Source organism: Hyperolius riggenbachi, chromosome 1 (assembly GCF_040937935.1).
Source record: "Hyperolius riggenbachi isolate aHypRig1 chromosome 1, aHypRig1.pri, whole genome shotgun sequence".
NCBI classification, from domain to species: domain Eukaryota; kingdom Metazoa; phylum Chordata; class Amphibia; order Anura; family Hyperoliidae; genus Hyperolius; species Hyperolius riggenbachi.
Genome location: NC_090646.1, coordinates 94343079 through 94478970, shown reverse-complemented (window position 1 = coordinate 94478970; position 135892 = coordinate 94343079). Strand labels below are relative to the sequence as shown.

The 135892-nt window shown below is 44.7% G+C and overlaps 1 protein-coding gene across 3 annotated transcripts; it reads left to right on the top strand.

Moving 5' to 3' along the window:
- Window positions 1-20101: 20101 nt before the first annotated feature.
- Window positions 20102-92089, top strand: LOC137545772 (uncharacterized). Of its 3 annotated transcripts, none has more exons than XM_068267373.1 (5): window positions 20102-20173; window positions 43580-43996; window positions 56448-56543; window positions 88473-88585; window positions 91557-92089. In XM_068267373.1, exons 1-5 carry the CDS (start codon window positions 20122-20124, stop codon window positions 91746-91748), a joined length of 870 nt encoding a protein of 289 aa, XP_068123474.1. In that variant the 5' UTR covers window positions 20102-20121; the 3' UTR covers window positions 91749-92089. The 3 variants fall into 3 exon arrangements, with proteins under 3 accessions (XP_068123474.1, XP_068123491.1, XP_068123482.1); XM_068267390.1 differs by lacking the exon at window positions 20102-20173 and adding an exon at window positions 37181-37510; XM_068267381.1 differs by lacking the exon at window positions 20102-20173 and adding an exon at window positions 37519-37630.
- The last annotated feature ends 43803 nt before the right edge of the window (window positions 92090-135892 follow it).

Below are 135892 nucleotides of genomic sequence, written 5' to 3'. Positions count from 1 at the left end.
ATTTGACTGAGGCAAAAAAAAATTATGATATAATGATTTGTATGTGTAGTACAGCTAAGAAATAAAACATTAGGGGTAGAGACATAAGTGTAATATTGTTTCCAGTACAGGTAGAGTTAAGAAACTCCAATTGTTATCTATGCAAAAGGGTCATTGAGCTCCACGACTTTCAAAGTTGCAGAGAGCTCTGTCTTCTGAAGCTTGTTATCTCAGCTGTCAGTCACTATATTTTCTTTTTCTCTCCAGATGACAAATCAAAAGTTCATTGGCGTGCTCTGTAAAATCATTTAGAATGCTGAGTAGTGTCTAAACTGAAATTATTAGAGAATGATGCAATGTTATAAAAAAAAAAACACTATGTAACTGAAAATAAAAATATGAGAATATTTTCTTTGCTACTAATGTTCTAGTAATTATCCGTACTACACAACCAATTCATTATATCATATAGTTTTTTTCAGCTTTAGTGTCTCTTTAAGTCAAAAGTCACAATTTTAAAGGTGTGATTACAGGGACTGGAGAAAACAAGGAGAGGAATGGACAATGCACACAGGTATGTTGATCCTGCATGAACATACCTCTGTGCTTACCTTAGTCTGAGTCAGGTATCCTTGTATCCTTTAAATAGGAACTGTCGCGAAAATCTTAAAATTTAAAACACATACAAATAAGAAGTACATTTCTCCCAGAGTAAAATGAGCCATAAATTACTTTTCTCCCATGTTGCTGTCACTTACAGTAGGTAGTAGAAATCTGACATTACCGACAGGTTTTGGGCTAGTCCATCTCTTCATGGGGGATTCTCAGCATTGCCCTTTTTCTTTATAAAGACAGTCCCTGAAAATTATTAATACAAAGATGCTGGCCCGCCTCCCTGCTCGCTGCACACTAACTTGGCAGTTGGACGGAGCAACTGCCATTCACTAAGTGCTTTTTAAAATAAAAATAAAACCCTGATAACCCCCCTATGAAAAGATGGGCTAGTCCAAAATCTGTTGGTAATGTCAGATTTCTAATACTTACTGTAAGTGACAGCAACATAGGAGAGTCCTGGTTCTTTGATTGTGATTTGAATTAGGTAAACCAGTAATTTATGGCTCATTTTACTCTGGGAAAAATGTACTTCCTATTTGTATGTGTTTTAAATTGTAAGATTTTCATGACAGTTCCTCTTTAAGAAATCATTTTTAGAGGGGTGGTTAGGTTTAAAGGGAACCTTAAAGGACTTCCGAGGCCCAAACTAAGAAAATTACACTGTACCGTTTTTCTAGCCGAATCCACGGAGGACGCCCTGCGCGTCCTCCGCTCCGTTCTGCCGTCAGTGTCGGCCTATTCGTTCCCCCAGGGCAAGCCCCGACCCCACCGAACGGGTCGCATCGATGCCACCCCTAAGATGGCCGCCGCCTTGATCCGCGGCTGCGCAGTACGCTTTGCCGCGATTGCGACTGCGCAGCCTTTAGCCCGCCTCCCGCCGCACGCTTCAGGAGGATGCCGGGACCCATACGCGGCGAGAGGCGGGCTAAAGGTTGCGCAGTCGCAATCGCGGCAAAGCGTACTGCGCAGCCGCGGATCAAGGCGGCGGCCATCTTAGGGGTGGCATTGATGCGACCCGTTCGGTGGGGTCGGGGCTTGCCCTGGGGGAACGAATAGGCCGACACTGACGGCAGAACGGAGCGGAGGACGCGCAGGGCGTCCTCCGTGGATTCGGCTAGAAAAAAGGTACAGTGTAATTTTCTTAGTTTTGGCCTCGGAAGTCCTTTAACTAAGAGGGATATGGATGTTTCCTTTTAAACAAGACCAGTTGCCTGGCAGTCCTACTGATCTCTTTGGCTCAGGGGTGCCTCTAGTCATTTTGTCACTCCAGGCAAGAAAACCTGTGGCGCCCCCCCCCCAAGCCCCTCCCCCAAGTAAAATAATCATAATGCAGCATCGTTTCACCAGAAAATAATCATAATGCGGCAGTGTTTCATCAGAAAATAATAGTAATTATCGTAATTCAGAATCGTAATTCACCAGAAAATAATCGTAATGTGGCAGTGTTTCACCAGAAAATACACTTACTGCAGCAGCAGTTCACCGGAAAATATTCGTAAGGTGGCAGCGTTTCACCAGAAAATACACTTATTGCAGCAGCATTTCACCAGAAATTAATCATAGGGCAGCAGCGTTTCACCAGAAAATAATCGTAATGGGGCAGCGTTGTCAGAAAATAATCATAATGCGGAAGCGTTTCACCAGAAAATACACGTAATCCGAGCAGAGGGAAAGAGTAGAGAGGGAGAGGCAGCATAAGATGTAAGAGGGGGGTAGAGGAACAGAGAGGGGGAGGGAAGACAGCATAAGATGGAAGAGGGTGCAGAGAAACAGAGGGGAGAGGGAGAGACAGCATAAGATGGAAGAGAGTGCAGAGGAACAGAGAGGGGTAGAGACAGCATAAGATGGAAGAGGGGGCAGAGGAACAGAGAGGGGAGAGGGAGAGACAGCACAGCACTAAAGCACAGGTTTACAGCTTTACCAGCCTACAGCCTAACCAGCTTTCAAAGAAAACTCTAGTATCAAAAGAGCAGGGCACATTCTAGCAGTTATAACAGTACTGGGAGTCTGCACACAGGACAGGAAGTGCTCTTAGCAGCCTGCCTGCATACCTTCTCTTCTGCCTGTGCATGCAGCTTATCATCTCTGGAGTAGTGATTAGAGTTGGGCCGAACGGTTCGCCTGCGAACGGTTCCAGGCGAACTTTGGGGGTTCGCGTTCGCCTTAATCAGGCGAACTTTTGCGGAAGTTCGATTCGCCCCATAATGCTGTATTGAGCAAAACTTTGAGCCTCCATATCACTGTCAGCAGACATGTTATTGCCAAACACACTGCTGGAGGACCCGCCCACCCTTCCTCCTCCAAGCTAGGTCCTTATACCATTTGACTGCCTACACTAATTAGTTATGGGACATCTGCTACACACTCTGCTAGGGAGATTTTAATTAGCCTCTTGTGGGCTTCCTCCCTCCTCCTCCTCCTCCTCCTCCTTCCCACCTCCTACCAGAGGGAGGAGGGTCTCTTCTGCCAGGGAATTATACTATTTTAAAAACCAGTATGCATCATACCATAGCTGGGAATCGAACACAGATCTCACTGTGTGATAGGCAAGTCACCCTAACCACTGTACCACTACAGTAGTAAGTGAAGCTGGCCTAAAATTCACCATTTATGCTCAATGCAATAGAAACATTAGGTTGCTTAAAGGAGAACTGTAGTGAGAGGTATATGGAGGCTGCCATATTGATTTCCTTTTAAGCTATACCAGTTGCCTGGCAGCCCTGCTGATCTATTTGGCTGCAGTAGTGTGAATCACACCAGAAACAAGCATGCAGCTAATCTTGTCAGATCTTACAAAAATGTCAAACACCAGATCTGCTGCATGCTTGTTCAGGGTCTAGGGCTAAAAGTATTGGAGGCAGAGGATCTGCAGGATAGCCAGGTAACTGGTATTGCTTAAAAGGAAATCAATATGGTAGCCTCCATATACCTTTCACTACAGTTCTCCTTTAAAGGGAACCTTAACTGAGAGTGATATGGATGTTTCCTGTAAACAATACCAGTTGCCTGGCAGTCCAGCTGATCTTTGTGACTGCAATACTTTGTACTTTTCGAAAAGCATGCTTATATACCATAGCTGGGATTTGAACCATGGACTCAGTGTGTAGTAGGTATCTGTCTTACCCTCTAGACCAGGGGTCTGCAACCTTTAAGAATGAAAGAGCCACTTAGACCCGTTTCCGAAAAGAGAAAAAAAACTGTGAGCCGCAAAACCATTATAAAACAGATATGTCCCCAATAAGCACAAATCGTTAGCAGATATGTCCCCAATATGCACAAATCGTTAGCAGATATGTCCCCAATATGCACAAATCGTTAGCAGATATGTCCCCAATATGCATATATAACCCCAATAAGCACAAATCGTTAGCAGATATGTCCCCAATATGCACAAATCGTTATCAGATATGTCCCCAATATGCACAAATCGTTAGCAGATATGTCCCCAATATGCAGATATAACCCCAATAAGCACAAATCGTTATCAGATATGTCCCCAATATGCACAAATTGTTATCAGATATGTCCCCAATATGCACAAATCGTTATCAGATATGTCCCCAATATGCACAAATCGTTATCAGATATGTCCCCAATATGCACAAATCGTTATCAGATATGTCCCCAATATGCAGAAATGACCCCCAATATGCACAAATCGTTATCAGATATGTCCCCAATATGCACAAATCGTTATCAGATATGTCCCCAATATGCACAAATCGTTATCAGATATGTCCCCAATATGCAGAAATGACCCCCAATATGCACAAATCGTTATCAGATATGACCCCAATATGCACAAATCATTAGCAAATATGACCCCAATATGCACAAATCCTTCAGCAGAAATGACCCCAATATGCACAAATCCTTCAGCAGATCTGAAAAGAAAACCCCATTTACTCACCTAGTAAGAAGACCTCCTGTCACGATCTCCTCCTGTCCCGACCTCCGGTCCCGACCTCCTTGTGGCGCGCAACTCCGTCGGCTCCTCTTCCTTCCCGACGTCACGTCCTGCCTGCACTACACTGCAGGGCTACGGGAAAATGGCCGCCCGAAGCCCTGCACTGGTCTGGCGGCCTCTCTGATAGGCTGCCGGCCAGCGGCAGCACACGTGACGTCATACGCGCAAACGTCACACGCGCGCCGCAACCACTGACACCCACTACCGGTGTAGTGTCAGAATGGGCAGCCCTGCAGCACCGGAGCCGGGACTGAGCCGCGGCAAAGGGGAAAAAGAGCCGCTTGTGGCTCCGGAGCCGCGGGTTGCCGACCCCTGCTCTAGACCATGAACCACACTACATGCTAAAGCTGGCATAGCATAAACCATACTACCATTATGATCAATTCGATAGAAAAAGTAGCATGATTAAGGTTTTGTACTTTTCGAAAAGCATGCTTATATACCATAGCTGGGATTTGAACCAAGGACTCAGTGTGTAGTAGGTATCTGTCTTACTCTCTAGACCATGAACCACACTACATGCTAAAGCTAGCATAGCATAAACCATACTACCATTATGATCAATTCGATAGAAAAAGTAGCATGATTAAGGATTTGTACTTTTCAAAAAGCATGCTTATATACCATAGCTGGGATTTGAACCAAGGACTCAGTGTGTAGTATGTATCTGTCTTACCCTCTAGACCATGAACCACACTACATGCTAAAGCTGGCATAGCATAAACCATACTACCATTATGATCAATTCGATAGAAAAAGTAGCATGATTAAGGATTTGTACTTTTCGAAAAGCATGCTTATATACCATAGCTGGGATTTGAACCAAGGACTCAGTGTGTAGTAGGTATCTGTCTTACCCTCTAGACCATGAACCACACTACATGCTAAAGCTGGCATAGCATAAACCATACTACCATTATGATCAATTCGATAGAAAAAGTAGCATGATTAAGGTTTTGTACTTTTCGAAAAGCATGCTTATATACCATAGCTGGGATTTGAACCAAGGACTCAGTGTGTAGTAGGTATCTGTCTTACCCTCTAGACCATGAACCACACTACATGCTAAAGCTGGCATAGCATAAACCATACTACCATTATGATCAATTCGATAGAAAAAGTAGCATGATTAAGGATTTGTACTTTTCGAAAAGCATGCTTATATACCTTAGCTGGGATTTGAACCAAGGACTCAGTGTGTAGTAGGTATCTGTCTTACCCTCTAGACCATGAACCACACTACATGCTAAAGCTGGCATAGCATAAACCATACTACCATTATGATCAATTCGATAGAAAAAGTAGCATGATTAAGGATTTGTACTTTTCGAAAAGCATGCTTATATACCATAGCTTGGATTTGAACCAAGGACTCAGTGTGTAGTAGGTATCTGTCTTACCCTCTAGACCATGAACCACACTACATGCTAAAGCTGGCATAGCATAAACCATACTACCATTATGATCAATTCGATAGAAAAAGTAGCATGATTAAGGTTTTGTACTTTTCGAAAAGCATGTTTATATACCATAGCTGGGATTTGAACCAAGGACTCAGTGTGTAGTAGGTATCTGTCTTACTCTCTAGACCATGAACCACACTACATGCTAAAGCTGGCATAGCATAAACCATACTACCATCATGATCAATTCGATAGAAAAAGTAGCATGATTAAGGATTTGTACTTTTCGAAAAGCATGCTTATATACCATAGCTGGGATTTGAACCAAGGACTCAGTGTGTAGTAGGTATCTGTCTTACCCTCTAGACCATGAACCACACTACATGCTAAAGCTAGCATAGCATAAACCATACTACCATTATGATCAATTCGATAGAAAAAGTAGCATGATTAAAGATTTGTACTTTTCGAAAAGCATGCTTATATACCATAGCTGGGATTTGAACCAAGGACTCAGTGTGTAGTAGGTATCTGTCTTACCCTCTAGACCATGAACCACACTACATGCTAAAGCTGGCATAGCATAAACCATACTACCATTATGATCAATTCGATAGAAAAAGTAGCATGATTAAGGATTTGTACTTTTCGAAAAGCATGCTTATATACCATAGCTGGGATTTGAACCAAGGACTCAGTGTGTAGTAGGTATCTGTCTTACCCTCTAGACCATGAACCACACTACATGCTAAAGCTGGCATAGCATAAACCATACTACCATCATGATCAATTCGATAGAAAAAGTAGCATGATTAAGGATTTGTACTTTTCGAAAAGCATGCTTATATACCATAGCTGGGATTTGAACCAAGGACTCAGTGTGTAGTAGGTATCTGTCTTACCCTCTAGACCATGAACCACACTACATGCTAAAGCTGGCATAGCATAAACCATACTACCATTATGATCAATTCGATAGAAAAAGTAGCATGATTAAGGATTTGTACTTTTCGAAAAGCATGCTTATATACCATAGCTGGGATTTGAACCAAGGACTCAGTGTGTAGTAGGTATCTGTCTTACCCTCTAGACCATGAACCACACTACATGCTAAAGCTGGCATAGCATAAACCATACTACCATCATGATCAATTCGATAGAAAAAGTAGCATGATTAAGGATTTGTACTTTTCGAAAAGCATGCTTATATACCATAGCTGGGATTTGAACCAAGGACTCAGTGTGTAGTAGGTATCTGTCTTACCCTCTAGACCATGAACCACACTACATGCTAAAGCTGGCATAGCATAAACCATACATAATGGTAGTACAGTGAGACCCAGGTGCATTGAGCATAAATGGTAAATTTTAGTCCAGTTTCAGTTACTACTGAAGTGGTACAGTGGTTAGCGTGCTTGCCTACCGCACAGTGAGACCCAGGTTCAAATCCCAGCCAATATGAGTTGGCTTTTATGCTACAAATCCTTAAAGGGAACCTAAACGGAGAAGGATATGGATTTTTCCTTTTAAAATACCAGTTGCCTGAATCGCCTGCTGATCCTGTGTCTCTAATACTTTTAGCCACAGCCCCTGAACAAGCATGCAGATCAGGTGCTCTGACTGAAGTCAGACTGGATTAGCTGCATGCTTGTTTCAGGGTGTGATTCAGCCACTATTGCAGTCACAAAGATCAGCTGGACTGCCAGGCAACTGGTATTGTTTACAGGAAACATTCATATCACTCTCAGTTAAGGTTCCCTTTAAAGGAGAACTGTAGTGAAAGGTATATGGAGGCTACCATTGATTTCCTTTTAAGCAATACCAGTTACCTGGCTATCCTGCAGATCCTCTGCCTCCAATACTTTTAGCCCTAGACCCTGAACAAGCATGCAGCAGATCTGGTGTTTGACATTTTTGTAAGATCTGACAAGATTAGCTGCATGCTTGTTTCTGGTGTGATTCACACTACTGCAGCCAAATAGATCAGCAGGGCTGCCAGGCAACTGGTATAGCTTAAAAGGAAATCAATATGGAAGCCTCCATATACCTCTCACTACAGTTCTCCTTTAAGCAACCTAATGTTTCTATTGCATTGAGCATAAATGGTAAATTTTAGGCCAGCTTCACTTACTACTGTAGTGGTACAGTGCTTAGGGTGACTTGCCTATCACACAGTGAGATCTGTGGTCGATTCCCAGCTATGGTATGATGCATACTGGTTTTTAAAATAGTATAATTCCCTGGCAGAAGAGACCCTCAAGGAGGAGGCCCACAAGAGGCTAATTAAAATCTCCCTAGCAGAGTGTGTAGCAACTGTCCCATAACTAATTAGTGTAGTAGGCAGACAACTGAGTTAAATGGTATTATATTTAAACAACTAGGCTGCGCTGTCTCTTCACAATAGGTCATATAATCACACCTGTAAATATACTGGATTAGAACAACCAAATGAAATAGGAAAAATAATATGGAAAATTAACTGTCCATACAATGTCCACAAGTTCCCAGTGGGATCGCTGTCACACCTTTCCAGAAGATAAATGTAATGCAATTGCTGGACTGCGCTCTCCACTTCCTACAACAACATAAATTTGCACATAGCGTGATTCTGCATGATATATTCACACACCACCCGTGCCACAGTGATCAAAGTGTAACACACGTGCCCGCACACTCCTTTTTTGGATCTGCTCACCGGATTTCAACCACCTCAGAGACCAGGTGGATCTAGCGTTTTAGTATAAATTCCACAAAGCACTTGTCTCACTTCTTCATCTTTTCTTTAATGTATAAAAATTCCTCAATAAAAACACATAAAAGCAACAATAGTGTAATCCTATTTAAAAAACATCAGCCACAAATGCCCGCGCGCTGTTGCGCACTCACGTGATAGTTTCTTGGTTAATTGCACATCAATAAATCCCAACAGCAAGGTCTGCCCAGCACCTGAATGGGTAGCAGAGCGGCGTCCCAACTCCCCGTTCCCGCACGGTTTTCCGGCTGCTGTTGCGGCGCTTGATAATCCCTCTCGGTCGGCTACAATCTGGTGACGTCAGACGCGCTGGACGAGGCTCCGCCCTACGCGTTTCGACCAATCGGTCTCATCAGGGGCTGACGTCATCAGCGCGTCAACGTCCCTTTATCATGCTAGGCCACGCCCACAGAATATGATTGGATGTTTGCCCACAGATATGGGCTCCAGGAAAATGGCCACCGCTATACTGCGGTGAATAGTGCTCCGTCGCTGTCATATTTAGGCAGACATTGCTGTTTTACATAACCCATCCGGTACATTGCAAAATACAGCATTACATATCAATTAGTTAAGCCACCATATATAAATATATAATTCAGATAAAAATGCTTAGTGTTATTTCCTGACTATACTTCACTCTATAAAATTAGGTTATAGCTTCCATCTCCATCTTGTGGTCAAATGGCAAATTGCTTGCCTCAAAATTTTATTAAACTTATGTGATCCTGCCCAATTTATCCTGAACCCACTACCCCGCTGTCAAGTTCTTTTCTCCTACCCTAACCCCATAACTCATCACCATCTATCTGTGTGTTACAGATCATTATTAATATAGCAATTTAAATCAAACTCAATGTTTAATCCTCCCGGGTGCATGGCTTTTAGATTATAAATCCACTTCCCCTCAGCTTTAGATATCTCTCTAACCATATTAGATCCCCTCCATTTTTTTACATACTTTTCTATGCCCATAAATCTCATACCGCTGGGGTTCGATCCGTGTGTTAATCTAAAGTGATTAGAAACACTGTGTGTTTGGAGCCCCTTGGAAATATTATAAATGTGCTGCCCAATGCGTTTATGGAGTGCTCTCGTGGTCCTACCCACATACTCCATCCCACATGGGCACCACAGTATATACACTACGCCCGCACTGTTGCAGGTAATACATTGTTTTATGTCCCATATGGCCCCCGTGTTCCTAGATGTCAAATTTCTGCCCCTAACTGGTTTAGCCTCCCTGCAGCCCCTACACCCCCTACATGGGAAGAAACCCTTCGGTCCCAGAAGATCCCCAGTTTGTGTCAAAGGGGGTTCTATATAGCTATTCACCAGTCTTGATTTTAAGTTGGGGGCCCTCCTATAGATGAAGCTTGGTCTCACTGGTAGTGCCTTCTTGAGGGTGTTGTCTAACTGTAAAATATTCCAGTGTTTCTTCACAATGTTTTCTACATCTCGATGCTGACTATTAAAATCCAATAGAATATCGAACTCACCTGCCTGCTTTCTATAGCCAGCCCTATCCTGCAATAAATCCTCTCTGTTCATGGCTGCTACTTTTTCTACTTCCAACTCCCTCATGTTATATCCCTTTTCCCGGAATCTCTGCACTAGCACCCCACTTTGTTCCCTGTAGTCCTGCATTTCCGTGCAATTTCGACGGATTCTCATGAATTGGCCTCTGGGTATGTTATTTAGCCATCTATTGTGATGGCAACTGTCTCTGGGAATATATCCATTTTTATCAGTTGGTTTGAAGAAAGTATTAGTGCATAGTTTATTTTCCTGTATAAAAATATTTAGATCCAGGAATTCAACTCTACCCCCATCAATTTTTACTTATATCTTCACTTCTGGCCAGTGTCTATTAATTTCATCACAAAACACCTCCAGGTCAGCCCTAGGGCCTCTCCAAATAAAGAATAAATCATCAATAAAGCGATTCCATGCCACTATATTCTCACCCCCCTTAAATTGTAGAACCTCTCGTTCCCAAACTCCCATATATAAGTTAGCTACGCTCGGGGCAAACTTTGCCCCCATGGCGCAGCCCGTGCGTTGCACATAGTATTCCCCTTGATACCAAAAATAGTTATGTGAAAGACAATATTGTAATAGTTCCACCAGAAACTCTATCTGTGATTCCTTCAGGTCCCCACTGCTGTGAAGAGCTTCCTTCACAATCTGCATACCTTTAGTATGGGGTATTACTGTATACAGGGATATGACATCCCCTGTTACCATCAGATCACCTGGTTCCAACTTTATATCTTTAATTCTTTGTAGGAGGTGTTTCGTGTCCTTTAAAAGGTGGGGCAACTTTACTACTTCAGGTTGCAGGAATAGATCTATGTACTCTCCCAATCTTTGTGTCAGAGAGCCCATTCCACTAATTATAGGTCTCCCTGGTGGGTTCATTATATCCTTGTGTATTTTTGGGTTGAAATAGATAACTGGTATGCGAGGGTTTGTGGGAAGTAAATATTTTAGCTCATCTGTGGATAATATTCCTTCCTTCTCTCCTTCCAATAATTTGACCTTCAAAGAGTTCTTAAACTCAGCAGTGGGGTTCTTTCTTAGGACTTTATATGTTGCTTCATCACTGAGAATTCTGGTCATTTCACTCTTATATTGTTGTTTATTCATAATGACTAGACCCCCCCCCCCCCCCCCCCCCCCCTTTGTCCGCGGGTTTCAGAATAAGATCTTTTTCCTGGACTAATGTCTTAATTTGATCTCCATATCGCTTGTTATTCATCTGCTTTTTGATTTCTAAGGTTTCCAGATCATTCAAAACAGCCCTCTTAAAGGTCTCTATAGTACCTCCTTTAGTTTGGTCTTGAGGATTAAATAGTGATCTATTTTTCAATTTTGTGTGAACATATTCCTGAGGTGCCTCTTTTTCTTTCATTATTGCCCCCTGCTTGTTCAAAAAATACTTTTTTATATTGAGGGTTCTGACATATTTATTTATCCCCAAATAGGTTTCAAATTTATTCAATGTTTTGGGTGGGGCGAAGTTAAGACCTTTATCCAGTAGGGATAATTGTTCATTATTCAGGGGTATCCCACTGATATTAAAGATCCCCCCCCCCCTTAGGTTTCACCTTGGTCTGCTGTTTCCTTCCCCCCCTTTTCCCCCGTCTCCTCCTCCCCAGTCGTTCTCGCCTTGTGTATATCGCTGGTCCCATATTTCTCTCTGATCCAGTCCTAAAAAATGCTCATCATAGTCACCCTGATCCTCAACCTCATCCAGTCCCTGGTATCTATTTCTCAAGGGGACCTCTTCATAGTTGCTGGCTTCCATCTGTCCACCAGGGGGTCTCTGTCTTAAATTATAATGGGAAATTCCCGGTCTATTATGCCCCCTCCTGGGTGTTAGGATTCCTCTCCTAATTGGGCTCCTCTGAGGGACTGTTCGCCAGTTGCGGTCATCTGGTGTTTCCCATCTGTCGTTAGTCCAATTGTTTCGTCTTAGTTTTGTGGGTTCTTTAATTTTATTAGGGCCTCTGGGGTTGGGATTGGGGTTTGATGGTATTGTTGGCTGCTCCCTATTTAGTGAATTTGTCTGATGGCCTTGTCCTACATTCTCCTGCTCTTTTTTATCCTGATCTTTTTTGTCAGGGACGTCTGGCTTTTTATTTGACAGTGATTGCCATTTATATGCTATATTGTTTTTATATTCTGTCCAGTCGTTGACAAATCTTTTTTGTCTCACTTCTACTACCTCCCTCTCATTTTTGGTCAATTTTAATACCATATGTTCCATTTCCTTTTTGTATACTTCCTTATCCTTATGTGGTTCCATACTGACTTTAATCTCATCAATTTGTTTCTCAATTTTGGCTAACCGCTGTTGTTCCCGTCTTACCAGAATTCTCAGTAAATCCACACCACTTTTATTCAGGAACTCCCCTAATTCTTTGTCATTGGCTTCACTATTTTCTCCATCATTAGCCAGTATATCCCATCTGTACCTCCTCGGGACCAAATCCTCCTCTATATATCTATTGTAGCTGGCTATATCCCACCAGACCACTTGCTCTTTGGTCACGAGGCTATACAGGTTTTTAAAATTAGTCTCCATTGTTTCAACCCTCTGTGGGGCTCCTGGCTCTTTAGAAAATACCAAATTGAGGTCAATAGATTCACGATTCCTCATACTGAAGGCATCCATTATGGATTTATACAGACTGCAGCTGCCTACCAATAGCTGGTACTATTTTCAGTAATATATTTAACCACTTGCCGACCGCACGCTTATACCGTGCGTCGGCAAAGTGGCAGCTGCAGGACCAGCGACGCAGTACTGCGTCGCCAGCTGCAGGCTGATTAATTAGGAAGCAGCCGCTCGCGCGAGCGGCTGCTTCCTGTCAAATCACGGCGGGGGGGCTCCGTGAATAGCCTGCGGGCCGCCGATGGCGGCTCGCAGGCTAAATGTAAACACAAGCGGAAATAATCCGCTTTGTTTACATTGTACGGCGCTGCTGCGCAGCAGCGCCGTAAGGCAGATCGGCGATCCCCGGCCAATCAGCGGTCGGGGATCGCCTCCATGTGACAGGGGACGTCCTGTCACTGGCTGCACAGGACGGATAGCGTCCTGTGCAGCCCGGATCACCGGGAGGGAGAGGTAGGAGAGGGAGGGGGGTGAATGTCGCCGCGGAGGGGGGCTTTGAGGTGCCCCCCCCCCCGCAACTAGCCTGCACGCAGGAGCGATCAGACCCCCCCTGCACATCATCCCCATAGGGGGGAAAAAAGGGGGGGTGATCTGATCGCTCTGCGTGCCCTCTGATCTGTGCTGGGGGCTGTACAGCCCACCCAGCACAGATCCCTTCAAACAGCGCTGGTCCTTAAGGGGGGTAAAGGGTGGGTCCTCAAGTGGTTAAACAACTAGGCTGCGCTGTCTATTCACAATAGGTCATATAATCACACCTGTAAATATACTGGATTAGAACAACCAAATGAAATAGGAAAAATAATATGGAAAATTAACTGTCCATACACAAGTTCCCAGTGGGATCGCTGTCACACCTTTCCAGAAGATAAATGTAATGCAATTGCTGGACTGCGCTCTCCACTTCCTACAACAACATAAATTTGCACATAGCGTGATTCTGCATGATATATTCACACACCACCCGTGCCACAGTGATCAAAGTGTAACACACGTGCCCGCACACTCCTTTTTTGGATCTGCTCACCGGATTTCAACCACCTCAGAGACCAGGTGGATCTAGCGTTTTAGTATAAATTCCACAAAGCACTTGTCTCACTTCTTCATCTTTTCTTTAATGTATAAAAATTCCTCAATAAAAACACATAAAAGCAACAATAGTGTAATCCTATTTAAAAACATCAGCCACAAATGCCCGCGCGCTGTTGCGCACTCACGTGATAGTTTCTTGGTTAATTGCACATCAATAAATCCCAACAGCAAGTTCTGCCCAGCACCTGAATGGGTAGAAGAGCGGCGTCCCAACTCCCCGTTCCCGCACGGTTTTCCGGCTGCTGTTGCGGCGCTTGATACTCTCTGTCGGTCGGCTACAATCTGGTGACGTCAGACGCGCTGGACGAGGCTCCGCCCTACGCGTTTCGATCAATCAGTCTCATCAGGGGCTGACGTCATCAGGAGCCTGGCAGAGAAGAGCAGTATTGATTGCTCTATTGGCTGGGGAGAAGTGGAGGTGGGGGCACTGCTGAGCACATGGTAGCGTGCCGAGCACCGGGGACTGAGTCGGGAGGTAATATAATATAAAAAAAAAAAAAACATGGTCACGGTAGCAGAGGCGGGGGAATGCGCGCGCCTCACCACCTCATGGCGCCTCACCACCTCATGGCGCCCCAGGCAACCGCCTATACTTGCCTGGTGGGTGAGACGCCCCTGCTTTGGCTGCAGTAGTGGCTGAATAACACACCTGAAACAAGCATGCAGCTAATCCAGTCTGACTTCAGTCAGAGCACCTGATCTAGATGCTTGTTGAGTGGCAGTGGCTAAAAGTATTAGAGACACCAGATCAACAGGAGAGTCAGGCAACTGGTATTATTTTAAAAGGAAAAATCCATATCCTTCTCAGTTAAGGTTCTCTTTAAGTTCAAGGAAGGGCTTAATATAAGGGGGATCAGGGGCGTAACTACAGAGGAGCAACCCCTGGGACCACAGCTGGGCCCCAACTACCACTTCACTCCCTCTGATGAAGAGGCCCATCCTTCAGAGCAGGTGTTTTTGTGGCTACACTTGTTATGGGTGTGAAGATTATGACCAGGCTTGCTCAACTCCGAATTCGGGAGGGCCCCATGATTTGTAGTTGCTTAGGCAACCTGTGTGGACATAGCCCCCAACTGTCCCATTTTTGGTGGGACAGTCCCGATTTGGGGGGGCTGTCCCGCTATCCCGTTATGACCCCCCAGTGTCCCGGGCGGCTGGGGGGTCAGATGTGCAAAAAAAATAATCGAGGCCCCAGCCGCCGGATGCGGTGTGTGGGATGCGGGTCTGGGATAATATGTCCCTCCCTCCAAATGTGCCCCCCAGTGTCCCCCTGTAGGTAGAGATTAAGAGCGCAGCGGAGCGGGCAGTCTTACCATTCCTCCTCGCGTACCGGCTCTAGCTTCCATCTACTTCCTGTGACGTCACAGGGAGCAGAGAAGACCAGATGCCCGGTACGCGAGAAGGTATGGTAAGACTGCCCGCTCCGCTGCGTTCTTAATCTCTACGTACAGGGGGACACTGGGGGGCACAGTCAGAGGGAGGGAGGGACAATATTATCAAAGACCCGCATCCCACACACCACATCCGCTGGCTGGGTCCTCGATCCTTTTTTTACCTCCCCACCCATGGGCACCCTCACCCTTCTCCCCACCCACAATTTTTTTTTAATAAAGGATATATATATATATATATATATATATATATATATATATATATATATATATATATATATATATATTTTATGATTGACTAGGGGTGTGTCAGGGTGTGTGGTTGGTTGTGTGCCAGGGGTGTGGCTTAAGTGTCCCGCTGTCTCATCTCAAAAAGTTGGGAGGTATGTGTGGTGTGTGGAGAAGGGGCATCACTCTCCGGGTCTGAGCTCAGCGTCAGGAATCAGATCTAATGTTAATCGTTGCATAACACTGTGCCCCAGGTTTAGGAGCTCCCTGAGCACATAAAACAGAATTGCACTGGACATTAGTTTAGGTTACAGACAGCATTTAGGGATGACATACAGCAATATGACAATACAGGAATACAAGAAAACCCCGATCATGCAGCACAGTGTGAGTACAAGGTAATGCTTAGTCAGTCACTGGAGGGGAGCATGGAGATTAGGCAAGTTGAGTTCACTCAAATGCATAGCATGGGTACACAGTAATGGAGGTGTATGATCAGGTAGGACACAAAAGGAGGAGGACCCTACCCAAAGGCTTACAATCTAGAAGGAGAGATAAGAACACGAAAGGTAGGGGACCAGAGTTCAGCTGTGGGTTTGGAGCACTTGTGAGGGGTAGTAGGCCAGAGTGAAAAGTTGAGTTTTGAGGGCCTTCTTGAAGATGTTGAAGGATGGGGCTGCTCTAAGGGGTGGAGGTAGGGAGTTCCATAGTGTTGGATCAGCTCTTGAGAAGTCCTGGAGGTGTGCATGGGACTGGGTGATGCGGGGAGCGGTCAAGCAAAGTTCATTGGAGGAGCGGAGTGAGCGGCTAGGTGTGTACCTCTGAGTAAGATCAGAAATGTAGGTTGGACAGGTTTTGTGGACGGATTTGTAGATCAGACACAGTATCTTAAATCTGATTCTGGACTGGATAGGAAGCCAGTGGAGGGATTCATGGAGGGGAACCGCCCTGGTGGAGCGATGGGAGGAGTGGATAATTCTGGCTGCCGCATTCATGATGGACTGCAGCGGGGCAATTCGGGTCATAGGGAGACCAGACAGAAGGGCATTGCAGTAGTCAAGGCAAGAAATTATGAGGGCATGGATGAGGAGTTTGGTGGTGGCAGAGGTCAGGAAAGGGCGGATCTTGCAGATGTTACGAAGGTGGAAGTTGCAGGACTTTGTGAAGTTTTGGATGTGGGGAGTGAAGGAGAGTGCGGAGTCCAGGGTGACACCCAGACAGCGGGCTTGAGCGGTAGGGCGAATGGTAGTGTGGTTAACAGTGACATGCACATCTGGGAGGTTCAGGGATGACCGGGGTGGGAAGATCATAAATTCCGTTTTGTCTAGATTTAGTTTCAGGAAACTAGCGGACATCCAGGAGGAGATGGCTGATAGGCAGGAGGAGACCTTGTCCATGGTAGTGGGGGATATGTCAGGGGTGTGGAGGTAGATCGGGGTGTCATCTTCATACAGATGATAGTTAAAACCCATGGAGGAGATAACCTTGCCACTGGAGGATGTGTAAAGGGAGAATAATAGGGGGCCTAGGACCGAGCCTTGGGGGACTCCCACCGAGAGGTGGTTGGGGGTGGATGAGGACTCATTGAAGGAAGTTGTGAAGGAGCACTTGGGGCTCGATTCACAAAGCGGTGATAACCCAGTTATCACGCCTAAAAGACTTTAGGCGTGATGACCTTTTCACCACTGAGTTATCACCGATTTTTCCTGCTCTTCGCGCGAAGTTACCGTGCGTAAGCGCGTTCGCGCGTACGCGCGTGAGAGCGCGCGCAAAGTCCCATAGGGCTTAATGGGAGCTTCGCGCGAAGCGTCGGCAACTTCGCGCGAGTTTCTTCTTATCATGCCTAAAGTGACTTTAGGCGTGATAAGGGCCTTTTCACCACGGTGCTAACACTTTGCACCGCTTGGTGAATCAAGCCCAGGTAGGATGAAAGCCAGGTCGTGAATGCCCATGGACTGGAGGGACTGGAGAAGTAGGGGATGATCTACTGTGTCAAAAGCTGCTGAAAGGTCAAGGAGGAGGAGAATGGAGTATTTACCTTCATCTTTAGCTAAGGCAAGGTCATTGACCACTTTGGGCAGGCCGAAATCCAGATTGCAGTGGGTCTAGCAGTGAGTTGGCATTGGGGTACTGGGTCAGGCATTTGTGAACCAGACGCTCAAGGAGTTTTGAGGCAAAAGGGAGGAGGGAGATAGGGCGGTAGTTGGAGGGTAGCGAGGGGTCAAGGGAGGGTTTCTTGAGCAGGGGTAGTACAGTGGCCTGCTTGAAGTCAGAGGGGAAAGTGCCTTTGGATAGGGAGAGGTTAAACAGGGTAGTGAGGACTGGGACCAAATCCGTGAAGTGAGGCTGGAGTAAATCAGAAGGGATGGGGTCAAGGGGGGAGGTAGTGGTATGGGAAGTCTGCAGTAGGTGGTTGACTTCCTCAGTGGTAGTAGGAGTGAAGAAGGTGAGGGGAGGATAGGGTGGAGGAAAAGCTGGATGGGAAGGGGTGGGAGGTGAAGATTGAAGATTTGATATTTCCTGACGGATGGAGATAATTTTGTTGGTGAAGTGGGAGGCTAAATCTGTGGCAGAGAGGGAGGAAACTGAGGGTGGGAGGGTGGGTTTAAGCAGGGAGTTGAAAGCGGCAAAAAGACGCCGGGGGTTGGAAGCTTGTGCTCCGATGAGCTTGGTAAAGTATTCCTGATTCAAATCAGCAAGGGCAGTGTGGAACTGCAGCAGGTTAGTCTTGTACTGTAGGAAATCCTGGTTAAGTCGAGTTTTCCTCCATTTCCGTTCAGTGGCGCGTGTTACCCTTTGGAGGTTGTGAGTATGGGTAGTGCGCCAGGGCAGGGGGTTAGGGGGCCGGTTGCGACAGAATATTGGGGGAGAAGCTTCCGCTAGGGCTGATGAGAGAGTTTGGCGATACTGAGCTGCAGCAAGATTAGGACATGTTAGGGTGGGGAGTGTGGTGGAGAGGGCATGGAGGGGGTCAGCAAGGACCTCATCATAAGAGCCCTTTGGAACTCCTGTTTGAAAGTGTACCGGAGGCGAACCATCGGGTCAAAAAGCAAATACTTTAGAAGAGGGAAGGCTTTCAATGCTGGAGAGGCTTCCGGCGTCATCCTCTTGACTTCTGTTGCAGCTCACGGACCTCTCAGTGAGCTTGTTGGATTGAAGATCCGAGCTGCGCTCCTTCATGCACGTGCATGGACATACTGCGCCTGCGCGAGTACGGCCCCGCACTTGCAGTAAGCCTACTGTGCGGGTGCAACTGTGCTTATGTAGGTGCAGCATGGCCGCTCTCGTGCATGAAGATGAGTGCAGCCCGGATCTTCTTCGAGCACCAATAGCAGGAGATAAGTCTAAAGCAAACAACACAGAGATTCTCTCTGTGCAAGTTTAAGCGTTTGTGAGTAGAAGAGAACTAATTTTCCTCATTAAAAAAAGCTCTGTGAGTGCATTATATATACAGTAAAACATCATCGCTGTGCAATGGCAGCTTCCGGTACTACTGCACTGTTACACAGATGACACTTGTTTACGAGAAAAATAGGTAGCATAACTATATGAGCAATAAAAAGCAAAGCAAAAAGATTTTATTTTATTTTTCCAAACTGTAATTCCACTTTAAAGAGAAACCGTAAACAAGAATTGAACTTCATCCCAATCAGTAGCTGATACCCCCTTTCCCACAATAAATCTTTTCCTTTTAACAAACAGATCATTAGGAGGGTATGTATGGCTGATATTGTGGTGAAACCCTTCCCACAGTGTGATGTCAGGATCATGATTCTGACATCATTCTGTGGGAGCCTTGTTGCATTGCATAATTGCAGCTGCCAAAAACGCAAGCAGCATCTCCTTCCACTGACATCTCCTGCTAGCAGTAAAAATGTCACCATGTGATAAATGTCAGCATGTAAATCAGGGAGAGGAAAGATTTTACAACGGGCAAACACTGACTAAATCATTTATACATAATTGTTGTAAAAATTAAGCTTTTTTATAACATTATTTTCACTGGCGTTCGTCTTTAAGAAGTAAAAGAACTGGATGTATTCACTCAAAAAACAAAAACAAAACAAAAAACAGAAGGTAATGCAGAAATTACCTTTGTAAAAAAAAAAGTAGCTGAATGCTAATTTAGGGAGTTGTGGTTTGCCATAAGAGAGTCTGTAATGAATTTATGCTACCTTCTTCTGGAACACGGTTTCTAAGAGTGAAAGGCTGTTTTGACTCTTGTATATGTCTTTCTTTTAACCTATGTTATGTAGCAAACAAAATAGATGTGATATAAAAAAACAAAACAAAATAACAATGTAAATTCACAGACAAGCGTATAATCTGATGTAGATAGTCATAGACAGGGCAGCCTCAGTGATTCATTTGGTAGAGTCTCTGCTCTAGTTTTTTTTTTTCGAATTATGAGATGACGAACATGAAGAGGAAGTGTGTAGCGATGCTTGTTATTATCTGTCACATGTGGGTTTCCTGCATTCACAGCCATCCAGTAGACCAGCTATGACCGTCCACTGATGTCAATGGAGGCATTTCTTTTTCTTTTATGGCTTCACGTTTACTGCAGAAGTAAGTTCAGCCTTGTTTACTTATATCGCTAGATCTTGCCGTAGATAGTGTGTAACGCGATGTTCTGGGTGTCTGAACTGGCGTCTGAATGTCAAGTGAACTTATCACTATAATAAATGTCCTCAAATGCTGAATGTAGTGAAGGCACTTATAGCCGAAGCGGCAAATTTGAGTGCCCTCGGCCGCCTGGAATTTTGGTCGCTGCCGGAAGCAACCACAATAAAGGTTTTCCATTTCGATTGCAATTGGATTGCCAAAATTCTCAGTACCCTTTAAACTAATGAAAACTGCGCAGAAATGCTTTCACCTGTTTTTTTTCTCCCATTGTAAATCGCAAATGCATCGCTATTAGATCCATACACTTAGAAAATGGAAGGGATGCATTCCACATCAGCACTAATAGTTAGTCTTAGGTAGTTGGGGGTGGTGGTTAATGTTAGGAGTAGGTAGGGATAGTTTAATGTTATTAGTAGGTATTGGTGGGTCAGTGTGAGAGGGTGGTTAGTTAAAGCAATAGTATAAGTAAAGTGACTGACATTCTCCTACTGGCATTATCCAGCGCCCAATAGTACAATATCGGTACTGTTGCCGATATTCTACTAGAGGCTTCACCCAGCGCCCAAATTTTCGGACGCTCTTTTTTCAGTGTAGGCCCTACAGCTGCCTGCATATACAATAGTGTTGGAAAGTCGTAGAAGATGAGCAGTCAGGTTGATCCTGTAAACAAAACTGATGATCTTTTCTCTTGTGAGAATTGAGAGAGTGAAACCGAATGTCTGCTTATGGCAGCGGTTTCATCGTAGAATGCAACGTTTGCAGTTAAACAGCAATTCTGATGTGCACGTTACAGCAATTCATATACTGTGTGATGTGCAAGGAAGTGCATAAGCCATACTATACTGTTGATGTTTCCATTTATGCGTTGCTCAGCAGCAGTGCGGTATCTAAGGAGCTATGGGCCCAATGCGATTTTTACATTGGGGCCCCTCAAGTACTCTGTATGTCACAATTGAATATGAACCACCATAACTTGCCAAAAGATAGCTACATTGTCTGAGAGGTGTCAGGAGGGGTACGGTGGGGTAACCCTTTAGTATTTCAGGACATGAATTTGACGTCCTAATTAGTTTTCCCCTACATTCTAGGACATGAAATTCACGTACTGCACTGAAAGTCATCGCTTCGCACATGTGTGTGTGTATGTGATTAAAAGTGAATCATTGCTGCTGTAGTAAATAGCAGTGATCATTCACAAAAACTAGGGGAAAAAAAGTTTTAAAAAAAGGTTACTAACATGACAGTGTCACACTAAGGCCTTGTTCACATTACACGAGTTATCATCCGTATTTCGGCAACACGTGCAGGAGGCAGACATGCAGGAACATCGCATGCATAGACTGCGCTGTCTGATGCTCACACTGTATGTGTTCCATACCAGTGTGGTGCGCGAACGCATGCTGCACGCATTTTTTTTGCAAAACGCGCTGCTGACTTATTCACTACAGTGAATGGGATCAACCACGCAACACATGCAAAGCGATCGGTTATCATAGGCATCAGCCTATGAGAGCCAATCGCTCTTGTACCGCCCCAGGGAGACAGCCGAGTGACATGGCTGTTCCCAGCACAGCGCTGCCTTAGATCACAGCGCTGTACAATGTAAATAGACGGCGATCGCCACTGGGAGAGCGTCATTCAAGCGGAGATGCGCGCGCATCGACGTGTGTGATCTCCTGCAAAACCCGCCCCAGGACTTAACGCCAATTGGCGTTATGCAGTCCTGGGGAAGCCGCCACATTCATGCCAATTCATGCCAATTGGCGTGAGGCGGTCTTAAGGGGGTTAAACACATTCCAACACTAAAGGCCTCTACGCATTTTTTTTAAAAATGCTAGTGTTGTTATAGCCTAAAGGTGGCCACACACGATACAATAAAATGATCCGATTTTACAGCAATTCGATAAAAACAATTGGATCTCCCGAAAAAACGAAAGCTTTTTTTTCATTCGACTGAAAAATCCGATCGGATTTCCCATTTTCTTCGATTTTTATCGATCCAGAATGCCAGATATTTTTCTTCAATCTTTCTAAAGATTGTATGGTGTGTGTTAGATTGTCAATTTATTAATACACACACCGTAGCAATTTTGTCAGAGTTTCCAATCATTTTTTATCATAATTGGTGAAAAATTGAACATACGTGTATGGTACATTGTTCATATTTTTGAAATGTTACAATCAGTCAGAAAAATTGATAGCAATTCTTAAATTGAACAGATATTTAAAAAATGGTATGGTGTGTGGCCACCTTAAACATTTCAAAATAGTAGGAAATACAGGTGAAACTCAAAAAATTTGAATATTGTGCAAAAGTCCATTTATTTCAGTAATTCCACTTAAAAAGTGAAACTAATATATGAAATAGGAACCCTTTGCAGGTGTTTTGTTGGAATTAGTTCATTAGTCTGAGACTTTCGCCTAGAATATTGAACCTTTTCACAATATTGGTCTGAGATTTTGAGTTTAGCCATAAACTGTGAGCCATAATCATCAGAATGATAACACATAAAGGTTTGAGATATCTCACTTTGCATGTAATGAGTATATTTCATATATTAGTTTCACCTTGAATTACTGAAATAGATGGACTTCTGCACAATATTCTAATTTTTCGGGTTTCACCTGTATAAACAAAGCAGAAGCACACAATGCTCACCTCAAGCCATTATAAGCTCACTGTAAGCCATTATGGAACAAATGCAAATGTCTACAGCTAGTGCCTTCAACAGATTAGTGTAACGATTGGTGTCAGCAAATACAGAGTTCTGATTATTTGGTGATCTGCAGTATCACCAAACAATGCAGACACTATATCTGATTATATGGTGATCTGCAGAATCACCAATAATACAAATATAGCAACACTAAGGAAATAACGTGACCTTAGTCACACTTTATTGCACTGAGTGTAGTGATTGGTGCAAACGGTAAGTACTGATAGGTTTAAGCAACACTTCACCAGAGGAGCTGGTGGGTACTAACAGTACGGAGCCCCTCACCAGAGACAAGGGCTCCCTGGTGAGAGTAGAGAGGTCAGACTAATCGATTCGGCAACAGATAGGCAGATGAGGTACAAATACAGAAGGCAGAGGCAGAACGATATTCAGGCAGGGTTGGCAACAAGATCAGATGGGCAAAAGTACAGAATCAGAGAGCAGAGATTGGTCAGAACAAGCCAGAGTCATGCACAGAAAATAACACAGTAATAAAGTCACTAAATAGCTATCGAATAATTCCTATCTTGTGTGAAATCCCCGGTTTCCTCCCGGATCAAAGCACACCGGAACTATCTAAGGTCTGAGCGCTAACACGAGGTATTCGCAACAGCAGACAAGTTGCGACTGACTCCTCCGGGCTTAAAGAGACACTGAAGCGAAAAAAAAATATATGATATAGTGAATTGGTTGTGTACTATGAATAATTACTAGAAGATTAGCAGCAAAGAAAATATTCTCATATTTTTATTTTCAGGTATATAGTGTTTTTTCTAACATTGAATCATTCTATAATATGTGCAGATTACACAACATTCATCATTCAAAATGAGTCTTTCAGAGCAGTCTGTGCACTAATGACCTCTCCTCTAGCAGAGAAAAAGAAAACAGTTGAGATAATAAAGGTCAGATAACAGCCCTCTCCACGACTAAACTTAGTCGGAGAGTTAATGGCTTGTTTGCATAGAGATAAAAACTGGAGTTTCTTAACTCTTCCTGTACTGGAAACAATTAGACTGATGTATCTGATCTTAATGTTTTATTTCTTAGCTGTACTACACATACAAATCATAATATCATAATTTTTTTTTCGCTTCAGTGTCTCTTTAAGAGCCCGAGGAGACCCTGAGGCACGCCCCCCTACGCCCAGCCAATCAGCAGCGGCGGACGCCTGGCGTGACGTCAGCTGACCCGCAGGTCAGCTGACGCGTCTCCTTGCCGCATAAAGGTCGCGACGGTGCGCGCGCGCACGCGTCAATGCGACCCTATGTGCAGATGATAGACCCATCCTCGGCGTGCTAGACGCCCGAGGCACGGGAGCACCGTTCGTTAGGGAGGTAGAGGCAGCTGCGGTGGCAGCGTGGTTTGCCGCAGCTGCCTCCTTACTATTTATTACAGTACCCCACCCCCCCCCCCCCTTGAGGCGTGGACTCCGGACACGTCCTGCATGGCTTCTCCGGATGCAATTTATGAAACTCCTGTCTCAACTCCTCAGCGTGCATGCGGCGATCCGGCACCCAAGACCTCTCCTCAGGCCCATACCCCTTCCAATGTACTAAATATTGAACTGAGTTGCGTACCCAGCGAGAATCTAATACTTGCTCAATCTCGTACTCAGGTTCACCATCAATTACCACAGGGGGGGGGGGGAAGGAGAGGAATCCACATGCGCAGCCGGCTTCAGCAAAGACACATGAAAAGATTTTGTACCTCTCATACTAGCTGGCAGTGCAATCACATACGTCACTTCATTGATCTTTTTGGAGACGGGGTATGGGCCTACAAATCTGGGGCCCAATTTGGCCGATGATTGTTTCAACGCCAGATGCTGGGTTGAAACCCACACCATGTCCCCAGGAACAAATTCCCATTCTACAGATCGCTTCTTATCAGCTTGTCTTTTCTGGGTTAGAAAGGCCTTTTCCAGATTTCTTTTAACCATAGTCGGAACTATCTAAGGTCTGAGCGAACTATCTAAGGTCTGAGCGCTAACATGAGGTATTCGCAACAGCAGACAAGTTGCAACTGACTCCTCCAGGCTTAAGAGCCCGAGGAGACCCTGAGGCACGCTCCCCTACGCCCAGCCAATCAGCAGCGGCGGACGCCTGGCGTGACGTCAGCCGACCCGCAGGTCAGCTGACACGTCTCCTTGCTGCATAAAGGTTGCGACGGTGCGCGCGCACGCGTCAATGCGACCCTATGTGCAGATGATAGACCCGTCCTCGGCATGCTAGATGCCCTAGGCACGGGAGTACCATTCGTTAGGGAGGTAGAGGCAGCTGCGGTGGCAGCGTGGTTCACCGCAGCTGCCTCCTTACTATTTATTACAATTAGGCATTCAATTTGATAGACGTATTGAATCAAACAAAAGTTTGCTAAAATCTAGGGCACTCTCAGGGTGTTTTCACACTATGTGCAGTGTGTTGCTCAATCACTGCTTTTACAAATTCCCCTCAGCCTGGGAGCACACATCTGTTTTCATGCACGCTTTCTGCATAGGAAAGTTGACAAGCTGTGCAGTAGCAAGGAGCTGAGTCTGATCTGTTCCTTGCTACTGCGCATTTACTGCGCACAATTCCACAAGAAGAGGTCAGGGTCCCAGAGTACTGGATCAGGGGAGGTGGGGTCAGGGGTGATGGGGCAAGCCTCTGGATTATCCTAAGGCTTCACTCTAATGAGCAAAGTTCCCATTTGGCACACTTTTTTTCCCTTTAGGTTCCCTTTAATGTGCAAAGTGTGTGTTGCATTATGCCCACATTGTAGCACAGATTATGCCATGCACATAGTATGAACTTCTAGTGCATAAAGGGGCCCATACACTGGTTGATTTCAGCCATCCATTGATCGATTCTATCGAATCAATCAATTCTATTGAATCAATCAATTCTATTGAATCAACCAATTCTATTGAATCGATCAATCGATCGGAAATCGATTCTATCAAATCAGCTGATCGATCGACTTGTGGTCAATTTTGATCGATTTGATCCCTCTGACTAAATGGAAAATCTAGGTTGATCTGCTGCTGGCATCAGATCGATGGCCCAAGTGTTGCATTGGATCTAATGGTCCAATAATCTATTTAGATAGATTTCCAATATATTACATTCTGAAATCTGTTGGAAATCTGTTCCTAGTGTGTGGCACACATCAGATAGATTCCTGGCAGATTTGACAGGCATCTGACAGAAATCTATCTGATGGTCAAATCTGCTGCAAATCTATAAGTGTATGGCCACGTAAATAGCAATAAATCTTCAGTTCTATAGTGGCTGAGTTTTTGAATGTGCTCCTGTATATCAATCATTTATACTGTATTTGTCAACCTGTGTGAATAGAGCCATATTACTCCATGCAATGCACTGATGAGGACCAACCAGTCTGAAACAGTCGGCATGCATGTTGGATTAGCGTGGCTATTAACAAGCTGACACATAATTGCATTCCAGCAGTTCTGGTGGCGTGTTTAGCTATCAGGGACAACAAAAGGAGCATTTGCATATACAGCAGTGATGCATTGTGAGAGACCTCATATAATCAGTCCATCCTGAATAATCACAAAAACCTTCTGTTTTAAAGGGAATGTCCAAGCAAAAAAAAAAAAATGAGTTTCACTTACCTGGGGCTTCTACCAGCCCCATGCAGCCATCCTGTGCCCTCGTAGTCACTCACTGCTGCTTCAGTCCCCCGCTGGCAGCTTTCTGACCTCGGAGGTCAGGGCCGAATTGCGTACATTTTTACACATTCCCGCTAGTGCAGGAACATTAACACATGCATTTTTACGCGTTAGTGGTGCAACGCGTACATTTTTGTCTTTGCACTAGCTGGAATGCGTAAAAATGTATGCAATGTGGCCCTGACCTCCGAGGTCAGAAAGCTGCCAGCGGGGGACTGGAGCAGCAGTGAGTGACTACAAGGGCACAGGATGGCTACATGGGGCTGGTAGAAGCCCCAGGTAAGTGAAACTCATTTTTTTTTTTTGCTTGGACCTTCCCTTTAAGCAGGCAAATTCTGTTTTACATAACATCTTAGTCAGGCATGGAACCCACTAGAAAACCCAAAGCATTATCGCAATTGCTAGCGATTTGTGATAGCGTTTTGCAATCGATTTTTGGAGGGATTTCCCTGCTCCTATATAATTCATTAGAATGGAAACACTCCCAAAATGCTGCATGTTCTGCAAATACGATTTCCTTAAACGCAATCGCTCTTTTGGAATCAGTCCCTTCCATTTACATTGGCAGAGCGTTTAGGGAAATCGCTAGTGATTGACAGCGATCCCTAACCCCTCAAAAAAAACGCTCTAGTGGGTTCCAGGCCTAAGGAGGCTTTTTATCTCTATGGCCTAGTGCACACCGGAGCGTTTCCGCTGAGGTTTGCGATCCGCTTGCAGGTGCGGATCCGCTAGGGTAATGTATTTCAATGGGCTGGTGCACACCAGAGCGGGAGGCGTTTTGCAGAAACGCATACTCCCGGGCTGCTGCAGATTTTGGATTGCGGATGCGTTTCTGCCTCAATGTTAAGTATAGGAAAAACGCAAACCGCTCTGAAAAGCGGCACTTCAGAGCGGTTTGCCAGGCGTTTTTTCTTACAGTAGCTGTTCAGTAACAGCTTTACTGTAACAATACATGAAATCTACTACACCAAAACCGCTACACAAAACCGCAAAACGCTGCAGAAAAATAAGAAAAAGCGTTTCAAAATCTGCTAGCATTTTGCGGATCTGCTAGCGGTTTTTGGTGTGCACCAGGCCTTTCAGTCCCTTGCACACTTCTGATTCATCATGAGCTTGCTGGGCAATCTGTAATGCTCAATCCCATGACCCTTTATGGAGATCTTCTTTAATTGTAAGAACCTGAGCAGAAGATATGGGGTACCAAATGTATTTGATTTAGCCCTGCAAAAATCTCCCTCTTGATATGGCTGATCAATATTTTATTATAATTATTCAAAAACATAATATAGCTTTTATAACACAGGTATTTGGTATGGTGATGGATTCATTGATTGGCATGTGGGAATAAAATGGGGCATGGACTAGATTTTATTTTTCCAGAAAAGCATAATAACTTGCTTAAAAATTGAAAATATAGATGGCAAGTGTGCATTGAATGGTTGTTTTGCTAGTGTAACCCAGCTAATATTTTGTTTTTGTCTGCTTACGCGTTATTTGGACTTTTTTGAAAAACACATTGGGAATGCATGGCACTTGGACCCCTATTCAATCAACTTTTTCTCCTGAGTTTTCTTCAAAGTGATATTTTACACCTTCTAAATAAAAAGCCGTTTAAAGGACATCCGAGGTGAAAATAAACTGATGAGAAAAACAATTGTATCTATCCTCCTTTTCCTAAAAAATGACTTTTTTTTAGCTATCCCACAGTTTTATTTATTTTATATTTAAATATAGTTTTACATGTTTAACTGTTCAATTGACTCTACTCAATGACACTTTAATTGAAGTATCCCGGAGGTCAAACCTATGAATTATTGACCCTTTTTATATCTTTCCTGCTCTCAGAAGCCAGTTGCTGACAGCCAGGAAAGTGTTTTATGACTGTAATTAATAAACTTATCAGTGTGACCCAGTCCAACCCCAACAGAAACTATCACGTACATATCTGATGTTTAACTTTTTCAGGTAGAGATTGAACAAAAAGGAACACAGCATAGCTATTTGTGTGCTAAGCCCTGTACATACACATGTCTATCTCATCATGTCACATGTCATCTTGGTTGTCCTTTAAAGGGAAGGTTCAGGGTGTAATTAAAAAAAATAAAAATACTAATCCACTTACCTGGGGCTTCCTCCAGCCCGTGGCAGGCAGGACGTGCCCTCGACGCTGCTCAGGAGGCTCCCGGTCGTCTCCAGTGGCGCACCCGACCTGGCCAGGCCGGCTTCCAGGTCGGGCTCTTGTGCGCTCCAACGTGCATCTCACGCGGTTGCGCTGATGTCATCGGACGTCCTCCGGGCTGTACTGCGCAGGTTCAGAACTACTGCGCCTGCGCAGTACAGCCCGGAGGACGTCCGATGACGTCAGCGCGCCCGGGTGAGACGCACGTTGGAGCGCACAAGAGCCCAACCTGGAATCCGGCCTGGCCAGGTCAGGTGCGCCACCGGAGACAACCGGGAGCCTCCGGAGCGGCGTCGAGGGCACGTCCTGCCTGCCACGGGCTGGAGGAAGTCCCAGGTAAGTGGATTAGTATTTTTCTTTTGGGGGGGGGGGGGTACCATGGATCTTCCCTTTAAGCCACCACAAAGCAAGAAAATGCTCACAATAATTTTGACTTTTCTTTGCCACCTACTTTTGGGTACTTTTCAAGTGCTGAAAAGTAATTATAAAAATAGGTTGAACGATTATCTTTTAGGAGAAAGCTAAGAAGAAAAAGTGAATTGTATATGGGCTTTGGAGTTCTGAAGAAGAGAGTAAGATGTATGAATTATTTGATAATTTTTTTTTTGTTCCTGTAATTTAGGTTTTTTTGTGACACTAGATTTGGATTTTCGTACTTTTTTTATTTTAGGCAAGTTAGCAGGGCCGGTTTAAGCAACAATGGGGCCCCAGGGCAAAATAAACCTGCGGGGGCCCCCCAACATATACCCCGGAACAAAAATCGGCATTAGGGGACCTTTTTTTGCAGCTGGTATAGTCAGGGTGTGAAGTCCTAATCAGTCGGAGCTCCACATTCTGGCTATCCCAGCCTGCATGGGGGACAAGGGGTTAAAAAGTTTCAGGAGGGGGGACCCCACATAATTTTTTTTTTTTTTTTTAAATGTCCACACTCTAAACATAAAAAAAAATAAATTGGGAAAATAGGAAAAAATGCCAGGGATCTTCATGCAGCCATATTGTGGCTGTATAGCGATCCCTGGCCAAAGCGCTGCGGCTGCGTATGGACCCCCTGGAAACCCTGTCAGGAAATTTATTGCTCTTTCTTTTGATGCATGTAAAATTACACTACCGTTAGGTTTGCTACTAAAAGTGACATTTACCGCATTTAAAAGTATACTTTTTTCCTTCGAAACTTTAAAATCGATTTTCTCAAAAACTATAAAGTCTTTTTGAAAAATAGTTTTTTTCTCTTATTCCTAATGATCTCCTTAACATATCCTGCAAATTTAGGGTTTCTAGCATTTAAGGTGGATTTGCTATTAACCATTAAAGTCGGCAGGTTTTTAAAGGTGTATTTTTTTTACCTTTGAAACTTTAAAATCGATTTTCTCAAAAACTATAAGGCCGATTTGACATTTTTTTTTTCCTCTTGTAGCTACTGGGGACCCCTACAAGCTCTGGGGCCCTGGGGCAGCTGCCTCCTTTGCCTTAATGGTAGCGCCGGCCCTGCAAGTTAGATAACCTGTTCGGTAGTGCAATATAAGTATCAGAGCTACTAAATTAAAGAAATTGTGTCCGATCCAATTCACTTTTTTTTTTCTCCTAAGTCTCCAGCAAGCAAGAGAATAGTCAGAATAATTCTGACAGTACTGTTTCACTTACCTTTTGGTACTTTTTCAATTGCAGAGTGCTGAAAAGTTATTTTAAACAGCAGTGGAAAACTATCCTCTAGGGAAAAAAACTTTGAGGCTAGATTCAAAGTGGGACGTTGCGTTTTGATGCCACGTTAAAGTCGCACCGCAAGTTTACAACGCAACGCGCCCAAAAAGTGGCAACGCAGCGTTACCGTCGCATACAGCAGATACAGTAAAAAATACAGGCAATGAAAAGTAGGCTTCCAAGTCATTACTGAGCATGTGCAAACAGTCCAACGCAGCTAATAACGTGTATAACGCACTGCATGCAGTACTTTTACTTAACGTGCAGCGTTAGTCACTAACGTAACGTGTGCACTGTGAACAGGGCATTGATTTTTCATTGCAGTGAGTTATTCTGCGTTAAATGCTGTTTTAACGTGCGACTTTAACGTCCCACTGTGAACTTAGCCTCAAGGGAACCTAACATGAGAGGGATATAGAAGTTGCCATATTTATTTCCTTTTAGGCCTCTTTCACAGTGTGACGTTAAAGTTGCACATTATAAAATACTTTAACGCAGAGTAACGCACAGCAATGCAAAGTCTGTGCGACATTTACAGTGCACACGTTGCGTTAGTGTGTAGCGTTCTTAAAAAGTGCTGCATGCTGTGCGTTTAGCAATGTATCTGCTGCGTTATGTGTGTTTCACATGCTCAGTAATTTTTTTTTTTAATGTAACGCATGCGCCGTTTTTGCTCCATCAGAATGCAATGAAAACGGCGCACCAAGAGACACATAACGCAGTGCAAAATAACGTCCAATGTCATAACCTACATGTGCTGCGTTAGGGGAACGTTGTGCGACTTTAACATCGCATCAAACGCAACGTCCCACTGTGAAAGAGGCCTTAAACAATGCATATTGCCTGGCTATCCTGCTGGCCCTCTGCTTTTTCCTTGTAGCCATAGAACCTGAACAAGCATGCAGATCAGGTGCTCTGACTGAAGTCTGATTGGATTAGTTGCATGCTTGTTTCAGTTGTGTGATTCAGACACTATTGCAGCCAAAGAGATCAGCAGGATTGCTTAAAAGGAAATAAATATGGAAGCCTTGCTTTAGGTTCCCTTTAAGAAGAAACTTAAAGTTTTGAAAGACATTTTGTACAGTAAGTCATTAAAGGTATCGCCTAAACAACTTTTCTTCAGATTTATTCATCTATTTGTTAATAATCTTGAGCACTCGCTCCATATTGTTTGCACTTTTTCTGCTTGCATTATTAGAAACGTACCCCTCTTTTTTTGAATTTCCACACATTTTCGTCATTTCATTTTTGCATATCTACATTGCCCTAAAATGTATGCAATCTACTGCCACTGCCTGCCCGCCCGCAAAGTTTTAAATGTTATTAAATGTTTTTAACTTTGTGTGGGTTATGCCCCTTTAATAAAGTTAATATTTAATCTAATATCCTGAATGCCATGAATACTACGCATTTGAGGAGTGACATGCATACTGTAGCTGTTAGGCTTCTTGTACACTTGCGCCCTTTTCATGCAGTTCAGCCACCCCTCTGCCAGGCCATGGGTACCCTTCCACTGCAATTTTCATGAAGCTGAATGGCAGCATTTCTAGTCCCATGCATGCCAGAGTTTGAAACACATATGGTTACCTGGCATCAAAAAATTGCATCATGTTGCATCTAAGCAACACATCTCCACTGTCCATGCTGAGTGCTAGCAAGCAACCTGGCCAGTGAATTCACCACCTTCAGCCTCCGGTATGAAGGAGGTCTAAGGGCCTGTTCAGACTATCTGCGTATGAAGAATGCGTTTAAAATCAAAGAAATGCAAGTTGAAAAACGCATGCGTTTTTCTTGCGTTCTAATGCATATTCTATTGCGTTTTGCACACACACGTGACCCAGGGGGAAAAAAAGAATTATGGGAACCGCAGAGGAAAGCGGACGCTAAAAACGCAATAGTACGCGTTTTTGATACGCGTCCATAGACTTTCATTGCGTCCGTTTCTATGCGTATCGCACAGAACTGCGTGCAGCAATGCGGATGAGAAACGTATGCGTCTCATACACATACATGTGAACTAGCCCATTCAAAAGCATTAGGAGCCGTTCCTATGCGTTTTTGGTACCCGGACATGTTCCCTGAAAACGTCCAGGAACGCGCATAGTCTGAACAGGCCCTAAGGCGGCGGAGGGTATAAAGCAGTTAGGCCTCTTTCAGATGGATGGCTTACCTGTGCGCTTGTCAGGCAGCTCAGTGTCCGGCCTGCTGCCCACAAGCTCCATTCAGGTGCAATTAACATGCGTTTGTATCACCAATTGTGTCAGTGCTTAGCGCACTGTGACGTTACCCAGCAGCAGAGAAATGTGACATGTCGTGTCTGAGCCAGGGAATATCCAGGCATATTAAAAAAAAATGACATTTACCCACCTGGGGCTTCCTCCAGCCCCTTGCAGCCGACATGTCCCTCGCATCAGCTCCGCTCCCAGCTGTTGGCCCGGGGTCCCCGCCGGTGCAGATGCCGACCTTGCAAGGTCGTCTTCTACTGTGCTCGCGCGAGCTGTCAATCACTAGCACATGGTGTGGAGTGCACTGAGCAGGCAGAGAACTACTGTGCCTGTGCAGTACACTCCACTCCATGTGCGAGTGATTGACAATGGCGCTTGCGCAGGCGCAGTACAGGACAGCCTCGCAAGGGCAGCCTCTGCACCCGCGGGAACCTCGGGCCGGCAGCTGCGAGAGGAGATGCTGCGTGGGGGTGGAGGAAGCCCCAGGTAAGTAAATGTCATTTTTTAATATGCCTGGACATTCCCTTTAAGGGCTGGTGCACACCAGAGCGGTTCTGGAGCGTTTTTTAAAACACTTGCAGGGGGAAAACCGCTTGGCTAATAAAAGTGAATGGGATGGTGCACATCAGAGCGGGTCGTTTTTTCCACAAACGCAAACTCGGGGGCTGCAGCAATTTTAGATTTCTGACACGTTTCTGCCTCAATGTTAAAGTACAGGAAAAGCTCAAACTGCTCTGAAAAATGCTAGAACGGAGCTGTTTTCCAGGCGTTTTTGTTACTGAAGCTGTTCAGTTAGGGCCCATTCACACCTGAGCGGGAATCGCACGATTCCCGCTCGCGGCAAACCGCTAGCGGTTCTGCAAGAACCGCTACACATTGTAGCCAGTGGCCGTGTTCTCACTGCCGCGGTTGCGGTTAGCGATAACAGCAACCGCGTTGCATGCAGCGGTTTGCCGGCGACGAGCGTTCCGCGATTTGCGATCGTGATTAGCGTGCATAGCACGCTAATCGTGATCGCTCCAAAACCGCCGCAGTGTCCAGTGATTTTTCCGCGCTAATCGCGGGAAAATCACTCCCGCAGAACGCCGGCGGTAATCGCCGGCGTTCTGCGATTGTAAGTGTGAATGGGCCCTTAGAGCTTTACTGTAACAATATTTAAAATGTGCTACACAAAAACGCTCCAAAAAAACGATAGGCATGTTTAGAAAATAGCTCTGAAATCTGTTTCAAAAACCTATAGTGTTTTGCAGATCTGCTAGAGGTTTTTGGCGTGCACTGGGCCTAATACAAATCCTGCATGCAGTGAGTTAGAATAATGCAATCTGTTACAACGCTGGAATGTGAACAGGCCCATAGAATTGGCATATTATGGACAGTGAGTTGACATGCAGAATTATTCTGCAATGCAATGTATATAGTGTGAATGCACCCTTATGCTTTTGAAACCTTGCTATAATAGCAAAAAAAAAATGTAGCTTTCCGAAAGCAAAGCTAGAATGATGCATTGTTGAGCTGCACTATGCTACAGGCGTGCAGAAGCTTTCTGGGTGAAAACAGCATAAAAACTTCTGATTGCCCTCCCTTTAAAGCCCCCACATTATTATCCCTCTAGCAACCATGCCCTCTGGTGCTCAGAAGCTGCAATGTCATCCTCTTTACCAGCAGTCAAATCTACAGCAGTCTCCAGGATATAGGGCTGACCTCAATGGCACATAACGGCACCACACCCAAAAGATTCTTTTTTTACATTCGAAATATGTGAATATTATTTTTCAATACTAAGATTTATGACATTAGTTGATATACTTGCACGCATGGGCCCATATGCAATTCACCTTTTCACCTAAGTTTTCTCCTAGGAGATAATTTTTAATCTTCTTTTTAAAATAACTTTTCAGCATTTTCCAATTGAAAAAGTACCAAAAAGTACCGGTAATTGAAAAACGTCTAGATCACCTAGGAGAAACTTGGGTGAAAAAGTGAATTGCATATGGCCCATTATATCACAATTAGAATTCCAGAAGCAACCCCTTTTTTTACAAATATTTCCCCTTGGGTGAATGACCTTCGTCAAGTAATATCTCCAATCTGACTGATACACCCTCTATAATAAAACCCTACTGTCTCTGCGTCCCATGTCCCTGTGTGTTTCCCACATGCTCTCTGCGCATGTGCAGGGACACAGAGACATTGAGGGAGAGTGACGCGCGGTGAGCGATGATGGGCGAAGGGGCGGATGGGCCGGTGGGCGGGTGTGCGCGGGTGGGCGGGCGCGTTGTGCACGCGGGCGGCGGATATGTGCGTGCGCGATGGGCGCATGCGCAGTGACAGACCTAGCCCGTTTTTAAATGGGCTTAGGTCCACTAGTGTATGTATAAAATAGCATTCCTAGTGACAGTTGGGGAAAGTCCTGCTTCCCATTTGCCTGTCTGAGACATCCCACATGTGGCTTTCTGCTCCTTGCCCTTGTTATGTACTCAGATTTATATTAAAGTAGCACAATCACTAACAATTGGAAAATATAAAAGAAATGTGTACACATATGCATAAAATGTATACTTGTCCCAGGGTAATTTAAATTACTTTTCTCCTATGTTGCTGTCACTTACAATAGGTTGTAAAATTCTGACAGATCTGATTTCGGTTTCGGACAAGTCCATTACACATTTATATATTTTCTCGTAGATGAAGTCTACCTCAAGCAAGTGACATCTGCAAAAAGGATCAGGGATAGTCATGTCATCTTCTTCAGTAATCTGAACCTAATGCTAATGACTATTTACCCCTTTGCTACCATTTCCACCTCCAATGCCACCACCATATTTCCCACTGCTGCCTAATAACTGCTGAGGTATAATGGGCCGGACCAATTCACCTTTTCTCTGAGAGGGTTACTAAGGGCAAAAAAAAAAAAGTTTAATTTACCTGGGGCTTCTTGCAGGCCCCTGGAGTCATGCTGTGCCTGAGCCGTTCTTCCGAGACCCTTTGGGGAACAGCAACAACCTTCTCATAGCTGGCCGGTCGCTGCCAGTCAGAGGCTACTGTGCATGCGCCGGCCCAAGCCGCATGCACACTGTTCGTGGTTCCATTGCCAGGAGCACTCTGTGAATGCGCAGTACCGATTTTCACATCCTGCACATGCGCAGAACCCTCCCGGCAATGGAGGCGTGGCTAGGAGGCACATGGACCGCCAGCTTTTCGAGGGTCGACGCTTCTAGCTGGAGGGTCTTAGAAGGACGACGCGGGACCAGGGGGCTGCAAGAAGCCCCGGGTAAGTTAAACTGCTTTTGTTTTGTTTTTTTGACACTTCAGATTTCCTTTAATGACTAACTGTACAAGATTTCTTTTCAAGCTTTTGAAACTTTAAGTTTCTTCTTCAGGCATGATCCAGTTCTGTACTGTGTATTAAAGCTATAACCTAAACAACTTTTGTTGTTATGTATTCAGATTCTCTCCATGACTAACACCGGACCAAACGCAACTAGATGAATAAAGCAATACAGTACATCTCATACGGGTACCCAAGTGCATCAAAAGAAAATTGATGTAATACATTTCATTAAGGCTGCATGCATGTACCGTATTTTCCGCTTTATAAAATGGGGAGAAAAGTCCCTGCATCTTATACGGCAAAGGCAGGGAATCCCTGACTTCCGAACACCCGCCGATACGAACTGCCGCCACGTCGAAGATTCCCTGCCTTTGGCCTCAATTCACTAATGTTAACTCCTGTCTTTAATAACTCTTCAGAGCTGTTTTACAGTTATCACAATTATATCACCATGGTGATAACTGTAAAACAGCTCAGAAGAGTTATTAAAGACAGGAGTTAACCTTAGTGAATTGAGGCCTATGTGCGTCCTCCTGTCTCCTCCTTCTGTCTCATCTGTCTCCTCCACCATGTCTCCTCCTGTCTCTTAGGTCCCCTCTATGGTACTCCTGTCTCCCGCAAGTGTCCGCAGCTCCCCCCTTCCCCCCATGCCTCTGCATCCTCCCCTTGTTTGGTAAAAATCCTCCCCTTGTTTTGTCTGGCCCCCCTGGGTGTTTAGCGGCAGCTGCTTACCTCATCCGCCATGCCCGCATGGACCGCAGACCTCCGTCTTCTGTGTGCGGCTCCCTCTAGTGCCGGCCTCTAATGAAGCGTCATCGACGCGTCATTAGAAACCGGCACTAGAGGAAACCACACACAGGAAACTGAGGTCTGCAGTCCATCTCGTTTACCGGGGGTATTCAGAGGAGGACCTGGATAAAGCACATGACATTGCTCTATCCAGAAACAGGAGCACTCTCTTACATGGCAATTCCTGCACCAACAGTCAAAGTACACAAGAAGGTGGTACTTCAGCTAACTTATATACAATCAAGTAATAAATTCAGGGGCGGCGCTACACTGGGGCTTGCCGGGGCTGAAGCCCCAGCTGACAAACTGTAAGCCTCCCCCAAAGCCCCCCCAGAGCTGAGTGGACTTAAAAAAAACAAAACCTTTCCCTCATGCTGCTGCTGCTTAAATGTTCTGTCCTCATCAGTGTCGTTGTTAGCTCAATTTATTTCTAGCACGTGCCGGTATCAGCCCCATTGTGCCCCGAACGGGCATTTCTACTGTACAAAATAGTCCCGATTGCTGCATATTTACACTAGCTGTCTGACTCAAAGGCGTAAGGATACAGGATTTTGCAGCTGCAAGGCGGAGGGATACAGTTTCAGCTGACAGCGCGGGTGTTTGAAAAGCTTTTAGGAACTAGGAAGAGGAATGTCTGATGCTGTAGTCAGAAATCAGCGGTGTCTGTGAGTGTTTCTCCCCCACGACTTCACTCACACCACCAGTGGACAAAAGGGCAGATCATGGATGTCTGATAGCTGACACCAGGGAGAGGCGCAGGCACGGAGGGATTACTAGTGACTAGTGTGAGTCTATGACATCCAGGGAAAAGCAGCAGCAGGATAGATACTGTGAAAGCAAGCAGGGATTCTGGGCATACATTAGAATAGATGACAGATCACCAAGTACATTTCTCTTAGCATGCAGGGAAGTTGGTTACTCTGCTGTGCAGGGAAGGGAGTCACACATCCTCACCATACACTGAAAATAATGCACTTTACCTGACTGCTTAATAGCTAACCTGTTGCCTATTATATGAATGATATGGTGCAAAATCAGGGTGCCTAATTGCTATATGGGAAACGTCTACTTTCAAGTGGTATGTGTCACTAATTGCTGTGTGCTCTGCTACCTTACTACTTCCTACTATCCATCTGCTACCTTAATACTGTGCAGAGGGATACGCTGCCTAACTGCAATGCAGGGGTATAAATGGGGGATACATGCAGTCCTATTGCTATGTGATGGATGCCTAATTACTGTACTATGTGGGACATATGCAGCTGTATTACTATGTGGTAGATGTAGTGCCTAACTGCTAAATGGGGGATTTGCTGCCTAAAAATTGCTATGTGTGAGATATTTTTGGCTGTTATGTGGGGAGATTCTATAGGAGACTTTGGAGCTAATCTACTTTAGGGGACCCAGCAGGAAATCTAGCTAACGTGATTGGGTGGACGGCATGCTCTTGAACTTATAGGTTTCAGATAGGTTGTAATAAACTACACCCACGTTGTTCAGCCAATCACAATGCTCTGTGCGGTAAAGGGTGCTGTGATTGGAGAGCTGTACCCTATGAGGTTTCCTGCTGGGTCCCCTAAAGTAGACTAGCTCTGAGACTTCTAGCCTTATTTTTGTTGTGGTGACATATAACCTGTCATTGCCATGCCCACAAACACCACAGTATGTCGCACGGTTTCCTTTTATTGGTGCCCAGAAGTGCCCCGAATCTTTTGGGATGCTGGCAACTCCCCTGCCCCTCATTCTCCCCTGTGGAGGTGCTGCTGCCACCGCTAACTCACCTCACCTCAGATCGGCGGCGAGCAGTAGATAGGAATCAGCCAGACCAGCGCATAGCAGCCGCACGGTGGACTTTATATGCTGGACGTGACCGATGATGTCACTTCCTGCATTTGAATTCACCGCGTGGCTGCAATGCGCTGTTCTGGCTGACTCCTATCTCCTGCTCGCCGCCGATTTGAGGTGTGTTAGCGTCAGCAGCAGCACCACCACAGAGGAGAATGAGGGGGGGGGGGGGTATATTTAGCAGCCGCGGGCGATGCATGATGGCTTCTTCCTCCTCCATGCCCCCAGACAGACCCAGGACCATGGGAGCCACATACTTCTCTTGCTGCCACTCAAGTACCAGCTGCTGTGGGGTCCTGGGCTGAAGGATGAGGTCAGTGCTAGAGGCAGGAATGAGATGTGCTGCTGGGGTTACAGAGGGACATGGGTGTGATATGCTGGGGGAGGGGGGTGGCTGGAGTGTGATGTTTTGGGGGGGACAGGTGTGTGATGTTTTGGGGGGACAGGTGTGTGATGTACTGGAGGGGACTGGGGTGTGATGTACTGGAGGGGACTGGGGTGTGATGTGCTGGAGGGGACTGGGGTGTGATGTACTGGAGGGGACTGGGGTGTGATGTACTGGAGGGGACTGGGGTGTGATGTGCTGGAGGGGACTGGGGTGTGATGTACTGGAGGGGACTGGGGTGTGATGTACTGGAGGGGACTGGGGTGTGATGTGCTGGAGGGGACTGGGGTGTGATGTGCTGGAGGGGACTGGGGTGTGATATGCTGGAGGGGACTGGGGTGTGATGTGCTGGAGGGGACTGGGGTGTGATGTGCTGGAGGGGACTGGGGTGTGATATGCTGGAGGGGACTGGGGTGTGAGGTGCTGGAGGGGACTGGGGTGTGAGGTGCTGGAGGGGACTGGGGTGTAATGTGTTGAGGGGGACAGTATTGGCCTGTTCTGGAGTGGACAGGGGTGTGATTTTCTGGGAGTACAGGGGTTTTGTGCTGGAGGGGGCACGGGTGTCATGTGCTTGGGAGACAGGGGTGTCATGACACCCCTGTCTCCCCAGCTCACAATACCCCCTGTTCTCCCAGCATGACACCCCTGTCCCTCTGTTTCCTCAGCATACATTTACTGGTGAAAGGCTGTCTGTCATTATGCGCATTTACTGGTGAAAAGCTGTCTCTTATGTGCATTTACTGGTGAAATGCTGTCTGGGGAAACGCTGTCCCTCATTACATGCATTTACTGGTGAAAGGCTGTCTGTCATTACGTGCATTTACTGGTGAAAAGCTGTCTCTTATGTGCATTTACTGGTGAAACTTTGTCTCTCATTACGTGCATTTACTGGTGAAATGCTGTCTCTTATTACATGCATTTACTGGGGAAACGCTGTCTGTCATAATGTGCATTAACTGGTGAAAAGCTGTCTCTCATTACATGATTGTTGATTGATGCTTTTACTGGTGAAACACTGTCTCTTACGTGCTTCTTACGTGCATTTACTGGAGAAACGCTGTCTGTCATTACGTGCATTTGCTGGGGAAACGCTGTCTGTCATTATGTGCATTTACTTTATATTTTTTTTATGCAACTACATTAGCTGGTACAAATACATTAGTTAGTCCCTCCCACACGATGTCATGACCACACCCACATGTTCGCCGCTTCGCGCGCCGCAAATTCCCCCCATGAGCCCCGCCTGCCAGCCATTGTGCCCCTCTTGAGCCCCCCCAGAAATCTGAAGCTGGAGCCGCCACTGAATATAGTAAAAGAACAACTATCAATGAAACTGTTTTTTTGTAAACCCCTCATACCTATAGAGATTTTAGCCAGCAACGATAAAATGCTTTCCAGAGATCTCTTAGCACAGCCTGTGTGGAAAAAGAAGCCTTTTTTTACCAGCTGTTTTGTAACAATTTTGTGTTGGAATCGGGGTTAGGGGAGGCAGATCTAAACTGTTACTTGGCTGTAAACTGTTTATTTTACATTGCGTGACAGAGAGTGAGACACAGGAGCGCACAGACAGAGCCACAGTGGATGATTATTTACACACATTTGAAACTATATTTCTGTTTTCTATCATTCTGATTCCAGATTCCAGTCACAGATTCCAATCACAGTATTAGAGCCAGTGAAGATTGTTTCTGTATGCTTTATGTGCTGACACAGACTCCTCCATATTAATACCCACAGTGAAAACTGTTCTCTGTAAATTTCATTTTCTTCATATAAAACATAAAAAGATGAAAAAAAAGCCTTTGTATTACTATTTGCCGAGCTGCTTGGTTACTCTCTACTAATAACTGAAAATATATGTGGCATTTAGAATTTTAGTTTACTTTGATAGTTGTCCTTAAAGAAAAATATTACTATTTTGTATGCTGATGAAAAACTACTAGAAGTGTTATGTTTGGATTGTAGATTTGCCTTTAGCAAGCCCCCTCCCAAGCTGTGACATTATCTCCCAGTCTTTTTGGCTTCCCTACAAATTGTCCCACCTGGCTTTTAACCACAGGGTCCATCAGATGTTTTTTTTTATAGATTCTTTATTTATACAAATTTTATAAATATAAATAACTCGTTTTCACATATCATTCATTTTATATTGTCATCAAAATACTAATTTCAATACATAAAAAACCAAACCCCAAACATCCCGAAAAAGAGGAAACCACAAAAAAAAAACCAAAACATCTAATATAAGAGAGGTCGCAATAAATATCTTCTTCTTATCCTGTCAGGTGTCACCGAACTCTTCCTTATAAGCTCTATCTACCTTTCCCAAACCTACTCCTTTTCTTTCTACTAATAGGTACCTCCCTTATCTACAACTCTCATACATCTCAGACACATCCCACTCTCACACATCCCTTCACATCCGTACACGAGGGAGGCCAGATCCGAATGCCAGGCTTCAATTCCTACAGAGCAACCGTTCATGTCCATCAACTTCCATTAATTAAGTTCCCTGATGAATGCCGCTATCTTCTTCCACCTCCTCTTCACTTCCTAATCTTCTAAATTCTTCAGTCTCCATAAAGTCACTCCATCCCCTCCAGGCCTCTTGTGCTATGGTCTCTCCTTCAGATGTTAATATTCCATGTGTAGATACTGCTCCTGTCACCATCCTGCACTCCAGACTCGGCTGCAGTAAAAGCTTCCCCATTCGACGATACATTAATTATAACGAGATCAGTAGTGTGTGGCATCACCTGCAGAAGGTGTAATGTGCAGTACATTGAATGCAGAAGAATATCTGATCATTATAACGGGGCCTCGCGCAGCACTGTGAATATTTTCAATGTAGAGAGGCATTTTAGGCAGGAGCATGCCAGTGACATGAGCACTTTCGCCTTTCAGGGCATAGAAACAATAACATGTCCTGTTAGACGGAAACACATATGAGAAACATAACCTAAATTATTGTTACGTGGAGTTTTTTAGATATTAATGCTTGGTACCCACATGCTAGGAGGTGGGATTTGAATTTGATATTCTAATATCCTTTTAATCCAGTTACTTGTATTGCATATTTTTAATGTAGTTTGTAGTAGAAACATAGATATAAAATGTATACTGGGTTCATTTGAAAAGGGCGCCTGAAAACAAGGGCGCCTGGTGTAACCCATATATGCCAAATACGGCTACAAACGGCGCCTGGTGTAGCCCATATGCCAAATTCGGCTACAAAGGGCGCTTGGTGTGGCCCATATATGCCAAATCCGGCTACAAAGGGCACCTGGTGTGGCCTATATATGCCAAATTCGGCTACAAAGGGCACCTGGTGTAGCCCATATTCCAAATTTGGCTACAAAGGGCATCTGGTGTAGCCGAAAAGCTAGTTTTAGTTTATAAAAAGGATGCTGTTATAGGCATCTCACACAGAACCCTCCCCTGATGGTGCCTTACCCTAAGACCCCCCCTGGTGGTGCCTAACCCTAACCCCCCCTTGGTGGTGCCTAACCCTAAACCCCCTGGTGGTGCTTAACCCCTTACTGGGGGTGCCTACCCCCCCTGGTGGTGCCTAACCCTAAGACCCCCAGTGATTACTATGACCTAACTTCTCCCTACTCTCACACAGAACCCTCCCCTAGTGGTGCCTAACCCTAAGACCCCCTGGTGGTGCCTAACCCTAAGACCCCCTGGTGATTGCTATGATCTAACTTCTCCCTACTCTTACACAGACCCCCCCCCCTGGTGGTGTCCAACCTTAACCCCCCCCCCCCTGGTGGTGCCTAACCCCCCCCCCCTGGTGGTGCCTAACTCTAAGACCCCCTGGTGGTGCCTGACCCTAAGATCCCACCCCCCCCCCCCAGTGATTACTATGGCCTAACTTCTCCCTACTCTCACACTGAGCCCGCCCCTGGTCGTGCCTAACCCCCCACCCCTGTGTTGCCCAACCCCTAAGACCCCTCTTGGTGGTGCCTAACACCCCTTGGTGGTGTCTAACCCTAAGACCCCACCTGGTGGTGCCTCAACCCCAGGGGGGGATGATGCCTAACCCTAAGACCCCCCTGGTGATTACTATGACCTAACTTCTCCCTACTCTTACACAGAACCCTCCCCTGGTGGTGCCCTACCCTAAGACCCCCCCCCCCTTCCCCGGTGGTGCTTAAGCTTAAGACCCCCCTTGTGTTTCCTAACCGCCCCTGAACCCCCGAAACTAAAATCTCAGCTATAAATAGATGGCCATTAATATGGATGGTCAATGGCAAGCGTGCAGTTCAGCCGTCCATCTCAAAGAGCCCTTAGAAAGGTAAATATCTCAATTTTGTCAGTTTCACCAGTTATAACCACTAGGATATACATATGTATATTTTAGAATTTCCATGCAGTTATGATGTCATGAATGGGAGTCAGCAGATCTACATTGGTTCACCTATCACTTTTATAATAAAAAAAAAAAAAAATCCAATAGAACATGGAATTATCCTGGTAACCAATTTCTTTTAACTGATAGGCTTAGTCATTGGGAAGATGCTGGTCAGCCAGGATCCAAACAATGTCACTCACCATCCAGGGGATACGGCCACTGTAACCTGTCGCTGGAATCATACAAGCGCCAGACGGATCAGAGTGAACTGGACGAAATATTCACCTAGCGAGGAAGAAAATGGAACTGAATTGTCTAGTGGCTTGTGGCCCAGTCAGAAAAATACGACCACAATGGACCACAATAGAAGTTCTTGCACAGCTACAAATAATAGAGTTTCTTGTACAGTTACAAATGACACATCAGTGATGACTCTTCATCCTGTGACAGAGAATGATAATGGACTGTATATCTGTCACATCACTATAGAAATACCGGTGCTGGATGCAGGACAAGGAAACGGTACTCGGTTACATGTGTTTCATTTTCAGGGACCCTCAGGTGGTAAGTGTACATCATATAAATGACTATAACATGTTATATATGTGTAGGTATATGAACAGATGCATGGGTGATGCAGTTACTACCACACATTTATTAAAGAGTTATATGGAATTGGAAGGATCATGGCTGTCTTCTGTTTTTTCATCTGGTTGGTCCACCTTAATTTTCTGAGTCATTGACCAACAACAACAGTATGCAGATCGGGTGTTATGAGCCCACTCGCTGTATGCTTGTTCCAGGTGTGTGACCAGCACATCAGCATGTCAGCTAATCAATACGCATTCAACAGTAAATAGAGATGCCAGCTTCCTTATTCAACTTACATCTGGATTCTTTAGGGTCCTATCACACATTGAGCTAGATTCACTAAACTGTGATAACTCAAATATCACACCTTATCAAAGATATCACACCTTATCAAAGATATCACGCCTTATCAAAGTTAACATGCCTTATCAGAGTATCATAGCGAGTGCTACGAACCCGTAGCGGCTCAGGCAGGACAATTGCCATTGCCAATTAGCAGGCATAAGTTTGTAGCGCTCGCTATGCTACTCTGTTAAGGTGCGTTAACTTTGATAAGGTGTGATATATTTTCATAAGATGTGATATCTTTGATAAGGTGTGAAATTTGAGTTATCACGGTTTAGCGAATCAAGCCCATTGTGCGGTGGGAATGTCATTTGGTAGAAGAGCATACCGCAGCACATTGCACCATTGCCATAATTGTGCTCCCTGCGGAAACTGCACGGACAGCCCCCCACTCAGTGACATGAGGCTTAATTCATCAAGCTGTGCAGCTAAAGCAGTGCAGCTTAATGTTCTGTAGTGCATGCTATGCACAGAACTGCATTAGGCAATGATGGACTGACATCCAATAGTCTATCTCTATTACCAGAAATTGTTCTTGTAATATGCAGCAGCTGTTTTTTGACTAGGATGTAATCTTAAAGAGACTCCGTAACAAAAATTGCATCCTGTTTTTTATCATCCTACAAGTTCCAAAAGCTATTCTAATGTGTTCTGGCTTACTGCAGCACGTTCTACTATCACCATCTCTGTAATAAATCAACTTATCTCTCTCTTGTCAGACTTGTCAGCTTGTGTCTGGAAGGCTGCCAAGTTCTTCAGTGTTGTGGTTCTGTGATGCATCTCCCCCCTCCAGGCCCCTCTCTGCACACTGCCTGTGTGTTATTTAGATTAGTGCAGCTTCTCACTTCTCTATTATCTTTTACAAGCTGGATAAATCCTCCTCTGAGCTGGCTGGGCTTTCACATACTGAGGAATTACATACAGGCAGAGCTGTCTGCACTCTGCAGGAAGAAACAGCCTGACACTTCAGTGGAAGATAGCTGCAGGGGGAAAGAAACACACAAATGATCTCTTGAGATTCAAAAGGAAGGGTGTATACAGTCTGCTTGTGTATGGATGTATTTTCTATGTGTGGACATACTGTACATCAATCTACTTCCTGTTTTGGTGGCCATTTTGTTTGTTCTAAACAAACTTTTTAAAACTGTTTTTAACCACTTTTAATGCGGCGAGGAGCAGCGAAATTGTGACAGAGGGTAATAGGAGATGTCCCCTAACGCACTGGTATGTTTACTTTTGTGCGATTTTAACAATACAGATTCTCTTTAAGGGCATCTGACAACAAACACAGAGACCCCATCAGAAATATTTTTAGTCGCCAGGCACCACTGGGTAGCGCCTGGAAATGGGTTTGGCACATACAATTGCTAGTAAAGTAGAGATAGGCAGTATGAGAAACGCATAAACAGTGGTACAAATTAATAATTGTTATGTAAATTAACACAGTAGCGGCCGCGAATGAAGTACCACGGTAACGATACTTCATAGAAACAGGGCCACCCGCAGTTAATCTTACGTGCATTGCTAAGGAAGCAACGTACGTAACTAAGGAAGACACAATCCTTACATGGCAGTGAGCTCTGCTATGTAAGGTCTGCATAGCGCACACTACTGCACATTAAGCTGCGCTGCTTTAGCAGCACAGCTTGATGAATTAAGCTCCTGCTTACCAGCAGGAACTAGTCACGCAATTTTCCTGATCTGCACATGCATCCTGCATCTTTAAAGATTGTGCGCGGTGCCTTTGACCCATATAGAGTTGTGTGCCGCACAGCAGGGGAGAGTACTACAACTCTAATGTTAATTTTACACGCATTACTTCCTTACCAATGCATGTAACATTAACTGCGGGTGGCCCTGCTTCTGTGAAGTATCACTACCGCGATTCTTCACTCGCGGCCGCTACTGTGTTAACCACTTCAGCAGCACCGGGTTTTTTGCTTAAAAACCAGAGCAATTTTCACATTTTAGCGCTCCTCCCATTCATTCACCAATACCTTTATTGTATAACAAATGCCTCAATTGTAGGGCAGTGTCAAATGGGGATATGATGGATCTAGGGATAGAATGGTAATACCATAAACATAAAAGATATAATAAATATCCTCGTCATGCACATGCCAACAAAATACATGTAAAGCGAAAATAGAAATGAGAATTGGCTCTTGGGTGCATGAAAAGGACAGAAACTTTATTCATATATCAAACAATGTCAACCAGCATAAAAAAATATATATATACAATACAAATATCCCATAAATATTCAAAACACCCCCATAAAATTACTCCTCACAAACCCCGTAACATCTCAGGGGCTGCAGTCCCCCGTAAATGATATGTACATATTTTGTGATAGCCTGCACCATGGAGATTTGGTAATAGTGCCACTCATATAGATGGAACGGCCAGAGATTCAGCCCCAGCCTGTAATGAGCAATTCATAGCCAGCATCTACAAGCACAGCTCATGAGTGATATTCCTGAAGCATGTAATGGACACAAGGGAGCAAGTTGAGCAGCAGCATCCAGAAAGGCACACATAAGCACAAAACCACACTGGAGCTTGAAGCAGATGGACAACGTCTAAGCAGAGAAATGGCAAGCAATAAACATAGCCAATGATGTAGCCTAGTGATAGGCAGTAATCCATGTAGGCAGACAGTCCTCCAGTTGCAACCTATACACAGGTGAAGCAAAGCTGAGAAATCTCACAGGTGAGAGCAAAGCATGTGTGGCAGATGCAGTTAACAGTCCCCCAATCGCAGGGCATGTGCAGCCAAGCAAGCGTGTGTGTGCTTAAAATGGTGTCCACCTCATAGTTACCATACTTCAGAAGCAAAGTTCATATGGCAGTCCAGGTACATGTTGAGCTTCCCTTGTACTGACAATCGGCTAGCTTGAGTGGCCTGTATGTGAAAAGTCCATGGGACCAAGGAGGTGCAGGCTGGAGGGGATGTGGGAGTAAGAAGGACGCTGTCAGGAGAAGCCTGACATGTTTCGCCGCATCTAGCGGCCTTTTCAAAGGCAGACAGCGTAGAATCTACATGGACGCCATAACGGCGTCCATAAATACTGAATGCGGCTGCGCGGCCCGCCCCCCGACCCACCCCCAGTCACAGACATCATCCTCACACGCCCACCAAACTTGTGGGCGTGTATATGGCCAGCAAATGGAGCGCAGTGCGTTCCAACACATGCGTCTCACACAGCGGCGCCCGATGGCGCCGGGTGGATGACGTCACAAGAGGCCGCCAGATGGAAGGATGGAGGGACAGGACAGTGAGCCGAGGCGGACAGCGCAGCAGCACACAGCACACCATCTATATAAATAAACAACAATGTGTAAATGTTAAATTAAAACTAATAGTAGAAAACAAAAAACAAAATTGATAATACTATCACAGAATTTCTGAAAAAATATTAATAACGTCATGGACATGGACATATAGATGTACTCAAATGTACCATGGTCCATAACACACACGAGTATCAATAATAAGAGAGAGATCACTGTCCTGTCCCTCCATCCTTCCATCTGGCGGCCTCTTGTGACGTCATCCACCCGGCGCCATCGGGCGCCGCTGTGTGAGACGCATGTGTTGGAACGCACTGCGCTCCATTTGCTGGCCATATACACGCCCACAAGTTTGGTGGGCGTGTGAGGATGATGTCTGTGACTGGGGGTGGGTCGGGGGGCGGGCCGCGCAGCCGCATTCAGTATTTATGGACGCCGTTACGGCGTCCATGTAGATTCTACGCTGTCTGCCTTTGAAAAGGCCGCTAGATGCGGCGAAACATGTCAGGCTTCTCCTGACAGCGTCCTTCTTACTCCCACATCCCCTCCAGCCTGCACCTCCTTGGTCCCATGGACTTTTCACATACAGGCCACTCAAGCTAGCCGATTGTCAGTACAAGGGAAGCTCAACATGTACCTGGACTGCTATATGAACTTTGCTTCTGAAGTATGGTAACTATGAGGTGGACACCATTTTAAGCACACACACGCTTGCTTGGCTGCACATGCCCTGCGATTGGGGGACTGTTAACTGCATCTGCCACACATGCTTTGCTCTCACCTGTGAGATTTCTCAGCTTTGCTTCACCTGTGTATAGGTTGCAACTGGAGGACTGTCTGCCTACATGGATTACTGCCTATCACTAGGCTACATTATTGGCTATGTTTATTGCTTGCCATTTCTCTGCTTAGACGTTGTCCATCTGCTTCAAGCTCCAGTGTGGTTTTGTGCTTATGTGTGCCTTTCTGGATGCTGCTGCTCAACTTGCTCCCTTGTGTCCATTACATGCTTCAGGAATATCACTCATGAGCTGTGCTTGTAGATGCTGGCTATGAATTGCTCATTACAGGCTGGGGCTGAATCTCTGGCCGTTCCATCTATATGAGTGGCACTATTACCAAATCTCCATGGTGCAGGCTATCACAAAATATGTACATATTTACGGGGGACTGCAGCCCCTGAGATGTTACGGGGTTTGTGAGGAGTAATTTTATGGGGGTGTTTTGAATATTTATGGGATATTTGTATTGTATATATATATTTTTTTATGCTGGTTGACATTGTTTGATATATGAATAAAGTTTCTGTCCTTTTCATGCACCCAAGAGCCAATTCTCATTTCTATTTTCGCTTTACAATACCTTTATTGCTACTCATCAGATGTAAATGATCTATATCTTGTTTTTTTGCCACAAATTATGCTTTGTGAGGGTGATATTTGCTTTTAGTAATTATGTTATTATCTGTGCATTTTAAAGGGAAAAATGAAAAAAAAAAAAAAAAAGAAAAAGAAAAAATACACTATTTCTCCATTTCCATCCACTATAGTTTTCAAATAAACAATGTTACCATAGGTAAAACCCACACATTGTATTTGCCAATTTGTCCTGGTTATCTCAACATTTAAATAATGTTCCTAGTACAATGTATGGCGATAATATATTAGTTTCTGGTTTGTGTTTTTTGTTTTCTCATTGTACTCCATCAGTAATTAAAAGCCCTTATCTTCATGATTAACAGTAATACACTCTCATGGCATACATATTTTAAAAGCTGAGTCCCTAGGGTAACTATGTATTTTCTTTTCAATGCTGTCACTTTTGTTTTTTATTTACAAGTATTTATTTAAGGGTATAGAGTACATGACAAAACAGTTTTATTGCTTTTCATTCAGTTTTCCGTTAAAAAAAATCACATGACTCAGCCCTCAGTAGTCAAACAACACAAAATCTATTCTCTCACTTGTCACGGTTAAAATGATACCCTATATACATAATCAGATAGCTTATTGGGCATACAGCACACTGTTTACCACAAGTACGCATATCTACTCCCCTGAGCTTCAGATGAAGTTTTGTGGGGAGTAGATAAGCGTAGCAAGGGATTCAAAGTGGTTAATTTATACAACAATTATTAATTGCACTCCAGTTTATGCTTCTCTGTAGTCTATACTGCCTATCTCTACTCTCTACTGCCAAACCCAGTTCCAAGCACTACCCAGTGGTGCCTGACGATTAAAAATATTTCTGACGGGGTCTCTGTGTTTGTTGCAGATGCCCTTAAAATTACATCTTAGTCAAAAAAAAAACTGCTGCACATTACAAGAACAATTTCTGGTAATAGAGATACCGACTATTGGATGTCAGTCCACCATGCCAAATGCAGTTCTGTTTCATGTATGGTCCTAGAGTTACACCTTGCAAAGCAGGTTTTTTTTGGCACACGCCGTGTTGCGCCGAAGCTTGGCGTGGCTATAGCAGTAAGGCTATAGTCCATGTCCCGGGCAGGGCCGGCCCTAGACTTTTTGCCGCCTAAGGCAAATTTTGAAAAAAATATTGCTGCCGCCGCCCCCCCGTGGGGGAGGGGGGGGGGCGCCGCCGCCGAGCTGGAGAGGTAGCGGGCAGGGCGGGGGTATTGGGCCTAGCGGCGGGGAGGGGGGGTCGGACCCCCCCCCCTCCCTCGCCTGGGTCCCCCGTCCTCCGCTCCCCTCCAGCCTTAAATCCATCAGAAGCGCAACTCTCGTAAGAGGCAGTGGGCGGGGAAGACTCACCTCTTCCTCGCTCGATCCAGCGTGCGCTCCACTGACGTCCCTTCCTGCAGCGCCGTCCATTTACAATACAGTGGGCGGCGTTGCAGGAAGTGACGTCAGTGGAGCGCACGCTGGATCGAGCGAGGAAGAGGTGAGTCTTCCCCGCCCACTGCCTCTTACGAGAGTTGCGCTTCTGATGGATTTAAGGCTGGAGGGGAGCGGAGGACGGGGGACCCAGGCGAGGGAGGGGGGGGGGTCCGACCCCCCTCCCCGCCGCTAGGCCCAATACCCCCGTCCTGCCCGCTACCCCTCCAGCTGGGCGGCCGGCTCCTCGCACCCTCCGACGGGCGGATGCCGCCCCTAGAAATTTGCCGCCTGAGGCAAAAGTTTCACCCCGCCTCATGAGCGGGCCGGCCCTGGTCCCGGGCACGGGTGATTCAGGGATCCAGTGATTGCCGGACCCCTAATTACTTCTCCTCCAAGTTGCTATGACTTGGAGGGGGAATAGTAATGGACGACGCCCAGAATTTGTGTGGCAGCAGGGTGAGCCTTCATTTGGCTCACCCAGGGGCGTAGCAAAAGGGGGTGCAGAGGTTGCGACCGCATCAGTATTAGCTCTCTATTGGTCCTGTGCTCACAATAATCACTTCTATAGATACTTTGAATAGTGGTACTAAACTCATCATCAAACTGTTCCCCATCCCCTTCTTGCACTTCTGACACTGTAGTAGCCATCAGTGATGCTCGATTCGAATGTACCCAAATTCGATTCGAGTACATTCGAATTCGGGTCTGGGTCAAATTCGGATTCGCACGGTTCGAATGGACTCGAATTTGATTCGGGTGCATTCATTCGGATCCGGGTCAGGGTAAAATTCGGCCGAAGTCGTGATCCAAAACCCGCCGAATTTAAGGGTTAATTGCAAAGCCCCCTTAAGTGCCAGAATCACCAAATTTGCAGGTTATGTTAAGAAGAAAAGTGGGAGCAAGGGGAATTTTTTTTTCAAAAATACCTTTTACTTTTTGAGTAAATCGATTTTAAAAGTTCAAAGAAAAAAACGATACATTTAAATGCTGGTCAATGACAGATCGTGGGAAATATTTCCCAGCAGTTAATAGCAAAGGCCCCTTACATCCTAGCAATACCAAATGTGCATAATATGTTAAAAAGATAGTGGGGTAAAAAAAAATATTTTTGGGGAATGTTTTGAGTGTGGGAAATCTGAAAAAAAAAATGGCGTGGGGTCCCCCTTCCCGAGCCTCTGTAACCCCTTGTCCCCCATGCAGGCTGGGATAGCCAGAATGTGGAACCCCGGCCGACTGGGGCTTCGCACCCTGAGCTATACCAGCCCGCATGGTCCTTGGTATAGTGGGCTCCCCCCCCCCCCCGGAGCCCTTGTCCAATCCATGGACAAGGGGCTCTTACCCACCTCCGGTGCCCCAGGAGGAGGTGGGGGTGACAACTCCCTGGGGGGGTTCATGGTGGCATCTGGGAGTCCCCTTTAAGAAGGGGACCCCAGATGCCCACCCCCCTCCCAGGAGAAATGAGTATAGGGGTACAAAGTACCCCTTGCCCATTTCCACAAAGGGTTAAATGAAATAAAAACACAACCACGAAAAAAGTCCTTTAATAATCTTAATTCACCAGAAATACTTACCTGTACATTTAAAAAAATGTTCCCATGGCAATATCCTCAGTAATGATCCAACATATACAGTATCCTCTTATCTTGCGATCTTCAATTAAGTTGATTGAAGATCTCCCACGGCAATTACCCATACTATACCTTAGAATGCGTCCTGCCGACGTATAGCGCCGGCTCCCGCTGTCCTCCCCGCCTCCTCACCTGTCACTCTCACCTAGGCTAGTGCCCTCCAGGTTGAAAAACTGAGATAGCCGCACTAGTGGTTGAGACTTGAGAGAATGCACACATGACAGGCAAAAGTCACTGGCAGGTGGCAGCCGAGGGTAGTCAGTAAAAAGGCATAAGATAAGGCAGTTGGATAACAGGTTTTAGCAAAAAAACATATTGAGGTCAGGACAGGGATTTACCTAGATGTCAGCATGACCAGCTCTGGGCAAGAGCTGGGGAGAACCTTTTATGGAATACTGATGGCGATTTGGTATGAATGTGCATGCCCATTTGCATTTGCTGCTCTCTACAACTGTGCACTTAGGGCCCGACCCTGCATCTATCCATAGTCATTAAACCACAGCCAGCAACGTGCATATGCAAAGAGAGTCTTGGACACCAGTGCAGGATTGAGGCCACATGTTTATTACGCGTGGCAATGCTTTATGGTTGATGTAAAAGCCCTCTCAGAATTGTTCTCTTTCTGTTTGTGTCAGGGTTCAGAGGACTCCACAAGACAGGAGGTAAAATGTCATGCATACCGTTGCATCCCTACTTTGTAAATGAAATGACACATAATAATTACAAAAGGAGTGATCTTACCCAAAGTATTTTTTTTTTTACAAAATATTATTTTTTTATGTTTTTTTATTTTTATTTTCCTCCCTTCCCTCCCTCCACCCAGTGCATTTCCCACTAATCTCCGCCCACCACTCTTGACACCAATTGGCGTTAGGCGGACCTGGGGGGGGGGGCACTTTGTGACTGCCCATTGGCAGTAGGTGGTTGCAGAGCAGTTAAAGGGGTCTCGGAAGTCTTTGGAAGCACTCATGTCCCAGACTGATTCCGCAGACGAGCTGGCCCATACTGTGTGCTCGCACTTGCGCAGTACAAATCCGCCTGTCTTTGGAAGCACTTGGGGACACAAGTGCAACCAAAGTATTTCAAGGACTCCCAAAGGCGTGGGATTTCAACAGGGTGCAGCAGTGCACTGAGGGCACGGAGAGAGGACCTGGAAGGCTCTATGGGATCGGGAGCCACCCCTCTCCATAGGTAAGTAACTAACTTTATTTTACAGGTTACTTCACATTTGCTGTAAGCAGCTGTTTCAGGGAACAGAGCAGTGACCAGAGGAAACACCAGACTAAGCAAAGAGATGTCTTTGTAATACAACTTGTTATATATATATAAAATATATTAAGACTATGTAATATTGTATTTTTCTTAGGGAAGGTGGAGACACACTTTAAGTCTGATTTACTGAGTCAAAGAATTACAAAATGTGATCCTTCAGATTAGTATGAATAGGTGTTTGTATTCATAGGACAGGATGCAGTATGGTCTGCAGTGAAATCACAATGTACAATCACTTTGCGTCCAATGGGCCAACACTGAAATGAATGGCAATGCATGACCAAACATGAACAAGTCCGTTATCATTGTTTGGTATGATTCACACAAGAGCCACATAGGGAGTTACCACTTTGTCTCTGACTGTGTTCTGACTTTTTAAGTAAGGGAAGAAGGTACTTGAGTTTTAATGCAAGTGCCACAGTGAGAGCTGGACAGAGTCACATTCCCGTGAGCAAAATAGAATGACCCACATGCCGACACCATCAGTCAGTGCTGCACTAATTAGCAAGCCGGGAACTGGACCATAATAAAACATTTAGAGTCAAAACTCTGCCTTAATTTATTATTGTTTAAATGTATTGGTGTATTTGTATATATAAACAATACTAATCGATTATTAGTCATCTCTGCTGCAAGAGATTAGTCACATTATTATAACCTTTAATAAACAGTTTCTATTTGAAAAGTTACTGAGAGGGTTAACAACAAAGTGAAATTTTCACTTTGCAAGGGGTGAACAAACGGTGTCTTTTATTGCAGAGTGCTTGCTAGGTAGCTGCTTCCACACTGGACAAATATTCCTTGATCACTATAATTGCTTTAGCATGTGTTAAAACGTATTGAGGGCAGTTTTTTTTCAGCAAAATTCTCTTCTGAAACAGCCCTGCATAATCACCGAAGAGCTGGGATTCTACACCAAAAACAATTATAAATTAATTTAATTATGTACTATTTCCATCTAACGACTCCCATCAATGCTGTTCTCTGAGCTGGGGAACTTGCTTTCATCCACAAGCAATGTCATCTGTGTAATAATCACAGGTGTAAAGACAAAAAGTAAAATAGTATGGAAACAAGTTTCTTATTGTGTGCTATGCCAGACCTCTGTTGAAAGTATCGTTTATTTGCACTTCCATAGATGTTTTATAAAGATGGACAATTTTTATAACACATCCTTGCATGCTTTATACATGCTAAGAGCTCAGCAAAGGCTCAGAATTAGCGGGGGTGTCCAAGTTCACAATCCTGCATTCAGAAATCCAAAGTTACGCCAAACACAGCGCTTCAGCACCCAAACTAGTGGGCTGGGTCACGGGGTGGTGGTCCAGAGCGAGGAGGAAGCATCAGAGTCACGTGAAGCAAGGTGTGAACTATACGTGAGTGACCTCCCCATCACCATGTGTATTAGCTTGAATGCTGAAGTACTTGTTTGAGTTCAAGATCCTGCATTCGGAAACTTGAAATATGCAAACACCAACACCACCACTCAGAATTAAATAATAAATGCCCAGCGTGCCACTCTAAATTGTTTGCTGCCAGTGACAGGCAAATATGAAGCCTGTTTTCTATAAATCAGGTCCAATCTGCTATTAGTACAAAGCTGTAACGATCGGTGTCAGCACGCAGAGAGAATCTGATTATTGGTGATCTGCAGTATCACCAAGAATACAGATATATACCCGATTATTGATGATCTGCAGAATCACCGATAATACAGATATATTACTAACCTCTGGACACCTATGTATATAAGAGTGTTTGGTGTAACAGTAATACTTTGAGAAACACACCTGATGAGCAGGTGACCTTTGGCAGTATAGGCAATACTGCTTTTAGAGAGTACAGGAACCTTCCAGCAGCCTGAGACTCTCCAAGGGGTGGAGTCAGGCTGGTGGTAGGAAGGACCAGAGAGTGAGTGACACCTGAAGGTGTATGTCTCTATCTGATCCAGAGACTATCTCTTAAGGCGAGAGATAGCTCTCGAGGTCGGGCAAGCCCGGTCGGCAACACACGGACAGACAAAGTACAAAGACAGAAGGCTGATTCGGTATCCAAGGCAAGCAGGGTTTGGCAACGGAATATCAGATGTGCAAGGTACTGAATCAGAGATCAGAGGAGTAGTCAGGAAAGCAATAAGTCATAACAGATATCAAACAATGCCTAGTCTGGGTGTGAGTTCCGTGGTCTCTACACCCTGGAACTAGTCTGGTGTATAACAAGTTCCCTAGTCTGGGTGTGAGGTCCGTGGTCTCTACACCCTGGAACTAGTCTGATGTATAACAGAAAGGTAATACAAGTTCCCTAGTCTGGGTGTGAGGTCCGTGGTCTCTACACCCTGGAACTAGTCTGATGAATAACAGAATGATAACACAAGTTCCCTAGTCTTGGGTGTGAGGTCCGTGGTCTCTACACCCTGGAACTAGTCTGAAGAATAACAAAATGATAATACAAGTAATCTGGCTCAGTGTGAATTCCCAGGTCCTCCTGGTTCAAACACACTGTTGGATCTGACTAAGGTCTGAGTGCTTCCACGTAGTGTTCGCAACGGCAGACCACCAGCAACTGACAAGCAAGCTGTATATATAGTTGCAGGACTCTGCCGCCCCGCCCGAGCACTCAGCCAATCAGGAGTACCGCAGGAATCAGCTGATTGTCCTGATCAGCTGATACATCTCCTGCTGGTGTAAAGTTCCTGACTTCTGGCGCGCGCGTAGCTCTCCATCCAGGTGCACTAGAGATCCCAGCCGACCCGGACATGTGTTGCTGCGCGGACAAACCGCCGCGCTGGACGCGGAATCAGCCGCCTTGCTGTCAGTACACGCGGCTGCTTTTCCGCGTTCTCCCACAGTACCAGACGCACGCTGCTGCGTGCAAACCGCCGCGCTGGACACGGAATCAGCCGCCTTGCTGTCAGTACACGCGGCGGCTTTTCCGCGTTTCCTTACAAAAGCCTAATAAATTAACAACATTTTTCTTTTCTTTTTTTTTTCTAAAAAAAATCACTTTATTGTTTCTTTATTGATATTATTTTTATTGATATTTTTTCAGGTGTAAATCAAGCAACGTGGGCCATCCTTTGCATTCTCCCTGCAGTTATTATCTTTGTCTTGGGATGGTTTTTCTATAACAGAAAGAAAAGACCGAGTAAGTAAAAAAGACAGAGTAAGTACACTTTACTTGTACTCAGAGGTGTAACTACAAATCATAGGGCCCCAGCAAAACTTTAATGGGGCACTCCAATGGTTACACCTCTTGGCCTGTGTCCTTTTGGTGACCCCAACAGCCTGGGGGTCCATCTGCCATATAACATGTGTGTCCATCACAGGGCTGGGCCGAGGCATAGGCTGGAGAGGCTCCAGCCTCAGGGCGCAGTGTAGGAGGGGGCGCAGAATTCATTCAGCTGTCAATCCTAATTGTGTTTGAAGCAGAAAGAAATAAGAAAAGGGGATACATGGCAGTGACTGCAAGCCAGATAACTAGATATTAAGGTGTTGGGGAGGTTGTGGGCCCTGTGGCGCCTCTTAGTCTAATAGCAATCAGTGTTTGATGGCTCGCGTGGCGGGGATGGAGGGGCGCACTTTGGTGTCTCAGCCTTGGGTGCTGGAGGACCTTGTCCCGGCTCTGGTCCATCATAATCCCCACACCCTATAACAAGTGTGATCTCAACATCTAATCTAGAAGATGGACTCCTATATCAGATGAGAGGTTGGCTATAAAAACCAGGAAGTCCTCCAAGTGATGGCATGTGAACTGCGCAAAACTCCTTACTGGGCACTTCTCAACAGCTGTGCACTGCTCCGAGGAACTAGGAGCAACGGGGACTGGGGACAAGGAATGATGGGGGGATGGCAATGAGCAGAGCCAGGCATGCAATCTAGCCCACCATGGGCTGTATATCAGAGCAAGGCAGAGGCTGGATGGGGCTCCAGCATCTTAATCTAATTTCTCCCTCTCTTCGGCCCCCTCCTGCACGTTGTGTGTAGGGCGCTCACTGCCCCCGCCCCCCCAGCAGCGTTCTGGAGCGCAGTGTCGCAGAGGGGAGGATTACAAGCAGCCCATAAACACTCACCTCTCCTAGGTTCCAGGTGCTGGAGGTTCCATGGGCCAGATTTATCAAGAGTGTCTGAGACAAAATATTAGTAGGTTTCTAGAAATCCGTGCAGAACTGTCTCAGGCATCCTAAGAAATCACTAGCTAGTGCAGATTCCTTCTTAAACTGTAAGGAATAGAAGGAGCCAGGAAGGTCTCTCAGGCAGTGCAGTGTGTGAGGATATTGCTGTTGCTGAGGTAACCAACACACCTGCTGTCAGCAAGCTCTGAGTGAGGGGGGAGGAGCCCTTCACAAATCACATCTAGTCTGCACTATCTGTAGAACTGCTATTAAGCACTTCTTAATCTGCAGCAGTTTAGGGATGGATTTGCACTTTTCTTAACTGTAGTGTAGCTCTAGAAATCCACACTAAACTGACGCTATTACATAGGCTTTGGGAAGTTTCTTACTATCATGCAGAACTGTTCTTCTGCTGGTTAGAACAGTTTTAGAAGAAAAAACTGTCGGTAATGCGTTGATAAATCTCCCCCATATGTCTGCCCTGCATCACTGCTGCTCTGTTTCAATTACAGAGCGGCGGAGGTGCAGGGCAGACAGGCAGAACCTCTAGCGCCTGGAATTTAGGAGGCGTGAGTGTGTGTGGGCTGCTTGTAATCCTCCCCGCTGCTGCGCTCCATAACTCTGCCAGGGGGTTGGCGTGGTGAACGCACAATGCTCAACTTGCAGGAAGGGGGCCGATGAGAGGGATACGTTAGATATACATTTTGGCCCCACTTTCCCTGTGCTTGAAGCCATGTGTGTGGGGGGGGGGGGGCTTTTTAATCCTCCCCACTGCGCTCCATAATGGGAAAAGGAATGTACTGGGAAGGGGGAGCCTATCTGGCTATTTTAGTGGGTTGAGAGGAGGAGAGGGGAAGCCCGTATGGCTATTGAAGTGGGTTGGGAGGGAGGGGAAGCCCATCTGGCTATTTTAGTGGGTTGGGAGGGAGAAAGGGGAAGCCCATCTAGCTATTGTAGTGGGTTGGGAGGGGGGAGGCAAAGTCTATCTGGCTACTGTAGGGGGTTGGGAGGGGGAGTCCATCTGGCTATTGTAGTGGTTTGGGAGGGGGGAGATTATCTGGCAATTGTAGAAAGTTGGGAGGGGGAAGCCCCTCTGGCTACTGTAGTGAGTTGGAAGGGGGGGGGGGGGGGGTCGGCGCCCATCTGGCCACTGGGCAGGGAGGGGGAGTCCATCTGGCTACTGTACTGGGTTCGGAGGGGGTAGCCCATCTGGCTACCATACTGAGGGGATTACTAGGGGTCACATCTGGCTATATGGGGGAGGGATTGGGGATACGGTTGGCCACTATACTGGGGAAGAGAATTAGAGGGGTACATCTGGCTATTGTACTGGAGAAGATGAGGCACATATGGCTATTATACTAACCCTTACTGTTGTTACATCTTCTGGCACTGCTGCCTAATAAATATTATACTGATCAGAGGGGCTGCCTAATACTGTAGGGGGCACACCTGGCTATTGTACTGGGGAGGGAGGCTGTCCCCCTGGGGATCAAAAGAGCGATCGGCTGTCATAGGCTGAAGCCTATGACAGCCGATCGCCAGGATTGGCCGGCTGGGGGAGGGAGGGGTTTTCAAAAAAAAAAAAAGAAATAGTGATGTCACGCTTCTGGTGAGGTGATAGCGTAACTAGCAGTCACACACAGTAAGTAAACGTAGTCAGTTTCAGGCCTGAAGTCATACGCACAGTCAGAGATATTGAAGTACTAAGTCGTTAAGAGAAATTGGAGTCAGTAATCAGGCAGGGTCATACACGTGAATCAGATGTCAGTCATAACAGTAGGATGAGGCAGTAGCGTAATTAGGAACAGGCTGAGTCGAGCATGAGTATCAGAAGGCAGTGGTACAAAAGGATTAAAGAGAATCTGTATTGTTAAAATTGCACAAAAGTAAACATACCAGTGCATTAGGGGACATCTCCTATTACCCTCTGTCACAATTTTGCCGCTCCCCGCCGCATTTAAAGTAGGCAAAAACAGTTTTAAAAAGTTTGTTAATAAACAAACAAAATGCCCACCAAAACAGGAAGTAGGTTGATGTACAGTATATCCACACATAGAAAATACATCCATACACAAGCAGGCTGTATATAGCCTTCCTTTTGAATCTCAAGAGATCATTTGTGTGTTTACCTTCTGTCCCCCTGCAGCTCTCATGCACTGAATACTAGTGACAGGCTGTGAGGCTGATCGGTTCTTCCTGCAGAGTGCAGACAGCTCTGCCCGTGTCTGTGTAATTCCTCAGTATGTGTCAGCCAGCTCCTTTCACAGCCTAACAGAGGAGGATTTTTAACCAGCTCTCTTTCACTGATAAGCTTATGTAAATAACACACACACTGGAGTGTGCATAGAGGGGCCTGGAGAGGGGTGTGCTGATTAACAGATCAGCACGGAAGAGTTGGCAGCCTTCCAGACACAGGGCGACAAGTCCGACAGGGGAAAGATACATTGATTTATTACAGAGAGGGTGATAGTAGAAAGTGCTGCAGTACGCCAGAGCACATAAGAATAGGTTTAGGAACGTGTAGGAAGGTAAAAAAAAAGGTTGACATTTTTGTTACAGAGTCTCTTTAAGCTAAAGCAAGGTCAAAGGTCAGGCAAGAGGTTCGGTACACAGAGAAATATACAATAGATAATATTACAATAATATAATAACTGACTAACTGGAGTACATATATATTGTGCGTCTACACAATATATTAATGTAGCTCAAGGAATCTATCTAGGCTAGGAACCAGCGAACTGATTTGTATCAAAGCCAACGAGCGACTGAGAGCTCTGGCCTTAAATACATATGATCTCTTCAGCAAAACCACTCCCAAATTTGATGCTGCTTCCCACAAAGTGATGCCACAAAAGTGACATCACTGCTGACATCACTAGATCCTCCTCCTCAGCCTATAAGGCTTGTCAGAAGTCACGCGCGCCCAATTGGCTGTACTGCACACGTACGCGCCGAAACTCACCGCCAGAGGATGTCGGAACAGAAGCCCCACTGCTCCCCCGGACCACGCCGGAGATGCCGCGGGACCTGCTGCTGGAAGGTAAGGATGTTACAAGTGAAAATTTTTTAAAAAAAAATGAACATAAATATTTATTTAAAAAAAATAAACACAGGGGGGGCGATCAGACCCCACCAACAGAGAGCTCTGTTGGTGGAGGGAAAAGGGGAGGGGGGGGGGGAATTACTCATGTGCTGTGTTGTGCGGCCCTGTAGCTTGGCCTTAAAGCTGCAGTGGCCATTTAAGTAAAAAAAGGCCTGGTCTTTAGGGGGGTTCAACACTGCAGTCCTCAAGAGGTTAAGGTACATACACACCTCTGATGAAAATTGAAGATGAAGTGAACGTTGACCAAGGGTGTCTCTTGATATAGAACGAATTACACTACATTCGTGTGTTGGATCTTTTTGAGGTGTACCAGCATGCTGACTGAATGGGAAAGTGGATATTTAAGGTTCAGGAAATACTGAATGTGGTAGACTGAATCTTGGACAATTCAGGACACGTATTGTATGTAGTAGAGAGCGCACTATAAGGCCTTGTATTTGGCTAGCGTGTCCGTCCACGGTGGGCTTTGTTTTCTGTGTTTTTTAAAGCATTTCCGGCGATTTTTTGCGTTTTTGTGGGCGTTTTTGTAAGCGATTTTGCAGAGCGCTTCCATATTTTGCTCCAGAAAAAAATCCGGAAACAATAAATACAATGTATTTACAAAAAAAAAACCGCTCACGCAATCGCTTGCCAAAACGATTTTGTGAGCATTTTGCATTTTCCCTATACCTTCCATTGAGGCAAATAGCCTCAAAAATGGCTCAAGCACTGCTTTTCAAAGCGGATCGCAAACGAACTGCTCAGATATGAACTCTCACTAATAGAGAGTGATTGCACAAGCGCTTTCAGGGCGATTTTGAAAATCGCCCACACTTAAAATTTAACAAAAACCCCTGTAATGTAAACAAGGTCTAAAAGTTTGCATATACTTTTGGGATCTGCGTGAGTTGGACTATCTAGTGTGTGATCCGCCTTGTACTGAATAAGTGGTATTTGTAAATATATCACGCAGCTATTCACCCATTTTTTTGGTCTCTAAGATATGTGGCAAGGTCTTCTGGCGTGGGGGGCACAGTCCCTGGGAACTTCAACAAAGGAAGTCCGTGCAGAATCTTGTGCAGCTTCGTATGACTTTAGCACCTTTTGACAAAAATAACACCTTTTACTTTACACCTTTTACTTGCTATAGGCTGTGGTTAATCTAAACGAAGCTAAACTTTACAGGCTATTTCTCAGAAGGTTGTGGCGACTGTGTTCACACGCAAAGCTTGCCATTTTTTAACGATGTGTTAATGTCGATGTGCAGGGCCTGAGAAGACCACAGCTAAAAGAAATGTCTGCGACAGGCGGGGATGGAAACCGTTGCAGATATTTTTAATTTTCAATGAAAGCAATGCCTTTACAATACACATACAAATTTGACTTATAATGGTATTCATTGTTATTTTTCTCACTTTGGCCCATATGCAATTCACTTTTTCACCTGAGTTTTCTCCTTGGTGATATTTTTAAACTTGTCAATAAAATGCCTTTTAAGCCATCAGAAAACAAGAAAATACTCAAAATAATTTTGATAGTACCTTTTCACCTACTTTTTGGTACTTTTTTAGTTGAAAAGTGCTGAAAAGTTATTTTAATTGAAGATGAAGAATTATCTCCTGGGAGAAAAGTCAGGTGAAAAAGTGAATTGCATATGGCCCTTTGGGTTGTTGCATTGAAATGTCTTTAGTGCCATTATTGCCTGTTTTATGCATATTTTTCTTTAGAGGATATTGACGACATTGTCCCTCAGAGGGGCTCACAATCTAATCCCTATCATAGTCATATGTCTATCATAGTCTAGGGCAATTTACCAGAAGCCAGTTACCGTATCTGTATGTTTTTGGATGTGGGAGGAAGCCAGAGTGTCTGGAGGAAACCCACTCAGACATGGGGAGAAGATACAGACACTGTGCAGATAGTGCCCTGGCTGGAATTCGATCCAGGGACCCAGCGCTGCAAGGCAAGAGCGCTAACCAGTATGCCACCGTAAATTAACGGAACGATGTAGTCACTGCTTCTAAATGTGGCCATACACATTACAATTTTCGATTACACTAATCTGATCCAATTTTTGGTTAATTGGAAGTTTTGAAGACATTTTTCAATTTACCGCACGTTTGCTCGAGATTGCCTCAATTTCAGGAAAATAGATTGTAAGCGTTGAAAAAGTTGGTTGGTTAGAAAACCCTCCTGTATGACCACCTTTCCCTCAATAATCCACTTCAGAGCATTTTACATTCACATAGAACTACATTTTCCACTGTGACATTTATCACCATATTCCATCTCTGTACATCCATCGATATCTCATGCAATCATCATTTGCTGTTTAGCATTACATTGACCACTGATCACCTACAACTGGTCAATACTTACAAATGCATTTACCACACTTTAAAGAGACTCTGTAACACATTTTTCAGCCTTAGTTCTTCTATCCTATAAGTTCCTATGCCTGTTCTAATGTGCTCTAGCTTACTGCAGCCTTTCCTAATTACACTGTCTCTGTAATAAATCTTATCTCCTTTCCTCTGTCGTGTCTGTCGGGCTAAGGCTTGAATGTGTGGAATGTGCAGGGCTGCTTGTGATTGGATAGAAGCGATACACACCCTCTGCAGGCTCTGTATGACTCACACACTCTGCTTATGTGAGCCTATCACAAGCTGGTTAGTTTGTTTGTGAACACTGCCTAAAACTGTTAATTACAAGCCAGGATTGCAGCAGAGAGTGGCAGAAACAGCACAGAGGGGCACAGGAGAGAATAAGGAATAGAATGGTATGCTTTTTAGTGTAAGAATATTAGAGTACAGATTCTCTTTAATGGGTTACAAACACTCAATGATTTCTGTTTATTAATTACATAAATAAACCAAGTACAATGCAGTTACATATTATGGTAATTCTACAATGAAAAACAATTTCATATACAGGTCTTTCTAAAAAAATTAGCATATTGTGATAAAGTTCATTATTTTCTGTAATGTACTGATAAACATTAGACTTTCATATATTTTAGATTCATTACACACAACTGAAGTAGTTCAAGCCTTTTATTGTTTTAATATTGATGATTTTGGCATACAGCTCATGAAAACCCAAAATTCCTATCTCAAAAAATTAGCATATTTCATCCGACCAATAAAAGAAAAGTGTTTTTAAAACAAAGTCAACCTTCAAATAATTATGTTCAGTTATGCCCTCAATACTTGGTCGGGAATCCTTTTCCAGAAATGACTGCTTCAAATGCGGCGTGGCATGGAGGCAATCAGCCTGTGGCACTGCTCAGGTGTTATGGAGGCCCAGGATGCTTCGATAGCGGCCTTAAGCTCATCCAGAGTGTTGGGTCTTGCGTCTCTCAACTTTCTCTTCACAATATCCCACAGATTCTCTATGGGGTTCAGGTCAGGAGAGTTGGCAGGCCAATTGAGCACAGTAATACCATGGTCAGTAAACCATTTACCAGTGGTTTTGGCACTGTCTGTGAGCAGGTGCCAGGTCGTGCTGAAAAATGAAATCTTCATCTCCATAAAGCTTTTCAGCAGATGGAAGCATGAAGTGCTCCAAAATCTCCTGATAGCTAGCTGCATTGACCCTGCCCTTGATAAAACACAGTGGACCAACACCAGCAGCTGACTGTGGGTACTTGACACTGGACTTCAGGCATTTTGGCATTTCCCTCTACCCAGTCTTCCTCCAGACTCTGGCACCGTGATTTCCGAATGACATGCAAAAGTTGCTTTCATACGAAAAAAAGTACTTTGGACCACTGAGCAACAGTCCAGTGCTGCTTCTCTGTAGCCCAGGTCAGGCGCTTCTGCCACTGTTTCTGGTTCAAAAGTGTCTTGACCTGGGGAATGCGGCACCTGTAGCCCATTTCCTGCACACGCCTGTACACGGTGGCTCTGGATGTTTCTACTCCAGACGCAGTCCACTGCTTCCGCAGGTCCCCCAAGGTTTGGAATCAGTCCTTCTCCACAATCTTCCTCAGGGTCCAGTCACCTCTTCTCGTTGTGCAGCGTTTTCTGCCACACTTTTTCCTTCCCACAGACTTCCCACTGAGGTGCCTTGATACAGCACTCTGGGAACAGCCTATTCGTTTAGAAATTTCTTTCTGTGTCTTACCCTCTTGCTTGAGGGTGTCAATGATGGCCTTCTGGACAGCAGTCAGGTCGGCAGTCTTACCCATGATTGCGGTTTTGAGTAATGAACCAGGGTGGGAGTTTTTAAAAGCCTCAAGAATCTTTTGCAGGTGTTTAGAGTTAATTAGTTGATTCAGATGATTAGGTTAATAGCTCGTTTAGAGAACCTTTTCATGATATGCTAATTTTTTGAGATAGGAATTTTGGGTTTTCATGAGCTGTATGCCAAAATCATCAATATTAAAACACTAAAAGGCTTGAACTACTTCAGTTGTGTGTAATGAATCTAAAATATATGAAAGTCTAATGCTTATCAGTACATTACAGAAAATAATGAACTTTATCACAATATGCTAATTTTTTTAGAAGGACCTGTATATCATATTCAGTACTAGATACCATAACATACCATAACAATTTTTCACCAATTCGATAATTACAAACGGTTGTCCTGGAAAACCGAGAGCTTTTCTTTGTTCTTGATCCAGAAATCCGATTGGATTTCCCGTTTTGTTTTTTTTTAATTTTGGAGATTGGACATGTTGGAAATTTTGGACCAACTTTATCAAGATTTGTATGTTGCATGATGGATTGTCAATTACTTGATGTACAGTTCCAATCAATTTTTTTCTGAGCTTTCAATTCTTTTATTCATGATTGGGAAAAAAAATTGAACATAGGTGTGTGGTACATTGGTCAGATTTTTTAATTGATACAATCAGTCAGAAAAATTAATTGCTATTTTTGCATTGAATTTTGAACAGATATTTAAAAAAATGGTATGGTGTGTGGCAACCTTAAGGCTACGTTCACAGTGCTCCATTGCGGTGTGACAACCACTTTGTAATGCAGTTTGTCGCATTGCAATGAAACACCTAGGCAATGTTCACTGTGCGGCGGTTGCATTGTGGTATAATGGCGTGAAGCATAGTAATGCACTGCATGCAGCGCGAGTGAACAGTAACAGTGAAGCATACTTTTCATTTACTGTATTCTTCACTGTATGTGACACACACACAAGTGTTGTATTGCGTTCCTGCTGTTAAAGGGGGCACCCTTCATCTCCCACTGTGAACAGAACGTGGCTTGATTTTACGCAATTCAATAAAAACCAGTTGTCCCAAAAAATCAAAAGCTATATTTTATTCGAGCAAGAAATATGATTAGATTTCCCATTTTTATTTGAAATAATAGAAGATTTTTCTGATCAATTTTTTATGAAAATTGAATAGTGTAGTTGTAACGATTGTGGGATTCTCTCTGTGATCAGCGCACAAGACGTGCGCTGACACTGCGGAAATCCTCCACAAGCGTGTAGTTTGAGAAAACCCAGCAGAAGGTGCAATGCACCTGTAGAGGGAAATTCCTGTCGGCAGGTGGAGCTGTGGAGTGCAGAGGACCAGCTCCTCTGCCCTACCACACACGCCAGACAGGAATTGTACGAAGGGAAGAAACGCAATCGCAAGAGAGGCGATTGAGAATGAGCACAGAGACAGATTGTATATGTGTGCACCAAACTAGTCACCAACCCGCGACGGTGCACACACCACAGCAGATATGAAGTAGGAACGCGATCGTGAGAGGTGCGATTGCCAGACGTGACACAAGGCTACAGCAAGGCGGAGCATGAGAGTAGCAAAGGCACAGCAAATCATACAATGAGGAGATAAGGTAAATACCAAACGCTAACTGAACGCGAACACCGCACTCATTCGCAACAGTGCACGTGTTCATGCGCGGTCTCCACGTGATAAGCACAATAGAGACAAGCACGCCTAACTAACCACCGACAGACAAACATGAAACAGAGGACGCGAGCGCTTGCTTAACGGTTACCTCACCGAGCCTCCAGCAAGCGTTCGTAGCAGACAAGACAGACACACGAAAACAGGGACAAGCGAGAGATAGGATCCACAGCACTAGCGAAAAGAGGCCAGTGCGATCCAGGGAGACAGAGAGATGAAGATTAGACGGATCCACAGCACTAGCGCTAGGCGAGAGCGATCCAGGCAAGACAGATAGAGGAGATAGCTGGTAGCAACCGCTGCTCCAGCTATACTCCAAGAACAAAGATCAGAACGACCTCCTGTCGACCACCGCAGGGACAGGACAATCGCAACAGACAGACAAAACAGATAAGCAATCCTAACTGCACTAGGGAACCTGCCGAGTGCAGCCCCAGGAATTACTCTAAACTAATATTCAAACAATGAGCAAGGCTGACACTCTCCAGAGTGTTTCACAGGATGAATCCTTATGACCAGCGAAGGTCTGTGATATCACATGGTATATATAGAGCAGGCCTACAAGGGATGTGGCTAGGCAATTTGCATGACAAACGTATGCAAATTCCTCAGCAGCCGCAAGCTGAAAAACTGACAAAAGGTCTCTCTTCCAAAGACCTGCAGAATGCCGACCTGAACAATGGTCAAAAAGCTGCCTGCCTGCACAGGCAGCTGAGCAGATCATTACAGTAGGGTAGAACAGCAATTTCCTTATATATACTCCCAAGCAATTTTCAAATTTTTTTTTTCAATATTTGGGAAAAAATAGAATGTGTGTTACCATTGGTCAGATTTTTTTTTAATGTTACAGTTAATCAGAAAAATTAATTGTAAACCTTGAATTAAAAGAAATTCAAGAATTGTATCGTGTGTGGCCAACTTTAACCTAAAGGATTCACAAGGATTTTCAGGTGTCTCATAAACTTATAATATATATATATATATATATATATATATATATATATATATATATATATATATATATATATATATATATATATATATATATATATATATATATATATACAGTGGTTTGCAAAAGTATTCGGCCCCCTTGAAGTTTTCCACATTTTGTCAAATTACTGCCACAAACATGAATCAATTTTATTGGAATTCCACGTGAAAGACCAATACAAAGTGGTGTACATGTGAGAAGTGGAACGAAAATCATACATGATTCCAAACATTTTTTACAAATAAATAACTGCAAAGTGGGTTGTGCGTAATTATTCAGCCCCCTAAGTCAATACTTTGTAGAACCACTGTGTGCTGCAATTACAGCTGCCAGTCTTTAAGGGTATGTCTCTTCCAGCTTTGCACTTCTAGAGACACAGTAGAGGGAGGTTAGATTTATTGCTTAGGGTTAAAAAATAAATAAATAAATATATATATATATATATATATATATATATATATATATATATATGTATATATGTATATATATATGTATATATGTATATATATATATATATATATATATATATATATATATATATATATATATATATATATATATATATATATATATATATATATATATATATATATATATATATATATATATATATATATATATATATATATATATATATATATATATATATATATACAGGATCTTCTCAAAAAAATAGCATATTGTGATAAACTTCATTATTTTCTATAATGTACTGATAAACATTAGACTTTCATATATTTTAGATTCAAATACACACAACTGAAGTAGTTCAAGCCTTTTATTGTTTTAATATTGATGATTTGGGCATACAGCTCATGAAAACCGAAATTTCCTATCTCAAAAAATTAGCATATTTCTTCCGACCAATAAAAGAAAAGTGTTTTTAAAACAAAAAAAGTCAAAAAAAGTCAACCTTCAAATAATTATGTTCAGTTATGCACTCAATACTTGGTCGGGAATTGTTTTTCAGAAATGACTGCTTCAATGCGGCGTGGCATGGAGGCAATCAGCCTGTGGCACTGCTCAGGTGTTATGGAGGCCCAGGATGCTTCGATAGCGGCCTTAAGCTCATCCAGAGTGTTGGGTCTTGCGTCTCTCAACTTTCTCTTCACAATATCCCACAGATTCTCTATGGGGTTCAGGTCAGGAAAGTTGACAGGCCAATTGAGCACAGTAATACCATGGTCAGTAAACCATTTAACAGTTGTTTTGGCACTGTGAGCAGGTGCCAGGTCATGCTGAAAAATGAAATCTTCATCTCCATAAAGCTTTTCAGCAGATGGAAGCATGAAGTGCTCCAAAATCTCCAGATAGCTAGCTGCATTGACCCTGCCCTTGATAAAACACAGTGGTCCAACACCAGCAGCTGACATGGCACCCCAGATCATCATTGACTGTGGGTACTTGACACTGGACTTCAGGCATTTTGACATTTCCCTCTCCCCAGTCTTCCTTCAGACTCTGGCACCTTGATTTCCGAATGACATGCAAAAGTTGCTTTCATCCGAAAAAAGTACTTTGGACCACCGAGCAACAGTCCAGTGCTGCTTCTCTGTAGCCCAGATCAGGTGCTTCTGCCGCTGTTTCTGGTTCAAAAGTGGGTTCATGCTTCCATTTGCTGAAAAGCTTTATGGAGATGAAGATTTCATTTTTCAGCACGACCTGGCACCTGCTCACAGTGCCAAAATCACTGGTAAATGGTTTACTGACCATGGTATTACTGTGCTCATTTGGCCTGCCAACTCTCCTGACCTGAACCCCATAGAGAATCTGTGGGATATTGTGAAGAGAAAGTTGAGAGACGCAAGACCCAACACTCTGGATGAGCTTAAGGCCGCTATTGAAGCATCCTGGGCCTTCATAACACCTGAGCAGTGCCACAGGCTGATTGCCTCCATGCCACGCTGCATTGAAGCAGTCATTTCTGCAAAAGATTCCCGACCAAGTATTGAGTGCATAACTGAACATAATTATTTGAAGGTTTACTTTTTTTGTTTTAAAAACACTTTTCTTTTATTGGTCGGATGAAATATGCTAATTTTTTGAGATAGGAAATTTCGGTTTTCATGAGCTGTATGCCAAAATCATCAATATTAAAACAATAAAAGGCTTGAACTACTTCAGTTGTGTTTATTTGAATCTAAAATATATGAAAGTCTAATGTTTATCAGTACATTATAGAAAATAATGAACTTTATCACAATATGCTAATTTTTTTAGAAGATCCTGTATATATATATATCTATATATATATATCTATATATATATATGTATGTATGTAGTTACCATGTGATAAATGTCAGAATGTAAATCAGCGAGAGGAAAGATTTTACAATGGGCAAACACTGACTAAATCATTTATAGATAACTATTGTAAAAATGAAGTACCAGTACTTTCTTTTTAGTGCATTATTTTCACTGAAGTTCCTCTTTAAGCCTCAGCCTCGGAACATTAGCGTTAGGAGAAACAGTAGAGGGAGGTTAGATTTATTGCTTAGGGTTAATATATATATATATATATATATATATATATATATATATATATATATATATATATATATATATATATATATATATATATATATTTATTTTTTTCCACAGCTGGCAGGTGATGTCACTGGAAGTAGCTGCTGTTTGCTTTTTTGGCAGTTGAAAAACAGCTATTTCCCACAATGCAATGAGGTTCACAGACTGGCAGGAATCTGTCAGGGCCATGGTCCTCACAGTTTCCTATAGTAGTGGTGTCGCCACAATATCACCCATACAGAGCCCCCTGATGGTCTGTTTGTGAAAAGGAATAGATTTCTCATGTAAAAGGGGGTATCAGCTACTGGCTGCTTGGGATGAAGTTCAATTATTGGTCACGGTTTCTCTTTAACCCCAACTGCCATACTGCCAACCTAACCAGTATTCACCTTCTGTCATCTCTCTTTACAGATCCAAACAGTGGGGTCAAAATGTTAATAGATACAGTAATACTTCAGCAATAACTTAGCTGGTTTCCAGCTACCAAATAAAATACCTCCCTGACAAAAGGTTTATAGCTGTCACTTTGGTTAATCCCTATTCAACTATGAAATGAGAGCCAGTTAGGGCCAGTTCTCTCATAAAGCAAGGTGAAACAATTAGGCACAGATATTACAGGGGCGGCATGTTTGTGCTGTGTGTTTTTACTTACAGCAAGGTGAAGGGATCGTCATTGGGGAAAAGCAGTTTATTGTGCAGTGTGAGGAGTCTAACAGTGAGTGAGGAGGGGGAGGCAGGAGAGCAGCAGCATTTCATTTGACTTGCACAGCAGAAGGGAGGAGGTGGCACTGCTGTCCTGAATGAGGAGGAATGAAGGACGGATGACTGTCTGTGGGTGAGCAGTTTGTTTGTCACTGATTCGCAGCCAGCCAGCCAGCCAGTGTGTTACTGTGTTGAGCTGCAGCATGTCATGTCTCACGTAGTTGCATATGCTCCCTTGCTGACTGAGAACATTAAAGAGGATCTGTAACCTCAAAAAATCCCCTGGGGGGTACGCACCTCGGGTGGGGGAAGCCTCCGGATCCTAATGAGGCTTCTCACGCCGTCCTCTGTCCCACGGGGGTCTCGCTGCAGCCCTCCGTGCAGCCGTGACGTAATATTTACCTTCCTGGCTCCTGCGCAGGCGCTCTGACGGCTGTCGGCTCCGAACTACACGGAAATACCCGATCGCCGTCGGGTCTGCTCTACTGCGCAGGCGCAAGTTTCCGGCGCCTGCGCAGTAGAGCGGACCCGACTGAGATCGGGTATTTCCGTGTAGTTCGGAGAGGAAAGCAGCCACAGCGCCCCCGCTGGAGCCAGCAAAGGTAAATATTGAAATTACAGTCGGGCCTGTCGCCGGCTGTTCAGAGGGCTGCAGCGAGACCCCCGTGGGACAGAGGACGGCGTGGGAAGCCTCATTAGGATCCGGAGGCTTCCCCCACCCGAGGTGAGTACCCCCCAGGGGATCTTTTTCATGTTACAGAGTCTCTTTAAATGAAGCAAAGGAAATAGTTGAGTGCTGTGCGATCATTACAAATCGGAGGCGGAGCATCCACATAAGCTTGCCTCAGGCAGCAAAAAGTCTAGAACCCGCCCTGGTGCCAGTGCCCAAATGTATTACAACACATAACAAGTTTTCTCTGAGAGCCCAAACATAAGTGCAAAAGTGTCAGTAAATCACATCGGTGTTGTAGTGTGGTATTAAGTTGTTAGACAAGTTTTCTCTGAGAGCCCTAACATATTTGCATAAAGTGATAAAGTGTCAGTAAATCACATAGGTGTTATAGTGTGGTATTAAGTTGTTAGCAGTGGACTTTCATCTTTAGCCACTTCTGCTTTCTTTAAAGAGTACTTAAAAGGTTAACATAGAGCCTGTAATGACAGGCCCTATCTGAATGAAATTGGATTGGGGGGGAGGGCGTACATGCAAAAAGGGCGTCGGGAAAAAAGGGCGCGGGGTGTAAACGATAAGCGGTAATAGCGTTTATAAAAATGTGTATGAAATCGCAAATTACGTTTGTTAAAAAAACGATAATATATGTTTAATCGTTATAATTGCATATTATTGTGAATAACCTTCATTTATCCGTTCTTCATATAATAAAATCTGAAATTATTGTTTATAACGATGAAAAAAAAATATGTGTGTTCGTAATAACTATTGTAAAACATTAGTAAATATTACTAACATTTCACTACAACTAAGCCTAACCCTACTCTCACACAGAACCCTCCCTGTACCTATCCCTAACCCTTAGACCCCCCTGGTGGTGCCTAACCCTAAGACCCCCCCAGGTGGTGCCTAACCCTAAATCTCCCCTGTTGGTACCTAACCCTAAATCTCCCCTGTTGGTGCCTAACCCTAAGATCCTCCCTGGTGGTACCTAGCCTTAAGACCTCCCTGGTGGTGCCTAACCCTAAGACCTCCCTGCTGGTGCCTAACCATAAGACCTCCCTGGTAGTGCCTAACCCTAAGACCCCCCAGTGGTGCCTAACCCAAATCTCCCCTGGTGGTGCCTAACCCTAAGACCCCCCTGGTGGTGCCTAACCCTAAATCTCCCCTGGTGGTGCCTAACCCTAAATCTCCCGTGGTGGTGCCTAACGCTAAGACCCCCCTGGTGGTGCCCCTGATCGCTTTATTGTGTGGACAGGAGAATCATGTTTTACAAATAGTGACTGTAAAAAATATATTACAATTTACGTTATTTAATGATCGCTTTATTTTGTGAATAATAATGTTTTACAAACAGTAAGGCCTCTTTCACAGTGCGACGTTAAAGTCGCACGTTAGAAAATGTTTTAACGTGGACTAACACACAGCAATACTTTGTGTGTGCAACATTCACAGTGCACATGTTGCATTTGTGTGTAACGTGTAGCATTATTAGAAAGTGCTGCATGCTGTGCATTATACACGTTATTAACTGCGTTGGACTGTTTGCACATGCTCAGTAATGACCTGGAAGCATACTTTTCATTGCCTGTATGCCTACTGTATGTGATGATAACAGGGCATAAAGTTGCGTTGTGCCAGTTTTGGGACGTTGCATAGGACGTAGGATAGGTCATACACATAACCACATCACAGCGTCCAGCAGAGTCAGTGGAAGTAAACAGATGGGGCTTGATTCACAAAGCGTTGCTAACCCAGTTAGCACGCCTAAAAGACTTTGGGCGTGATAACTAGGGTGCTAACTGGGTTAGCACCGTTTTGCAAATCTGATTGCGCGCAAAGTCCCGCACACAAAACTTTGCGCGTGCACAGCGCGGTGCGCAAGAAACGTTGCACCACGGTGCTACGAAACCGGCCTATAAGGTCGCATATGGTGCAAATTTAACGTCGCATAAGACCTTATAGGCGCATCGGGTACACCGGTTTCGTCGCACCGCGCTGCGACATTTTGCACGCACCACGCTGTGCACGTGCAAAGCTTTGTGCGCAGGACTTTGCGCGCAAACTCTACTTATCACGCCCAAACTGACTTTAGGCGTGATAAGGGGCTATTCACAAGTGTGCTAACAGTTAGCACCGCTTTGTGAATCAAGCCCCTTGAGTTGAAGACTTTGAAGAATGCTTCTGTAAGGGTTTCTTATGGCAAGCTGCCACATTACAAGCAAAGGTGCCAGGCTACTAAACAACAAAACAGGTCTCAATCAAACGGAGGATCAAGACAGGCATCCAAACTCATTGCATAATTGTGTTCCTTTCCTATTGTTTATAGGGTATTCCTCAAGCCAAAAAATGTTTTGTTTTTGTTTTAATAATCCAATTCCCTATAAACTAAATAAACCACGCCCACAGGTTTTCAGAGAGCCTTGGCAGTAGCAAGGGTCATGGGAGCTCAGTCTGGGCAGGAAGAGGAGTAGGTGTTACTAGCCATTGATTTCAGAGGCAGAGGGGAGGAGGGAGGAGGGGGGATTAGTTTTTTTCACAGGCTGAGTGCTCAGGATACAGATAAGCCTGCCTCTGTGTAATGTTTACAAACAACATGGCTGCTGTCATTGTATCACAGGAAGAAAGAATTATTTTCTATTAAAGCTGTTTGCAGCTAGATTTTCTGTGTAAACTATCTACACTTCAGATAAGATATATAGACAAGTTACTTGTTATCGTTAGTTTTTCATCTCGGATCCGCTTTAAACAGAAACTTTAACCAAGGATTGATCTTCATCCCAATCAGTAGCTGATAGCCCTTTTCCCATGAGAAATCTTTACCTTTTACTCGAATAGATCATTAGGGACGCCTGAATGGCTGATATTGTGGTGAAATCCCTCCCACAGTGTGATGTCAGGACCTAGGTCCTGACATCACACTGTGGGAGCCTTGTTGCATTGTGGGAAATAACGTCTGTTTCCAACTACCAAGCAACCAGTATCTCCCTCTTTGCATATGTATATCTATAAAACAAAAAAAAACCTTTTTGCCTATCGCATTGTAAAGGGGTGCAGTCATAGACAATGGCAGTTGGTGCTGTCTAGTTTTTTTCATGTCTGCCAGTAGGAAAGATGATGACCTGCAGGATGATTGTGGATCAAACAATATGAACAAATTACATGCCGAATATCAATCATTTCATGAGCTCCCTTCTATTTTTTAACTTCTCATTTTGCAATGGATTGATTTTTTTCTCCCTTTTCGCTAAAGTTCCTCTTTAAGAAAAAAACACAAAGATTTCTGGCAACTTGCAGACAGAGGCTGTCAATGAGACGCTAATAATTCTGGCATGCATGAAAACTTAATGCAAATTGTATGCAGCTTGGAATCGAGCCAATCAAAACTGACAAAGTGCAAATGCATGCAGCCCAGTATTATTTTTTATCGCATTGAGCATCTTTGCTTACAGATAATAAAATACTATCATGCCCATGTGATTTAGCAACTCTAGCCTTTAAACATGTGCAGTGGCGTAGCTAAGAAGCCCTGGGCCTCAGTGCAAGTTTAGCATTGGGGCCCCCCAAGCATGCTGTAGATAACAACTGATACAGCACACCAAAACCAATCAAGGACAACCACAGTGCCAGAGGTGCAAAAAGGGGATAGGACGCTGTGTGTTTATTCAAATCCACTATAAAAGTAGATATTATCAGCACAGGACCAATAAAGAGCTAATACTGTGATTGAGGGGTGGGTCCCTCTAGCCCAACGGGCCCTGATGCGGTCGCTACCTCTGCACCCTCTATTGCTACACCACTGAACATGTGTAGAGCATTTCAGGAGTTCACACTGGCCAACAGGGGTGTAAGTAGGGGGGAGCAGCTCCTGCAACTGCAGGGGGCCCAGAGGTGTGTGGGGGCCCCAACTATTAACCTTCCCTTTCTCTAATACTCCAGTGTTTCCATGGCTACACTTGTTATGGGTGTGAGGATCCTGATGTTCACACTTGTTTTATGAAATAAAAAATAAATAAATAACTCGCACACCATGCAGAAAGTAAATGCAAAAGATTGTGTATTGAGTACAAAAAAAATCACGATAAGTGACAAAGAACTGATCAAATATGGCAGAACATCACAGAAAAGTGACAGTTACAATGGAACTCCCATGGAGTCACTGTGCAGCATTAACAAAGCTATGCATGTCATATAGCATACAAACATGTTAAAATCAATGCAAAGACAATATAGCAACTATGCATAGTGATCAGCCTAGAAAGGCATAAGCAGTGAGGCAAACACAGGGCCAGATTTGTACTCTTTACCGCCCAAGGCCGCTGTCACCAGCCTCCCCCCTCCAGTATAGGTAGCCAGATGACCCCTTCCCATTTCTCTCCAGTATAGGTAGCCAGATGACCCCTTCCCATTTCTCTCCAGTATAGGTAGCCAGAGGACCCCCTCCCCCCTTCCCTCTAGTATAGTATCCCTTAAAGGGGAACTGAAGAGAGAGGTATATGGAGGCTGCCATGTTTATTTCCTTTTAAGCAATACCAGTTGCCTGGCAGCCCTGCTGATCCTCTGCCTATAATACTATTAGCCATAGCCCCTGAACAAGCATGCAGCAGATAAGGTGTTTCAGACCTGACAAGACTAGCTGCATGCTTGTTTCTGGTGTTATTCAGATACTACTGCAGAGAAATAGACCGGCAGGGCTGCCAGGCAACTGGTATTGCTTAAAAATAAATAAACATGGCAGCCTCCATATACCTCTCTCTTCAGTTCCCCTTTAATCACTCCTTTTCCCACTTCCCCTCTTTCAGTATAGGTAGCCAGCTCGCCTTCACACCGCAGCAGCCATCAGTGTCACTCATTTCTCTCCTCATCTCCAGTGCAGAAGCTTCCTCTTCCCAGGCGCGGAGCTAGGGGGGGTCGGGGTAGGACAAGTGCCCCGGGGCGCCGGGTCCCCAAGGGCGCCCAGCTGAGCTTCGGGTTTTGTTTTTTTTGCGGGGCTGAGGGGAGCAGCGCAGAGAAGAGAGAGAGCTGTGCGGATGGTGGGGAAGGGGGGCCATCTCCCCCCTCCTTCCCTCACCTTAGGTGCTCTCTCTCTCCCTCGCTGTCCCCTCCAATGTCTGTCCGGTGGCTGGCAGCGGCGGGCGGAACTCACCTCCGTCACGCTCCAGCGCCGCGTCGGAACACCGGCCGGAAGTTCGGGTGCGCAGCCGCTGCTCTGGTCTGGACCAGACCAAAGTAGCGGCAGATCCATCCGGCGCTGCGACGAGACGGAGGTAAGTTCCGCCCGCCGCTGCCAGCCACCGGACAGACATTGGAGGGGACAGCGAGGGAGAGAGAGCAGCTCTTCTCTGCGCTGCTCCCCTCCTGCTGGGGAGGGGGACACCTGGCTACCTACTCTGGGCACCTATACCTCTGGCTACCTACTCTGGGCACATATACCCCTGGCTACTGGCTACCTACTCTGGGCACCTATACCTCTGGCTACCTACTCTGGGCACATATACCCCTGGCTACTGGCTACCTACTCTGGGCACATATACCCCTGGCGACCTACTCTGGGCACATATACCCCTGCCTACATATATTGGGCACATATACCCCTAACTACATATACTGGGCATATACCCCTGGCTACCTACTCTGGGCACATATACCCCTGGCTACCTACTCTGGGCACATATACCCCTGCCTACATATATTGGGCACATATACCCCTAACTACATATACTGGGCATATACCCCTGGCTACCTACCCTGGGCACCTATACCCCTGGCTACCTACTCTGGGCACCTATACCCCTGGCTACCTACTCTGGGCACCTATACCCCTGGCTACCTACTCTGGGCACATATACCCCTGGCTACCTACTCTGGGCACATATACCCCTGGCTACCTACTCTGGGCACATATACCCCTGCCTACATATACTGGGCATATATACCCCTGGCTACATATACTGGGCATATATACCCCTGGCTACATATACTGGGCATATATACCCCCTGGCTACGTGGACTGGGCATATATACCCCCTGGCTACATATACTGGGCATATATACCCCTGGCTACATATACTCGGCATATATACCCCCTGGCTACGTGAACTGGGCATATATACCCCCTGGCTACTTATACTGGGCATATATACCCCTGGCTACATATACTGGGCATATATACCCCTGGCTACATATACTGGGCATATATACCCCCTGGCTACGTAGACTGGGCATATATACCCCCTGGCTACATATACTGGGCATATATACCCCTGGCTACATATACTGGGCATATCTACCCCTGGCTACATATACTGGGCATATCTACCCCTGGCTACATATACTGGGCATATATACCCCTGCCTATATATACTGGGCATATATACCCCCTGCCTACATATATTGGGCATATATACCCCTGGCTACATATACTGGGCATATATACCCCCTGGCTACGTGGACTGGGCATATATACCCCCTGGCTACATATACTGGGCATATATACCCCTGGCTACATATACTGGGCATATATACCCCTGGCTACATATACTGGGCACATATATGCCTGACTATATATACTGGGCACATATTATTCTCCTGGCTACATATACTGGCCATATATACCACTGGCTACATATACTGGACACATATACCTCTGGCTACATATACTGGGCACACATACCCCTGCCTACATATACTGGGCACATATACCCCTGGCTAACTGTTCTGTGGACATCTCTACCCCTGGCTACCTGTTCTGGGGACATCTTTACCGCTGGCCACCTATTCTGGGGACATCTATACTGCTGGCCACCTATTCTGGGGACAACTATAGACCTGGGGCTACCTATTTTGGGGGAACCACGTCAGATTGAGTGTATTTTGGAGAACTGCTGCCAGGTGAGAGGTGTCTACCATATTAAGGGGGCATTCTACCTATTTATGTGAAATGCTGTCTATTTATGTGACTCATGACTGCTGAATTTGTCTTGTTGGGGGCCTCATGATTGCTAAATTTGTCTTGTTGGGGGCCTCATGATTGCTGAGTTGGTTATGTTGGGGGCCTCATGATTGCTGAATTTGTCTTGATGGGGGGGGGGGGGGCTCATGATTGCTGAATTTGTCTTGGAACATGCTGGAAGGTACATACTGAGGGAGGGTGGGTGAGCGTGAGCCTGCTAACCTCCATATACATTTGGCTCCACCCATAACCACGCCCACATTTATTATGTGACCACGCCCGCAACCTTGACATTGGGGGGGCGCATAAATAGTCTTTGTCCCCGGGCGCTGAAAATCCTAGCTACGCCTCTGCCTCTTCCCCTCTGTCTCCAATGCTGCCCAAGTCCATAGCCGCCGGCCACAATGCAAATGTGCACAGAGAGCAAGGTGGCTGCTGCACAGGCGGCTAGCAGCAGAGTACCGCGGTCAGGCGCTCGTCTGATCTCTCTGCATTGCAGCATTTGCAAGTTTGCAAATGCTGCATAAGTTCAGCCTGCTACTTTGGTGCCCTTGCTCCTGCGGTGCGGTGGCCTTGTCCTAAATCCGGCCCTGGGCAAACAAGAAGCCATATACATATTAAGACAGAGACTCCATTGTGAGGATATACCCTGACAGTGCGCCGTTTCGGAAAACACCCTTGTCAGAGGGTATATGCCAATGTGCTCCTTCCTCACCATGGAGTCTCTGTCTTAATATGTATATGGCTTCTTGTTTGCCTCACTGCTTATGCCTTTCTAGGCTGATCACTATGCATAGTTGCTATATTGACTTTGCATTTATTTTATCATGTTTGTATGCTATATGACATGCATAGCTTTGTTAATGCTGCACAGTGACTCCATGGGCGTTCCATTGTAACTGTCACTTTTCTGTGATGTCCTGCCATATTTGATCAGTTCTTTGTCACTTATTGTGATTTTTTTGTACTCAATACACAATCTTTTGCATTTACTTTCTACATGGTGTGCGAGTTATTTATTTATTTTTTAATGGTGTAGTAGGGCTACTCCGGTAGCCCGGTTTACTGACTCAGCACCCGATGATTCCTCTTCTATGTTGCTCTAGCTATAACTGTATATATTAGGTGTGCATACCTCTTTTGTAAATAGCACACGTGTTTTATGAGCCTTGCAAGATGGGCCCCCAGGCTGTGAAGGTCACCAGGGGTAGGCAAAGGAAGGGCTGTGAATATGGGGGGGGGGCACTAAAGTTTTGCTGGGGGGCCCCATGTTTTGTAGTTACACCCGTGCTGGCCAGGAACTCCTGACCATCTCTCTCCAATAACGTTGTTAGATTAGCAGCCATGCATATAGAAGAAGGTTGAGTGCCCAGACCTGGCTGTTCTAGAGTACCCTTTGGACAATATATCATCAGCGATTAAAAGGTTAGGTCGGCACCTTCATGTAAAAATAAGCTCCTCTCAGTACAACATAGCTGATATGATATTAAAATTTGTTTTTAAAATAGATAAAAGGAAGGGCGGGGGCTGCGTTCAGCGACAGACCACTGTTTCAGGCAGCCAGCCTTTCTTCAAGCTGAACAGAAAGGGGCTGTCCAACTTGATGAAATGCTAACTGCCTGAAACAGCGGGCTGTCACTATACGCAGTCTCTTTCCTTTTATCTGTATTCATTTATAGAAATAAAGTGCAATGTTTTCCTAAAGAGTTTATTTTTACATGGAGGTGCCGACCGAACCTTTTGATCACTATTTGATCTCTCTGACACTTGAGTAGCATCATAAATCATCATTTATCATTACTGGGCACCCCCACTTAGTCAGGAAGTGTCCATTGAGCTCCGTGCCCACCAGCATGGTGCTTTGCGAGTAAGACGTGAGAACATTCTGCACCTTGTAAATCTCCTTGCACTTCGCTAGCTCAGCCAAATGATTCTAGGAGAAAAGAATGCGCAGCACTGAGTCTTAATATGCCAGACCAAATGTGAACTAAAGCGCATGTTGTTATAACTACGGTAATCAATGACCGTGCCTGGATGCAGGGTTCAGTATATTGTGGTAAAAAAACAACAATTTATGTGCTGGTTAGATCAGCTTACTTTCCTAATTAGTATAAGGCTCCCAGCACACTACAAATCTGATTTGCGATTCTGATTTGCGATTCCGATTTTCCCTGGATGCTATCAAAAGAAAAACGCAGAAAAGACGCAGCATGCAGTACTGATTAAAAATCGGAAATCAAAATTGCATGAGAAAAACGATTAAAAATCAGAATCAACGATTAGCATTTTTATCGATATTAACATGCGTTTCCGATTTCCGATTTTTAATCGGAACTGCATGCTGCGTTTTTCTTTTTGTTTTAATAGCATCCAGGGAAAATCAGAATTGCAAATCGGAATCGCAAATCGGATTTGCAGTGTGCAGGGGGCCTAACACTTTTTTTTTTTTTTTAAAGATCATAGCATGCAAAAAAACAAAACAAATTATCTTTTCCAAAATGTTGTCAGAGCAGCATTTTTAGCACCCATGGCATCTCAATAGCACGTTAAAAATGCATATTAACAATGTGGCTCATAACAAAAAAAAAGAAATCCATTCTACCTCTTTTTTTTACATGTAAATGTTTGTTAGAGGTTTTTATTGCTCTACTTCCATGGCCTGCCTACTGCAGAAAGAGCAGGCAGATAAGGACTGCTGTAATAAGCAGTGGCGATGAGTAAACAAAAGCTTTCATCAGTGTGTGTGTGTGGGGGGAGATAATACACTGTACTTCAAACAATTTAGAGAGTCACACTTGATTACATTCACACCTTCCCCTGGATAAATAAGGGCAGAGGGAAAGGGGGAGGGTGTAAGCTCCTACAGCAAATAGAAACCAAGACATACTGCAGAAAAAGAAAGCTGCTTGGAGCCCTTTAATTTTACTATGTTTTTGCTTGCTGTAAGCTGAAAAGTTATTATATACATAAGGTTAGGAAAAGGTTCTTGATATAATAAATGTTTCTTCTGAGTTTTCACAATCACCTTATATGAAAAATAAATTTTCATAATCTAGCAAGTGAAAAAGTGTGAAAAAACGTACTTTTGGTATAGAAGCCTGTGGAAGTAAACATACCGGTAACCCTTTATCGTCTGGAACAGCATGTCATGCCTCAGTAATAATCATCATTGCAGAAAGATCACCTACAGAATGCAAAATGGTAGCTCTCATGATGACAGCAGAGTCTGCAGCTCTGGTCTAAGTTATTTACGTATGTTGACCATGACAGAGTTGGGGTTAAAGAGACTCTGTAACAAGTTCCTATACCTGTTCTAATGTGGTCTGGATTACTGCAGCCTTTCCTAGTTGCACTGTCTCTGTAATATATCTAATCATCTTTTCTTCGTCAAGCTTTGACCCAGGGAGGAATGGGCTGCCTCTGTTGTAATGAATACAAGATATGCACGCCCCCTGCAGGCTCTGTGTGCTTTGTTTACTCCTTACACTCTGCTCTCAGTTTCAGCTTGTGCAGTTTGTGAGGCTGAGAGGGGAGGGAGCTGCCTGTCACACGCTGAGAAAGTGAGAATCCCAGACTGGAGTGCAGATAATTTACTATGTAATACAAACTTGTAGTATACTGTAACATGATTGAGATATATATATATATATATATATATATATATATAGATAGATAGATAGATAGATAGATAGATAGATAGATAGATAGATATATATATATATATATATATATATATATATATATATATATATATATATATATATATATATATATATATATATATATATATATATATATATATATACATACAGTGGGATGCAAAAGTTCGGGCAACCTTTTGGTTATTACAATAAAAAATGTCAGTCAAATATATCATATAGGAGACACACACAGTGATATTTGAGGAGTGAAATTAAGTTTATTGGATTTACAAAAAGTGTGCAATGATTGTTTAAACAAAATTAGGCAGGTGCATAAATTTGGGCACCACAAACAAAGAAATTAAATCAATATTTAGTAGATCAGCCTTTTTCAGAAATTGCAGCCTCTAAACGCTTCCTGTGGGTTCCAGTGAGAATCTGGATTCTGGTTGAAGGTATTTTGGACCATTCATCTTTACAAAACCTCTCTAGTTCATTCAGGTTTGATGGCTTCTGAGCATAGATAGCTGTCTTTAACTAAGGATGCACATGAGCCGTCAAATGAATGCTCGGGCAGCTCTCATGAAGATCAGTAAGGAAGACCGCCAGGGCCTCCTGGGACCCCTCCATACGCAAAAATATCATTGATATATCGTAGACAGCATACAACATGCCTACGATAATACTCATGTGTATAGACAAATGCCTCCTCATAGAGGCCCAGATAAAGATTTGCGTAGGAGGGGGCCACATTTGACCCCATGGCGGTCCCCCTGCATTGCTGATAGTATACGCCCTCAAAGACAAAGTAATTTTCCTCCAGTATGATCCTAAGTAATGAAATAGCAAATTTTCTCTGCCCCTTTAGAGAGATCCGATTGAGATCTCTCCGAGAGATCCGATCCGAGAGATCCTTTTTGACTTGTGTCATAGTGGGTGTAACTTACTTGGCTTTCTTGCAATTCCCCATCAGGTCCTCCATGTCCTCTCTGCATCCTGATTGGTTATTTTGTATTGATGACTAGTATATATAAGAGTAGCAATTGTGATGTATTTCAGAGAGAGCCTGATGCAGATTGAGGAAGGACCTTGTCCGAAACAGCGTCTGTCGCTGTATGGCTATCTCTTTGCCTTTTTAAATAATAAAAAAGCTATATATTACTGACGTGGTGCTGTGGACTCTTCGTGTTGGACTGTTTTAATTTTATTTAAACAATTATTGCACACTTTCTGTAAATCCAATAAACGCAATTTCACTTCTCAAATATCACTGTGTGTGCCTCCTATATGATATATTTAACTGACATTTGTTATCGTAACAACCAACGATTTTTACAGGTACAGGAGAATCATGATGATTAACAAGGTTGCCCAAACTTTCACATCCCACTGTGTGCATATATATATATATATATATATATATATATATATATATATATATATATATACACACACATACATACACTCATATTAGAGTACAGGCGTGTGTGTGTATTTATATGTATATATACTCACAAACATCACTTCCTGGTTAGCGGCCATGTTTTTTGTTTGTAAACACTGCCTAAAACTGGCGATTAAAAGCCAGGATCACGGCGGGGAGCAGCGGAAACAGCAAAGAAATCGGACAGTACAGATTCTGTACTATACTATTTAGCTCAGGGTTGGGTTAAAGAGGTTATTTCGCGAAAAAAGTAGGCAGTTAAAAAATGTGACAGATGACAGGTTTTGAGGGACCATTTGGTATGTTCGGAATTCCGCAGTAGAGGGGCAGAAGAAGGGAGGAAGAACTGGCTCTCAGCAGTTCCGCCCCCAAAAGGCATGTATCGCTGCGGCAGATGCAAAGTCTGTCCATTTGTGCACAGGACAAAGACGTTCTGGGATGTAAAACAGGAGAAGAAATATGACATTAGGGCATTTATGAATTGTGAGACCACAGGGGTAGTGTATATGATTACCTGCCCCTGTGGTCTACACTATATTGGTATGACCACCCGGGCCTTTAAAACGCGGATCCTGGAGCACATTTCAAATGTGGGCAATGAAAACGAAAACTGCAAGGGCCCTCTGAGACAGCATTATCGTGAAAAACATGGGGGCAGTTTCAGGGGTAGTCTGGTTAAAGTCCTGTTCTCCATGAAAAAAGGAGCTAGAAAAGTTAATATTGAGAGAGAACTCTGTAGAGTAGAAACAATGTGGATATATAGACTAGGCACACGAACACCATCAGGTTTGAACTCAGAAATTGACTTCTCTGTATATTTAGATTAGATATGTGATTCATGCTGGAGTACCCCTTTAGGACAAGTATGTCTGAGATGGTGAATGGAAAAGAGGGGAAAGTACTGCGCATTGTGACCTCTGGAGGCAATGGTGAGCAATAATACATTTATGTGTGGCTCAGAAAGGCAGGCAGGTATATGTGAAGGCTAGTGATGGTTATATACTTACTGCTATATATGTTATACTCTAATCAGATGCCCAGTGCGGACTTGCGTTTATCGAGGTCTCAATGTATGCAACCCCCTATTTTTGTTTTACATTCGATCCACGCTAAGAGAATATCAATGCAACTGTTTTAGAAAGAGGGAAAATCCAAGCGTGGATCCAGCAACAAAGATGGCCGCTCAGGTTAGATCACATGATGCTGGACTGTATATAAAAGACCATGGGAAGTACTCAGCCACCCCCCCTGACGTCACTCTGAGGAAGCCCATTGGGCGAAACATGTAAGTGGGAGGAGTCCCTGTTGACTGATCTCTTCCACCCTTCCAAGCGTTCTGCGCACTGGATCCCCACTACTACGTGAGGCTGTGAGCGGGTCGATCGTGCGCATCTTCAGCCAAGGACCACGTGTGCTGTTCTGACAAACCGCTGCAGCGGAAGTTCAAAGGAGAAAGGAGGAAAACCTGCCGGAGATGCGCGGACTGCGGAGTGTGGGGGACCCGCAGGGCGACGTAAGTTAAGCCTGGCATCTGCCTCCTTTTAAGTGCTCTGTGGCTAAAGCTTTATGACTGAGCCTCTTTAGCAATATATGAACTGCTTCCTTATAAACTGGCATTGGGGCTATTAAGCCAACCTGCTTTGAACTGTTTACAAATAGATGCCTGGAAGTGCAATTATCCACCTGTGAAATGGCGATATGCTGGATCAACATGCTAACGTGAGAAGTGTACCTTATAGGACTAATTGAAGTAGCTACAATGTTTATTGATATGGGCCTCTTTTCTGAGTGCACTCAAAAGTTTTGCGTGAACGGCAATTCACCTGCAATTTACAGGACTTCCTGGTGTGTACATATATACACTTATAGGTAGTGGTTCCACTGGCATTAAGTCAATTAAGCTAGCCTACACGCTGCAGCGGTAATCAATTAGCACTGCTAGGTCTGTGTGAATGGAACTGTGCATGTGAGGGTGATGTGAGGAACTCCGGGGACTCCAATTTTAAGGAATTGTTTTTAGACTTTGGGATGTTGTGTTTGCTGGTATTCAATAAAGTTTTGCATTTTTGTATGGATCAGTGAGGTCTCTGCAAACTTTTCTTTTTTACAATTTTGAGACAGATGACAGGTTTTGAGTCAGTCCATCTTTTTAAGGGGGATTCTCAGGGCCCTTTCACACCAGAGGGATTTTTCGGCGTTTTAACGCCACGGCCGAAGTTGGCGTTTTGCTAGGTAAAAGAAAGTCCATAGACTTTAATTTTACCTTTCACATCTAACTCGGCGTTTTGGAGCGTTGCGTTTCAACGCTCCCAGGAGCTTTTTCAGGGCTGTTAACAGCCGAAGTTGGCTGTTGGCGTTTCAATGATAGTCAATGGAAAACGCCAACTTCAGCGTTTTCAAAGCCTTTTCAAAGCGTTTTACAGCTATCTTGTTCACTTATTTTTATAGAAGAAAAAAAAAGGACGTTTTCATATGGGCTGTAAAACTCTTTCAAAAGGCTTTGAAAAGGCTTTGAAAACGCTATGTATTGGCGTTAAGCAAAAGGCTGACTTTCAGCCTTTTCTACCGCAGCCTCTAGTGTGAAAGAGCCCTCAGGGCTTTCTTTGTTTTCAACAGCATTTCCTGAACAACAGTTGCAAAATCTAACTGACATAATAGTGTGCAAGTGATTAGGGAAGCCGGCTGGTATCTTGCTATTTTGGCAGTTAAACTGTTGTTCAGGAAATGCTGTTGAAAACAAAGAAAGCCCTGAGAATCCCCCTTAAAAAGATGGACTGGCCCAAAACCTGTCATCTGTCACATTTTTTAACTGCCTACTTTTTTCGCGAAAGAACCCCTTTAAGCAGGAGTATTTTTGTAAGCTATTTCCAAAGTTGGCAGATTGCAACTGCTAGCAACCAATGCGGATAGGAAGCGATCTCTTCCCCCTTTCAGGCCTTGGGTGGCTACAGCCAGAGGGGGCTCCTAGACATGAAATAGGGGTTACTAGATATGACAAAGAAGGTTGCAAATGGGGAACAACACATGAAAACTGAGGCTGATGCCCAAGGGAGTTATACTTGAAAGATGGGCTTCAGTACAAACTGTAGACATGGGCGGATTTCAGGCAAGGCCACATAGACCATGGCCTAGGGCACCAGGAAGCAAGGGGCGGGCCGTGGTCTGCCACGGTCATGCAGTCAAGCTGCCAAACATGTGAACTACAGCAGCCAGGCGAGTGTCTGGGACTCAAGGTGGGTGGAGGGGATGAAGGGGCAGCAAACAGGGGCAGCTTATTGTCTGTGACCTGAGCTGTCACTCAGTATCATCATCGGCTGCTCTTTGAGTCCAACTCAGAGCGGAAAGCATCAATTTGGCCCATAAATGGAAAAACCAATTATAACCATTCAGTTCATTTCAAATGTAATCAATCCACAAAACAGAACAGAAGGTTGATCATTTAGTAAAATTGTATTGTTAAAAAGCATCTTCAAATACATTGATTGCTGAGGGCAGCATTGTGGAGTAGTGATTAGCGCTCTTGCCTTGCAGCGCTGGGTCCCTGGTTCCAATCCCAGCCAGGGCACTATATGAACGGAGTTTGTATGTTCTCCCCGTGTCTGTGTGGGTTTCCTCCGAGCACTTCACTTTCCTCCCACATCCCAAAAACATACTGATAAGTTAATTGTCTTTCTTCTAAAATTGGCCCTAGACTATGATACATACACTACACGATACATACATATAGACATATGACTATGGGGATAAATTGTGAGCTCCTCTGAGTGACGGTTAGTGACAAGACAATATACTCTGTACAGCGCTGTGGAAGATGTCGGCGCTATATAAATACTAAATAATAATAACAATAGTTACTGGGACCAATAAAAGTGTGTGTGTGTGGTAGGGGATTTGCTGTTTGTCTGGGGGCGGCTGGTGATAGTGGCCTTGGGCAGGTTTGCGGTTTGTCTGCGGGTGGCTGGTGATAGTGGCCTTGGGCAGGTTTGCGGTTTGTCTGCGGGTGGCTGGTGATAGTGGCCTTGGGCAGGTTTGCGGTTTGTCTGCGGGTGGCTGGTGATAGTGGCCTTGGGCGGTAAAACATACAAAGCCGTCCCCAACCGTAGATGTTATACATGGAAGAGGGGGCTGCACATGGAATGGGAGAGGCACTGCTACACATGAGACCTCCAACATACATGGCATGAGGCAGAAAAGTATAAATCTGGCCTTAAGGATGATACCATTTATTGGCTAACTTGGAAGAAAAACAGTGTGTTTTCATTAGAGTATTGTATCCTGTTAACCATCGAGTCTGGAGAAGGCTTATCAGCCAAAAGCTTACTCTTTTTCTTCCAAGTCAGACAATAAATTATTTGTTTTATTTATACAGTATGAAAATATTCTGTAGCGCTGTACAATGTGCAAAACATACAACAATGGGGAGCGTAGATACATGACCAGTTCAACATACTGTACAACCAGTGATACAAGTACAGATACATACAGTTGATGTGTATTTTGAAAAAATCACCAAAACTGATAGATGTTCATTTGATAAATTGCACAGAGACAGAAAACAAAAGGGGGAGGTCCCATCCCTTTAAATCCAGGGGGTAGTGGGGATGAGACACTGGGGGAGTAGACAAAGGAGTTAGCAGATGAGGCAGTGAACTTTAAATTCTAGCTATAGCAAACTATAAGCTTGTCTAAATAGGTGTGTCTTGAGGGTACGTTTTGAAATTTCCATACTTGGAGCATGACAGATAGGCTGTGGGAGGGAGTTCCAAAGGAGAGGTGACACTCGTGAGAAGTCCTTGATATCCATCCATGTTATCCGGACACTAATAAGGGAAGGTATGAAGGAGATGTAGAGCCGCCTTGTGTGATAGTGTTAGGAATTTGAACTTGATCCTTTGGGAGATTGGTAGCAAATGGAGGGATTGGCAGAGAGAGGCTGATTTAAAATGTCTTGCTTTTAATGTTCCACAAAGTGACCGTGGATTTTTATTTTGCTTTTTGCTTTTCTCTTTGTCTACATGTATTCCAATATTATACAAATGCTTTATTGTTATGTCTTTCAAGAGAGGAAAATCTACCAGACGAAGACAGAGCAAGAATCCCTGGAAATCCGGAATGTGGACCAAGATAATGTTGATGCTGATGAGAGCGCCTCATCTACTAATTCTGTACAGTGGGTACGTTGTTTTTTCTCCATTTATTTTCCTTTTTTTTATTTTTCTTTTTTTTACTGATTTCTGACTTAAAGGTTGTAAAGGAACTTGCTAACAGTGTTTCAATTTTAATGAGTAGTATTATCAATGTTATATGCTATACGATACGCCATTGATCTTGAGTGCTACCAGACTGACCAAGGCACATCAAATCGGGACGAGGGAGTGCTCCACCTTCCCTAACAACATGCTATAAAAACATATACACATTATAAACACAGCCTTATTAGGCCTCGTTCACATGATTTAGCGCAGATGGTTGTGCGATTGGAACACAACGCATACCATCGCACACCATCTGCGTTACTATGTGCTGCGCTGCAGAATTAGTGAATGGGTCAGCGCTAAGATTCCCGAAAATGCATGCAGCAGCGCAATCGCACTGCTGCGCAGCCCATATGATGGGAATGGTAGAAGGGCTGTCTATGCCCTTTTACCGTTCTTGCGTGTCACACACTATGGGCTTGATTCACTAAACCGTGATAACTCAAATATCACACCTTATCAAAGATATCACACCTTATCAAAGATATCACACCTCATCAAAGTTAACATGCCTTATCAGAGTAGCATAGCGAGCGCTACAAATGTATCCCTGCTAATTGGCAATGGCACTCGTCCTGCCCTTAGCCCCCGAGGGTTCGTAGCGCTCGTTATGCTACTCTGATAAGGCATGTTAACTTGATAAGGTGTGATATTTGAGTTATCACGGTTTAGTGAATCAAGCCCTATATGCGCTGCTGAAATGCACAGCAACGCGTATAGGGCTTGACACTAAAGCGCGCTAACACTTAGCACGACAGTGATAAGCCGCATTGCACGTGATATCATGTGCTAAGTATCATTATCACGTGCTAAGTATCATCATTACGTGCTAAGTATCCTTATAAGTATCCTTATCACGTACTAAGTATCATCATTACGTGCTAAGTATCCTTATCACGTGCTAAGTATCATCATTACGTGCTAAGTATCCTTATCACGTGCTAAGTATCATCATTACATGCTAAGTATCATTATCACGTGCTAAGTATCATTATCCCGTGCTAAGTATCATTATCTCGTGCTAAGTATCATTATCTCGTGCTAAGTATCCTTATCACGTGCTAAGTATCCTTATCACGTGCTAAGTATCATTATCACGTGAAGTCACTGCAGATCACGCGAACGGAATGTAGATCATGAATTATTACTGTATACAGTACATAAAGCGACGTGCGTTAAACTTTGCGTGCGCGGTATTACATTAATGCACATGTTAATGTAAGCACCATTGCTGATTTCATTACCAAACTCTATCTTCTGATTGTGCGAAGCGCCGTAGTTTTCAATGGCATTCTGCACTTAGCGTGTGAAGCGTAACGCCGTTCGCGCAATAAAACTTAACACGCGAATGGTGGAAACTGTTCACGTGCACAATGAGCTCGATTCACTAAAGCGTGATAACTCAGTTATCACATGTAAAGGCTTTGCACGTGCAAATGCGCGTGTAAAGCATTGTGCGCGTGAACAGATTCCACCATTCGCGTGTTAAGTTTTATTGCGCGAACGAGCCCTAATAGAAACTTTTTTGCATGGCATATACTTCAGAGAAAAAAATTGGCTTATTTATTTTAAAAAAAGAATTGTTGCAGCCTCTGCAGCAGAGGCCAGAACAATTTTATTGTCGTAGGGTTCCCATATCAGAATCAGATTCAGAATCATGTCTGAGCACGATTAGGATGGTGTGGCAAGGTTCCTAGTAGAAGATGGGGTGTGCTACTGTGTACGCCAGTTACTTCTGTGGCATTTTGTGAGTTCACTGGGCTATGTTCTAGGGCCACAGGAAATCACAGCACCACAACCCCTGCAGCGTAGCCAGTTTCTGTCTGTCATGTTTTTTTCGCAATATTACATTAACAAAAATAACCACGCTGTCAGTAAGGAGCTGATTGTCACTTCACTCAGGTGACAGAAAGGTTTCTGCTGTTATGTACAATCACCACACAATATAGGGCCCTGACAGACAGTGAGGCTTTAAACAGGCCAGAAGTGAATAATACATGACAGTACTGGACTATTGTAGTAGATAAGAATTCTGCTGCGCCAGTCTCAGGATAAAAGTCCAATTTCTATCGAGGCAATTGTGGACAAACAGCAATACAGCTCACGCGTATCAGAGCAAACTTATGGCTCCTTAGTCATAGCTGATTCTTGGATAGTACAGGAGTATTGCTTGTCTCTCAGGTGTCAGCACTGCACACCTGTCTCCTACAACAGCGCAAGTGCTCTGGACAGTGGACACACAGAACACAATATAACAATATGAAGAAAAAAAACAGCCCTTAAAAGGGCTATTGGGTGAGGTAATGTAGCACTAGCAGCTCTGTACACCTGTCTCCTACAACAGCTCAAGGGCTCTGGACAGTGGACACACAGAACAACAATATACAATACCAAGAAAATCAAAAAATCTTCAGCAACATTTGTAGGGGCCCTGGGCAGTAGTGAAGGGAAACCACTTGGCGGGGTCTGGCGGTGCGGAGCCCCTGCAGCAGTCAGGGCCCTGGGAAATTGCCCCCTATTCCTGAATGGCAGCGCTGGCCCTGATCACTGCAGAATGTTTGTTTGTTGTGTGTTCCGAAGTCAGCTGAAACAACACCTGTACTCCCAGAGTGCACTGGGAGAAGAAGATTTTGTGGCGTCATAATCTAGGCTAAACATCATTGGTAGGGAGCGGCTACATAGCAATGTACAGCAACATATAGATATAGGAGGTGTTTCTGATGCTGAAACCGGATAAATGACATAAATTGGGTAATTTAGTGTTCTTCTATAAGTCATTGAGGTGCCTCTATAAGCTTTCCTATTTCCTCAGCACGGGTAGTGTTGAGTATATGAAATTACAGATTGATATTCTGTGCTTGGAATTCATCATATTTTTGTGGCATTACAGGCCATCTCGACAGTATATGAATCCTTTGATTACTTTGCAATGAAGAACAATGATCAGAAGCCTGAAACCTGCTCTGACGCACATGCTGCCTGCCTGGATGAAGCACCTACCTCTTCTGACAGAATTACAGCCAGCCCCGATGAAACTGCGGCTACACTGACTAAACTCATACCCGCCCAGCCAACAGCATGAGCACGTCGCTTGAAAGGAGTTTGTGCTCTTGTATGTTATTAGAGTCCAAGTTTCAGTGTACATTTCATGTCCCTCAGTGTGCTGAGCACAAGGACTGTATGTAATTTTATAAATATTTTGGATTATTACGTATTGTAGACGAGCGCATTGTTATACAACTTTGTATTTATCTGAATTTGTTGTGTTAATTCTTTGTGTGTTACCCGCGATAGCCCTGCAATGTGGGGCCCGTCCAGCACTCAGCGCATCATCTCGTCTGTCGCCCTAAGGGCACCTATGACAGGCTACCTATACTGGGGGCAACTATACTAGGCTACCTTTACTGGAAGTATGGTTGTTGTTTTTTTTCTGTTTAATATCCTGCCTGGCCTTCCTTTCCAATTTCTGTTTTGAGGGGGGAGGAGGAGGAGGGGGCCTCATCCAAAGATTCAAGGGGGGGGGGGGGGGGCAGTGATTTCTAGTTACGACCCTGGTTAGATCTCCTCCTGTCTGTGATAACTAAAAAGCTTGAATAAAGGAGGCATTGGGACGAAAATTAGGAAAAGTTGCCTGCACTTTCTGCTGCGTGACAGAACTGTGCCTCTTATTATGTGTAATCAAGTTGTTTTTTTAATATATTTATGCATTTGTCAAGTCATTTCAGTTTTGTGATATGGGGTGATGGCTGATTACGTGTTTGCATACATTTTTAACAGTTTGTTTGTATGTGTTCATTTTTCTGGTTTTTTTTATCTAAAACTGTAGACTGCACTGCTTGGGGATCATCAAAACCCAAATGAATTGATTAAAAAATGCAAACTTAATCCTAAAAGACAGGATTAATAAAAATGGTGTAGGGTTTGAAGACCAGACAGGTACATATAAAACATAGCTTTTACTATTACAGATAAAAGATGGGCGCATTCACATCAATACAGTCATAATTCCATCATCATGTCAAAATGATACAATGTGCAGCCTAATGCCCGCAGGGCCGGATTTGTACTTTTCAGCTCCCTAGGCCGACTGTCACCAACCGCACCCCCCCCCCCCCTTCTGTCCAACTCTGAATAGTCTGAACGGGCTCTCCTCTGTTTTGCTGCTTTGCCCCCTGTTCAACAAAGAAGCAGTGCATGCTCTGTCCACTCCATGTAATTTTGCGCTCCTGTCTGCATGCACAACATCCGATAGTGTTCTGGGCTTGCATACTTCAGAAATGATGCTCATATATGAGCAGCACTTGTCAAGTACGCATACCCATAACACTCCCTCGGCTCCTGTGCACATCCGTACAGGAGTGCGAAATTACAAGGAGCCCCAGTGGACAGCGCTGCTTCTTTGTCCTCTGTGCGACTTGCTGCAGTCAGAGCCACAAACATGTGATGGCAGCACAATGCAGAGAAGTCCATCCAAAACAGAGAACAGGTAAGTAGAAGGATCTGACTCTACACACACTGGCATAGATATAGTGTAATGCTAGGTACACATGATGCAATTTTCTTTACTGTCAGGTCGATTATTTCCATCATGTCTGATCTGATTTCCGATTCAATTTTTCCATCAGTTTGCTGTTCACTTCTATGAAAAAGCATTCAGAAAATTGATTGGAAAGCAGATCGGACATGTAGGAAATAGTCGATCTGACAGTAAATCTGTCAGAAAATTGCATTGTGTGTACCTAGCATAAGCTCAGGTGTACTTTACGCAGTGACAATTTAGCACTTAAGACAGATCTTAAAATCAGTCAGCAGCAAGTTTTGTAACAGAATAACACTTTTTATTGGCTAACCAAAAGAACAACAGTGAGCCTTTGGCTAATGAGCTATCTTCAGACTTTGTTACTGTATACAAGATGTTAGGGCACACAGCTATATACACAGTCAGCAGGAGATGCATCGATTGTTTAGTAAATATAAATAAATGTAACAGTTGTCATTCTGTTTCAAAACATCCTGCTTTCACTGATGGTCAACACAGTACTTTGCTGGCAAAAAAAAGAAAAAGCCAGGAAAGAGTTAAACTGTAGCACAAAGAATGTTGCTGTCATTCTGTAGGAGAGAAAAAACAAGCCATGAATTGTCTTTAACAGCACTGACCTACTAGTAATAAACTAACATCAGTCAGGGAGGGGGAGAGCTGCTAATTCCTGCCCGTGAATGCAGTGCTGCATGAAAAAAACTATTCGGAACTCAAGAGTTATGCTACTTGAGCCCATATATTTTTCTTCTCACAGCAGATTGCTTGTCCCCTCTCATCATACAGGTGACAGCAGATGCTGACTGCCATAACACACACTTTGCACAAGTGAGAGAGATGCAGGGATCTCTGGAATTCAGGCAGACGAGAGCAAAGCAGGAGAGGTGATTTATACTTTCACATGTGACCAGGCACATGCAGAGGGGGGTGCTCTGGGTGCCCAGGCACCCCCCCCCCTTTTTAAAATCAGCAAAAAAGGCCCCTCTGATCGCGCAAAAATAAGCCACGCCCCCTACCGCTGTAAGCCCCGCCCACCCGCGAGAAGCTCCACCTCCGCCTGGGGCACTTTCAGGTGAAGAGGCCTGGATAGGAATCCTAGTGTGGCATACTGACCTCACCCTCCACCTAGGACCCATACTGACCTCTACCTCCCTAAGCACCCATAGTGACTTCTCCCTCACCCACAGGGACCTCTCCATCCACCTAGCACCCACAGTGACTTCTCCCTCCACCTAGCACCCACAGTGACCTCTCCCTCCACCTAGCACCCACAGTGACCTCTCCCTCCACCAGCACCCACAGTGACCTCTCCCTCCCACAGTGACCTCTCCCTCCCATAGTAACCTCTCCCTCCACCTAGCACCCACAGTGACCTCTCCCTCCACCAGCACCCACAGTGACCTCTCCCTCCCACAGTGACCTCTCCCTCCACCTAGCACCCACAGTGACCTCTCCCTCCACCAGCACCCACAGTGACCTCTCCCTCCACCAGCACCCACAGTGACCTCTCCCTCCCACAGTGACCTCTCCCTCCCACAGTGACCTCTCCCTCCACCTAGCACCCACAGTGACCTCTCCCTCCACCAGCACCCACAGTGACCTCTCCCTCCCACAGTGACCTCTCCCTCCACCTAGCACCCACAGTGACCTCTCCCTCCCACAGTGACCTCTCCCTCCCACGGTGACCTCTCCCTCCACCTAGCACCCACAGTGACCTCTCCCTCCACCAGCACCCACAGTGACCTCTCTCTCCCACAGTGACCTCTCCCTCCCACAGTGACCTCTCCCTCCCACAGTGACCTCTCCCTTCAATTACCACCCACAATCACCTCTCCTTCCCCAAATCTAGCAGTGATCCTGCCTACCCCAGTACCACACTGACCTATCCCTCCCCCAGCACCCACAGTGATCTTTCCCTCCCCCAGAGGCTACCCTCCTGTCCCCTGCAGCACTTACAGGGACCTCCCATCCCAAAAGCAGCGCCCACACTGATCTCTCCCAACACACAGACAGCATCCACAACTACTCCCTCCTCCAATAACTACAATGACCTCTCCCAGCACCCACAGTGACCTCCCCTTCCTCCAGCACTCATACTGACCTCTTCCTTCCACAGAACCCACAGTGACCTACCCTTCCACCAGCACCCACACTGACCTCTACCTCCCCTAGCAGCAACTATGCCATTCATAGCAGTACCCACAGTGACCTCCCACTCCCTGCACCCACCGCAATCCCACCAATATTCAGCACCCACATTACACTCAAGCAGTAACCCCCACTATAGCAAGCACCCAGTACTTGCACCAAGCAACTTTCACCTAATACTTAATATCCGACCTCCATATGGCACTTAGTACTTGCATCATTCACCCTATAGCTGGCACCCAGTACTCACACCCACTTGGCACAGTACTTGCACATTATCTGAACTCACATAAACCAGTACTAGCACCCAAAGTACCTGCACTCAGAATCCACATGACACACGATGCCCACCCATAGCTAGCACCTAGTGCATGCAATGCACCAAGTATTTGCACCAATGTACCTGCACCCAACACCCACATGTTTCATCTGCAGTAGTTCCAGTTGCACTAAGCCTCCACTTGGTGCCCAGCACAAACACCAAACACTCACATATGACATCCAGTACTTGCACCCAGAACTCACAAGGGCTTGAGTAACTGCAATCAACACCTACATGATGCTTGACACCAACCCATACAGCCAGAATGCACATGACACCCTGTGCCAGCACCCAGAACCCACATGGAACCCAGCTTCTGCATTTAGCACTCACATGACAACAAATACCCCACTAGCCAGCACCCATTACCCAGATGTTACCACGTACTCGCTCCCAGTACCCACTTGGCACTCAGTATTAGCACCTAAGACCCACATGACACCCTATAACCCCCATAATCAACACCCACATGGCACAGTACTCACACAGCACAAAGTTCCAAAGCCATTATATGCACCTAGTACCCATCCATGGCCAGCACTCAAATAGCAACCAGTACCCACCCTTGGTCTGAACCCATATGAGACTCAGTACTCTCCCATGGCACACATCCAGACCACACATGGCACTCCCTACTCACTCATGTCCAACACTCACATGGCTCCCTGTACCAATTAGCACTCACATGGCACCCACTATTGTTTATCGCCTTCTGCTACTCATTCAGCACCCAATACAGCATAGCATCCACTGCAAATAAACACCCAATTCAAACTGGACCTTGGTACCCACAGCAGCTTGACACGGACTGTACTTTGGCACATCGGCACCCACTGCAAATTAGCACAAACTGGACCTTTGCGTCTTACCACCCACTGCATCTGTGCACCCACTGCACCTTGGCACTTACTGCAGTTTTGCATCTACTAATGCTTAGCAACCACTGCATATTGGCAACCACTGCTTCTTTGCCTGAAAAGAAGCTTGGGTGCTGATCTAGAGGGACAGAGGTCCCAGTAATGAAAGGTGAATCCATGCCTACATCAGGCTCCACTGTGCCCACTCTAATAGTGCGCACCTATGACTGCTGATTTGAGGCTGGTGGCACCAAAGAAGTTGGTTGGAAGAAAACACAAAGTCTGCCTGATACTTCTATAAAGGTGTGTGTGTGTGTGTGTGTGTGTGTGTGTGTGTGTGTGTGTGTGTGTGTGTGTGTGTGTGTGTGTGTGTGTGTGTGTGGTGGGGGGGTTAAGACTGCCTAGTGCTTTCTGGAGAAGGGGTATTACATACACAATTTAGCACGATTTATCGATTAGGGCCCCTTTTTCAAATTTGAGCACACCCCCTTGAGAATCCTCTGCACGGCCCTGCATGTGACCTCTTATCTCTCCAAGTCCTGCGCCCTGCTGATTTTTAATGCCCTAGGCCATGGCCTCTGGGGCCTTCCCAGAAATTCAGCCCTGCAATGTCAGGTTTTGGATAGGCACACCTTGCCGTGTTTCTGTAGTCGGGTGCTCAGCCTTGATGTAAAAGCGGCATCAGTCCAATACAAGCAATTCAAGGTCGGCTGGCACACCAGTTCAAAGTTCCAAGCAGTTTTATTGTATGCACAACATGACAATTGTTTCGGGGCCATGGAGGGTCCCTTCAGCAGATAAAGTGCAGACATACGTCTGTCTGCACTTTTTCTGCTGAAGGGGACCCTCCGTGGCCCCGAAACAATTGTCATGTTGTGCATACAATAAAACTGCTTGGAACTTTGAACTGGTGTGCCAGCCGACCTTGAATTGCAGAAATTCAGCCCTGAACGCATGTTTCCCAGGTATTCAGCTACTTCTTCAGAGGCAGATAATTGCAAGTAGATGTTCATGTGCATGGGGATAAAACCAAAGTATCTATACACAGATTCAGAGCTGGCTTTTAATGGCTGTAGCATTGTATTGGATTAAAACAGCTAAAATCAACTTCAACACATCAATCAACTTTGAACCTGTATCTCCATCACTTAAAATGACTTTAAACATTTCATTTAAAAGGGCCCATTCACACTTAAGTGATTAGCGGGCGATTCCCGCTAATCGCTAAAGTGCTAGTGTGTCCAGTGTTTTTTACCACGCTAATTGCGGTAAAATCAGTTGCGCAAAATAGAAGCGCTTCCAATTGCACTTATAGATGTAAACGGGGCCAAAAAGTTTACACCTGCTTGATCCTAGTAAGACCATTTTATTAAATAATTAAATAAATACATAAAGTATCAACCCCAGTACTTTGCTTTTTGCCAACAACCATATCCACGCCATATGGGTGTTTACCATACGTAAAATCCTATCAGAAATGTGTGTAATGTAGTGAAGACAGGCCCGGATTTACCTCACAGGAGCCTATAGACACAGATGTCCTGGCGCCCTAGACTTTGCCCTTCATGAACCTACAAACCCCCTCCATACCGCATCACAAGTGTGCTGGCTGGCCCAGCTGTCACTTCTCCCTTACTTCCCTTGCACTTCATAAGTAGTTACAGGTGCCCCTTAGTATTAGAAAGCCAGAAGTACCCTCAATATTAAGTAGCTAGTGGTGCCCCCAAGTATTAGGTAGCTAGAGGAACCTCGGTATTAAGAAGCTATAAGTGCCTCTGACTGAAGGGAGATTTTGTCAGTGGAAAGTGAGGGTGAGTAAACTCATTTATACTCTCAGCAGGACTCTGCATAGGGAAGGAGGAAGGGAGGTGCTTGGGGAGGGGAATGAGCCACCTTTCCACCATCAGGCGCCTGTAGGCAAGTGCCTACAGTTCCTTTTGGTAAATCCGTCCCTGGATGCAGTTTACTGTCTGGAGCTCTCGGGTTGGGCACAGAGCACTATGGCAGCCAGGGACAAGAGTGCTTGAATAGTCATGGATGTAGCTAATAAATAGTAAAACAAACATGAAGCATAGTTCCATGTGATGTCTTGTCTTCCATACTGTCCATTCTCTTTCATTCCAAGTAAAAGACCAGGCCCAAATATTGCACAGAGTTTTGGAGAGAGTGTGAAAGGAGTAAGAACTGTCACTGCTGAATATCTTGACTGTCTAAGATGAGAAAGAGGGACAACTATCAAGACAAAAATATTTAGCGAAAAATGTGCTTTCCACTTGCACCTCACTCTTGTGAGAACATACATAATTCATGAGAAAAAAAGATACATTTAATCCAATTAGAAATATAATTGTCATGACCAATAAAAAAATGAATGTCAAAAAAGACAAGTGTATCCCCACTGGAAGTGGTTAATAGTGTGGTTATCTTTTAAATAACTGTTATTTTATAAGATCCTGTGATTGTATTTGTATCATTTTCTATGCATTTATATAAGATCCCTTTTGTATTCATTTGTTATTATTCTGCTTGTTTGTAACTGTTTAATAGTTAGACTTGTTTTATATGCTTGTTTTAAAGTGTTAGTCTGAAAAAATTTGAAAATCAATAAAAATATTGTTAACAAAAAAGACAAACGTTACGTAAACATAAAACTGATTTTTACAATGTATACACACCAGTGCGCTATATGGCAGTAATGATGTTCTCTGGTGAGAAAATGGAAACTACAATATGAATCCTGGTTTGCCTCTTCTGTATGCGAAAACAATGATAAAAAGAAGATAGCGCTCACAGTATGATCAATTGGCCACTCCTTCCACAATCTTACAAATATTGCAAATGACTGCATCTATTCAGAAAAAAAATAACATCAAAGTCCCAATGCTGGTTCAGATAAAACAGTTCATGCACAGTTCATACACACAGGTTCTTTTCCATCATAGATTTTGCCACAATGCTTCAGGCAGCTTCAGGGCTCGTTTCCACCATAGCGAATCCGCATGCGGCGACGAGATGCGGATTCGCTTGTTACACTGAAGTGGCCGGGGCTGTTTCCACATGTGCGGCGTGCGGGAGCGATTTGGCGGCGGGCCAAATCTGCACGACGGGACCCACCGAATTCGCCTGCGTCGGGAATCCGTGCGAATCGCCGCTAATGTATTTAATAGTAAAAACGCATGCGTTTGTTACATGCGTTTTTACCCGCGATTTCGCGTGCGATTTCACACCTTTTTCAATGTTATTTTGCCCTGGCAGTGTCACGGTTAATTTCGCATGGCACCCTGCCATGCGAAATCGCACACGAAATCGCGGGTAAAAACGCATGCGGAAACGCATCCGCATGCGTTTTTACAAGCGTCGGAATGCCGGCGAAATCGCGTCGCAACAGTGGAAACGAGCCCTCAGAGACAGAAAGCCTCCACCACACCCCAATGTGAGCAACTCACTGTGTGGTAAGACCCTCTCTCAGGTCTAATCGCACCTTGGGACTGTTCCCAGGCCTTCCCCCACCTCTCATGATCTCTTCTCCTCAGATCAATCACCCTCACATAAAACAGATTTCTGTCAATATTTACTCGTAAGGCTTGTATACAGCATGAAGGGCCCGATCCAATTCATCTTTTCTCCAAAGTTTTCTCTTAGGAGATACGTTTTCATCTTCAGGTTTAAAACTAGTACTTTTCAGTACTCTTCAATTTAAAAAACTACCAAGAAGTAGGTAAAAAAGTACTGTCAAAATTATTCTGAGTATTTCCTTGCTTGTTGGTGACATTGGGCCTGATGCAGTTTCACTGGCGTTTATAATCGTCGCCTGATCCAATTGCATTTAGCCCTAGGCAGGATGTTAAAAACTCCCTTGGGCGATATTATCGCCCAGCGAGTTCTTTACATCCTATCCTATTACACTTTGCATGCCTCCGGGAAGCAATGCTTCCTGGCAGACATGAGCATTCGCTTACACCTGCAAAAAGGAGGTCTAAACATGCTAACACATGTCGTCGCTGCTGAATCTGGGGGTCTCCGTTAATGAGACCCCTAGAGATCCACGCTGGGCCGCTGCACACCTCTGAAGGCCCCCACATAGCTGCGCAGGCACCCCACACCAATTTACCAGCCGCCCCCCTCTCTCCGCAAGTCCCATCGGTGTAATTACAGTGTATTTGTAACTGTAATTACTCTATCGAAGAGCCCTGGCAAAGCATCTTTGAATCTCCCGCCAGGGCTCCCCATTGGTCCACTGTCTGGATACTTTGCCGGGGCTCTGCCTCTGTAACAGAGAGTAATTACAGTTATGCATACACTGTAATTACACCGACAGGACTTGCGGTGGGTGTTCAACGGCGGGAGATAAACTGCTGTGAGGTGCCTGTGCAGCTGCGTGGGGGCTTCGGCAGTGTGCTGCAGCCCGGTGGGGAATGCTGCGGGTCTCCTTATTAAAGGAGACCCCCAGATGCAGAGGAAGGGCGGATGTTTGGCGGGTGCATGCGCATGTGTAGGGATCGAGGCCGTGGTGCTGAAGGACAGCACCACAGGGTAAAACCTCACTCCCCATCGCCCGTAACATGGGAGAAGTAAGTAATGCTCCCTAACGATCGGCCATCACACCAGTGAAACAGGCAATAGGATTTGCCGGTAATCCTCGTGTGATGGCAAGGTGCATCTGCAAGCTACTTATCACCTTGAATAGCATCAGGGCCATTTTACTAATAATGTGTTAATTTATCACCTAAGAGAAAACGTAGGAGAAAAGGTGAGTTGGATAAGGGCCAGAGGCCCATATGCAATTAACTTTTTCTCCTGAATTTTCATTTATCAAGTTAGGCCCCATTCACACTGCACGCGTTTCCAGCCGCGTTTTGGAAACACTTGCGGGAGGCCGACACGCACGACATCAGACAGTGCATAGAGTGCAATGTCTGATGTTCACACTGCATGCGTTCTGGGCCTGTGCGGTCCGGGAATGCATGCTGCACGCATTTTTTGCAAAAACGGCTGATCCATTCACTTTTCAGTGATGGGATCAGCCACGCAATGCACACAAACATGGATGGCCGTCCGCGTTTGTAATGGGAACAGGGCCTTAATGTTTATTTAAGTTAATGTTTATCAAGTTAATGTTTAAGCCACCAGCATGTAAGAAAATACTAATTTTGACAGTACTTTTTCACAAACTTTTGGTATTTTTTCAGTTGCAGGGTGTTGACAAGTTATTTTAAACAGAGAGCCAGAAGTGTTATAAACACCTGTAAAATTCAAAACATTCATTTATTTATTCTGTTGCACAGTTCAAATAAGGAGACAACTATGGGTGGAAAGACCACTGGGGGAATTTGTCCCAAGGCGGGACTTTCCCTTCAGAACAGGTACAGTTGTGATCTCTGTTCTGTTAATAAGAGATCTTCATGAAATAATGGAAATATGACATTACATGGCGAGGCATCTCCGAAAGAGGAGAGGTGTGAGACCCAGCATTACATGGCACTTGTTATACTCGTCTTAAATCCCACATTTCATTGAACTCGTCAGATATGAAACAATGTTGAATAAGCATTTACCACAGATGGATGTGTGGTCTGAACTGAAGCCTGAAATGGAACAGATACTGGTACTCTGTCAATGTGACAGTGACTAATACATCAAACACCAGTAGACATAATAAGAGCTGAGCCTGGGTGATCAGACAGGGGAATATCATTCTGGACTTTACAGTAATGTAACTTGTATCTCGACGGGGAAATGGAAACTCGCGAGCAGACAGTGGAAAGCAGTGTGGTTTCTGCCTGCGGCTCATACATACTTGGAGTGCATGACTGAGTACATGCTCTTTAAGACCATTTAAAAAAAGAACATTAGCTGTTCTACTTGACTTAACTAGACTTAAAGAGGAACTCCAGAGAAAATAATGTAGTAAAAAAAGTGCTTCATTTTTACCATAATTATGTATAAATGATTTAGTCAGTGTTTGCTCATTCTAAAATCTTTCCTCTCCCCGATTTACATTCTGACATTTATTACATGGTGACATTTTTACTGTGGGCAGGTTATGTAGCTGCTCCTAGCTGTTTTGGCTGTTAGAGACAGCTGTAAATAGCTAATTCCTGTCTGTGAACATTGTTACATTGTGGCAGTTTGCCCAGAGTACCGCGGTACTCAGAGCTTTTTGTGGGAGGGGTTTCAGAACAAAATCAGTCGTACAGCGCCCCCTGATGGTCTGTTTGTGAAAAGCATTATATTTCTCATGTAAAAGGGGGTATCAGCTACTGATTGGGATAAAGTTCAATTCTAGGTTGGAGTTTCTCTTTAACTCTCCATCAATAGGAACTGCTGAGTTTTCTGTAGCCCACTGATTTTGGTCTTTTATTCTGATCTTCTGATCTGATCTTTTATTTATAAATAACACACTGCTCTTTATTAATCAGTAAATGTATCAGTCTGTGAGTGCTGCCTATGCGTGGTCTGCATTTTTTTACATTATAAATAATTCTTATGATATAATTATTTGTATGTGTAGTACAGCTAAGAAATAAAACATTAGGAGCTGAGACATAAGTCTAATATTGTTTCCAGTACAGGAAGAGTTAAGAAACACCGGTTGTTATCTATGTAAAAGAGCCATTGAGCTCCATGACTTTCAAAGTCGTAGAGAGCTCTGTCTTCTGAAGCTTATTATCTCAACTGCCAGTCATTGTATTTTCTTCTTCACTCAGGACAGTTCAAAAGTTCTGCTCTGTAAAATCATTTAGAATTCTGAGAAGTGTGTAACCTGCAAATATTAGAGAATGATGCAAAGTTATAAAAAAAATACTATATAACTGAAAATAAAAATATGAGAATATTTTCTGTGCTTGTAATGTTCTAGTAATTATCCGTACTACACAATTCATTATATTATTTTTTTTTCTTGCTTCAGTGTCTCTTTAACAGCAAGAAGGTGTGCAGAGCCTCCTTAAGGCATAAATTCACCCCACTTCATCCGAAACAGGTCCTGCAATTTACACTAATGGAGGATGTTAGCTTCCAAAACAGTTTGCTTGCAAAAAAAAATCGTACTAGACCCTTCCACCGCAGTGAAGTCGACCTTAGTGGAAGGGACCCTAACTTTTATTTGAAAGAGCCAGAAAACAAAGTGCAAACGTCTGTTTGATCTGGCAGCAGCTAGCCATTAACCTATTGGCGACCCCGTCACACCGATGGGCGTGGCCGTGGCGGCAGCCCCTGGACCGCCTAACGCCAATCGGAGTAAAGTCCTGGGGCTTGCTTTTGCTGTGCGCGCATCCCTGCTTGGTAGGCGGTGCCTTCAGTCTTCCAGCGGAGATCGCCACTCGGAGACTGTTAGATGGCGAAACCGCTGTCTAATTAGCATGTACAGCGCTGCGATCTACAGCAGCGCTGTACAGGGGACAGCCGTGTGACACTGTCCCCATGGGACACAGGAGAGCGATCGACTCTCATAGGCTGAAGCCTATGACAGCCGATCGCCGTAATTGGCTGGCTGGGGGAGGGAGGGATTTGGAAAAAAAGTTAAATAAATAGTAAAATTTATAAGATATATATTTATTTAAAAAAAATAAACACTGGGGGAGTGATCAGACCCCACCAACGGGAAGCTCTGTTGGTGGGGAGAAAAGAGGGGGGGATCACTTGTGTGCTGTGTTGTGCGGCCCTGCAGCAAGGCCTTAAAGCTGCAGTGGCCTGTTTTACATAAAATGGCCCGGTCTTTAGGGGGGTTTAACACTGTGGTCCTCAAGAGGTTAAAGGATAACTGAAGTGAAAGGTACATGGAGTCTGCTATATTTGTTTCCTTTTAAGCAACACCAGTTGCCTGGCTGCCCTGCTGATCCTCTGCCTCTCATACTTTTAGCCATAGACCCTGAACAAGCATGCAGAAGATATGGTGTTTCTGACAATATTCTCAGAACTGACAAGATTAGCTGCATTCAATTCGATTCAATTTGCCATTGCAAAACAATGGCAAATTGAATTAAATCGAATCCCGATCGAACATGTCGGATTGAATCGAGTCAATTAATCGAATCAGACAAAAAATTGTATGGTGTAGATGGGGCTTTACATTGAAAGACAGGGTCAGGAGCCAATGAAAGCGGCTCCTGACCAGCTCCTGACCGACCGAACTCTGCCATCAGACAGCAGTGGATGGCCCAGGTTCCTGACGTGCAGCGCTAACGGCCGTTTCTGTACCAGCGTTTCTGTACCAGTGGTCTCTGGTCCTTGAGGGGGCAGAGACTGCTGGTACTTAAGTGGTTAAACTATATAAAAGAGCAGAGATAATGACCCTTTCAACTTCCCTGCAGTAAAATCTTATCTGAAGTTGTCTTTCACTGTTTCTTTGATGTATATATAAGTGCTTCAGAAAATAACACTGTAGCAGACCAAGTTTGGTCGGAGAGCTCAAAGAAGCTCTTTTGCATAGATAACAACTGGAGTTTCTTAACTCTTCCTGTATTGGAAACAGTATGAGACCAGGCTCGGACTGAGCCACCGATCTGCCGATTTTTCCATCGGTAGGCCCTGGCTGCCCCGCCTCCTGGGGGCCCCAGAACTGAGAAGGAGGGGGGCACAGCGCAGTAAAAGGGGGCAGTGGGGACAGAGCGGCAGGGAGGGGGGGAAGCCTCACCTAGGCCCCCCCTTCCGCGCTCCCCCCCTCCAGAATTGCAGCCAGCCAGCGGCAGCAGCGGGGAATAGCTTACCGAGTCAGATCGATAGCTCTGCGTGCCGCTGGTTTGGTCTTCTGCACTGACACTGTCCAATCACGCTCTCGCAGTACTTCCTGTGAGAGTGTTATTGGACAGTGCAGTGCAGGAGACCAGACCATCTGCGGCATGTAGAGCTGCCCACTACCCCGTCTTCCAGCATGGGGGCCCCCACTAACTGAGGACCTGCCTTTGTGGGGAATCTGCCGCCAATCTGGTTGCATTTTGTGGGGATATCTGCCGCCAAACTGATTGCATTCTGTGGGGATATCTGCTGCCAATCTAATTGCATTTTGTGGGGATATTTGCTGCCAATCTAATTTCATTTTTTGGAGATGTCTGCCGCCAATTTGATTGCATTTTGTGCGGATATCTGCCGCCAATCTAATTGCATTTTGTGGGGATATCTGCTGCCAATCTAATTGCATTTTGTGGGGATATCTGCTGCCAATCTAATTGCATTTTGTGGGGGTATGTGCTGTCAATCTGATTGCAATTTGTGGGGGTATCTGCTGCCAATCTGATTGCTTGTTCGGAAAATCTGCTGACATGTGACTACTTGATAAATTATCATGAGTCATGTAACTATTTTATCTAAAATGTATCTGGTCGGACCTAATCTCTGTGAATAACATTGCTACTTATTTTGTGTTTTTTTTTTGTTTTAAGTCTGCCCATGACTCATCATGACCACACCCATGTTCCAGTGTGTGGTGACACTCATTTATTTTTGCATGTGGACATATCCCTATTGGAGACTGTCCTCAGAAGTGCTCACAATCTATTCCCTACCACAAAATCATGCAAAATTTGTAGAGTGCATGTGTATGTGAGCCCGAAATGGGGGGGAGGAAGAGAGGGGATCCGGGGGGGGGGGGAGGAGAGGGGGGAGGGCCCCTGTATATACAGTAAATACATGATGGTAATAATATAATGATGATAATAATAAATAATAAGCTCAAATTGTTCATCTTGGTATCAGTGCTCTCTGCACACTTTGTTAGGAGTACAGTTGCTAATAGACAAGTTCGGGAACGCTAAAGCTAAAATCGCATTTGATTTTGCGCGCGATCTATTAGCCATTCGATTAATGAAAGACCACAGACCAATTTTACCACCCTTCATGTAGTATGAGAGCCATACTCTACACAGTCTATTCTATGGAGCTGAACTCCCCATCAGATAAAATCTTTGCAAGATGCTGCACACACAGATGCTGTACAGACACAAAAGATCAGTATCTGCAAAAGATCTGTTCCTGCCAAAGATCCATTCCTGCAAAATGCATTCATAGTCTATGACAGTGATCTGCAAACTTGGCTCTCCAGCTGTTGAGGAACTACAAGTCCCACAATGCATTTGCCTTTATGAATCATGACTGTGGCTGTCAGACTCCTGCAATGCATTGTGGGACTTGTAGTTCCTTAACAGCTGGAGAGCCAAGTTTGCAGATCACTGGTCTATGATATCTGCAGATCTCATACACACCTTGTTTAATGCTAAGTACACATTGTAAGTTTTTCTGTGCGATCTTGCGATCCGATCGTTTTTTTCCACACGATTCTGCACTCGATTCTGCGTTCGATTTGCTTATCTTCATTCGTTTTTCTTGTCTTTTTCCATTCACCGCAATGAGAAATCGAGCGCGGAAACGATTGGGAGCAATATCGGACATGACGGATTTTATTATTCGGATCCATCTATCGCACGGAACATCGTACCGTGTGTATTAGGCATTACAGACATTCATCTGCAGATCAGATCCACCAGGATGGATCTTCAGATCTGCAGATGATTGTCTGATCTGCAGATGAATGTCTGTTAACCTTCCTGGCGGTAAGCCCGAGCTGAGCTCGGGCTATGCCGCGCAGGAAGATATCTCAGCCCCTGGTGGGGCGATTTGCTCAGTTTAAAATGCTGTACGCGCAGCTAGCACTTTGCTAGCCGCGCGTACAGCTCGATAGCCGCCGCTCTGCGGTGATCGCCCGCACGCAGCGGCGCAAGAGGGCCCCCCGCCAGAGCCCTGCGCTGCCCGGACCAATGAGTCTTGGGCAGCGCTATGGGCTGGATCGGAGGCGTCTGACGTCAGGACGTCGGCTGACGTCCATGACGTCATTCCGATCGTCGCCATGACGACAGGAGAAGCCAAACAGGGGAGCGCGTTATATACGCGTTCCCCTGTTTGCTATTGATGCCGGCGACGATCGCACTAGAGGGACACATGCGCCCTCTAGTGGTGTTTCATATAGCTACCACTCTGGTAGCTTTACATGAAACAAAAACAAAAAAATAAAAAAAAAAAGGATTTTTGCCTAAGTGGCAAAAAAAATTAACCACCAGGGAGGTTAAACAAGGTGTGTAAGATGATCTGCAGATATCATAGACTATGAATGCATTTTGCAGGAACGGATCTTTTGCAGGAACAGATCTTTTGCAGATACTGATCTTTTGAATGTCTACACTACAGCATCTTTGTGTGCAGCATCTTGCAAATATTTTATCTGATGGGAAGTTCAGCTCAATAGAATAGACTGCGTAGAGTATGTTCTCATACTACATGGAAGGGGGTAAAATTGGTCTGTGATCTTTCATTAACTTTCAAGTGTGTACTTAGCTTTACCTTGCTGTATGAGTAATTAGTTGCACAGGGAAAGAGGCACTGACTGGCAGCAAACAAGCCCTTGTTGGCAATCCTTGGATGGTCTGTGAAGGGCTACAGGGGACTGGAGGATGGCATGGGAAGCCTCATTAGGATCCAGTGACTTCCCTCTTCTTAGGTAACTACCGTATTTGGCGCCGTATAAGACGCACTTTTTCTCCCCAAAAAGTGGGGAGAAAAAGTCCCTGCGTCTTATACGGCAAAGGCAGGGAATCTCCGACTTACGAATGCCCGCCGATACGAACCGCCGACCCGCCGCCATCGGGGATTCCCTGCCTTTGTCCCCGCTGTGCCTGGCTTCCCCCCTGATGCGTCTCCTCCCTCCCCCTTGTGTCTCTGTGGCCCCCCCGTGCGAGCAGTGGCAACAGCTTACCTCCTCTATCTTGCCCGCGCCGATTGAAGACATCCGGCTTCTCATTGATGAGAACGTCATTAGATGCCCGACACTAGAGGAAGCCGCACGGAGAAGCCAGATGTCTTGATTCGCCGCGGGCAAGATGGAGGAGGTAAGCTGTTGCTGCCGCCGCTGCACTGGGGGGGCCACAGAGACACAAGGGGGAGGGAGGAGATGCGCAGGCAGGGACACGAGCCAGGCACAGCGGGGACACGGGGGCTGCCAAACGGGCACAGGGGGCTGCCAGGAGGACACGGGGGCTGCCAGGAGGACACGGGGGGCTGCCAGGAGGACACAGGGGGCTGCCAGGAGGACACGGGGGCTGCCAGGAGGACACGGGGGGCTGCCAGGAGGACACGGGGGGCTGCCAGGAGGACACGGGGGGCTGCCCAGGAGGACACGGGGGGCTGCCAGGAGGACACGGGGGGCTGCCAGGAGGACACGGGGGCTGCCAGGAGGACACGGGGGGCTGCCAGGAGGACACGGGGGGGCTGCCAGGAGGACACGGGGGGCTGCCAGGAGGACACGGGGGGCTGACAGGAACACACAGGGGGCTGACAGGAACACACAGGGGGCTGACAGGAACACACAGGGGGCTGCCAGGAGGACACAGGGGGCTGCCAGGAGGACACAGGGGGCTGCCAGGAACACACAGGGGGCTGCCAGGAACACACAGGGGGCTGCCAGGAGCACACAGGGGGCTGCCAGGAGGACACAGGGGGCTGCCAGGAGGACACAGGGGGCTGCCAGGAGGACACAGGGGGCTGCCAGGAGGACACAGGGGGCTGCCAGGAGGACACAGCGGTCTAACAGGAGGACACGGGGGAGTCCAGGACATGGAAGGACAAGGGGGTCACACCAGAGGACACAGGGAGGAGACATGGGGCATACAGGGGGAGACATGGGGCATACAGGAGGACACATGGGGACACATGAGGAACATAGGAGGACACCATTTGGGGGAGGACATGTACAAGATGCTCCTGATATATAGACGCTCCAGACCAGGTTTCGATTATTTTTTTCCCTGATTTTTGCCCTCTAAACCTGGGTGCGTCTTATATGCCGGAGCGTCTTATACGCCGCGAAATACGGTATGTTATTTTGTACCAATGCTTCTGCTCAGGTTCACTTTAAGTATGCTCATTAACACCGGGAAGAGGTACTCCAGACAGATAACTGCACAGGCGAGATACAATAATGCAGCTAATAAAATGTGTGTGCACTACTTTCCCACACAATGCATGCGGTTTTACATTGAAATCAATGGCTACTGTAAAGAAAAAAAATGCTTTGCAAAGCACGCTATTTTGCAGCAAAACGCTTGCGGTGTATCATCTGTGATTCCCGCAGATGCAAGTGTGATCCCTCCCTAAGCCTTAATTAATTTACATCCAGTGCTCCACCCTCTCTGGCCACTCCACTGCACTGTTGTCAGATGGCGTTTCTATTTATTCCTATGGGGAGTCAGACTAGTTTCTACTGTAGGACTCAATGCCAGGACAAAACTGTGGTGCTGATGGCCGGTCAGATCACAGGGGACCTGGTGCAGTAAAGTCCACTAAAGTTGCCGTTTGCAGGGAGTGCACCGCAATTTTACCGTTACTAGCGCAGGGGGAGCACCGGCCATTAGACAAGACAAATAACATTTATATCGCGCTTTTCTCCTGGCGGACTCAAAGCTCCAGAGCAGCAGCCACTAGGGTGTTCTCTATAGGCAGTAGCAGTGTTAGGGAGACTTGCCTAAGGTCTCCTACTGAATAGGTGCTGGCTTACTGAACAGGCAGAGCCGAGATTCGAACCCTGGTCTCCTGCATCAGAGGCAGAGCCCTTAACCATTACACCATTAGCCACCATTAACCCATTAGCGGCACGTGCATTACCCCGCATGTTACCAAAGCAAGGTGCTTGTTGACCCGGTAACATGTGTGGCCGATGTTCCCCCTGCGCTAGTAATGGTAAAATTGCCTTGTGCTTTCTGTGCATGGCAGCTTTACCAGAATTTAGTGCATCAGGCCCATAAAAAACTGAATCTAAGCGATCACCATCACTGCTGCAGAAGCATTTTTGGAAGGGGTTTATGAATGGCAATCTTTATCATTCTCTTACTCCAGTTTTAAAGGGAACCAAGCGCCATTTTTTTCTGCAGTTTGTTCTGGTTTCTATATGCAATATAAGATGCCATGTTCCCCCCTCCCCTTCTAGCTGTCCATTATCTATCCAGGGGAAGTTGTGAATATAGCATCTGTGGCTTCTCTAAACTCTTTGAAGCATAGTGTCCAATATCTCCACCCCCTGCTGATGAAAGCTTTTATTTGATCTCTTCTAATGCGTGCAATAAAATTATTACAGCAGTCCTTATCTGCCTGAAACCTTTGCAGGCCTCAGAAGTAGGATAGTAATAAAGGCTTCCGCTAAACTTTTAAACGTAAAAAGAAGAAGTAAAAGTAAAGTTTTTTTATTTTTTATTTTTTTCATAATGAGCCACATTGTGGGCATGCATATTTAATGTGCTATAGAGATGTCTTGGGTGCTAAAAATGGTTTTTGGTTCACTTTAAGTCGATAAACTATTGCTCTTTGTAATTGGACACGTTACAGCAATGAAAATACCAAGCTTATTTCTCTACCTGCAAACATATCTATCAGTGCGTGATTTTACTGACCTACCAGTCCACTTGTTTATTCTAATGTTATGTGGTAAGGTAAAGGTCTCAACCATCGTGTTAATGGAAACATCTCAATGGTTTTCATAGGCCACATCCTGACAGGAAGGGTCTTTGCAAGTTGCAACAACCAGAAGAAAAAAATAACACGTCAGTTACTAAAGTTCCGCATATATCTGTCTGTTTATCTGTCTTGTCTCAGCAGCTTGCTTGGTATAAAGCTCCATGTAGACAGTGCCTCGGCATGGGAAGATGTTGCTTTTCTATAAAGCAGAATTCTAAGCTAACAGCGGGATACACTAGTTATGAGCATGAATTTCAGATAAACGTAATTTTGCATTGTAATTCGCAATTATAAAATCATAATGTGAAGTTTCCAGAAAAAACGTAATCACCAGTAATTTTGTATGTAAACTTAAAGGTAACCTTCAGCCCCCCCACAAAATGAGTTTTACTCACCTGGGGCTTCCAATAGCCCCCTGCAGCTGTCCGGTGCCCTTGCAGCCTCGCTCTGATCCTCCTGTCCCCGCCGGCGACCACTTCCGGTTTCGCTGTCAGGACCCGACATTAGGTAGGTGGCTTATGGTGAGGTACCTACAGAGGGGTTATGATTAGGCATTAGGTGGGTGGGGGGCTTATGGTTAGGTACCTACAGAGGGGTTAGGATTAGACATTGTGTGTGTGGGAGTTTATGGTTAGGTACCTACAGAGGGGTTAGGATTAGGCATTAGGTGGGTGGGGGGCTTATGGTTAGGTACCTACAGAGGGGTTAGGATTAGACATTGTGTGTGTGGGAGTTTATGGTTAGGTACCTACAGAGGGGTTAGGATTAGACATTGTGTGTGTGGGAGTTTATGGTTAGGTACCTACAGAGGGGTTAGGATTAGACATTGTGTGTGTGGGAGTTTATGGTTAGGTACCTACAGAGGGGTGAGGATTAGGCATTAGGTGGGTGGGAGTTTATGGTTAGGTACCTACAGAGGGGTTAGGATTAGGCATTAGGTGGGTGGGGGGCTTATGGTTAGGTACCTACAGAGGGGTTAGGATTAGGCATTAGGTGGGTGGGGGGCTTATGGTTAGGTACCTACAGAGGGGTTAGGATTAGACATTGTGTGTGTGGGAGTTTATGGTTAGGTACCTACAGAGGGGTTAGGATTAGGCATTAGGTGGGTGGGGGGCTTATGGTTAGGTACCTACAGAGGGTTTAGGATTAGGCATTAGGTGGGTGGGGGGATTATGGTTAGGTACCTACAGAGGGTTTAGGATTAGGCATTAGGTGGGGGGAGGGGAGGGGCTTAGGGTTAGGTACCTACAGGGGGGTTAGGGTTAGGCATTAGGTGGGTTAAGGTCAGGCACCAACAGAGGGTTAAGGGTTAGTCTTAGAGCAGTATATGGTAAAATATTGGTAACTTCAATTACTGATCTTTTACTATTTGCGGCTTCTCCCACAATATGCACTCAAGATCTTCATAATATTTCCTCTCTGTATATCTTATTAGTTACCAGATACCCTCCCCACCACAACCAGCCTTCTTATGTCCTTCTCTAGAGCCACCTCCAGGCATTTAATGACCTCTCACAAACCTCCCTCCTCAGTCCCTGGAGCTCTTGTAAGTTTTTTTTCTGTTGCGCGCTGCTCTGCAGTCAGTTAGCAGTGCACCATTAGCAAACATTTGCTCTTTATTTTCAAAACTCTAAAATCTTGATACAGTTGTATCAGAACTTTATTAGCAGATTTGCTAATAAAGACTACTCATTGATGGTGCTGACCTACTTGTAAATTGGATATGGCTAGTATCCCACAGTGTAGGCATAGGTGTGGTCACAGCACATAATATCAACTTGCCTCCTTGGGTGCTTGCTCCACAATTTTGGACTATTCTCAATGTTATATAATGAACAGGTTGTATAATGGGAGGATTCTTATTGGTTCACTGAGTATAGCAGAGCTCCCATTAGTATTGCGGCAGGAGAAACTATCTGAGTGGTAAGAATGTACAAGGGTGCCAGTGTGGCCAGCTGTGATGGACCCGCATTGGACCCGAGTCTGACCCAGCTTATCTGTGAACTTCCATTGTCCATCAACAGGCTTCTAGGGGCTGGAGGAAGCTCCGGGTAAGTAAACCCGATTTCTTTTGTTTCATGTATTTTTTAAAAAGAATCAGAGGCTTCAAAAATGTAAAAAAGTAAATGCTTACCTGAATATTCGCACGCTGCCTTCTGGTCCTCCAGCGCTACCCAGGACGCTCCCTAACATCGGAGCTGCACTCCTCTTCTAGCATGGTCCAGACTGCGGTCATGCTGCAGCTGCACTAGCAAAGCTGCCCCTGTGCAGTAGCATGGAGCCACTCACACGGCTCCAGTTTACTGGGCAGGCGCGCCCGTAATCAAACAGGTGCAGTACGGCTGCACTTGTGCTTGAAGAAGAGCGTGGCCCTGATCAGATTACCAACAAAGCTCCACGCACAGCAATGGGGAATCGGAGGACGGCGTGGGAAGTGTCTATAGGATCCAGAGGCTACCATCTTCTTAGGTTAGTATGAGAATTTTTTTACCTGAGTTTCAGCTCGGGTACACTTTAAAGTGTAACTGAAGCAAGGTCAAGAAGATGAACAAACCAAAGCTGCCACACAGTGGGCATAGTAAGGAGGGGTAATGAAGAAGGCTGCAAACACAGGTGTCAGGGGACTTTGTGAAAGTCTTTGGAGGAGAATGAAAAGCAAGAATCTGCATGTGATTACAATAAAGGCAAGACCAGATTTATACCTTTTCTGCCCTCTAGACCAAATTTCCTGTGGCTCCCCTTCCATGTGCAGCAGCCCCCTCTCATTCCATTTGCAGCCCCCTTTTCCATATGTGACATCCATGTACAGCACTCAGTTTCATGTACAGCGGTCTTGAGCAGAGGCTCCCCTCTTGCATTTGCTGCTTCCCATTTTCCAGTTGTAGCCTCCTCTTCTATGTATAGGAAGCCCTCCTCTATGCCTAGTTGCCACATTGGACAGCAGCCGTCCAAGACCCAGGCCTTTGTGGCCCTTCCAGCAAATCCAGTCCTTCAAAACTGGGGTCCACTGGCAACACTTTGGCAATGTTTGCCTATCGCTGGTGATAGTCAAAGCGCTGCAACAGTGGAACACTGCGGGGGGGGGGGGAGGGTTCTATTTGCAGCTGTGCAATTGTGGAGCGATCACAAAATGCTGCATGCAACGTATTGGGAGCGATCCCAGAGCAATCCTACTGAGGAATGCAGAGCCAAATCACAGGATTGTGGAATGGCGAGCATTTCTCCGGAAAAGTGCCCGCGGCGTGCATTCCGTATGTGACATTTTATTGAGTAATGGTATCATCTGAGTACAATAAAATGATCAATAATAACACAGGTACAATAAACACATAGTACAAGGGCATAAAGTGTCTTTTAGTGCTAATCCCTACAAGTAGCAGTCCGTATGTCAAGTTTGTGTTTTTACTGGTTTTTCTATTGTTGAATAATTTGGCGAATTAAAGCTGCAAGGATCACACCAGGGAGAAAAGTCTGTTACTTACAACAATATGTTTTATGACATTAATTATTTTATCTTTTAGCACTCCCTCTCCTGGTTTGCCACCTGCTGATCTTTATAGGTTATTACTCCCGTTTGGTACTTTATTTTTGACATTTATCATCTGTTCTTTTTGTACTATTATTGATCTCTTTAACCACTTCCCGACCGCCGTATATACAATTGGCGGCCGGGAAGTGGACGCCGCAAGGACCGCCGTATTGACAATTGGCGGCGGTCCTTGTATGGGCATGGGCGGAGCGATCGCGTCATCCGTGACGCGATCCTCCGCCTCCGCCTGGCGCCGCTCACCCGCCGCAACATCCCGCCGGCCATACGGAAGTGCCGGCGGGATGTTAACCCGACGATTGCCGCATACAAAGTGTATAATACACTTTGTAATGTTTACAAAGTGTATTATACAGGCTGCCTCCTGCCCTGGTGGTCCCAATGTCCGAGGGACCACCAGGGCAGGCTGCAGCCACCCTAGTCTGCACCAAGCACACTGATTTCCCCCCCCCCGTGCCCCAGATCGCCCACAGCACCCATCAGACCCCCCCCTGCCCACCCCCCAGACCCCTGTTTGCACCCAATCACCCCCCTAATCACCCATCAATCACTCCCTGTCACTATCTGTCAACGCTATTTTTTTTTTATCCCCCCCTGCCCCCCGCTCCCTCCTGATCACCCCCCACCCCTCAGATTCTCCCCAGACCCCCCCCCCCCCCAGACCCCCCCCCCATGTACTGTATGCATCTATCCCCCCTGATCACCTGTCAATCACCTGTCCATCACCTGTCAATCACCCGTCAATCACCCGTCAATCACCCCCTGTCACTGCCACCCATCAATCAGCCCCTAACCTGCCCCTTGATCACCCCCCCACACCAATAGATCGCCCGCAGATCCGACATCAGATCACCTCCCAAATCCATTGTTTACATCTATTCTCTCCTCTAAACACCCACTAATTACCCATCAATCACCCATCAATCACCCCCTATCACCACCTGTCACTTTTACCTATCAGATCAGACCCTAATCTGCCCCTTGCGGGCACCCAATCACCCGCCCACACGCTCAGATTGCCCTCTGACCCCCCCTTATCAATTCACCAGTGCATTAATTACATCTGTTCTTCCCTGTAATAACCCACTGATCACCTGTCAATCACCTGCCAATCACCTATCACCCATCAATCACCCCCTGTCACCCCCTGCCACTGCCACCCATCAATCAGCCCCTAACCTGCCCCTTGCGGGCAATCTGATCACCCACCCACACCATTAGATCGCCCGCAAACCCGCCGTCAGATTACCTCCCAAATGTATTGTTTACATCTGTTATCTTCTCTAAACACCCACTAATTACCCACAATCACCCATCAATCACCCCCTATCACCAACCGTCACTGTTACCTATCAGATCAGACCCTAATCTGCCCCTTGCGGGCACCCAATCACCCGCCCACACGCTCAGATTGCCCTCAGACCCCCCCCCTTATAAATTCGCCAGTGCATTAATTACATCTGGCCTTCCCTGTAATAACCCACTGATCACCTGTCAATCACCTGCCAATCACCTATCACCCATCAATCACCCTCTGTCACTGCCACCCAACAATCAGCCCCTAACCTGCCCCTTGCGGGCAAACTGATCACCCACCCACACCAATAGATCGCCCGCAGATCCGACATCAGATCACCACCCAAGCGCAGTGTTTCCATCTATTCTCTCCTCTAAACACCCACTAATTACCCATCAATCACCCATCAATCACCCCCTATCACCACCTGTCACTGTTACCCATCAGATCAGACCCTAATCTGCCCCTTGCGGGCACCCAATCGCCCGCCTACACGCTCAGATTGCCCTCAGACCCCCCCTTATCAATTCGCCAGAGAAATATTTACATCTGTTCTCCCCTGTAATAACCCACTGATTACCTGTCAATCACCTATCAATCACCCATTAATCACCCCCTGTCACTGCCACCCATCAATCACCCCCTGTCACTGCCGCCCATCAATCACCCGCTGTCACTGCCACCCATCAATCAGCCCCTAACCTGCCCCTTGCGGGCAATCTGATCACCCACCCACACCAATAGATCGCCCGCAGATCCGACGTCCGATCACCTCCCAAGTGCAGTGTTTACATCTGATCTCTACCCTAAACACCCACTAATTACCCATCAATCACCCCCTGTCACTGCTACCTATCAGATTAGACCCCTATCTGCCCCTAGGGCACTCAATCACCCGCCCACACCCTCAGAATGCCCTCAGACCCCAGCCCTGATCACCTCGCCAGTGCATTGCTTGCATCTATTCCCCCTCTAATCACACCTTGAGACACCCATCAATCACCTCCTGTCACCCCCTAGCACACCTACCCATCAGATCAGGCCCCAATTTGCCCCGTGTGGGCTCCTGATCACTCGGCCAAACCCTCAGATCCCCCCCAGACCCCCTTCCGATCACCTCCCCAGTGCATTGATTGCATCTATTTTCCCCTCTAACCACCCCCTGAGACACCCATCAATCACCTCCTGTCACCCCCCTAGCACTCCTATCCATCAGATCAGGCCCAATACAACCTGTCATCTAAAAGGCCACCCTGCTTATGACCGGTTCCACAAAATTCGCCCCCTCATAGACCACCTGTCATCAAAATTTGCAGATGCTTATACCCCTGAACAGTCATTTTGAGACATTTGGTTTCCAGACTACTCACGGTTTTGGGCCTGTAAAATGCCAGGGCGGTATAGGAACCCCACAAGTGACCCCATTTTAGAAAAAAAGACACCCCAAGGTATTCTGTTAGGTGTATGACGAGTTCATAGAAGATTTTATTTTTTGTCAAAAGTTAGCGGAAATTGATTTTTATTGGTTTTTTTTCACAAAGTGTCATTTTTCACTAACTTGTGACAAAAAATAAAATCTTCTATGAACTCGCCATACACCTAACGGAATACCTTGGGGTGTCTTCTTTCTAAAATGGGGTCACTTGTGGGGTTCCTATACTGCCCTTGCATTTTAGGGGCCCTAAACCGCGAGGAGTAGTCTAGAAAACAAATGCCTCAAAATGCCTGTGAATAGGACGTTGGGCCCCTTAGCGCACCTAGGCTGCAAAAAAGTGTCACACATGTGGTACCGCCGTACTCAGGAAAAGTAGTATAATGTGTTTTGGGGTGTATTTTTACACATACCCATGCTAGGTGGGAGAAATTTCTATGTAAATGGACAATTGTGTGTAAAAAAAATCAAACAATTGTCATTTACAGAGATATTTCTCCCACTTAGCATGGGTATGTGTAAAAATACACCCCAAAACGCATTATACTACTTCTCCTGAGTACGGCGGTACCACATGTGTGGCACTTTTTTTTTACACCCTAAGTACGCTAAGGGGCCCAAAGTCCAATGAGTACCTTTAGGATTTCGCAGGTCATTTTGCGACATTTGGTTTCAAGACTACTCCTCACGGTTTAGGGCCCCTAAAATGCCAGGGCAGTATAGGAACCCCACAAATGACCCCATTCTAGAAAGAAGACACCCAAAGGTATTCCGTACGGAGTATGGTGAGTTCATAGAAGATTTTATTTTTTGTCACAAGTTAGCGGAAAATGACACTTTGTGAAAAAAAACAATTAAAATCAATTTCCGCTAACTTGTGACAAAAAAATAAAAACTTCTATGAACTCACCATACTCCTAACGGAATACCTTGGGGTGTCTTCTTTCTAAAATGGGGTCATTAGTGGGGTTCCTATACTGCCCTGGCATTTTAGGGGCCCTAAACCGTGAGGAGTAGTCTTGAAACAAAAATGACCTGTGAAATCCTAAAGGTACTCATTGGACTTTGGGCCCCTTAGTGCAGTTAGGGTGCAAAAAAGTGCCACACATGTGGTATCGCCGTACTCGGGAGAAGTAGTATAATGTGTTTTGGGGTGTATTTTTACACATACCCATGCTGGGTGGGAGAAATACTTCTGTAAATGACAATCTTTTGATTTTTTTACACACAATTGTCCATTTACAGAGGTATTTCTCCCCCCCAGCATGGGTATGTGTAAAAATACACCCCAAAACACATTGTACTACTTCTCCCGAGTATGGCGATACCACATGTGTGGCACTTTTTTGCACCCTAACTGCGCTAAAGGGCCCAAAGTCCAATGAGTACCTTTAGGATTTCACAGGTCATTTTGAGAAATTTCGTTTCAAGACTACACCTCACGGTTTAGGGCCCCTAAAATGCCAGGGCAGTATAGGAACCCCACAAATGACCCCATTTTAGAAAGAAGACACCCCAAGGCATTCCGTTAGTAGTATGGCGAGTTCATAGAAGATTTTATTTTTTGTCACAAGTTAGCGGAAATTGATTTTAATTGTGTTTTTTCACAAAGTGTCATTTTCCGCTAACTTTTGACAAAAAAATAAAATCTTCTATGAACTCACCATACTCCTAACGGAATACCTTGGGGTGTCTTCTTTCTAAAATGGGGTCATTTGTGGGGTTCCTATACTGCCCTGGCATTTTAGGGGCCCTAAACCGTGAGGAGTAGTCTTGAAACGAAATTTCTCAAAATGACCTGTGAAATCCTAAAGGTACTCATTGGACTTTGGGCCCTTTAGCGCAGTTAGGGTGCAAAAAAGTGCCACACATGTGGTATCGCCGTACTCAGGAGAAGTAGTATAATGTGTTTTGGGGTGTATTTTTACACATACCCATGCTGAGTGGGAGAAAGATCTCTGTAAATGGACAATTGTGTGTAAAAAAAATTAACAAATTGTCATTTACGGAGATATTTCTCCCACCCAGCATGGGTATGTGTAAAAATACACCCCAAAACACATTATACTACTTCTCCTGAGTACGGCAATACCACATGTGTGGCACTTTTTTGCAGCCTAACTGCGCTAAGGGGTCCAAAGTCCAATGAGCACCTTTAGGCTTTACAGGGGTGCTTACAATTTAGCACCCCCCAAAATGTCAGGACAGTAAACACACCCCACAAATGACCCCATTTTGGAAAGTAGACCCTTCAAGGTATTCAGAGAGGGGCATGGTGAGTCCGTGGCAGATTTCATTTTTTTTTTGTCGCAAGTTAGAAGAAATGGAAACTTTTTTTTTTTTTTTCTCACAAAGTGTCATTTTCCGCTTACTTGTGACAAAAAATAATATCTTCTATGAACTCACTATGCCTCTCAGTGAATACTTTGGGATGTCTTCTTTCCAAAATGGGGTAATTTGGGGGGTATTTATACTATCCTGGAATTCTAGCCCCTCATGAAACATGACAGGGGGTCAGAAAAGTCATAGATGCTTGAAAATGAGAAAATTCACTTTTTGCACCATAGTTTGTAAACGCTATAACTTTTACCCAAACCAATAAATATACACTGAATGGGGTTTTTTTTATCAAAAACATGTTTGTCCACATTTTTCGCGCTGCATGTATACAGAAATTTTACTTTATTTGAAAAATGTCAGCACAGAAAGTTAAAAAAATCATTTTTTTGCAAAAATTCATGTCTTTTTTGATGAATATAATAAAAAGTAAAAATCGCAGGAGCAATCAAATAGCACCAAAAGAAAGCTTTATTAGTGACAAGAAAAGGAGCCAAAATTCATTTAGGTGGTAGGTTGTATGAGCGAGCAATAAACCGTGAAAGCTGCAGTGGTCTGAATGGAAAAAAAGTGGCCGGTCCTTAAGGGGTAGAAAGCCCCAGGGGCGGGCCGAGGCATAGGCTGGAGAGGCTCCAGCCTCAGGGCGCAGTGTAGGAGGGGGCGCAAAATTCATTCAGCTGTCATTCCTAATTGTGTTTGAAGCAGAAAGAAATATGAAAAGGGGATACATGGCAGTGACTGCAAGCCAGATAACTAGATATTAAGGTGTTGGGGAGGTTGTGGGCCCTGTGGCTCCTCTTAGTCTAATAGCAATCAGTGTGTGATGGCTGGGGTGGCAGGGATGGAGGGGCGCACTTTGGTGTCTCAGCCTTGGGTGCTGGAGGACCTTGTCCCGGCTCTGGAAAGCCCTAGGTCCTCGAGTGGTTAAAGTGAACCTAAACTGTACTAAAAAAAAAAAAAAGACTATCTTACCTGGGGCTTCTACCAGCCCCCTGCAGCCGCCCTTTCCTGCGTCATCACAAAGTGATCCTCCGGTCCACGGCAGCGAAACTCTGTCATTTGGATGCATGACTCTGGTCCACGTGCCTCCTGATCGCACTCCCATGGATGGGTGCGCTCTGCGCATGCACAGTATGAAGAGAATCTCTACTGCACATGTGCAGAACGCTCCCTGCGTGATCGAGGATGCATGCATAGTGGCCATTGATGTGCCAGTCAGACGGCTGAAAGAGGGTTACTGCGGGAGACTGGAGGATCGCTTAAGTGACAGCGCGGGCACAGGGCGGCTTCAGGGGGCTGGTAGAAGCCCAAGGTAAGTTACGGTAGTCTTTTTTTTTAGTTCCGTTTAGGTTCCCATTAATGATTGTCTTTGCAGCATCATATTATAGTCAATTTTAGCATTTACTGCATTTTCTACATTTATCTGCTTACGTTTATATGTTTTGTATGCCCTTTGTGGATTACATATTCTAGGTACTACAGTATACTGCCTGTGACAGCATATTACTCTAAACTTTATTGCCATCTAGTGGGTAGTGTTGAGATATACTGACTTTCTCTTTCATACTTTATTAGAGTAAGATTGTGGCCAGTTTTACACCTGAAAATGATGAAAGAAAACAGGAGCGTGCACCTTCCGTCCAAGGTTTTAATCACATGTAGTGACAGCTTAACAATCCAATAACACATATCAGCGCATCAGCGTGCAAAATCCAACATCGTAGGTGAACATTGTTGTGAAGCTTACGTGTCCATCTATATGGCTGGTCGGTGGGAAGGAGGTGGGTGGGAGGCACAGAGGTGGCGAGCGACGGCCGTTTCGCGTCTCCTAACGCTTGGTCACGCTACGTGCCACTAAATTAGGCCGTCGCTCGCCACCTCTGTGCCTCCCACCCACCTCCTTCCCACCGACCAGCCATATAGATGGACACGTAAGCTTCACAACAATGTTCACCTACGATGTTGGATTTTGCACGCTGATGCGCTGATATGTGTTGTTGGATTGTTAAGCTGTCACTACATGTGATTAAAACCTTGGACGGAAGGTGCACGCTCCTGTTTTCTTTCATCATTGTTTGATCTGTTTCTTCTTGCTGTTGGCGTAGCACACGTTCTGTGGCAGCAGGCTCCAGTCAAGCCAGTGCAGGCCCGCTGGACGGTGAGGGTGCTGTCTGTGTTCTCCGCTCACTAAATGGGATGTGCCACACCTACCACTTTGATCTATTGAGCTACATCAGTTTTACACCTGGCCAGTGTGTTGCAGTGCCATGCCCCGCCCCCTTGCATCACACAGCAAAGCACAAAACATCAATCATATGACCCTGCAGCAGAGTGCACCTACAGGGTCATATGCATAGCACCAGCTCCCTGCATTTCCCTCTCGCCCAGTGACATATTCCTGCTGGACAGGAAGTACATCACTGAGATTTCTGGGTTAACCCGTCCTCCTATTGGTTATTTTACACCCATGCACTAAATAAGTGACTGACAGCAGCTTTGTGATTCCTAGTTTGACACGTTGTTTAACCACTTCACAACTGAGGGGTTTTACCCCTTCAGCATCCGAGCAATTTTCTCCTTTCAGCGCTCCTTACATTCATTCGCCTATAACTTTATCATTACTTATCACAATAAAATGAACTATATCTTGTTTTTTTCACCACCAATTAGGCTTTTTTTAGGTGGGACACTATGCCAAGAATTATTTTATTCTAAATGTGTTTTAATGGGAAAATAGGAAAACATTTGGAAAAAAAAACATTTTTCAGTTTTCCGCCATAATAGTTTTTAAATAATGCATGCTACTATAATTAAAATCCATGTAACTTATATGCCCATTTGTCCCAGTTATTACACCGTTTAAATTATGTCCCTATCACAATGTTTGGCGCCAATATTTTATTTGCAAATAAAGGTGCATTTTTTTCAGTTTTGCGTCTATCCCTAATTACAAGCCCATAGTTTATAAAGTAACAGTGTTATACCCTCTTGATATAAATATTTAAAGATTTCAGTCCCTAAGGTAACTATTTAATTTTTTTTTTTATTGTAATTTTTTTTAATTTATTTTAATATTACAAAAAAAATTATTGGTAACAATTGGGGAGTGTGGGAGTTAATGAGTTAAATTTAATAGTGATAATATTGTATTTGTATGTGAAAAATGTGTGTAGTATTACTTTTTGGCCACAAGATGTCCACATTTTTTTACAGGCATCCTACAAGCGTCGGAAGGACGCTTGCAGGAAGGGAGGCTGGGAAACTGAGTTTTTTCACAATGATCGGCTGCTTCTCATAGAAGCATGCTGATCATTGGGGGGGCAGAGATCAACGAACGGGAATGTATTTTCCTGTTCATTGATCTCCGGGCGAGCGGGCAGCGGCATGCACGATCGCAGGAGTGCAAGCGGAAGCGCGGACAGCGGCGGCAGCGACGGTAGCGGCGGGGGGTGCGTATATCTACGCTCCGGGCGGGGAACTGAAGTCCAAAGGAGCGCAGATATACTGTACCCGGGCGGCGAAGTGGTTAAGATCACCATGGGCTGTGGGTATGTTAGCGTAAAAAAAGAAAGTTAGAAACCTGAAACAATTTTTATCCTTAATCCTAGCAAAGTGAAGAACTTAAAGCGAAACTCCAAGAATTGAACTTTAGCCCAATCAGTAGCTGATACCCCCTTTTACATGAGAAATCTATTCCTTTTCACAAACAGACTATCAGGGGGCGCTGTATGGCTGATATTGTGGTGAAACCCCTCCCACAAGAAGCTCTGAAGTACCGTGGTACTTCTGGCAGTTTCCTGTCTGTGAACTTTGTTGCATTGTGGGAAATAGCCGTTTACTGCTGTTTCCAACTGCCAAAACAGCAAGCAGCAGCTACATCACCTGCCAGCAGTAAAAATGTCACCATGTGATAAATGTCAGAATGTGAATCAGGGATGTAAAAGATTTTACAATGGGCAAACACTGACTAAATAATTTATACGCAATTATTGTAAAAATGAAGCACTTTTTTATTACATTATTTTCTCTGGAGTTTCTCTTTAAATTAAGGGATTGCTTATTCTTCAACTAACGTGGTGGATTTGCACATTGATGTACGACCCAACCACAATCTCAGATCTGCACATGACCTTCTTTTGTCCTCTTCTAGAATCAACTCCTCGCATTCACGTATACAAGATTTTGTGCATGCTTCACCCCTCCTCTGGAATGCCTTTCCACAATACATCCATCACTCTCCAACCATTGATATCTTTAAACGTGCCCTCAAAATTAATTTTTTCCATCAAGCATACGCTCTACCTTAAGCCAGTTCCCCTTTGACCTCTGCGAAGTTGTACTCCTGCTAGATAACCTAAAACACACAGCCTCTATGTACTAATGTTCTATACAACCCCACCTCTTGTTCCCCTCTATTCCTTTAGATGGTAAGCTCACAAGGGCAGGGCTCTGTCATCCTTTTGTGACTTGGAATTTGTTACTCATTTTATTCATATTACTTTTGTCACTGTAATTACCAATTCTGTATTTTGTACCAACTATATATTTTGTATTTTGGTGTATACCATTGTCTGTATTATTGTGAAACCCATGTTTGTTTCTTACACGGTACAATGCCATGGACTATGTTGGCACTTTCTAAATCAATAATAATATTATTTTTTATTTTATAGCACCAACATTTTCCGTAGTGCTGTACATAGTACAAAACCAATATTAGGGAGCATAGATACATGAGAAATTCAAAACTCTGTAAATGAGGACACCCAGCAAAACAAGAACAAATACATACAAAACGGTAGTTGATGTGTGGTTTGGGACATCACCAATTCTGGTCCTTGTTCATATGATAAATTACAGCAAAATAAGAAATAAGAACATATCCAACTAGATTGTGTCATTTCTGAAAAAAACAGATGTTGCTGGCTTGATGTCTGATTGGCTGTATTTGTCTCCGCCCACTTTTCTAAATTTTAACCCGAGTCACCCAGTGACTGACTGTAGCAAGTTTGGGGTCCCTGGCTTTAAAACTGTAAGACAGCTATTTAAATGTTCTCATTCACGTGAATAGGCAAAGTCTGATTGGTTGTTTGTGGCTCCACCCACTTTTCCAGTCCCCCAAAATGTGACAGAACTTTTTAGGTTAACCCCATGAATAAGTGACTCAAGTTTGGTGAGTTTAACTTCGGAGTTGTACGAATGGTGAAAGTTTACAATGTGTAGCCCTTTCAAGCCAAAATAACGTGTGTTTTACTACATCACAATGCATTTTATATGCTCTTGAATATGTGTGTGCGTTTGTGTGTTTTTTTGTATGCACTTTCTGTTTATTTGTTTTTAAATAACTTGCTTGCAAAACTTATAATAACTTTTCAGCACTCTCAATTGAAAAAGTACCAAAAAGCAGGGAAAGCAGTATTTTCAAAATTATTAGAGTATTTTCTTGCTTGCTGCTGGCTTAGAAGGCATCGGCCCATATGCAATTAACGTTTTTTCCTGACTTTACTCCTATGTGAACTTGTTGTCAATAAAATGCCTTTTAAAACACCAGCAAACAAGAAAATACTTTAAAGTGGACCCAAATTAAAAATACAAGATTTCAGAAATAAAATCTATTTACTAAATTATAATAATAAATAACAGCCTTTATTGAGCTGCATGATGACAAATATAAAATATTTTACATTTATTGGAGGAACTCCTCCCTTCCTTTCAAATTGCCGGCATTTTTCCGGCAAACTGGTGGATTAGATGGTGTCCAGCAATGGAGGAATTGCTAATGGCTGCCCCCAGTATAACCCTAGCTATGAAAAGAGAAGGGTGAAAAGCATGTACTGAAATGCTCATAGGCTTGCAGGAGTGTTTATTTATCTTTGTATGTGTCAGAGTGGTGCAACTAAATATTTTTAATTAAAAAAATGTTTGGTTTGGGTCCGCTTTAAATGGTTGTGATAGTACTTCTCTACCTTCTATTTGGTACTTTTTCAATTGCAAAGTGCTGAAAAGTTATTCTAAAGCGGAATATAACCCTGCATTTCAACTTTGCTCTAAAACATTGTTTACAGCATGTTATATGGAACCAGCATTTTTTTTTTTACTAGACCAGCATTGGAAGGGTTACACACAGAGCTTTAAAGTGCTGTGGAGAGAACTGCTGCCGCATCCGAAGTTTAGATAGATACATTTAAGTAAACACAATGTAACAAGTGGTGAATGTTACACACTCTTTGGCTGTCCTCCAGCTCCTGCACAGTCAGAGAGAGTGAGTCACATTCCTCACTTGTTACATTGTGTTTACTTAAATGTATCTATCTAAACTGCTGCTGCAGCTTTTCTCTCCACGGAACTTTAAAGCTCTGTGTGTAACCCTTCCAATGCTGGTCTAGTAAAAAAAAAAATGCTGGTTGCATATAATATGCTGTAAATAATGTTTTAGAGCAAAGTTGAAATGCAGGGTTATATTCCGCTTTAAATAGAAGATGAGGGGGGGGGGGGGTGGACAAGAGACCAAATGCAATTCACTTTTTCGGATGAGTGTTAATAAAAGGTCTTTTAACCTCCCTGGGGTTATGATTATTTCCAGATTTTAGGGTCTAAAAGCGGTGAATTTTTTTGCACCCTTTCAGACCCTAAAACCGTGAAACAATCATGCCACTAGAAAGCCTGTAGCAGCCCCTGCACTTACTCACCTCCCTGGTATCCAGCACTGCAGTTCTCCCTCTATCCTCCGGGTGGTGCTGTAACCCTATAGTGAGATCACCGGCTGTCGCAATAACAACAGGTGGCGATCTCACCAAGGGGATGCAGAACCTTGGAGGACAGAAAGAAGAATGACTGCGGGCATCTGGATCCCGGGGGAGGTGAGTTGAAATGCCTGCTGCATGGGATTGCTCTGCATTAACCTCGCAGCAGTCACCACGAGTCTGGCTACAGGTTACCGCTATGAGCTGCGGATTTCCAACCCTGAGCCTGACTCGGGGTTACTGCTAAGGAGGTTAAGCCACCAGCAAGCAAGAAAATTTTCAAAATACTTTTGACAGTACTTTTTCATCTACTTTTTGGTACTTTTTCAACTGCAGAATACAAAAGTTATTTTGAAGAGAAGATGAAAAATTGTCTCTTATGAGATAACTGAGGTAAAAAAGTGAATTGCATATGGTCCATGGACCCATATAGCAGGGGTGTTGCTAGGATCCTAAGAGATCCGGGGCACTCTTGGAAACTCCAGATGTAAAATGGTTGTGGCCATGCACCAGGATGTGGGTGTGGTCATGGGTGGAGCCAAATTTACATGAACTTAACAGTGATCTATGCAGGGCCGGATTTTCCATAAGGCACTGTAGGCACATGCCTACAGGCGCTTATGTGGGAGAGGAGGCCCATCCTCCTTAGATTACTGACCTCAGGAGCTTACACCCTATTCCTTGTCTCATGTCACTAAGGATGATATGAGACAGTGATTAGAGTGTAAGATGCTAAGGCCAGTTAGTGAAATAAGGCAGGAATTAGAGTTCAGCATATATTTCCTTGGAGGTGTGGCCTCTGTTCAGGGGTGGAGTTTAGGGCACCAGAATGCCTGTGCCTGGCCCTGGGTCTATGTAGGCCTGCCCAGCAAAATGTTGGATGAAGCCCCCTCTCCATTAGTACAAAAAAAATGCAGCATATGACAAAAATGATCAGTGTCACTTAAACATAACTAGGCAGAGATACCTGGCTTCTGTGCTGGCTGGTCTGGCTTTCTGCTCGGTGGGCTGGCCTGCCGCAAGGTTATCTGGCGGTTCCCCCATAGCATTCCCTTACCTTCTAGTGGACCCCCTCCCATGGGCCCACGGGCCTCCCATTAAGGCACCACCACAACTCCCAGCATGCCCCATAGAAGAACCACAGCTCCCTGCATGACCCATAAAGGCCTCACAGTGCCCAGCATGGCACCACAGCACCCAGTATGCCCACATAGAGGCATCTGAGTTGACTCTTTCTTGGAGACACCCGGGGCACCCCAGAATAGATCCGTGCCACTAATCTGTGGGGCTAGCAACACCCGTCATATAGAATTTACTTTTTCTCCTAAGTTATCTCCTAGACAGTATTTTCATTTCTTGTCAAAAAAATGTCTTTTAATCCATCAGAAAACTCGGAATAGTTTTGACAATACTTTTTCACCTACCTTTTAACTGAATAGTTATTTTGAAGAGAAAAAGAAAATGATCTACTAGGAGAAATTTTCGGAGAAAAAATGAATAGGATGGGGCCCATTGTGTAATAGGTGGAGGAAATAGGAATACGTATGGTCAGCTGTGAGCAAGGAGTTAATGTCAATGCAGAGGTACAAAAGGACAAGCTGAATAGGGTGTGTTTATTGCTTCATGTTACATACAGTAGAGAGAATAGCTCCACTAACATTAGCTATGCCCGTTATTAGTCTATTGACTGGTACAAGAAGAAGATCAGAAGGAACTGAGGAACTAATGGCTTATGTTAAGGTTCTGTTGGCGTTTCTTTGCGTTGCCGTATTATTCATGCTCAATCTGAAAACCTTTTGTTTGGATAAATACCTGTCGAAGGTCAGATCTAGAACCTATAAAACACAAGGTAAGTGGCTGGATGTTTCCCTGACTGGTTCACAGGGCATCAGTTGTGTTGCAGAATAATTTAGCATGTCAGCTCACTGCCCATACAATTCTATGAGCATGTTCACAGTACTGCATTGCAATGGATCATGTTATTCTACCTCACTGCATGAAGGCTTTGCATTAAAGTCTATGTCCAGTCTCCATTGCAGTTTAGTCATTATATAGCGCACGTTATGCAATGCACCACTGTGAACTTAGCCTTAATCTAATGAAAAAAAAACCTTTTTGTTCTTTTTATGTTTCAATAGAGAGCAGATAGTCCCCTACATACAAACGACTCCAGTTACGTTTCAGGTATACACACAAAGTTGTCTTCATGTACAACATATACAATAATGTTTTTTATTATGTTTTTGTTGTTCAATGCTACTGTACCGTATAAAGGGTTATAAGTCGTTTAAAACATTTTAAAAGCACCGTGAAAACAGCAAAAAACATAGTTTATACTGTATGTCCAAATCCAGAGTTGTCCGAAAGTAAATCATTTATCCATCGACTCAACTTAGAAACGAGGAATTAGAAGATCTAAAGGGGCGCTGCTGAAATATAAGAGATGCAACTAATTATTTATACTAATGTAGATAAACTTGTATTACATATACAAAGAGTAGTGGGATAGATGATCAGAAGTGAAAGGTAATCAGGGCTAACTGTATTATTCAAATTATATCTCACATAAAATACTTCTTCCTGCTGCTACCCACTTTGGTGGGATTTCCCCTGTTCCCACCAATCCTAAAGATACACAATTAAAATTACTCAAGTGGGAGCGCTGGACATATACAAATTACTGCCCCTAACAGGTCAAAATCAATTTATTAGTAGCAAAATTAATGCAATTGTATTAAAATATGTATTTCATATACACACACTCTCATACACAGGCATACTGGTTTCCCATAAAAATATAAAACATTGTTTGTATATTTTACGGCCAGAACCCGAAGTTTGGCCACTTCTAGTTCTGGCCGGCCACTTCGGGTTCTGGCCGGCCAATGTGCGAAGTGGCCGCTGCGCTGTGGCCAATGTGAGGAATGGAATGATTCATGTAACATGCATGTATCTTCTGGCCGCAGCGCAGCGGCCAAATGTATCGCAACCTAGTTCATTTAATGACATTAAGCCGGCGGCAATGAAGCAGATGAAGCCGCCGGCTTTTGCTCTGCCTCTCTCTCCTCCCCCCGCCTCCTCCCCAGCGGCATCCCTCCACCCACTCCGATCGCCTCCGGCGATCATAGTAAGCAGGAAATCCCGTTCAGACAGGATTTCCTGCTGGGCTTCCCCGGTCGCCATGGAGACGGGGCGGGATGACGTCACCGACGTCATGGACGTCGTTACGTCAGAGGGAGTCACGAACCACCCCTCAGCGCTGCCTGGCACTAATTGGCCAGGCTGCGCAAGGGGTCTGGGGGGGGGGCTTCGTGGCACGGCAGGCAGCGGCGGATCGGTGGTGAGCGGTGGCGAGCGGAAGTTACACGCAGCTAGCAAAGTGCTAGCTGCGTGTAACAAAAAAAAAATTATGCAAATCGGCCCACAAGGGCCTGAGAAGTCCTCCTGCGCGATATACCCCGAGCTCAGCTCGGGATTATCGCTCAGGAGGTTAAAACACCAAAAATATCGATGGAGTCCAAACGAATATTTTCCTATGGACAAGTGCTATGCGCCAAACCAGTAACCGGATACTGGAAAGAGGACTACAGAGACAGTTGCAGATTAGTCCCTGTGATTGGTCGATACATCAGGTAGCGCTCTTCCAATGGCATTAAACCTTTAAATCATATATATCCGGCTTACTTATGTTGCTATGTAACTATATTAGGGGTCTCACCACAAGCTGGAGTATTTCATCGGAATGCTCTGGTAACCAATAACAATTCCTACACGTAAGGACTGTAATTGGTTACCAGAGCATTCCGATAAAATACTCCAGCTTGTGGTGAGACCCTTAATATAGTTACATAGCAACATAAGTAAGCCGGTTATATGATTTAAAGGTTTAATGCCATTGGAAGAGCACTACCTGATGTATCAACCAATCACAGGGACTAATCTGCTACTGTTTCTGTAGTCCTCTTTCCAGTGTCCGGTTACTGGTTTGGCGCATAGCACTTGTCCATGGGAAAATATTTGTTTGGACTCCATCGATATTTTTGGTGTTTTAAAGGATCCAATCCAATTTTTCTATATATACAATTTTTCTATATATACAAAAAAAAAAATTATATCTTTATGGGAAACCAGTATGCCTGTGTATGAGAGTGTGTGTATATGAAATACATGTTTTAATACAATTGCATTAATTTTGCTACTAATAAATTGATTTTGACCTGTAAGGGGCAGTAATTTGTATATGTCCAGCGCTCCCACTTGAGTAATTTTAATTGTTCAACTTAGAAACAAATTCAACTTACAAACAAACTCCTGGAACGGAACCTATTTGTAAGTAGGGTACCACCTGTACATTACTCTATGATTGGTGGAACAACATATATAATTGTACTATACAAGTGCACATAAAAGTGAAACTATCGTATCTCAGAGTACTAGTCCCAACATCAGAGATTCCTAATATGCATGTAATGATGTTTAGCAAGGTTGAGAGTGTATGGGATAAATGGCCTCACATGTATCGCAGGATTATATACTCGCTTCCTCGGTAGCACTGTAATGATGAGTGCATAAAATGAATTGACTGCAATATAAAGATGCAATGCATAGATAACGATTAGTTCTTAGAAAGATCCTTAGCAGCGTCTTTGCCAGCCAGCCACAAGAGTGCATTTAGGACAGATGCAGCCTTAAAGTTGATTAGTTAGCGATTGGTATATCAGTGAGGACGCGTTTCCATCTGAGCGGCGCGCGTCAGCGAGACGCGCGCCGGCTCTTCTGGGACTGCGGGGAAAGCAGGCGAATCCCATCTGCCGTGCCATGCACGGCTATGGGATCCGCAGCCTCCCGCGCCGATTTGGATGGAAAAGCCGGCCGAATCGCTAGCGGTAGCGATTCGGCTGGCGTTACCATTGCACCCTGTGGCAGAGTTTCCCCGCACTATTCACCTGCAGGGAAACTCTGCGGATTCGCGGCAGTTTCCGCTCAAGTGGAAACGCGCCCTGAAGCAGAATATTTCTTGTGTGATTCCTATTTAAACAGTATGTTTGAGTAACATTGCTTATTTCTTAGAAAAGTTTACATTGCAGGTCTGCTAGAACCTGTTCTGTTGGAGGAAAGAGAGACTGGATTAAAAGGACAACTGAATAGAGAGGAATGTGGAGGCTGCCATATTAATTTCCTTTTAAACAATACTAGTTGCCTGGCAGCCATACTAATCTATTTGGCTGCCATAGTGTCTGAATAACACGAGAAACAAGTATGCAGCTAATTTTGTCAGATCTCTGAGTAATGTCAGAAAAATCTGATCTGCTTCATGCTTGTTCGGGGTTTATGGCTTAAAGGACCACTATCGTAAAAATCGAAACATTTAAAATACATGTAAACACATACAAGTAAGTTGCAGGTTACTTCCAGAGTAAAATACACTATTAATTACTTTTCTCCTATGTTGCTGTCACTTACAATAGACAGTAAAATTCTGATGGTTTTGGACTAGCCCATCTCCTAATGCGGGGTTTTTAGTGTTTTCTTTCTTTTCAGAGTACTTAGTGAAAAGCAGTTGCTCAAACTGTTAAAGAGGTGTGCAGTGAGCAGGGAAGCTGGCCAGCGACTTTGTATTAATCCTTTTTAAAGACTGTTTTTATAAAGAATAAAGGCTGTGCTGAGAATCACCCATGGAGAGCTAGACTAGTCCAAAACCTGTCAGTTATATCAGATTTCCACTACCTACGGTAACTGACAGCAACATAGGAGAAAATTAATTTGTCGCTCATTTTACTCGGAGAGAAATGTATTTATTATTTGTATGATTTTACATGCATTTTACATTTTTTTGCGATTTAATACTTTAAAATATTAGAGGCAGACAGACCCAGGACAAGGTCCTCCAGCACCCAAGGCTAAGACATAAAATGTGCCCCTCCATCCCTCCACTCCAGCCGTCGCACCCTGATTTCTATTAGACTAAGATGCACCCCAAGAACCACAAACCCCCCAGCACCTTACTCTCTAGTTATCTGGCTTGTAGTCACTGCCATGTATCCCCTTTTCTTATTTCTCTCTGCTTCAAACACAATAGGGGATTGATAGCTAGGTGAGTTGTGCACCCCCTCCTACACTGCGCCTGAGGCTGAAGCCTCTCTCGCCTCTGCCTTGGCCTGGCCCTGGAGGCAGAGGATCTGCAGGATAGCCAGGCAACTAGTATTGCTTAAAAGGAAATAAATATGTCAGCCTCTATATACAGTGGGGTGCGAAAGTTTGGGCAACCTTGTTAATCGTCATGATATTTCTGTATAAATCGTTGGTTGTTACGATAAAAAATGTCAGTTAAATATATCATATAGGAGACACACACAGTGATATTTGAGAAGTGAAAAGAAGTTTATTGGATTTACAGAAAGTGTGCAATAATTGTTTAAACAAAATTAGGCAGGTGCAAAAATTTGGGCACCACAAAAAAGAAATGAAATTAATATGTAGTAGATCCTCCTTTTGCAGAAATTACAGCCTCTAAACGCCTCCTGTAGGTTCCAACGAGAGTCTGGATTCTGGTTGAAGGTATTTTGGACCATTCCTCTCTACAAAACATCTCTAGTTCATTCAGGTTTGATGGCTTCCGAGCATGGACAGCTCTTTTTAACTCACACCACCGATTTTCAATTATATTCAGGTCTGGGGACTGAGATGGCAATTCCAGAACGTTGTACTTGCTCCTCTGCATGAATGCCTTAGTGGATTTTGAGCAGTGTTTAGGGTCACTCATTGTCTTGTTGAAAGATCCAGCCTTGGAGTAGCTTCAGCTTTGTCACTGATTCCTGGACATTGGTCTCCTGAATCTGCTGATACTGAGTGGAATCCATGCGATCCTCAACTTTGACAAGATTCCCAATCCCTGCATTGGCCACACAGCCCCGCAGCATGATGGAACCACCACCATATTTTACTGTAGGTAGCAAGTGTTTTTCTTGGAATGCTGTGTTCTTTTTCCTCTATGCATAATGCCCCTTGTTATGCCCAAATAACTCATCAGTCTACAGCTCCTTATTCCAAAATGAAGCTGGCTTGTCCAAATGTGCTTTAGCATACCTCAAGCGGCTCTGTTTGTGCTGTGGGCTTCCTCTGCATCACTCTCGCATACAGCATCTCCTTGTGTAAAGTGTGCCAAATGGTTGAACTATGCACAGTGACTCCATTTGCAGCAAGATGATGTTGTAAGTCTTTGGTGCTGGTCTGTGGGTTGACTCTGACTGTTCTCACCATTATTCGCTTCTGTCTCTCCGAGATTTTTCTTGGTCTGCCACTTCGAGCCTTAACTTGAACTGAGCCTGTGGTCTTCCATTTCCTCAATATGTTTCTAACTGCAGAAAAAGACAGCTGAAATCTCTGAGACAGCTTTCTGTATCCTTCCCCTAAACCATGATGTCGAACAATCTTTGTCTTCAGGTCATTTGAGAGTTGTTATGAGTCCCCAATGTTGCTGCTCTTCAGTGAAAATTAAAAGAGGAGGGAAACTTACAATTGACTCCCTTAAATACTCTTTCTTATCATTGGATTCACTTGTGTATGTAGGTCAGGGGTCACTGAGCTTACCAAGCCAATTTGAGCTCCAATAATTAGTTCTAAAACAGTGCCCAAATTTATGCACCTGCCTAATTTTATTTAAACAATTATTGCACACTTTCTGTAAATTCAATAAACTTCCTTTCACTTCTCAAATATCACTGTGTGTGTCTCCTATATAATATATTTAACTGACATTTTTAATTGTAACAACCAACGATTTACACAGAAAAATCACGACGATTAACAAGGTTGCCCAAACTTTGGCATACCACTGTATCCCCTTCGCTTCAGTTGTCCTTTAAGGAACTCAAGTCTGGAACCGGATTCTTACAGTAAAGAAGAACCTTTCACTTGCCTCTGAGCTTTTAACATTGTATTCGGCTGACATCTTCCACAGCACTATAATGAGTACCTCAAACAGCTTTTATCACAAAGCGTTCTGCGAAGGAGATCCCAATCTAACCCCTAGTACAGTTATATAAGCTGGCCATACACAAAGAAATATTTCCATCCCATTCAATAAGTTTGATTAGGAAAAACTGATATGTCCGCTCTATATTTGCAACAGTTTCCATAGAGTGGTGATGTAGTGGATAGCACTCTGGTCCAGCAGTGTTGAGGTCCCCAGTTTCCCAAATCTAGGCCTGGACATTATAATTATAGTGTTTGTGTGTTCTCCTTTGGTCTGTATGGGCTTCCCCTGGGCACTCCAATTTCCTCCTACATCCCAAAAACATACAGATAAGTTGATTGCCCTGCCCCCCCCCCCCCTCCCAAATTGACCTTAGTTGACAATAGGGACCAAAGACTATGACTATGACAGGGATTAGATTGTGAGGTCCAGTTGGCGACATGGCTTTCTATCCCTACAAAGTGTTGCAGAAGATGTAAGCAGTATCTAGAAAGACACAAAAGTAACAAAAGTAGTAAAAGTGATAATTAGTAGATGTTGTTTATATATTAATGTAATATCTAATCTTTGGTAACTTAACTCGATTGGTATATGGTTACCTTAATTATCTAAGATATTGCGAACAGTGGTGGGCTGAAATTTCGCATCGAAATTCGCAATTACGCATCGGAATTAATTTCGTATGTAATAGAAGTATTTTAAAATTTTAAATGATTTCCGTGAAATTTCGCATAATTTTGTGCCGATTTTAGAGGTTAATTGCAAAGCCCCCATACATGCTATTGCTACCAAAATTGCTACATATGTTAAGCAGAATAGTGGGTACAAGTCACAAACATTTTTCAAAAAGACCTTGTCGTTTTTGAGAAACTCGATTTAAAAAATGCAAAGAATGTTTTTTAAGGTTTTTTTTAAGTTTAACCACTTGCTGACTGCACACTCATACCGTGCGGCTGCAAAGTGGTAGCTGGAGGACCAGCGACGCAGCTCTGCGTCGCCAGGTGCCTCCCTAATTAATCAGGAAAGGCCGCGCGAGCGGCCGTTTCCTGTTAGATCACGGAGCGGGTCTCCGTGAATAGCCTGCGAGCCGCTGATTGCGGCTCGCAGACTAAATGTAAACGCAGGAGACATTTGTCTCCTTTGTTTACATTGTACGGCGCTGCTGCGCAGCAGCGCCGTAAGGCAGATCGGCGATCCCCGGCCAATCAGCAGCCGGGGATCGCCGCCATGTGACAGCCGACATCCTGTCACAGGCTGCACTGGTCGGATAGCGTCCTGTGCAGCCCCGATCACCGGGGGGGACAGGTAGGAGAGGGAGGGGGGTGAATGTCGCCGCGGAGGGGGGCTTTGAGGTGCCCGCCCCCCCCCAGCAACATGCCACCAGCAGGAGCGATCAGACCCCCCCTGCACATCATCCCCATAGGGGGGAAAAAAGGGGGGCGATCTGATCGCTCTGCATGCCAGCTGATCTGTGCTGGGGGCTGCAGAGCCCACCCAGCACAGATCACAAAAATCAGAGCTGGTCCTTAAGGGGGGGT

Excerpts from the sequence above, each read along its gene's own strand:
- LOC137545772 (XM_068267373.1), top strand. The coding sequence starts at position 20,122 with ATGTCAATGGAGGCATTTCTTTTTCTTTTATGGCTTCACGTTTACTGC. Across the intron at positions 43,997-56,447 it reads TTTTCAGGGACCCTCAGGTG|GTGTAAATCAAGCAACGTGG; the intron begins GTAAGTGTACAT and ends ATATTTTTTCAG. Across the intron at positions 56,544-88,472 it reads TAACAGAAAGAAAAGACCGA|AGAGGAAAATCTACCAGACG; the intron begins GTAAGTAAAAAA and ends ATGTCTTTCAAG.